At 34.2% G+C, this 127,644-nt stretch overlaps 4 protein-coding genes across 4 annotated transcripts; 2 read left to right on the plus strand and 2 right to left on the minus strand.

Moving 5' to 3' along the window:
• Positions 1–803: 803 nt before the first annotated feature.
• Positions 804–13,703, minus strand: LOC128236499 (24-hydroxycholesterol 7-alpha-hydroxylase-like). The gene is made up of 11 exons (XM_052951386.1): positions 13,418–13,703; positions 12,677–12,812; positions 11,150–11,299; positions 8,701–8,795; positions 7,988–8,152; positions 7,057–7,149; positions 6,281–6,377; positions 4,864–4,991; positions 3,641–3,825; positions 3,032–3,119; positions 804–2,599 (listed from the first exon to the last, which is right to left on the minus strand). The coding sequence occupies exons 1-11, from the start codon at positions 13,673–13,675 to the stop codon at positions 2,525–2,527; spliced, it is 1,470 nt and encodes a 489-aa protein (XP_052807346.1). The 5' UTR covers positions 13,676–13,703; the 3' UTR covers positions 804–2,524.
• LOC128236500 (protein OSCP1-like) lies at positions 13,673–39,126 on the plus strand. The gene is made up of 10 exons (XM_052951387.1): positions 13,673–13,853; positions 15,164–15,318; positions 20,220–20,387; positions 20,869–20,949; positions 21,736–21,839; positions 24,188–24,316; positions 27,755–27,821; positions 32,995–33,122; positions 33,944–34,013; positions 34,696–39,126. The coding sequence occupies exons 1-10, from the start codon at positions 13,742–13,744 to the stop codon at positions 34,801–34,803; spliced, it is 1,122 nt and encodes a 373-aa protein (XP_052807347.1). The 5' UTR covers positions 13,673–13,741; the 3' UTR covers positions 34,804–39,126.
• A 2,114-nt stretch (positions 39,127–41,240) lies between these two features.
• LOC128238889 (enoyl-[acyl-carrier-protein] reductase, mitochondrial-like) lies at positions 41,241–42,669 on the minus strand. Its single transcript, XM_052955198.1, has one exon. It carries the CDS (start codon positions 42,624–42,626, stop codon positions 41,499–41,501), a length of 1,128 nt encoding a protein of 375 aa, XP_052811158.1. The 5' UTR covers positions 42,627–42,669; the 3' UTR covers positions 41,241–41,498.
• Positions 42,670–44,157: 1,488 nt separating this feature from the next.
• On the plus strand, positions 44,158–93,837 carry LOC128238551 (sperm-associated antigen 17-like). The gene is given in 43 exon segments (XM_052954591.1): positions 44,158–44,347; positions 45,876–46,016; positions 46,247–46,438; positions 47,089–47,278; positions 47,707–47,898; positions 49,721–49,810; positions 52,732–52,907; positions 54,746–54,899; positions 55,949–55,974; positions 55,976–56,143; positions 56,426–56,563; positions 56,851–57,127; positions 57,621–57,827; positions 60,608–60,826; positions 64,478–64,642; positions 66,259–66,288; positions 67,366–67,395; positions 70,077–70,264; positions 70,602–70,756; positions 71,547–71,716; positions 71,861–72,051; positions 73,348–73,585; positions 73,952–74,119; positions 74,290–74,442; positions 74,815–74,963; positions 76,231–76,257; positions 77,213–77,275; positions 78,343–78,648; positions 79,113–79,254; positions 79,657–79,862; positions 80,732–80,876; positions 81,550–82,426; positions 83,151–83,314; positions 83,767–83,972; positions 84,542–84,671; positions 85,104–85,202; positions 86,471–86,617; positions 88,633–88,737; positions 89,895–90,031; positions 90,851–91,111; positions 92,126–92,270; positions 92,769–92,906; positions 93,572–93,837. Coding segments are annotated over 43 exon segments (7,221 nt in total). The 5' UTR covers positions 44,158–44,254; the 3' UTR covers positions 93,595–93,837.
• Positions 93,838–127,644: the final 33,807 nt, after the last annotated feature.

Raw genomic sequence — 127,644 nt, forward strand, 5'->3', positions numbered from 1 at the left:
TATTTCTACCTAATAAAACTATAGTTAACCACAGTAAATCTTATAGCACTCACCAATCATTTAATATTTTTGCGCTTTCTGCTATTAAATACACGGTTACAATCTTCTTATCAGTAACTAATATTTTCCATAAATGCATTATTTAATAAGTAGTTTAAGGTGTATCAGTCAAAATTTAAGTTTGTTATGCATGTTTATGTATTGATTTATACATATATGATTGTATTAAGAGTGTCACTTTAACGTAATAAGATTTGTGTTACCGGTGTGACTCTGGGCCTCGGGGCGGGGCCAGTTTTGAGCCCAGGGACATGATTTGAACAAACTTGACAGAGGACTTCTATACGATGCTACTGACAAAATTAAGGGTGTGGACCTAGCGGTTTCAGAAAAGATTTTCAAAGATTTCCCTAAATAAGTATGTAAGAATATTGTGAACCCCCAGTGCGGGGTCAATTTTGACCCAAAGGATTTTTTTAACAAACTTTGTCAAGGACCACTAGACAATACAACAAACCAAATATCTAAGCTCATGGTTTTTGTCAAAAAGATTTTTAAAGTGTTTTTTTTTTCCTTTCGGTTGCCATGGCAACCAGAGTTCTGCATGGAATTCATGTCTTTGAACATTGTTGATGAACAACTGACAGTGGGCGCTGGAAAAAGCTCAGGAGAGTTATAAAAAAAAACAAAAAAAACAAAAAAAAAAAAACTTTATTTAAACACTGTATTAAAATATAATCATAAAATTACATGTATATATAAATATATATATAATTATATAGATCTCATTACGATAACTAGGACATGTACCAACATAAAGTCTATAAATAATGTCACACAACACACTAAAGCACCAGTACCAGCAAGAAAAAAGCGCTAATATCATAAACTACTAGGGCACAGCAATAAGTTTTTTGCTTGAAAAATTTTTGCCAAAAAAAGGCAAAATAATTATTATTATTTATCATTTTTTAAACATTTGAACACATCATCAAATAATTCATGTTAAAAATTGTCAATGATGTTGTTAATCATGTTAACTTTGACAAAGCCTTAAACAATCCGACTAATGCTTCATAAGATTAAGTGTTTTGTTCTGAAGTGTGTCCATGTTATCAGACTGATTTTTTCCCAAATGTTTCGTTGAAAAAATGGGAGAGGCGCTTAAAAATTAAAATTACTTTTTTTTTTTTTTTTTTTAATTTTCTTGAAACAAGGTGCGGAAAATCCAACGAACAAAATATTAATTTTGTGTGGCCTCAATATAAATAAGCTATCAAGAAAATAACTACATACAAATAAAAATATAAAGTACAAACTTAATGATGTAAACATATCACAAATGATTTTAATAATTCACAAATGTGATCGTTTTGCTGCATAATACATTTCTGAAGTCCAATTAGACACAAGTGTTATTTCATCTAAAACACTTAAAGGGACTGTACACCAGATTGGCACAAAAAAAGTTTCAGGACAATTATCTAATAGAATGTGTTACGCTTTGATATCATAATTGTAAAAAAAAAGAACCAAAATGTAAAATAAATTGTGTCGGAGACCGGGTTCGAACCCATGTCGTCAAAATTGCAGTCCAGCGTTTTATCCGCTGAGCTACGATGGCTTACTTAAGTTTGTGTCAGTTTTCGACAATTTTCTTTTTTTCACTATTTTATCATACGGAGTACAGCCCCTTTAATACATTTTTAACGCCTAATGATATAAACATATCACAAATGTATTGAATTGCTGCATAATACATCTCTGAAGTCCATTTAGACACACAAGTAAAATTTCACCACTTACATATCACTTAAAACACCTTGAACCCCTTTAAAACCTGCTTTATTGATTCTATATGTACTTTGTACCATAGGGGGCAGTATCGACCAGTAATGCACAATTTCATGTTGATACTGCCACCTATGCTTATAACATTATATAGAATATATTTTCCAGCAATTGGAACCCCTCGGCCATTACCAACAGTTATGATCTTTGAAAAAATACGGCTCTTCAAAAATAGTCCATAATGGTAAATTGAAAATGTGAAGAATGTGTTTTTAACCATGAAGGGACATTTTTATGTTTGAGGGAGAAACATCAAGCTACATTTCTTTTAATTTGAATCATCATTCATTTCAGTACACTGTTTACATGGGTCTACTTTATTAATAGCATAATGATAATTGAGTTAATCACCAGGGGCCTCATCACCTTACAGTTGAACACCATTGGTTCGAACTCGCTTGGAATTGAGGTCCTCGCTGGCTAGAACTGGATGCAAAGGAACAATTTCATTCTTCTGATGGTAAAAATTCCTGAGGCTCCTGGTATTTTCGCTGGTCCCTTGGAGATCGAGCCAACAAGGTTATGCTGTATATCTTGAGGCCTATTTAGAAGAGCTATCCTAAAGCTTGTAGGAGATGGCCAAGTTGTTACGATTGACTTTCCTGAATCTTAAATAAGGCAATCATAGCTTGATCTTGAAGTCAGTGTCCATCAAATATCATTTTTCATAATTTCATAAATTCCTCTTCGAACATGACACGATGAAATCGCTGGTTGGATGCTGGACCCCAACTAAATGCATCATACTCTGAAATGGACAAAAAAAAATAAGTAGATAAAGATGTATCATACAATTACAATGAAATAGTTGATTAAAAACACTTAGGATTAGATCCTGTCAAATGAAAGAACAATTAATATAACAAAGAAAAGTTCTAGTTCAAATCAGGCCATTTTTGTAAACTAAGCCTGCGCAAACATACACTGTTTATATTTGACTTCGTCAAGATTATAAGCCAGCATTTAATATGATTTAATGTTATCAAAGCTCTTTTAAAAAAACACAGATATTATTAAAATGAGATTCTAAAATAATTGCTTCATAACACTTGATGCTAGGGCTTCACAAATCAATGCTGGAGAGAATTGCAAACAGTCAGAGCATAATAAAAAAATGAACACACATTATAAGATAATTTTAATGAGATTGTTAAAATGCGTGACATCAGGGAAAACTTACAGCAGCTGGTACAGGGGTGTGAGGTGTACAGTGAAACTGCAATAAAAATGAGGCCACAAACTTTTGCATCACACTGTGGGCAAAATACCTGAAAAAGAGCATAAAAGTACAGTATTATATCAGTTACAAAAATGTATGTAATAACTTTAATATATTGTTTTTATGATTTAGGAGGTGGTTGCATCTAATTGTTTATTTAGCTTTTGTTTGTGGTTATTTAAATAAGGAAAACTCCGTTAACTTTTATTTAAATTTTCTTATTATACAATACATGAACAACAACATTTAGGAAAAGAAGATTCGAGGGTTTGCGCACCGCCATGCCCATTTTAAAGATCTGATGATTAGGATTTCTTTCTGTCCAAATCACTTACTTTTCCTGAAAATTGATTGCCCTTTATCTTAAAAGATAGATCTTATATTTGCATATAAAAAGATAATTATACTTTAAAAACGAGTGAACAATGTATATTATAAAACTCACAAACAGATAAGAGTAAAAACGACCAATAACCATGCAAAATTTGTCAAAAAACGGCAATGAAAAATGACTGTTTGGCCTAAAAAATTGTCTATAAGGTAACAAGAAACACGTTTTTGTTAAATTACCTGCCAGGGCACTGTGACCTGCCCCCTCCGAAGGCAATGAACCCCTGCCTGTAGGACATGCGGGCGAAACTCACACCCTCCCACCTTTCGGGCTTGAAGGCTTCAGGGTCAGGGAAAAATTGCTCATTTCTGTGAGCCCAATATGGACATAGCACCAGTAGATCACCCTTCTGAAGGTCATAACCCTGGAAAATATAATTAACATATTATATTGACAATAACTTAAAAAAAAAATTGTAAGCTTACGCATATATAACTGAACAAAGGCACCGTATGAAGCAAGTTGCATGTGAATATCTTGAAAGTATTTCAGAATTAGTAACAACAAACTCCTTAGGCCTATTCCATTTAAACATATAACCCTCGGGGGGAGGGTGACTTTTAAAATACCCCCACCCACCCCTACAGAAGTGAATTTACCTTTTGGGGTCCAAATTAGCAACAAAGACACCCCACCTTATACTATTTAAATAATTGCCTTCCCCCTGTGGGTTATATATGTTTTACTGGAATAGCCCTAAATTGTATTTTACAAAAGAAATATCAAGCCAATATTGTAGCATGTTTGAAGCTGATTCCTTTGTTTTCGTCCCTACATAATATAATACAGAGCTTAACTAGCTAGTGGAAAAATCGAAACGCTATTCACTTCTACCGCAATGTAGTTCAGTGTCCTCAATAAGAACCAGCAAACGGCCAAAATGGACAGTTCAAATGGCAATAGGGCCGGTTCAAATTTGGAAAACTAAATGAATTTTCAGTAGAATAAGTAAATGCTGGTCATTTACGTTACTATTTGAGATGGTTCAACCAAAACTTATTGAGAACCCTGTAGCTATTGAAAGGTTATCCTTGACAACAATGTAGAAAATTGGTGCATGAACCACATCCCTAAACCTTACCCCATTTTTGGTTTACAGCATTCAGGTGCTTTACATTATGTTAAAGTCCATGGGATTCAAAAGGGAGGTATAACTGATACACAGAAACTTTACAAAATAGGATAATATTGCATACACAGGGATTCGGGTAGTGAAGCACTCATGAATATTTTCCATAACTCCTGTTGTGGGTGTAAGTAACTATTACTTAACACCAGATTCTCCCAGCCAAAACCTTATTTCAATTACTGATTTATTTTAGCTTGAACAATGCAAAAATCTAGCCTAACAATCCTTATTCACAGATGTTATTCATTCCACAAGAAATTATCTCACACCTACCAGGAGGTTTATATCCTTGACAATTTTACGACCCACAATTCCCTCTGACTGCAGTCTCAGTGCTTCCTGTACGCAGCAACGGAGATATGGGAGCTGCTTAAGGTCCTCGAAACTCAAGTCAAAGTCATCTGATGAAATGAGAGAAACAAAATACTTGTTGATTTTCATATTTTTACTTTAATGTTTTATAAAAATGACATCTCAAACAAAATCACATCAGACAGAGTTAACTAAGGTTTTCTCAAAACGAATTTTAATAAGCGTTGACAAGTTAATTTAATAAATTAAAGTTTCGCCATTCTGATGTGCTGCATAATTATTCTAGTTATGGTCATCATGACCTTGGCCTCTATCTTTGACCTTGAAACTGATTGGGGTCATCTATTGACCATAACCAATGTGCATTCCAAGTTTGAAGACTTGTCAAAAAGTGATTAAAAGTCATTGATAAGAAACTTAAGTGTAACGCAGATGACCAGGACAGATATGTTTCCAGTGAATTTTTTTGGAATTATTTTTACTGCTTGTGCCTTGCAAATTGGGAACAAATGTCATCTTTGGGAAAAATACAAAATCAGGCTAAAATAGCTAATATACATGATTTAACTTTTTTATGCATACATTATACTGTAAAAGAGTAAGTATTGTAAAGATTTTGTTTATATTTCAAGAAAGTCAGTGCTTCTTTATTCATTAACATGATGCACATTAATCAAATTAGGAACAAAATATAAAATTTTGGGAAAAAAGGACAGTTTTTTGCATTAGAAGGCAGTAAATTGCACCAAAAAAATCATTGGTTTCAGACATGCTTCATAGGAGACACAAAAATACCATATCTCATTATTTTCTCCTTGGAGTGGGCATGTTTTTATCGTTGTGTGCTCTGAGACCTCCAGTTCAATGTTAACTAATCACATCAGACATAAACACACTGAAACTAACAACTCTCTGAAAGATGTCACTTTAATATTAAGGAATGTCTAATATGGTAAAAATTAAAGATTGTGGTTTTCTCAATTTTTTCTCATAGAATAGCACCATAAATTAAATTTGTCAATCAAAAACGTAACTTTATATCTCGTAGGAAAATTTATCCTGAAAACAAACATTCATTAAAGTCTATAAAGTTTTTATAAAGGAAAATCAATATACATATATTACTCCCCATTATTTTACAAGAATAAATAAAACTACAATTTTGGATTTACCTCCCTTTGACCAATACTTCGTCAAGGAAATAACTGATAACTTCCCTTTGACCAATATATTTCAACAAGTGACAAAGGCTTTTTCGTACACAGCATTTACATGTAGGGGCATACACAGGGATTCGGGTAAAGAAAGAAAGATTAATTGGAACACTAGAGGGTGAAGGGACGTTTTGTTCTCATTACTTACTATTAGAATAACTTACTATTTGGCTTTTCTGATCGAAGTTCATTTAACTCCTGGTAAAGTTTCTGTTTCACTCGTTCATCAGTTAATATTCTAGCTATGGCCCAGAATACAATCTGTTGAAATAAAACAATTAAACGATCAGATAAAAATCTACTTTAGAATGTCTGAACACATAAATCTCGGAAACAAAATATGAAGCAGCATGTGGGGGATATATTTTTTCTCAGGCTCTGATTTATATACCTTATCCAACTTAACCATACATAAAGTATGATTAAGTACAAGAGCATTGCTTAGTGTAGCCAACATAAGGAGCACCTTAAATAAGTGTACAAAAAAAACCAACTTAGCATAAGATAAACTACAACCTAAAAAGTATCGATCATATCAAATATATATTACCAGAATCAGAATAGCATTGCTAAGGGTGTCTCACATCACTAGCACCCTAAGTATGTGCAAAAAACAACAGGCCCCAATTTCTCGAAACTTCTTAAGCTTAACAGGCTTAAGTCCCTTTTTTCAAATACCCAAAATACATACTGAAAATTAATTTTGATAAATGAAAAATAGTTTATTCTGATAATCATACAGATTATTCCTATATTATTTCTAAAAATTCTTGAAGAAGTAAATATAACACATTTTACAGAACAACAAAAATAGTGAGATTAGCTTAATCCTGTTATAAGGGACTTAAGAAGTATCGAGAAATTGGGCCCGGCTTAGCATATTACACATTTATAATAAAACCACAATCTAATGTTGTATTGATTATTACGAGTATATTACCGGAACAGCATTGCTTAACGCGGCCAACATCACAAGCACAGCATAGTTTGGGGCATCCTCTCCTGTTACGCTGTTAAGTTCATCCAACAGGGTCTGAAAGTTACAATGTTCTTGATTAATTTAATGTAATCAAGGCAGAGAGTGGTCTACTGGTTGAGCAGATGGCCTCATCTAAGAGGTCACAAGTTGAGGCCCGAGAAGGGGTACATTCTCTTGGCCTCTGGTTTTTTCCTCAAGAAACAGATTTGAGAGTACTGGTACCAATGCTTGATAAAATCTAAACAATAAAGATCTTAGTTGATTCATGTAATCTTGCATGCATCTTAAATAATGACGATAAATGTCAAGCCCTTAATGGAACTATTTGTTTTTTTCCTCCATATTTTTGTGAATGGGTAATTGTGAAAACAGCAACATGGCAAAAATTTACCGAAAGAATATATCAAACAAAACAAACCAAAGCCTAATTTAAGATCCTTAAATTGAATGTTTTTTTAAGAGATGATAAGACTGCATTTGAACATTGCTAACTGAGCTAACTTGTTGAGAGTTGAAAAGAGAAAGTAATATATATTAAGATTGTAAATTTTTGGTCCAATTTTTGTGAATAAAAATATACTTTTTGTGATTATGAAAGGGGCTGCATTTTTAAGCGAAGAAAAACAAAACTTTAGTCGGAAGCGAAATCTTTAAAGTTTTTAAGATAATAGCTTTAATAGATTAAAGGTTTCGCTTGGCAATAACATAAATACAACAAATATATATATAAATATTTATATAAACACATCATAACAACAATAACGCCGCCACAGACAACACCATGGCTTTGACAATTCTTTGACTTTTTTCTTTGAAAACAAAATCTACTCAGCAACAACATCAACTAGTCCTTGTTCTTTTAAAAAGATACTTCACATTAAATCCTCATTACCATGTTATCCTTGTGTGTGCTTTTGAAAAACTTTTCACTCATTCTCTTCAGAAGGCTGTTTCTTGCTTGCGTCCATTTCCGGATAAAGATAGATGGCAGTTGTACACCCAGCTCAAAGTTCTCGTCGAAGCATTCAAACTGCTCAATAAACTGGAGATAGTTTTGCTGAAAAAGGGAAAACATTCAAAACTTACTATTTTTACATACTGCAGAATGGCAGGTCTCTCAACTGTCACGAAGGGGATTAAGACCATCAGAGCATTTACCGGTACAACAGGGAATTATGCAAACAAACAGGAATTTCAAATATAATAAGTTAAACTTCTAAAAAATACTCATTGAAAATTGTTTCACTTAATAATTATTCGTAATTATTCACTCCCCAACTGGATATCACTATGTAAAATAGAAATCATTTATTTATAAAAAAAAAACATAACTCCAGACATGTACCCATGGTCGAAATTAGAACAATCCCGTAGAACAATCCCGCAAGCCCTGCACTGGCTTGCTCAAATTCTGGGTTTTATACAGAAGGGCTTGTTCAAAAATGTAATGCCAAGCAAAAGTATATATGACTTTTGGCTTGTTCATCCAAATGACAAATTTTGATGATTGATGTAAAATAATATACTGTATATACCTCATTTGCCATGTATAATGGTACGAGGGAATAATCTGTGTTTTGAGTTCGAGTTAGAATCATAACCCACCTTGTCATTGAAAGAGAATCCACAATCTCCATACAGCGTTTCTGCGATGGGTGCGTACATACAGCACTTCACCATCCCGTACAGCTCGAACCTCTCTGAAACAAAAGGACATATAAATTACTTTCATGTATTAGGTTATAACCTACATTTCCAGCCAATGAGATCGCCTAACAACTTAAACAGACACAATGTCATCATTTGGTCCTCCCTGCTGAAAACATGTTTAGAATACAACCTACATTTTCAGCCAGTCAAATTGCAGATAGGCCAATGAGGTTGTAATTTCTAAGTCAGCCCTTCTTTATCATTAAGATGTTCCTTCAGATCAAGAAGGGCTATGCTCACTCTGCCTATTCTTGATTGTTAAGATTTTATTTTGCATCATCTATCTACTAGATAAGACCAGTGATGTTTTTTGGAATTATTTTTACCGCCTGTGCCTTGCAAATTGGGAAAAAAAGTTGACTTTCGGAAAAATACAAAATCAGGCTAAAATAGCTATTATAATGGAAAATATAGATGTTTTAACTGTTTTATGCATACATTATGCTGTGAAAGAGTAAAACATGTCAAGATTTTGTTTATATTTCAAGAAATTCATTGCTTTTTTATTCAAAACGTTATCTGCTTTATCAAATTGGGAAACAATTATACAATTTTGGGAAAAATGGACAGTTTTTCGCAAGCGATAACAGCCTTTAGAAGGCAGTAAATTGCACCAAAAAAAATCACTGAAGACAGCTAGTGAAATCTTATACTTCTGTTCTGTTCTGTTCTAAATAACTAAGAAGGGCTCACCAATACCACAATTTTCCATTCTTAATAATTAAGATTTTATTACATAATGGGTTGATTGTTCAGAACTTTGTATAAGTAAACAACATTGTTAACATCATCGTTGCTAACTTTATAATCTTAACTGCTCTGGAGGATAAATGAATGCAATTGTGATCTCCAGTGTTCCTAACAAGATTTGAGACAACTATTTTAGGTGTATTTGTTTTATTTAAATAAATTGGCATATCATCAAACAGTTAACCTTTGAAAAGTTAACAATGATGTCGTTAATCAGGTTGTAAACATTAACAAAGTTCTTAACAATCGGCCCATTATGTTCTTACTTTTACCAAGTTTTATCATAAAAAGTAAACAGTTTTTATTAATTATTGAAAGCCACTGGACCAATATAATTATCAATATGTTTTTGAGGTTTTTTTTTTTAGTTGAGCCATTTTATTTGAGCAATCAACATATCATCATTAGGAACTGAATCGAATTTAATGTACTGTACATTGAGTCAATTCGGCAAGGATTCAATTTCTCACAATTTCTTGCAAATCAAGCAGAACGACGAAGCAAATTAAAAACTAGAAATCATCATTAATGTAACCGTTTTTTTAATAACTGATGCGAGAATTGTACATTGTGAGCTCAGCCAAAATAAAACAATGCCAATTAAACAATGCCAAAAAAGACCCCACAAACATAAAACAATTTACAGTATTTCTGGCTTTGTGCATGTACATGTACCTACCTTTAAAACTTAGTTATAGCAGGTATATGAATCAGCAATGTTAAAGTTCATTGACCTTTCTGTATGGAATATCGCTGACTACACAGAAAAAACACTACATTCTATATATAGTCATTATACCATGTCTACAAAGTAATTCAAGCTTTGAACTTTGTCACACCATCCCCCCTCCACCCCCACTTAAGTGATTTACATAATTTTCAATTTTGCCCATTGAGATATATAGAACATGAATTCCATTCAAGGAATGGGTTATCTAATTTCAGTATACATACAATTACAGCTTCTAACTCGACCTGATTTATACAAAGTCCCATATTTGGTTTAACTTTGATCGCAGTTATGACAAAATTTACGATAGGAACAATGCCAAACTTTGGCATGACGTCAAAGGAATGAATGAAGACAATAAGTGAATTATTGAATGAACTTTATGACAAAAAATATTTTTACAAGATTAGGTGCCAAATACCTTTATATGGTAATTACTTCTTTCATTTCAAAGAGTCTATATTTGTACATTATCTGGCAGACAAAATATTTTTATATAGTAATTACTTCATTCATTTCAAACACAGTCTATATTTGTGAATGATAAATAACCTTATCTGCATTGGGAGTTCATTATTAAGCACTGATTTATAATATTTAATATCAATGATCATTGTATTGATTTTTACAACTGGCCTTGAAAAAGCTACAAAGAATTTTTATTACAAATTTTAATTTGAAAATATTTGTTTAAACACTATTCATAACTAAACCATACACACACTTTTTACCAACTGCTTAAAAAATGGAAGGGCCGGTCAGCGCCTATTTCGTTGGTAGGATCGGGTTACTTGAACCAAATGTACTTTTTTAGGCCTCACTGAAAACAAAAATGAAGTGCTGTGTGGGTCTTGCTATACGTACCCTCTTTCGGGATAAAGACGTCAAACTGTTTCCGAAACTTGCCACAAATAGCCCCTGTCACATCGTCAAGTCTCAGTGGGGAAAGCGTACCCTTCACGGCATGGTAGAGTTTCGAGTGACGCTCGATAAATTTGTCCTTATTAATCAGTCCTAGAAAATATAATACATGAAAGAACGATAACACCTTAAACAATTATGCAACATTTTCATAAGTTATCCAGTCTTTTACAGTAAGTATCTATTCCACAGGTCAGATTTTGTGTTCCCGATCGTTTTATCCAAATTAATAGATTTATGAGCATTGAGGTATCAGATAAATATGTCAAATTTGCTCATATTCCCAGAATGCCTTAAAAAGGCCAGGGCCAGTATTCAATATTTAACTTATCCTTATCCTTAGACATGCCTCAGTGATTCCATTCAGCCTATTGGTCAGCTAAATATACAGGCCAATCAAAACACTTAGTTTCTAATCTTAAATTTAAGTTTAATCTAAGTTGCTTATTGAATACGGCCTCTGGGCCCTAAAATCACAAATAAACTTAAGCAAAATCTCAATTTCAACTTATTTGTCCACATTACAGCATGACATAATTTAAAATTGCTAATGTTTTACTCTTTTAAACCACATTCCCTTGTGAATAATATGTTGATAAACATCATCCTTAATATTCTTGAAAAAAAATATTTCTTAAGTATAAAATTATTGTACTTGAGTAATAACTCAAAAATAAAAAATTGGACTCAAGTACAAATTTTGCTCTCAGATTTGTTTCTATCAAATATTGACCAAGTATTTGTATCCACATAATCTATTAGAAACAGCACTTTAAAAATTAGTTAAACATTATTATATATCAACAATTGAATCATGCTATGTGGTTCTGTGGTAAAGTGAGTTGAGATTGTGACATTGGGGACTGGTCTTAATGCACCAGTCAATTGTAACCCCGGCCCTCCCAGGTCCAGGGGTATACCGGGGATAGCCGGGGAAATGGGCGTTGTTTTTACTTTTCAAATGGCCCCGCAGTGGCAGGTGACTGTGGTGGTTTTGTCTTCACGCCAAATTTAGCGGGAAATTGGCCTTATCTAGGGTCCCTTGGGTGCGGGGGTATTTGGCGGGGGTTTTACCAGCAGATTGTCCCCGCAGGGGGAAGACTTTGCCCGGGCTTGGCTGGACAGAAAGTCAAAGTCCACGCTATTCCCCGGACCTGGGGGGGCCATGGTTACAAATGACTGGTGCATAAGTTCTTCATTATTATATACATTTTTCTGGAAGTTGTTGTACAATGTATTGATTATTATATAGTTCAAGGATTTTAATTTGATGAATACTTGTAAATCTTCTATTTAAGGTAACGGAAATTAATATCCTCCATAAAGTCTCACAATAAAAAATCTTCTCCAAGATTGGAAGATTCGAGGATGTAAAATATTAATTTTACAAGCTACCAAAGCCACCAGTTTTTGTTACTAAGTAGTTCCAATGACTTTAAATGCCGAAAATGACAAAAGATCATAGCTTACCTGCTTTTGTAATAGCGTCAAAGACAGTGAGCTCAAAGTCAAGGCATGGTGACTCAAAGAAAACTTGATACATGGTTTGGTCTGTGAGGATATGGAGGGTCTGACCAGCCACGTACACCGAAAATAAAGGGCCATGCTGCAAAACAAAGATGAATTGCTCTAGAAGGTAATTTTATTTTTTTAAATCAGATATTAGAGATTTCTCATTAAAAAATGATATCTTATGCTAAATTTTTATTTTAAGTTTAAAGTAAGGACTTAAATTAGCTTAAAGAAATAAATCAGAAGTAGAACTTTTTTATTCTTTTGGAGGCCATTTCAATAAAGATATAAGTCCTAATTTTAGTCAAAATTATCATAGTGTCATAGTTTCATTATATTGAAATACTGTACTGTATTTCAGTGATTTCAGTTTAGCCAGTATTGAAAAATAAATAAATCAATGTTTTGACATGACATTTATGACGTTTAAACAGCATTAAGATAACTGAAGTTATGACTCAATTTTTGATTGGACCCTAGCCACAATAATGCGTATTTAGGGAGCTTTTTTAACATTTGTGTATTCATTTAAGAGTCGCCAAAACAAAAATCGTCAGAGAAACTCTGAAGCGGCTGTATATATGGACTAATTGGACCCCCTGCATGTCTCTTGGTGTTTGGAGCCATGAAGCGGCAAAATATTTAAATGAGCTTAAATAAATCTTTTTTAGAAAAATGACAAAAAAGAGAAAAACAAACCTCATCCTTTTTCTGTCCAATAAACGTGAGTGGACTCTTTCCAAAATCCAGAGCACATCCAAGAAAAGGAATCCAGCCACGACAACATGGTGGAGAGTTTAATTTAAGTTTCACTCTCCTTAAATAAATACAGAAAATCGTACACAAAACTACACAAACTGTTAATTGTTTAATATAATTATCTTTCAAAATTAAACAGAAAGTACAAATTTCCCGCCATAAGTCACTTTGGTTAAATAACGCTATCATCTCGCGCATTTCGAGATTAGCACCTGTCAAAATTTCACCGGATTTACACACGTTGCTAAGCAAGCGAAGTCCAAAATGTCCCAAAAAACGTTGCCACTGCTCTTTATAAACTTAGGTGGAGAAATGGTCTATATTCTAGACCAAAGATTACGTGCTCAAAATATTCCAGAAGAAAAAGCGAAGAAAGGTAATGGCTACTAATGGGTATGCAAGTGGGTGGGGTAATATGCACAGTTGCACGACCAAAACCTAAATTAGTTCTGACCCAGGACAACCAGTGAGCTTGCCTTAAATAAGAACGACATCTGTGAAAAAAAACTATCATTGCTGGGGGTCCATTCATGTGACTTCTGCCCACACATTGTAATTTTGAAATAACTATGTCATGGTACAGGAGGTTGTCCTATTTCCCAATAAGTATACATGAATGTATTGAGTGATAAGCATCTAAATAATTGTACATGTATCAGAGTCTAATTCGCTTGGCAACTAGAAATATAGTAACAAAAGCGAAAGTTCAGTGTCTTGAAGTTGTTTACGTCACAGGAACGGGCCGGATGCATGGTAACATATAGTTCTGGCTTCCATAACTTTAATATTGATATTTATTTTTTTGATGTTTACTACACACGTCCCAAAAGGTAATATATAACATGTTCGCTGAAGTTTTTTAGCTAGGTAATGTATATATTGCCGCACACCTTTTCCAATTGGTAAGGTGTGATCATGGCCATCCTTTGGTGTAATACCCTGCTCCCTATCGGTGTTGTTGTAGTAAGGAAGTAATCAAAATTTGAGTTTTGTTTAAGAGGAACTTGAACAACTTAAGAATTTGAACAGGCCCGAAAAGCATTTTAACCACTGCAGCGCTTGCAGACTAATGAAATTACTTTGACAACTGTGGTGAAGCGTATATTATATTTTTGTGACAGTAAAATGCATGTTTAAAATAACCATGTACATGTATATTCTCTTCTTTAATTTGAAAATAATATATTTAATAATTTTACCAAGACCAGACAACCTGTGCTAGTAATCAATAAGGCGTTGTTTTTTTTTCGATATTTTAATTATTGTACTGTATGCCTGAAACATAAGAAATCTTATAAAAAATCTTCAAGCAGCAGGAATATTTTTTACCCTTTAGTCCTCAGGGGTTCTGTTTCAATTAAGAGCATAAGGCTTAAGATCATAAGTTTCTAGGTGTAACACCATTTCTGGCATATACACATGTATTTGGGTTCAATAAAATTGTGTAAAAATAATTTATATCATAAATTTATGTATTCTGCCAAAAGGGTGTTCCATAGGTCTCTGAGCATAAGGTTCATGACCAAATTTTCACGATTTTAAATATATATCTCAATGAAGTAATGACAATTGAAAAAACACAAACGAAAATGTGCATAATAATTGTCATAAAGTTAATAATCAGTAAAAATTGTTATTTTCAGTACCTTGCTAACATATAGAAACTTTATGGAAAATTATTTTCAGTACTGCACGATATAGTGTCCACAATGTTTCACAAGCGTTTCGTGGAAGAGTTGTTCAAGCCACAGCCTTTGTACTCGAAGAAAGCTCTACGAACAGTATTTGACCGCCTGGCTCATGCTTCCATCATGAGGTTGAATGCAGCTAGTATGGATAAGGTACAATAAATCATATAACATTTGTTCCCCCTTTGGGAAAAAACAATTGAAGCTACAGTCGAAACTCGCTATGTCAATTTCCTTTATCTTAATGTTCTGGTTATGTCAAACTTTTTTTTTTCAATGTGTTGGGTTAAGTTAGCAATATTTTGAATTTCAGGTATGTCGAATGTTGGTTATCTTGAGGGAGGTACCAACAACTTTGACGTAGGAAGTTTTGACTGTATTCATTTTTGCCACCCCAGATAAGCAGATCCATATATTTGGCCATGCTAGAATCCTTAATGTTGACCCGCTGATTTTGACTCAGATTCCTTAAAGGCACAATAAAAGTATGCTGCCTTTTATTTTTATCCTATCCAAATAATTATCTTTTTTAATATTTAAATGAATTGGATTTTATTTGAATTTTAAGGAAATGTATGGGTTTTGCATTTATGTATGTGAAAGATAAAAATGGATTATTGTTGTTAAGTTTGACTTTTTACATTGAAACGTATATTGAAATAATCAGTAGTGTGTAACCTTGAGTACTACAATAACAATACTTATGCACCAAATCTTCAGACAAGTGTGGATTTCTACAGAACCGTTGTAGTGCTTCACAGCTTTGTTGAAAGTACATGTAGTCTTTCAAAGGATATCGTCGAGGAAAATGTATATTGAATGGTGAACTTGTTCTCTGCAAACATAACATTGAACTTGATGATGTTACTACTGTTTGCAAATGAACTTAGCATTTGAAGGTTTTGGAGCATTGATCATGGCTTTTGCTCTGCCCAAATACACCAAGTGAGTTTTGAATGAAGTGCAACATCTATATATAGACTTTCAACTGACATCAAAGAAAGCTATCATCAGCAATTTAGCTCTCAACATGAAACTTACTCACTTAGAGGGGGTGGAAGTGCTGAAAACTTATTGTTCAAAGTTGGTTTGGGGACAGCATGGATTAAATGCCTCTTTATTGCGAAAAAGGCCAAAAAAGGCGTGATCTTGTTTGATCAGGACGCTTTGCGAGATTTATTTGGAAACAGAAGTAACAACAACTGATATGGTTGTATACTTGACTGTTGAGATGTTAGGGCCTAAAAAAAAATACATTTGGTTCGGGTTACCCGACCCTACCTACGGAATAGGCGCCGACCCTACCGTTTTTATAGTCAGTTTTTTTTTAATTGCTTTTCAATATGTAGTTTAAATCTTAAATGCTTATAAAGAAGATAACTTTAACACCATTCTCTAATGATGAAAATGATATTCCTATATAAAGCCTAATAAAAACAAAAAAAAATATAAAAAAAAAAAGCCTACCTACCCTACCTATTTTTGAAAAGGATGTAACCCTAACCAAACATTTTTTTTTAGGCCTAGGTACCCCTTTGTAGTGCAAAATATTTTTCATTTCAAACTTTTAAATATCAAAATTGATTATTTATATTTTTCTCAAATTGATTGAATGAGGATTTCACTGCAAGTCCACATGAGGAAATCATAGTTGCTAATTACTATATATTGTTATGGTCTAGTACTAGTTCATAGTCTTTGAAGTAGTAGTTACAGAAGTCTGCTAGTAATGTTCTTAATTACCGGACATACTGTATCTTCCATAATTAATTGAATGAAACTTGGTAAGCAGTTGCCCTACTTAGATCAAAGCATATAACATGAAGGTGTGAATTAGATTCTTATGAGTTCTGGTCTAAAGGTAAAGACAATAGAAGGTTACATTAGGGGTTTGTATGAATGAAGTTTGATAAGCTATTTTGTATGGTTGGTTATAATTATATGGGTGTGGCCTAATGAGAAATTGTATGTTGTATTGTAAGTTTTATCCAGTTCTTGTTAGGGAGTAGATAGAGAAGGTTAAGAGACCTCTCACAACTTAGCGAGTGTATTATATATGAATAAAATATGGAGAATGTATTTGGAGTTACGTGTTAATAAAGCAATGAGTTTTGAAAAAAGGTTAAAAATGTTCCCAAAGTTACATTTTTTTTTAAGTATCTAAATTGATTTTTGTACTCTCATGAATATCAAAATTGATAAATTTTGATTTAAACTATAAAATATTTTGCACTCAAAAGTAACCTCCAATGATTTTATATTAATTGATGTTTTATTTTTTTCAAGTTTATATGTTGTTTGTTAAATCTTATATCATGTTTTGTTTTTTGTTTTTTTATGTGTGATAAATGTTTCTAAAAAAAATAAATATTTATGAGAGTATTAAGATTTCATATAATGAAAAATATAACAAATTAACTGTTGATTTTTTCACCACTTTTGTAGTAATCATTAATTCAAGTTCTATTTAAATGTTATGTAAATTTTGAATCACTATAACCAGGCCTTTTTCTGTCCTTTTTTGGGAAAAAGACGTACTAGTGACTTTTTTGGAATGATTTTTACTGCCTGTGCCTTGCAAATTGGGAAAAAAAGATGACTTAGGGAAAAATAAAAAATCAGGCCAAAATAGCTATTAATGGCAAATATACATGTTTTAACTTTTTTATACATACATTATGCTGTGAAAGAGCAAGCCTTGTCAAGATTTTGTTAATATATTTCAAGAAATTCATTGCTTTTTTATTCATTAATGTAATCTGCATTTATTAAATTGGGAAAAAAATGATAAAACTTTGGGAAACATGGACATTTTTTGCAAGGGGAAACAGCCTTAAGAAGGGAGTAAAATGCACCAAAAATAATCACTGCGTGCCCTAGACATTTTTGGAAAATTTGCGTGGCAAAATATGTCATTTTGAGGAAAAATAATCACTTAACATAAAAAATTGGGAACTTAACAAAAAAACACAAGCTTTTCTGTCTTTGGTAATGAGGAAATTATTAAAATACAGTCAGACCTTCGGAAACTAAAGAAAAAGGCCTGGAAACTGACTGAGTGCATCTGGTTGGTATGGTACAATGTACCAACCAGATTTGTAGTAAGCCTGATAACTTTTGCTTAAATGTAAATTGAGTAATATGCTCCTTGATTAACTAAGAAAATAATGGATTTATGATAAGTTTTGGTATTGTCCTGCCAGGGTTTTTTGGGGCTTGCTATGTAAAGCATTAAAAGAGATTTAAAAAAACAAACACACTCATACTTGTAGTAGGACTAGACTTTACTTGCTCAAACTGTTTGCACTCAAATCCAATATATCACAATTAATCCACCATATTCAAAAAAAATTCGATATTATCGTTATCAAATGACAAACTTCCAACTCTTGTGAGGTTTCATAATCGTCATATCGTCATTGTTTACATATCTTACATAATTTATAAATATAGCATTCAAATGTCAAATGAATCATTTTATTATTGTCATTGGTCATCATTTTAAATCAATGATGGGGTTGGAGACATCTTAATGTTTTTATCAAGACAACCATGCCTGGGTATCAGCACATTTTGATATGAAAAATTAAGTTTGGATTAAACTTACCTTTTATCAATCTTTTAAGACATATTAAGAGTATTAAAAGTACAAAATATTATGTAAGACAGAAAAATGTGAAAAAATTATTATATCACTAGATCTAATATTGTTTGTTCTTCTGCAAAATCTCTGCAACCATCCCTGTTTCACAATTTAAAAAAAAATATATTTGAGAATGCAGAGTCTTACATCATTCTAGGCCCAAATTGCTTGAACATTTTTAAGTACTCTTTTATAACATGATTAAGCTAAGCTCTCTTTTTTACTAAGATATATTATAATTGAAAAGATTTTCCCTCAGGAAAATTGTTTTTCAGACTTAAAGGTCAACTGTATTTTGTCTTTTTTAATCAATTAGATGGAGAGTTGAAATGTTTCGGCATCTAGATGTTTAATGTAGGGTAAGCCCGGTAAAAGAACAATTTTCAACTATAACTTTCCTATTAATTTTATGAATGAGACACATTTGATAGAAACTTTTTACACCACAGAATTACCTGATAAGTGAGCTGGAAAATGAAACTTTAGTGGTGGATTGCCATTGACCAGCAGATGACCAATATTGTTTTTGGGGTCAGTAGGTCAAATCTCAAGTTCACAATCATTAGTTTAATGAAACCTTTTTCCCACAAAAAAATTGAGAACTGTTTTACCTTGGCCCATGAAATTTAAAAGGACAGTTTGCTCTTGACCAGTAGATATCCCTATTTCTTTTGAGGTCAGTAGGTCAAAAGTCAAGGTCACAGACTACAGTGTTCCATATTCATTATAAACTTGAGTCTGAGACTCGGACACAGAAATGTGAATTTTTAAATTCAACAAAAATACATCCATTTTTATATCATGCCTGTTGAGAAAAGGACACTATAGTTACACTAGTCACATATTAGAAATTGTAATAATTTGGACATCTCTGGCAAGCTTCTGGATACACCAGTCGTAAATACATGTAGGCTTCAAGATTTACGAAAATGAGATAAGGCATCTGCTACATGTATCAACGCAATTCTCATTATGCTAAGTCCCATTCAATGACATAAAAAATGCACTGGAATGAATATGTATTTATTTGTGTTTTTAAATTACTTTCTTGAGAAACTTGAAAAAAGATCTTTTAGGATTGATATAATGTCACTACTTCTCCTCCTTAAAACATTACATATATAATTTTATGTCCTTTGACAGTTGAAAACACAAAGAACAAGTTTTCAATATTGGGGCTGCCATGATGGACTTTTTTAAAACCATATTATTTTTGAGGTCATATCTGTTGAATAATGGCAAAAGTATTCCAATTGGTTGGAAATACACAAATTTTCAATCAGTAATCAATCACCAACATTATTGAATATAGGCCCTATATTTGTTATTTGAACCATGCATGTATATAAACTGTAATCATATTACTGCACCAATTAAATTAATAATAAAAAATGACATCTCCTTTCAACAGCTATACGATCTGATGACAATGGCGTTCAAGTACCAGGTGTCGCTGTCCCTGACCCCACGGGACATCCTGCTCATCACCCTTAACCACATGGACGCCATTCGCAAGTTTGTCGATGGGCAGGATGCCATTTTACAGCAGGTCGAATATGTGTACAAGCTTTTGCTAGAGGTATGTAGCTAATGTATTTTTTATTATTTATTGCACAACCTGTTATATAGGCATCTTATCCTTAAAACTGTTTTTAACCTAAAATTTTGAAGCTCTCTTGGGAAATTTCAGAAATTCTCCTTAAAAGATTTTAAGCTTTTTCCATCCTTTAATAGAGGGCAAGCTAGTGCCGCTAACCTCATCTTGAAGACCCTTTTTGGGGGTGTTTGTTGCCTAAGTAACCCTGTTATTGGACTGTTTATGTTAGCAGTACCACTCCATAATGCAAATCAGTTTCATATGATTCATTTAAATTGCAACCCTCGATCGGCATTTCTGCATTTCTGAGAACTTAAGTTGTTGAGTATGGCATTTGAATCAAATTTAAATATAACTAACGATTTCCGAGGGTTTTAAACAATGACTGTTTAGTTTCCTAACAGTATCTGAAGCTGAAGTTTTTTAGAATAATCATTATATAACTTGAATGGTTGTATTGCAGACGTTTGGTTCGATGACATCCGGAGGTTTCCATCTTATCAGACAGACACTTCTAAACTTTTTCCAGGACATGCACATCAGGGTAACGTTTGAAGCATATTTAGTCTTCATTTGGTGTTCAGGGGAGTTTTTTACCAATTTGGGGGGAAAAAGTCACATTAATAAATAAAACTAACTTTTATCCTTTTTTTAAGCATTTTTGTTATTTTATTTTTGTATTTTTTTTCCCAATTTGAGGGGCCCTAGAAATGGTTGAAAAAGACCCTTCTTGATATTTTATTTTCATTTGTTCTTGATGTTTTATTTTCATTTGACATGTAATAAATTATAAAAAGTGTTTGTTCCAGTGTTATGACAATCACAATATGTTTCAACTGGAGAACATCGAAAGCAAATACTTAACTCATGCTTACACGATAGCTTTTGGTGCTCACTTGGTGAAACATATATGATCATACTCTACAGTGTTTCTTTTAGGCCCTTTTTGGGTATGAAAATTGGCCCTAATGAGTATACGCCTCAAAAAAATCCCCTTTTGAAAAAATCTTATTCACTTATTTTTTTGAGGAGCATTGGCCTCTTAACATTAAGCACGTTTAGCAATATAGTGCCAGTCATAAATATGTCAATAGCTTTGTTAAATGAAAGGCTTAATAACAAGTTGAACATTATATGAATCATGTTAATGTTTCACCTTTGTGCCAAAACGATGGGATTTTTTCCACATCAAAGGGCTCTGCCACCAATCCCTTTAAACTGGCAAAAAAAAACTGCACTGAAAAGAACATTTAAACTCTATTTATATTATATCATCACTTGATATCCTCAAACTTTGAATATGATTTAAAATTATATTTTTCTGTTGCAGGTGTCCATATTTCTAAAAGACAAGGTTCAGACAAGCAATGGACGTTTCGTTCTCTCTGCCACAGGGCCGGTTCCCTTTGGTACCCAGATTCCGGGAACCATCAGGTCAGAATCTGTCCACCAATGTTCACAATGTCTTTAAATGATAGGCCAGTTTATTTATAGGCAATTTGTTTTTGGACAATTGTGATACCAAGTTCCCCATATTAACATCAAAATCAGAGTTGTGGATCTTGATTGTGTTTCCTTTCAATGTCTTTTGATTTTGTGTTCAACTTAATTTAAGTCTTGGGGGCTTAGTGCTAAAAACTATCATGTAGGTGTCTCAAAAATCTTCTTAGTTGAGAGGTCGTGGATTCAAGCCAAACCTGGGGAATGTTTTGGTCTATCAAAAAAGGACACTAGGACTTGTTTCTACTCAAGACAGACTTAATTCATACCAGTTCAGTTAGCTGTCTTTTATTAACCCTTTAGCGCATGTATACGAGATAGGCCGACATAGCTAATTAGCAGATGTATACGCATCTGGCCGACCATATCCATTACTGGATGTAAACGCATGGCCCGCATATTTCAATAGGGTCATTTCAATATTTCAATTTTGCATCTTTCTTTTTGTAAACAATATCCTGGATGTTTATAAAATTAAAGTTTAACCTTTTGTGTATTGATTTTCCCTTGAAAATATCGTCTGCTAAATTGAGAAGGTGTTTATACTCCCAATCGCAGGTGTGATATCCCATTGTGACGTAATAAGACCACGAGCTGACTACTGTATGGAATTTCCCCCAAATTCATTGATGCGTAAATCATTAAATATATTACGTCAGTTCAGTTTACCATTAAAATCAATTGAGATTATATTTACGGTAATATTTTGTTTACAAACAAAAGAAACAATTAGTAAATGAGAAAATGATGGGTAAATTTTCTGTGAAGCTGAGATAATGTCCATCATAGTTTTGGCTGTAAAATAGGTCATGTGCAAGCATTTTTGTTTGTTTATTTGAGTTTATCAAGGTCTGCCCGCGCCCATTGGCTGCATTATGGCTTGACCCCGCCGTGACGCCATCACGACTTAAATTGTGCTTAAATGCCATAAGTGACATGAGATAGAAGTGACAGCAATTCGCAGTCAAATCCAGACATTGGAAGAAACAGAGTGAGATACAAGAAATCCGGGTGCGATACCCTAGCTCTTTGCGAAGAGACCTCTTGGTTCTTTAACGTGCTCGGTGTAAAGCACCGATACACGGGATACAACTTTCCTGGGTAGAACCAGTACTGAGTACACCAATTTCCCAAGCACTACCCTTTAAATGCCAAGCGCTAGGCAAGGGAGCTACTTGTACCAGCTTTTAACGTCTTTCGGTATGACGCGGCCCGGGATCGAACTCACGATCTCCCGCTCCGTAGGCGGACGCTTAACCACAAGGCCACGGAGACGGTGCTTGTGCAAGCGTTTTGTTTGATCTAGATCTTTTTATTCATACCGGAAAATCATTTATCGGCTTTCTTTTTTGTAAACAATTTTATGAGGGGGTAATAAAGTTAAACAGACACCTTGGACTGGATCTCTCAGCTGGATGACACCGGATATTCCTGACATATATCTGTGTATTATACACAAGAACATAAATTGTCGGCTTTTTAATTCAGATGGGTCTTTTTTATGATAGGGGTAATAAAATTTAGAACGATCCCAGCATTTTATTACCCTTTGATTTTATGCAATTATGACATTTCAAAGAAATATTACAATTCCATCTTGGAAATACATTCACAGCTGAAATAAAATAATTTAATATCTCATCATTGACACCATTTATTAGATAATTTAATTATCTATAAAAAATGTATTCACATAAAAAAGATTTGGACACAATTATTTGGAGTAACATTGATTTTAAGGTCATACTGCTGTATTCATTTTCTCAATCAAATATCCTGAAAAGTACCTATACAGATAAGGACTGCTTATCAGTAAGTTGGCTATTGACTGGGAGGTGTAATCTGGCCACTTGTCTATGTGCTAAAGGGTTAAACTCAAATAAATTATTTCATGGGTTGAATCCGGAAATAAAGATTGAGAGATTTTAACTTCAGAATACAGTTGTAAATAAAATTCAGATGTTGGCATCAAAAACAGTAGGAAGTACCTTGAAATGAATTTAAATGATTTTGAATACAATTTCAAAAGGGGTCTTAGCCCCTTTACAAAGCTGAGGGCAATTGTCAATACCTTATACCTAACACACACCCCGGTTAGTTTCGGTTGTGACAATAACCAGATGATTATTTAAATAACAGAGTTTAGAATGTCATGTTGAAAATGTGTATGTAAAAAAACAATGAATCTTGTCAGAGCATTGGGATTCTTAAGTAATAAACCACCAAAAAGCAATTTGTATTGACTTCATAAAAATGAAAACAAAATATATTTTCTTTCTCAGAACGTATGACAGCAGCGGTAAGGAGACAAAGTCAGCTGGTTTCCCTTCCGGCGGAAACTATCACCAGCAGATGAAGTCTGGATCCATTGACCTGAAGGGAGACAGAGTCACAAAGCTGGGAACCAATATGTGAGTATGAATTAGATTCTGGGCAAGACTAAAATATTTTTCTTTCCCCTCCCGAAACCAAGGAAGATAAGGTATAGCTACATCGAAAGTTTTGTTTATGTTTTATTTTTTGTCAAGGCAGCTTGCGGTGAGCAATGACTGTTCGGTGTACGTGCATGCGTGTGTCTGTACGTTCTTAAGTCTGCACTAAACCTTATCAGGGCTGTTTCTTGACCATTCCTTGTAGGATTTCAAAACACTTGCCCTGAAGGTTCACCATAAGGTGACGTGTCGTGCAAAGACCCAGATCTGTACCTCAAAGGTTAAGGTCTCACTAAGAGGTCAAAGGTCAAAATGAGTACTGTTGTTAGGACTGGTCTGGACTGAACCTTGTCAGGGTTGTTTCTTTATCATGCCTTATAGGATTTTCAAAAAACTTGCCATGAAGGTTCACAGTGAGGTGAGGTGTCGTGCACATGACCCAGATCTGTACCTCAAAGGCCAAGGTCACACTAAGAGGTCAAAGGTCAAAATGAGTACTGTTGATAGGACTGGTCTGGACTGAACCTTGTCAGGGCTGTTTCTTGATCATGCCTTATAGCACTTTCAAAAAAACTTGCCATGTAGGTTTACCATGCTCAGGTGTAGTTTTGCATGTACATGTATTGTTTAAGTCTCAATATTATTCTGTGTTGTAATTGCATAGAAGAAGATAATGTGTGTCAAAGGCTCTTTTAACTGGCATCTAGTTCAGCAAAGAATATAGTTGTGTAAGCTTGGTACATATTTTATTAGAATTAACTGTGCACAATTTTTTTTTAATTTGTCAGACAGGCAATGAGAAGCAATCATGACTGCTTAAATTGCTTAGTCGTTGAAACATTCTTGACAAGGCTATGCTTAAGGGTAGTCATTTTTTAAATGTGGACATTTACATTTACTTGTTTGTAATTGAATTATTATTGGTCTGAAATGCTGCATAAAATGGTATATTTTTCAATATTTTCAGCATAAAATCTTTTGTATATTTTCCCATATTTTTTTCGTAACATATAAAATTCTTTTAACACAAAACTGTTTTTTGTCAAGGATTTTATAGATGTCAGGTGATTGAGGCAAGTAGGACACATTTGCTCGATAGACAAAAATGGCTAAATAGTTGCTGGAACAAGTGTTCTTGTACCTATTTTAGTTGCCCGAAATGGAAAGAAATACAGTCAATAAAATGTTTTGGGGTGCCAGGCTGACTTTTGGGGGGTTGGTCCTGCAAGGGGAAACATTTGATATTTATTTAAGGACCTTGCGTTTAAATAATATACTTATGATAGTGTTACGTCGAATCTAAATTTGAAGACATATTTATGTTGAATAGATGGCCCTGTGTCCATGTTTATGGTAAGTTCTAAGCCAGAATTAAGGACTTTAACTTAATTTTGCATCCTAAATTAATTAATTCTTAACTGTGAATTTTACACTACCAGAGCTTTGATGAAGAAAATTACTTCAAAATGTAACATGGGCCCAGATAGCTTAGTATAAGAACCTCCTTTTTGAGTATGGGCGAACAGTGTGTTTTCTTTCAGTTCAAATCCCGGTCACACTGATCCATAACAAGAACAATATATTGGAAAAATGCCATTTGAAACTTTAAATAGAAATTTCACCAGGTGATCTTTACTTAAAGACTCCAGTATCATTTTCATGAAGGACAATTTTAGCTTGAGAAATCTCTTAAATTGGTGTGGATTTATTTTTTGTGCATTGTGTATGTACCATTTCATGGTACTGAATAAATACTGTTAGACTATCCATGCCCTCAGACCTACACAAAAAAAAAGGCGAAAACAGAAATGCTGCAATTTTCTTTAAGCATTAAGCAAAGAACTTGATTGACCTTTTAAGCTCAGTCAACGTAGTCTTTTAATTTCATTACGGTTCTATTTAAGCATACAAACACAAATATTAACTTAGTATATAAGTACAAAAGTCTTGCTATTCAACCAGGTTTATTTGACCTTGAGTTTGACCTCTTGTATTAACAATATTTGCAGAATGATTAAGTTATAAACTTTGCTATCTTAACAATTGAGACTTATGTTGTTTGTGTACTTTAAAAGTTATATAATAGAAATAAGTCATTCAAGCTTAATAAATTTCACATGCTTTGTAGAATGTTATTTTGCTCTGCGGTTGCCAATACAAATGTTTTTATTCGAGCTTTGTGATGCAGGTTATGCACCAGTCAATTGTAACCACAACCCGCCCCCCTCCAGGTCCGGGGGTATACTGGGGATAGCGGGGGAAATGGGCTGTCTATTTACCTTTCAGGTGGCCCCGCATGGTTTTGTTTTTGCTCCGAAAATAGCCGAGAATGGACCTTACCTAAGGTATCCCGGGGTGCGGGGGCATTTGGCAGGGATTTTACCAGCAGTTTGTCTCCGCAGGGCAGGGATTGGCTGGACAGAAAGTCCCTGCTATTACCCAGGCCTTGGGTGTGATTACAATTGACTGGTGCATTATGATGAAGTAGGAACACTAGTGGCGAAATTGCCATGTTCAATAACTTTAAATATAACTTTAATTTAAAAGTAGAATCTAAGTGTTTTGATTGGACTGTAAAAATAGCCTGCCAAAAGACTGAATGGACTCACTGAGGCATATCTAAGAATAAGGATAAGAATTACTTTGAATACCCAAAGTCTTTACTGGTGATATTAACTGAATGATGTAAAGTCTTAGTTCAAAGAGTGTGTTGGTATAAATTATATAAATATATATATATATATACATATTGTATCATCAATCGTGTGTGTTAGCTACATGTTAATAAAAAACATTGGAAGCTCAATTGAATTACAAGTCTCCTTAGATTCAAAATGTTTGTTTGTAGTTTTGCAAGTTTTACTACCGTATTTGGTCACACATGCCTATCCAAAGAATTATAAAGGAGGGCTTAATGAAGACTCAATGTCTTGTAATGTTTTAAGTTGTTATCTTATGGCCTTGATAAAAAATAACCATAACTGAGGCTCTTTCAAAATGTTCACATCAAATTTAGTTTACATGTTACCAGTGACGATGCACATGTATACCGCAATGTCAGTAACTCTGGACTAGATTGATTTTTGTGGAATTACCTTTGATTGACTGAGAAAAAACAGGCCCACTAATTTATCAAAACAATTTCCCAATCTCTCTACTCAGTTTACTCAAGGGATGGGAAATAACCTTATTTTTTAGGTCATTTAGAATTTACATGTTTATATGTTCTAACTGACTAAGATAATAACATGGGAACAGGGAACCAAATGATGATGTCATGTTTGCAAAGTTATAATTATTGAGATCTAAATGATGAAGCTCTAAACAATTAAGTGAGGGACTTAATGGCAGCCAATAGGCGATCTCATTAGCTGGTAATGTAATAAATATGTATATTTTACATAAATATTTTTTCAGGTATTCTATTGCAAGACCTGTGGAGACCCAGGCTCTAAAGTCCAGGACTACAACTATTTCTGACATTGTGAGTAGAAGTTAAATAAAATCTTTTACTCAGAGGGTTGCATCTCTCGGACTCTCTTAGCTTTGCTTGACAAACTGGACTAATGAATTGCTTTAAGTTATAGTACGGTGGTATGAAGTAAAATCTTAATGATTAAGATTGGATTAAGTGAGTGTAGCGTATGAGCCCTTCTTTATCATTAAGATTTTACTTCAGGTCATCTTACTGACTTAGAATACAACCTCTTTGACGGAGACATTGTCAAAGCAAAATCTGACACTGGGGTCAGTATCAGATGAGTGGCATCAGGCGGACCTTTTAACACTGGAAAAAATTGAAATACTTAATGATTGAGCCTCAAAGTAATTGCCTATCTGCAATTTCATTGGCTGTAAATGTAGGTTGTTTTCTAAGACAATGAAATGGGCAACAAAAGAGCTCTATTTAAGATATATTTATTTAAACAATAAAAGAGCTTTGAATGTGTAAAAACTGGATTGGAAACTTTTCTAAACCATGGCAGTGAGGTTTAAATGTGATCTTCAGTTTTGCCTCAAATTTTGCAAAGGGCAACAATTCAAGCTGCGTTTAGGCCAGAGTTTTTTATTTTTGTTTTACGGGAATTTTTTTAAAAATAAGCGCCAGGAGGAGGGAATAAAATTAAGAAAAAGATGTCGAAAAATGAGCGTCGAGAAAATAAATAAAAATAAGATGGATTTTTTGTATTTTTTTCTTTTTTTCGGAAACATTTAAAGAATGTATGTTTTGAAGTTGTGCACACTTGTTTCGTACTCCATACTGCCTGTTGTGTAATAGATCTGTATAATAAAGTCAAAACAAGATGTCATTTTCACAAGTAGCCACAATAATGCACCAGTCAATTGTAACCCAGGTCTGGAGAATAGCTGAGACTTTGACTTTCAGTCCAGACAATCCTTGTTAAAACCCCGCCCTGCGTAGAGACAAACAACAGTCTACTGGTCAAATTCACGCCAAATTCCCCTACACCATCATTCCCCACTATTTTCGGCGCAAAAACAAAACCACCGCATTCACTCAGCACTGCGGGGCCACCTGGAGGGTAAATATACGGCTCATTTCTCTCGTTATCCCCTTTATACCCCCGGACGTGGGGGGCGTGGTTACAATTGACTGGTGCATAATCTGGTGCATAATGCACATTTAAGGAACTTATTTTAATATTCATTTTGGATATTCATTTTACTCCCTAAACGCCACAAGTCAGCTGATTCACACCAATGTAAATATATTCTTCAACTGTAACTCCACAGTATTAAATTTGGAAAGGAAATATAAAAATCTGCCATATGATATTTTGTCAACAGTCTTTCATCACTGGTTTGCAGATATTTACGCAAAAATTTGCTCGTTCCAAGACAAAAACTAAAAAAGTTGGAAAAACCGTATATCTGTGAGAGTGCAGCTTTAACAATGCAAACAATGATTTGCCACACTTTATTTCGTCATACGAAGAAGTACATTCTACAAAAAACATAATTCATCCTTAAAGGATGAATTAAACATGTTTTTCTTTAATACTTGATGAATATTTTGTAATAATAGATATGCATTTTATTTAAATTAAACCTATTCAGATAATCTTTCTTCTAGTTATAAATATGTCATTAAAAACACGTATTTCAAAATAAATAGGAAATAAATAGGAATTTTTGCTTGTTCAAATTTTAATCAAAATTATTTTTATCTTTTTATGTTGTTTTTTTTTCATTAAAGTACAAACTTTATGGGTTTTTTCATTAAAGTACAAACTTTATAAGTGCAAAAGATTCAACACTTGTCTTGGTCAGAGGACAATTTCCTTTTTCAATTTGGATTTTATATTTTGACCCCACTGAACGTTCAATCCCTGAATGGCACATTCAGCCTAAGAATGAATAACTTGACACGAAAATGATAATTATTCCATTAGACGATGGGTAATGTATTGACAGAAGTGACGTCAGAATTATCATTTGAATCAACAGTTCACACTCTATGCCATTACCCCCTACTGGCAATGTTCTAGATTATTTTACTATTACAATTTATTTATATATATAAATTTTAAACAAATGTGTATCACGTTTATGGCCTACACTCCCACACAGTTTCTATATTTAGAAAGTTAATCCATTGATCTTTTATTGAAAAATTCCCATAGATTGTAGATGTTTTATGACTTTATCAAACTAATACAGATCATAATCATAATTCAGTGAGTAATAGTTTATATAACAATCACTAAGAGCAACCTTGGAGTTTGTTTTGTACAATTTGTATCTAACCTTACATGTTTTGAAATAGCTTCAGGTTGCAATTACCAGTAAAGGCTTTACCAAAACAATGGGCTGATTGTTCAGAACTTTGTTAAAGTTAACAACGCAGTTAAAGTCATTGTTGTTAACTTTTTAATCGTTACTGCTTTTGAAGTTTAATTGATACTTCTGTGATCTCAGTGATCTTATCAATATATGAGACCACAACGATGTCATTAATCACATTGTTAAATTGAACTTAGTTCTGAACAATCGGCCAAATGTGTGTTTGGTAATAACTATAACATCCAAAAACTATTAGATAGGGTACATGTAGGTAGGTTTTTTGTTTTTTTTTCAAGAAAATGGTAAAAATAATTTAAGTCAAGATTGTGGGAGTGTGGTAGCTAGCAGGTTTGACCAAAATTCTTTTAAAGCAAATATTAAATATACTAAACTCTAATTAGCCTTTATGTTACACTGAAGACAAATTTCAATATTTGAGGGGGCATATTAAAAGTTATATGCAAAATAGTATGTGACCTGCTATAGGATATATATACAGGGCAATGAAAACTATTTCAGGTTAGAGCCAAGTTCTAAGAACCCGATACAGTTCCCTGCACCCTGTATAACCCATACTGATCACCTACTAACCCCATAACGTGAGAGCGAAGCTCAAACCTGGTTTTTCTGCGCCCTGTATATCCCATATCAGGTCACCTGCTAACCCCATAAGATATATATATCACTTTGACAACCTGTTAACATGTTTAAATGTTTCATCGGAATCGGATAGAAGATGCTATTTTGGTACGATATAAATTTTGTGACCCTATATGGAAAAATATGGGGTCACCCCATGACCAGTTCTGGACCAATGATGTTGCTTCATTTATGTTGAGGCGTGATATAATATTATATGCATATGAAATCAGAAATGGAAAATAATCACTAGAGACGGTGGCTTTAAGTTGATAGGGTGGGGTCAGAGTTTCCACAGTGAGGGAAAAGGTTTTTTTTACAGGGTCAGGGGATTTTTAAATTGGTCAGGGAAGTTAAGGAAATGGACAAAAGTCAGGGAGTTTTGGAAACTGAGATTATATTGTCTTAATTGCCTTGGGAACAATTTATTAAATAGCAGAAAGAAGAAAATAAGGCTAAGGTAGTTTTTTTTTCCTTTCTGGTTAACCCCAATAATTTAAAAAAATCTTTTATTGGCACCATTTATTGAGTTGTATTTCCAATCTTATACTTGGAAATCTGCCAATACTTCTGTTTTTAAAAATTATTAAGATCATTAAAGAAGATGAAGGTCAAAATTATAAATTATGCTTACGGATGACCAGTTAAGCTCCTTTGAACACCGAGAGTTTGGTCAGGGAAAATAGGGATTTGGTTTGGGAAAAGTCAGGGATTTTTTTTTCTTAGATTTGTGGGAACCCTGTCAGGTTACACATAACAAACATTATTGTTTGTTCGGCCTAAAAACTCTTGTTCAATGTCAATCACATTGTGCAGTGTAAATAGGGTATCAGATTTATCGGCTATTATGTAATGTTTTGGTCTTGTAATTGTTAGCATTGTGACAAAAATGCACTCATGTGAGGATTGTAATATTTACAGCGCTAAGTCTTTCTTTAAATTATAAGCTCATTGATGATTTTGAAATTTGTGCATTGAATGGATTAATTGCATTCGGTAATATTGTACAAATTTTGAAACACCAAAAAAAAACTAATAGTAGTTTTGTATTTCATAATTTCGCACCTTTTCAGCAAATAGTATTATTGTATTTCATAATTTCGCACCTAATAACAGCACTCTTATTTATTGGTCTACTTGACTTTATTAATAAAACTTTGATGTCAGAATCTGTGATCTACTTACTGTAGATTCAAGGATTGAGAGTCATAAACTAAAACCTAGTTCAATGTCCAACTTTAAGGATTAACTCTTATTATTACTATTTTTTTGACAATGACATCAGCCTATTTTTAAATATTCCTTTTGTGTTTCAAACAACCTGCAGTCTGCTGTTTACACTATGTCTGGATTTTCTAACTTGCATTGATGATCAGAGATGAACGCTTTAAAAGGAAGGCTCCATATTTAAATTCCCATGTTTTAACAATACCCTGTATTAATACCATGTCTCAGGAGAATAAGCCTTCAGACTCTGATATGCCAAAGCCCAACAAGACCTTCTGTCACAGTTGATACAACTCAATGTTTAACATAACCCCCTGTTTGAACATTATCCGATGTTTAGTATTTAAGGAAATTTGTCTTACAAAGTCGGAACTAAACCTGTTTGCCTTCCAATAAGCATTCTTATTTTAGCATGGTCCTATCAGTATTCCATGTTTAAACATTAACTTATATTTCAAGGAAAACCTGAGTCCCTAGATCCTTGGTCCAATTTACAGCATTATCCCATGTTTTAACATCTGACAGTATTCAATGTTTGAACAGTAAGTAATATTTCAGGAGAACCGGTCCCCAGACCGTAGCTCTATTTTCAGCATTATCCCATTTTTCAACATCAGTATCCCATGTTTAAACATTTACTAATATTTCAGGAGAACCAGGCCCCGGACCCAGGCTCTATTTTCAACATTTTCCCTTGTTATAACATCAGTATCCTATGTTTAAACATCATATTTCAGGGGAATCAGGACCAAAGACCTAGCTCTATTTTCAGCATTATCCCATTTTTCAACATCAGTATCCCATGTTTAAACATAAACTAATATTTCAGGAGATTCAGGCCCCGGACCCTGGCTCTATTTTCAGCAATATTCCATGTTTAACCATTATCTTATATGTTATCAGTCCCCAGACCCTGGCTCTAGTTTCATCATTATCCCATTTTTCAACATCACTATCCCATGTTTAAACATTAACTCATATTTCAGGAAAACCAGGCCCCGGACCCTCTGGCAAAGGCCCAACTAGACCTTTTGTCCCAGCTTATAGGTGGCTCAACAACAACAGAAAAGTCCGGGTTTAGACTTAACTTATTTAGCTCGGACAAAGAAGAAGAGTAAGTTGCTTTCTGATCTTTAGAGCTGTGCCGGTATTTATAAAGTCATTTCCTATCTTAAGTGACTTTCTTTATTTAAGTACCACATTGGTCATATGCTATACAAACTTAACATCTTCTGAAATACATTATTTTCAATGACCATATTGAAAAAAACATACTTAAATGTTAAAAATATATATCCATACTTTTAACTATGAAAATTTTAAGAAATCAACTTTAGTTAGGAAATGTCTTTAGATGCTTTATGAAGACAGCCTCAGAACTGTTTAATTTACCGTTTTAAGACACTCAAATGTGTTCTTTAAATATTTTCATTTGATTGGGATCCATGTGTATGGTAAAAAATATAGCTAATAAGGTATTGTATGAGCATCAACTAAGCAAAAGGAATTGAGCTCTTAAAAATCAGATCAATCTTGACCTGATGATCAAAGGGAAGCAAATAAACATTTAATATGAACCAGTTTGTCCTTATCTCCTATGCAGTGACCTCCCTTGGTCCTACCTTAGCTGCATTTCAGCAACTTGCATTTGAAGAATTGTTTTTAACTTTATCTCATGGACATATTGATCTATTTCAATCTTTAAAATATGGCATTTTTCATATCCTGAAGTAAAATAAAAATGTACTTAAATAATGACTATTTTAAGAATTTGAAAAATTTGGATCATCATGTGTGATCGCAGGAAAGGGAAGTAACCATGTGTGGAGGTTGCCATTGCTCATTAATCAAAGGGAAGCAACTATTAACACAATCCTACTATAATTAACATACTTACCTCCCTTTGAAGTAGTCATTGTGGTTTTCACATTTTAGACAAGCAGCAGTGTTATACAAACCAGTCGAAGTGCCAGAGTCACAAGTAGTCCGAATAGATGCCTCAAAGGTAAGTATTATGGAATGCCGTAAGGGCCATCGCCTATGAATGTATTAATCTGAAATGCGATACTCGATAGTATGCTGATGAAAACTTCATCATGGTACTGTCGCGGTTTCAAAATCTTTTCAAAATAATATGGGGTCATTAAGGACCCAAAATTCACATCATTCTACATCATTGCTAGGAAGGCCAATTTCATATGTTGTTTATAACTTGTGGCCCAACCTAATTCAATTGGATATTAATACTATAATATACGGGGTAAGTAGGTGACCCGATATGGTATTCATGGGGCAAAGGAAAAACCATATTGGACGAGACCAAAGCTCAACCTGAATATGGTTTCTTGGGCCCGGTTCATCCCATATTGGGGCACCTACTTACCCTGTAACATATTTATCACCTTGACAACCTCTTAATATTGATAAGTCTATAGAAATATTTCATTTATTCATGAAAATCAGAAAATAGACGCCATCTTGGTACGATATAAAGAGAAGTGTCTCAATGTGGAAAAAGATGGGGTCACAATGTGACCAGTCTTTGAGCAATGGCTGTGCTTCATTCATGTTGAAGCGTGTTACAATGTATATACTATTTATTGCAATAATCACCATTTCTTGTGCATATATGATAAAATATTTATTTACTTAACATTATTGTACATTGAATACCATGTCAATTTCAGAAAGGGAAAAATGAAGAACTCAGCAGGATTATGGGGGAGTTGACAGTGGAAGAATCCGGTGCAGGGGGCGACGATGACCTCTTAGATCTCATGGACAGTGCAAACTAGACACCATTACCCTGTGTAGGAAAATATATGGAACATTCCATCTTCAACTAGAGTGAAGAATATTTTGACCATTCCATCTGTAACTGTTATTTACTATGTCTAAAACATTTTATTTTTCAATTAATATTGTAACTATTAGCTTAAAGGAGTGAGAGTGGTCTAGAGGTATAGGTGTCTGCCTCTCACCCAAGAGGTGTTGGTTTGATCCCTACCAGGGCTTCTTCATCATGACCTCTCTAAAAGGACTCAGTATTTTTACTGGGTACTTGTTCTTCCCAGACTTAAGAGTGAATTATAACAGCTTTAAGCTGTCTGTACAATTGAGTCAATTAAGTATTTTAAATACAAAATTTATAGCTTCTAAAACTGAAACAGATAACACACTGCCATTGTAGCTGGTTCTTAAATTTCCCTCATGTTATTCTGTGATGTTCTAAAAGATTGTTTTTGAAATTCCTCTGGCATAGCAATAATTTTTCAATCTTGGAGATGTGCTTAAACTGCGTGTCAGAGGAAATTCTGTATTACAGGAGTTTTGTGTTTTACATTCGTTCTTTAAAACTTAAGTGTTTTACTTTGCTTATTTAGAGCATGGCTTTATAAGTATTATTTTTTTACATCCAAGGTATTATATTGTTGGAAAAAATCTTGCACTTAAAGGCAAATATCATTGTTGTAACATGAAATTAGGACAGACTCATGGACTAGCTGTATTTCACCAGTCACGAATACAAATATTTGAGACCTGTATAGTTGATTTATCCATAAATCTTTTTTACAAAGCGATAGACACAGCTTATTGTCAATGACTTTTAAACAAGTTATACTACAACAAGATTTTATCAGAGTCTCATTAAATGGTTCGTCATATTTATGAACATCTGGAAACTTATGTACAGCAAAAAAAATCTCGAGATATTTGCCTTTGAAACAAAATCGATATATACCTGACTAAAAATGAATGCTACATGTATAAAAATCCAAACCAAATATATTTTACAATGTGTGTTCTTTTGATATTATACTATGTTGCTCATTTTGTTCTACAGTTGTTTTTTTCAAAATATTTAATTCTCAACTTAAATAATCAAAACATTTTCATTGTTTTTATTTAATCGGTCTGTTTTATTTTTGGAAGTTAAGCGATAACCTTGGTCAAACTGAAACCATTGCAGGCTTTCAAGCGGGTCCATCTTTTCCTACTCTTCCCTCCTTTTTTGTTAGGCTCCTACTTTTTCTTGAAAAAGCCCTACTTAGAGAAATAATAGAAAAGCATTTACTAAATGACTTTATTGATATAATCTAATTCGTTATTTTTTGACATAGCTTAATACCTTTCAAGACATATGGTTGTTCACAGAGACAGTGGGATGATATTTCAGAAAAGTTAATAATTGAATGTTATTTATACACCGTTATAAACTTTCAAATTGTTGCTGCTCTGGAAGTTTGATGAATACATTTGTAATCTGCCATTTTTACTAACCAGATTTGAGACAGCTGTTCCAGCTGTACCTATTTATACTCAATACATCATCAATTATTTCACTTTTTAAATATACCAAAAATGCTGTTAATAACATGTCCTGATTGCTCAGAAATTTAAAGAAAACATAGTGATTAATGAAATCATTGCTTACTTTTAAAGATGAACTGAATTTAAGAAAGCAAGTACAGCTAAAACAGTTGTCTCAAATACTGTTAGGAAAAAATTATCCATGAAACTTCAAGAGCAATACCGAGATGAAAGTTAACAAAGATGAGGATAATGATGTTGTTAACTTAAACAAAGTTTTAACCAATAGCAGTTTTATGCTAGATATTTACCAGTTAAAAGATACTCCACTTTTGAAAATCTCCCCTAAATTAAATTTGTAATGAATCTGCTCCAATCACTGGTAAATATTTGGTGAGCTTTCATTTGGTGTTTTACATAACCAATTTTCTGAACTTTGTTTAAGTTAACAATTATGCAGATGAAAAGGGTATCCATTAAACTTTCAGAGCAGTAAGGTTTTGAAAGCAAAGATGACTTTTACAGCATTGTTAACTTTAAAATGACACTCTACAAACACATGTGTTACAAACATATGTTTTGAGTGATAAACCTTTAACTACTTACTAAATAATGCATTTATGGATTTTTTTTTTACTGATTACAAGATTGTTATCATGTATTAAATTCATGTAGCTGAAAACGCAAAAATATTAAATGATTGGTGAATGCTAAAGATTTACTGTGATCTTCTATCGTGTCATAAGGTAGAAATACCGCTTTTTTCTGCACCTTTCTTTCAAATTAAACTCGGTATCCTTCATAAGAACCATTGTTTTTGACATTTATTCATCCTTTGTGGCTAATTAAAACAGTTGATTTAATATCATTTGGGAGTAAGAGTGCATTTTTTTTAAAAGTTCTGAACAAGTTGCCGCTGAAAATACGGGATGAAAATGGTTCCCATCCAGGGATTGCAGGATCTGTGTTGGATTGTAGCTTTATGTCTTTACATTATACGAGCAATTCTTACATTTAACTACGTGTTCACTTTTTTTTCACACATTTCATGTCATGTATTATTATAACAAAAAAATACTGGAGAACTTTATACATTGTGTGGTTTCACATTTGATACCATTGTCGGCAACCACGGTACTTTTTTCAGTTACACTTCATACATACCATGGGACAATTGACTGACAAAATCTCGTTTTAATGAATATGCATGAGGCAGAAGAGACAACTCTTCTTCCAATGAATTTGCATGTTACACTCAAATATTGTTCAATAACTTACCAGTGTCAGTAGCCTCCGTGGTTTTGTGGTCTTGACTGCTGCCAAATATTATTGTTCTGAGCAGGCGGACCCGGTACAACACTGGCAGTCGCCAGATTATTTTTCAACCGTAATACGGTAAAGCATCTGGTACTTTGCAAAACCAATAAAACTGCCTCATTAATTATTCATGATTACAAGGTTTTCCTAGACAAATTGCTCATGGTACAAAACAAAGCATAGCGTAGTGTGTAGCGGGGGTGTCCGACGATGATTTGATGCTGTCTCATCACCTTTATTTGCTGTCTTTTTTATGGTCTGTGATATGTTGTGATTTCGTTTGTTTTTGTATTTATTTGATTGTTGTTTAAAGATTGTGATTCAATGCATATCATAAATTTTTCTGTTTGTGAATTAAAATTATGTAATTAAATAAGGTACTATTCTGCATACATATATATGTAAATTTCTCGTTAATTTAAACACGGAGTTATGTTACAGAAGACAAATTAAATATATTAACTTGCCGGAATTATGATGAAAATATATCCATCTATTATGAACAATTATTAGTTGGATATTAGTTGAAGATTTGCAGTGGCATTAACTAGTTTGATTTAATTATACTGTTGAAATAAACTACATGAAGATATAAATCGCTAATTCTTTGAATAGCGTTTATTTACATGTACAACAAATTCTTGATTTTTACGGACTATTCATATTTAAAGCTACTTCTTCAGTTTCTTCATAGAAACCTGTTATACTATTTTTAAGTGTTATCATAAGATGCAAAATTGTATAAAATTCAAAAGTTGATGTTGAATTCTGACACAAGTATATATCAAAATAATGAAAATGAGGCACTAAGATTGTTCTGCTTTATGACTTAAGATCTGTATTGAAAGTGATTTCAGCTACTCTGTCTTACATTAGTTCATGATTCAATTTCCTAAACCGTAAATGTCCTATTAATCGTGCATGTCCTTACAGATGTGCTGGGGGTCTTTTCTTGGGTATATTTTCTGAGTCTTGATGTGAACAATGAATACCTTAACCTCCAAATATGCGATAAATTCTGATGAAAAGCATTCCTTAGTGACGGCAGCCATTTTAGGGCACCTGCTGTCATGCATATAGGGAAAAAACATTCCCATTGTACACAATGACCACCTTGATAGAGTTGCTGAAAAATTGTGTTTTTCATGTTTTTGACTTAAGTGGATTTAAAAAAGTGCCAAGTGAAGGAAAAGTGTTTTATTTTAGCCTGAAGGGTTGTCAAAAATACACGTACCAGCGTATCAAGGCCTGTGTGTTTAATAGGACAATACGGTATTGAGGGCTTTAATTGCAATACAGACATAATGACTATTTTTGTGTTGATTTATGTTGTTCCTGTGATGAGCTCGCAATATGTATTCTAAGTTTCTAGGCTGTAAACAGATTAAAAGGAAAAAAGGCATGTTATTTCAAGTATTAAATTATTATTTGATTTGTTATATATTTATGATGAAACAGTATTTTGTGACCAAATTTTTGTTCAAAATAAAACTGAAAGTATTGTGAACGGATGTGTTTAACTTGTCAATATTTATATATACAAGTCAATAAATCAATGTCCGTTTTGCAATGATCAATATTTTTTTCACTCAAGCCAAAATGCCCTCCATGTGCCATACAATTCAAAATGGGCCTTTAACCATCAAAGGGCTGCAACTCTGTAAAAGGATTCAGAGTTAACTAATCCTGATAAGGCAAAACCAGGTATCAAGTTTTCATGACAATGTCTAGTGCTACATATGATACCATCAAAGGGATACAACTCTGTAAAAGGATTCAGAGTAAACCAGTCTAGGTAAAATCAGGTGTCAAGTTTCATGACAATTTCTAGTGTTACACATGATACCATCAAAGCGCTGCAACTCTGTAAAAGACCAGTCTAGGCAAAACCAGGTATCAAGTTTTCATGACAATGCCTGGTGTTACACATGATACTATCAAAGGGCTGCAACTCTGTAAAAGGATTCACAGTTAACTAGTCCTGGCAAGGCAAAATCAGGTATCAAATTTTCATGACAATGTCTTGTGTTGGACATGATACCATCAAAGGGGTGCAACTCTGTAAAAGATTCAGAGTAAACAAGTCTAGGTAAAATCAGATATCAAGTTTTCATGACAATCTAACATTGCACATGATCTAATAGTGCATCAAATCATAGCGAATATTTAAGCTTGGTCTGTGAAACAGATTACATTAATATCTTACTATGTGCTTAATTGGCTTAAATGTCAGACATTTCCTGAAACTTTCATAAAATTGTCATGAGCCATGAAGATTGGAGGGATTTGGTTAACAAAAAAGAAAATGGCAAACTATGGCATACCATAATATTCTAAAAAATATATTAACTGATACCAAGTCATACTCATTGGCACTTTGTTGCCCGAGATTGTGGACTTCTGATGTTGAGAAGCTTGGTGAGAAGCGAATACGCTTATTGAATTGGACAACCAGACGATAAGCCAAGACTTAGCTGTTTTAAAAATCATGTAGCACAAATGTTCACCTTAAGAAGACGGTGTGTTAGACATTTGTTTGTCTACAGTCAGGGTCTCACTAAGAGGTCCATCACTAAAATTACTTTTACACTCATAATTTTAGGCAGATTATTACTTTGTTCAGTACCAACTGTAAGGACCTCAACACGGGTATTTACCAGGATGTGATGATGACTGTTTCATGAAACTAGAACTAAGAGTAGTACTGGTCACAGGCTGTAGGGATCGATTATGGTGTGTAAAATGCACTTTTTAAGGTTTGTTTTCTAATAATGAAATTAAGAGTGGCAAATCATGAGGAGAGTTAAAACTAAAACACTGACAGCTGGAGCCTCTCAACAAATGTTGATATATGCTCAAATATTGTCATTGAAGTCCACAATTTTAAAATCTGTTACTAACTTGCAACCAGGTTGATCTTTTTTATACTTCATTTGTATTTTTTTTTCAGCAATTTCGGTACCAAAGAGTAATATATTTATAATTCATGTGTTTCCAGATTCATTAACGGTAAAATTATTTTTGGTGCCAAAACATGAGCGAATTCCCTTTAAGGTCATATGAAGGGTTTATGGTAAATATTACAGATTCATAGGCTTTTCCAGACTGTTACTTAAACGTTGTCAAGCCAGTGGTAAAAACTCAAGTAAACTTGTCCTAAAACACAGTCATGTTAGACATAATTGAAGCTAGAGGAGGTCATATTTTAAACACATTCTTCGAAGGAAGATGTGACGAGTGGATGGACAAGGTGACAAAAGTTCACCTCAATCTTGAGTAGAAAAACTGATAAGGTAATTGTCATGTATCAAGCTAACTTATCTATTTTTGCTCAATTGTGAAGAAAGCTGAAAGCTAATATGAATCACTCTCAGGTAGAAACCAGAAATGAGTCCTTAGGAAGATGCCATGGGGAAAGTACCCCTGGTGGCTTTAGACCAAGAACCTTTTGGGCAAGAGGCAGACTCTTATACCACTGGACCACTATCACCCTGGTGGGACATGACCTTTTGGGTGCAAGGCAGACCCTTTGTACCATTCTCACAGTTAAATATAATTGTTTAATAAGTAACTATGTATGTAAGTAAACCATTTGATATTTCACATACCATAACTGCATTGCACTTTACATGGCTAAACTTTCATCATACAATATATTTTCTAATGTTTACTAATTCAAATTATCAAAGCTATGTATATCAAAAATACTAACAAAAGTTATAAATCTTTCTAAAAACATACATAAACTACAATGTAAATTATTTTCAGCATTATACATTAATAGTCTTTCACAAGAAGTTGATCAAATCCAGTGTTAAAATCATGTTGGTGTGATGTTTATAATAATTGGATTGCAAAGCCGCTAGAAGTCTTCCATAGTAAGAACTTTCTTTTTGCCTTGAAATCCTGACATGGCACTTTCAACAGCTTGGGCGTAGTTGTCGAGGTTATATATCTCACTTGGAGGGGGGAGAAGTCTACACTCTCTTATCATCTGGCAGAGCTCGTCAAACATTTTGTCTCGTTCTAGACTCTCGGCATTCTCATAATTCCACTGAGAGTTCCAATATCCGATGCAAGATACCTCTTTGAATATGAACACACCTGTAGGCACTATAACAGGTTGTCTTGACATTCCGCCATATGTGACCATGATACCTTTCTGTCCTAAATGCCTTAATAACTCTGTTGCACTTTTACCTCCAACACCATTAAATGCTAATTTTGGTGGTTTTCCAAGTGATTTTATCAGATCTTTCATGGCTGGTTTCCTTGAAAACTCTTCAGTGACAACATGATCAGCACCCATTGACTTCAACTGCTCAACTAATTCATCAAGATTTTCTCGATCTCTTACAATGTTTACCGTTCTAACATCCCATGCTTTGGCTATCTGAATAACACTCTGTCCTACTGCACTGTTAGCAGAATTTTGCATGACAACATCTCCAGGTTTGAGACTCACAAAATCTTTAAGCATCCTGTAAGCAGTGCATGGATTTACAGCAATAGTTGCGGCACTTAAAGGTGGGATATCATTACATATTCTTTTTAAATCCATTGACTTTGCTACTGCATGTGTTCGCCAAGTTCCAAATCCTGCCTGATTCGGTATAACCCAGTCCCCTGCCTTTAATGCCTGAACATCCGCCCCGACTTCCATAACTTCTGCAACACCCTCATTTCCAACAATTGCAGGGAGTGGTGGCTTCAGGAAATATGAACCTTCAATCATGTTAATGTCAGATGGATTCACTGGGGCCATCATCATCTTTACTAAAACCTCACCTGATTTCAGAGGCCCATTTATTACTTTCTGCTCACTCTTTAAGACCTTATTTGGGTCTCCATATTCACTATAAACTACTGAGATGGACTGAATGTCACTGAAGCTACGTCTAAGGGCATGTCTGCATACGAAGTAATAGTTGTCATGTCGCAGTAACCGCCTGGAAAAGCTTTTAAGCGAAATATTTAAAGCTGAATTCATTTTGACAGTTCAGTTTGGATAAAAACAAACTCAAACGCTTGCATCTGATCCGCGGTCGGTGGAATTACCGAAATCCCAAATCCTGGTAAATACCGAAATCCCCTTTCATTTTCATAGGTATATATCGTTTTCTTTTATACGCCCGGATTTAATACTTTATTGTGTTCGAATGTTGTATGCCGTAATTGTTGGAGGTTGGAGAGGGGTGGAGAAGTCGGAGGAGGGGTGGGGGTTGTGGTGACTTAAACCCAGGACCCCCTTTCATTTACATAAGTTCATACAAAAGAAGAGTATGCGAGTAGGTTCGAACGCCGGGGCTTCAACACTGCATTGTGTTTAAGTGGGTTGAATGTTGTATTTATTGGTGGTCGGAGAGGGGTGGGGGAGTCGGAGTAGTTGGGGTGGGGCAGGGAGTGATTAAAACCCGGGAACCCCATTCATATTTCTAAGTACATACAAAAGAGAATGCAGTATGGTTTAAATCTGTACTGTGTTTAAGTGGGTTGTATGTCGTGGTTGAGGTTGGTTGGAGAGTGGTGGGAGAGTCAAAGGAGGGGTCGGTGGCTACGAAGAAGTCTCAAATACTATTTTCCAATACTTCATTTCAAAGTGTGGAAGTAATTGATGGTAGGGATCATACTTTACATACAATAGAGTCTGCGAGGTGGTTTGTGTGCCGTAGTTGTTGGTGGTTTGAGATGCGTGGGGAAGTCGGAGGAATTGGGGGAGGCTATGAAGAAGTCACAAATACTACTTTCACATACCTCATTTCAAACTGTAGAGGTAAAGGAGGGTAGGGCTCGTACCTTACATACAAAAGAGTATGCGAGGGTGTGTACGCCGATATTTAATACATTACTTCATTTTGGTCGTGACCTGTATGCCAAAGTTCTTGGTGGGTGGAGAGGGGTGTGGAAGTCGGACGAGGGGGAGGGCTAAATCCCGGGAAGTCCTTTCAATTTCATATATGTTAATGTTTTAACGACTAGTACAATATCACATTTTATATTTGTTTGATTGCTTTTCGTACTTTGATAATGTTGTATATTGATTGTTTTAAAGGTGTCTTATATTTTATTGATATTGCCTGTAATAAGTTTATTTCGTTGTAAAGCGCCTTTGAACGTGTGTATCGAAAGGGTGCTAAATAAAGTTAACCAGTAAAAATAATAAATGTGTATTGTGAACAAGTTGTGTGTCGAGAAGGGTTATGTAAATGAAAGGGGGTCCCGGGTTTTAGTCACCACAACCCCCACCCCACCCCTCTTCAACCTCCAACAATTATGGCATACAACATTCGAACACAATTAATAAAGTATTAAATCCGGGCATATAAATGAAAACGATATATATACCTATGAAAATGAAAGGGGATTTCGGTATTTACCAGGATTTGGGATTTCGGTAATTCCACCGACCCTCTGATCCGGGTCTTTACCGTCCATTGACTTTGATCAGAGCGGCTGAATGATTGAGACTAGTGAACGAGCGTTACCCTTATAAGACAAGCGTTTCCGTGATCGATTTCAGAACGCGCACCTTGCATAGCAACAACATAAAACAACATGGCGGAATAACCTGTTTTTTTATAATTTTGGAAATTTCTGCCGTTATTTGTCTGTTTTATAATGTCAAAAGCTGGTAAGCGGGGTAAAAGCGCCCAAGGAGCAGCGGGTGCTGCGAAATGGGAGCAAGCCCTTCTAACTACAGTTTTCGAAGAGGTATAACTCCTTATATCATTATTTTAAGTCTAGAAACATGAGAATGTTATTATTCTTACTTTCATATGTTAAAAGCGATATCCAAACTCCATAGTGACAAAAAGCATAACTGTAAGGGTGGGTTTAATCAAGCTGTCCAGTTGTCTTTGACGGTAGAGTTCCTTGCTGTTTTATTTGGTGGTTTAGCTTTTAAAATGTGCATAACTGACAATAAACTGAGAACACTTTGCCACTTTGGTTTACTTTGCTTAAATTTAAACGATATTGTTAGTGGCTTAAAGCAAATGTACATTGCTTGGCATAAATAATTAATTACTTGATTTACCAGTTACCAGTTTGGTGTTCTGTTTTGGTGTTGTAACTGTCATCAATTTGATCCCCGGAGAAACAGCGGCACTCTTCCACTCAGCTTTAATATGTAGTCTAAAATAATAGACGTGTTATACGGGATTCTTCCAATCCCTAACGTCTAAACGGGAATGTGCAAAAAACGGGGGTGTTTTAAAAATATTGAAATTGTTTTAAGTGAAGTATTTTATGGTTGAAATTGATCATAAAGAGTTATATTCATATTTTACCATGTAAGTGAAATGTTATTTGGCACTAAACAAGCATTTAATGCATTAAAACAAGTTGTTTACCTTTCCAATAAAACGAAAGTTGACTGACACAAAAACATTTATGCGAAGGGGAACAACTCGATACAATCGTAATAACTCGGCCTCCTCCGACAAAGCTTCGAGATAGACCTCGTTATACAATCGTAACAACTCGGCCATGGCCGAAATGTTCCGAGCGATTTAAAACTGTGCCCTGAAGCCTTGCAGGTGCCCTTCATGTATATATCGTTATGTTTTGACAGAATGAAATGAAAAAAAGCCGTCAAACTCATAATTATAAGTTGGATATTTATTTTTTTGTGTACGGAACTAATATAAAATAACATTATCTGGTAATATTTCTTGTTTTTATGATATTTTATAGACTCTATATGCTTTAACCCGGAATCCTGATCGGAACAACTACCCACATTTGATACTAAACAATTTGTACGTGAAGGATTTGCCATATCAAAAATCTAAAAAAAATCCGCCAACGTACAATTATTTGGACTACTTTAATATGTATTCTTTTACTATTTTGGATGTTCTGATTTGTTGATTGCATTGACATAAAAAAGAGGATTTATGTATAAAACTAATAAAAACAACACTAGTGTATGTTACATAACCAGTTGAGATTATCAATAAAAAAGGTTTGTTCATGCCTTACGCCTCACATTTTCTACCTTGTCCATCTTACATATGCTGATAAAAGCCATTGTTAACATTTGCAAGGGAGTTAATCTACAAAGTGTTTGCAGTGTAGGACCTTTGAGGTTTTGACCCATTGTCCGATGCAACAATAAATGCTCGATTTTGACATGAGTTCTACTTTAAATCTTACATTTTGTCATACACATGAATTTACAGGATTTGCAGGTATGCAAATTTGTGCTTTCAAAGATCTAAATAACCTTGCTATTCAGGAAAAATGGAAGGCCAATGTGACATTTGTTGTTGGCAAAAAAGCAGATGACTACACATGGATCAACATTCTTGGGCAGAATATTGCTGCTGGCTCTAGAAGGCTCTTCTCTTCCTTCTCAAAGCAAGCACTCTTTAGTGATGTAAGTTTGTTTACAGTTTACAGTTCAATGTTGTTGTTTCTATGTTTATTACAGGTGAAGTCAGAGTATGAAAATAAATGTATTTTTGATCTGGTATCAATGATAATTTGACAAAAAGAAAATAGTCCTAATATTTATTTATAAGCAAGAAACCTACGTAAACTGATATTTTTAAAATACTTCTATTTTTAAATACCGCTAGATAGGCTTAAAACTATTTGTTTCTATAGGTACAAGAGCTAGGTAATCCAAAGGGCAAGAAACCGAAAGAGACGCCATCGCACTATGAAGTTTGTGAACCCTGCAAGAACCACCTGGACATTGGTGAGGACATTCCACTGCCTCTTCTGGCCAAACTCATCAAGTTTAAACTTCTGTGGATCAAACAGAATGATCTGAAAAGAAGAGACACTGAGAAAAAGGTATTTGGATTTGATATTTGAATAAGATCCTTTTTCTTTATTTTTTAATGGTGCTGTCTTGATTTTTTAATTGTGGCACCATTAGAAAATAAAGGCAAAGGATCTTGTTTAAATGAACCATAGGTGTATGTTAAATTTTTTAACACTAAAATTGTTTGATCATCATGTAACTTAACATATTGGTAGTATTATCCGTAGCATTCTCAACGTCTTAGTGATTTTTTTGTTTGAGTATAATAAATTGTAACTGATGTCTGTTAACAACCATAAAAGGTCATACTATTTGATAATGAATAATAATGTTAATGATCATTGTTATTATCTTGATTTCTAGATGAGTATGTCTAATATAATACTTTGCATGTTAGAATGCAAAATGAAAATTAAAAGTTCTTGCAATTGTTTTAAGAAACCCCAAAATCACTGCCAATCTGTTACACTAAAATTTATATTAATATAACATTTCTTTGAAAGCTAATACTGTATCATAAATTGAAGGAAGAACGTTTAACACTTAATGTACAATACTATGATGACCTTTCACAATCTTTTATATTCAATGTTCTTAATGTTAAATTTGGTTGTTGTGAATATCATAACAAGAAAAGAAAACAACAATGATTTTGAATTTGTATTGATTTCTTTCGAAGGCTGCACTAGAACGTGAAAAGGCCAAGGCAAAGGCAGCAGAGAAGGCAGCAGGAGGAGGGGGCAAAGAAAGGGCCAAGTCCCCAGGGAAGGGCAAGGGTGGCGGGAAGAAAACACCGGAACCCCAGCAGTCCAAAGATGGCAGCAAACTAAGGAAACGTGGGGAGGAGGACCCTGAGGGGAAATATATAGGTAACTTAGATATGAAAGAAAGGATCCAATTCTAAATAAGTTGAGTAACATTATGTCACTGCCTTGGTGTTATTACCAGCAAACATTCAAGTATCTTTATAGTTAGACTTTAATGTTGGCAATAATAGGAAAACCATGAAAAATTGTAATACCTTAAATGTGGTTAACAAAACATGGTTAACATTTTAACATTGACAGTAGACAGTTATTTAGCAAGTTACATAACTCTTGCTGAAAGATATGTTGAGTTATGCCTCTAAATCAAATTAAGGTGTTGGCTTGCATTGCTTTTGCAGTTTATATGGACAAAATAATGTATCCCTTGAGCATTATGTATTACTATTCTGTTCCTAATTTGATTATTACAATATTTGTAAGTTTGAATCAATTGTTGCAAAACTGTATATTGTTGCCATGCAAATCCTCAGATGATGAGCCGGATGATGGTGCTGACCACTATATTGTGATTTACGGGTTCCACTACCCGAACCTATTTGGGCTCCTGGCTGAGCTTGGGCTCAACGTGTCCACCATCATGGCTGTCAACTCACAGGACTACGCCTACTTTCAGCCAAAAGAGGGGGATGAACAGCCCATTGAAAAAGATGAAAAGACATTAGGTGTGTTTTTTATATTTCTAATAGTTTCTTTTAACATAATATTACCCTGAGACTGATCTCAAACATGTTGTCAGAGACCTTGTGGTAATTACGGTGTTCGCCTCTCATTACAGAGGTTATGGGTTTGATCCTGATCAAGGGAACTTTCACATGGCCTCTCTAAATAGCACAAGTTCTGGTTTTTACATGGGAAACAGACTTGATAGTGATTTTATATATGCCATCATCTTTTGCCACAATGGAAATAAATTAGTAATGATTTTATTTAATTCTGTATTAGTTCAGATAATTTGCTGCTGTCAGTTTGTGTCAAGAAATGACATGTGTATTTGAAGCCAGGTGAAATTTGTATTTTCATCTTGAAAATATTTTTTATTATAATATTATAATTTCGTTATTAAAATGATAAATAAAATGGTAAAGAAAAAAAAACTGTCTTCAGGTAACATCTTTCATTAACTAACATTGCATACTTTACTTGTAAATGATCATTTTCATTATTTGAGTCTACCATTTTGTACATGTATTTAAAAATCTATCGCATATGTATTGTAGCTAATAATAAAAAGAATGCCGCTAAAAATAGTAAGAGTCCTCATGGTGAATACAGTTAATTTATTTCTATTTTCTAGTTGTTATAGCTAGACTTTTTAAATTGATTTTGGGTTTCTTATATATATGTTTTGCAAGAACTTTAGTTTATATATGGTTATACTAAATAGTTTATGAAGTAGTTTCATATTTCATACTGTTCATGTGTTATATAATTTAGGAGTTAGAATTATTATTATTATAACTAAATATTATGGATTTTTTTTATACCAATTAGGAATTACCATTAAAAAATAAAACAATATCATGTTGATGATAAAAAAAAATTGACGTTACTAACTTACTATGATATTATTTTTGTATGGAATTTGGTCATGTTTTTTTTCTATTTTATTTGAAGCTTCATTGTAACCATATTAGAATTGAAATTAGAGCTAGTAGCATCTGTTTTATGTCACAGATTCAATTGAATTCAGATGAATTTACTGAATAATAAGAGACGGGGGATATTATGAAATTTAAAAACAATAAACAAATATTTTTTATATATACAAATATTTTGCATGTTGAAATATGTTTTTTAAGACCCTAAAAGCAAGCGAAAGTCTGCAGATACAAAATCAACTCAAAGTGCAGGTGAACTCTTAAACCTAAATAATACACGTCAGTATCTTTTAATCCATTAAATAACATTTCAAAGAAATTCTATTCTAAATATTCAGTATTTAAGTTCTATATATTCGCATTTTCTTTTCCTTTTTTATGTTTATACATTTTCGCTTTAATGTAATTTTATCAATTATTACCATTTTACTTTCAATACCCGGTAAGTTAATTTCCTCTCTTTTATTTGTTGGGTATCATTGATTTTACATTTATTAACATTTTTATATTATTATTTTATATTGACTGACCACTTAGATGATCTTCTAAATCCTTACAGCGCTTAATACATAAAACATCAAAAATGTTTTCATCACTATTTATTTATGACATCACATCCAAAGTTATTACACTAGTTATTTATCAAAAATGTATAAAAATGTTATTAATTGTTGGAGATTTTATTTATAATATAAATGAGAACAGTTAATTTATACAACCATATAGAGATAGTTGTTGGTTACAGTGTGAAATAGCAATACATTTCACCGCAAGAGCACAAAAAACTATTTTGCTTTGCCAGAAGTGAAGTATATACCGGTACTTTTGTTGTTCACGAGCTCGGGGTTAAATACATGAGTCATCAAACTGAATCTTCATATCCTAGCTCAACCAGTCAAGCGCGCCTCAAAAACCTCGTCCCTCCTGTCAGGGCAGTCCCTGGGGGCCTCACAATCCACCCTGAATTCTAGCAGCGGTAAACTTGTGTTGTGGGGATTTAAAAATAATGTATTGGGTACATAGACAGATTAACATTAAGGATTTTACATTTGGTAAATGAGATACCATTTTGGTCATTTTGGGGGTATTTTATAGTTCTTAATTTGTTTAAGGTGAACAGTGTACAAGTTTGTGTGCAGCTTTTTAAAGGCAAACTCAATGATTGTTCAACTTACTGTCATATCATCTTTAAAATTACAGTATATCAGCTGTATACATTTTTCTTTGAAATAAGAAATTGATTGAATGACCAAAATGGTACATCATTGTTTGAATGGCTGCCAAACATTTTGTACAAGGATTTGTATTTGTATGTTTGTAACCTTAGAATGTATTGCATGTTTTGGAGGTAAATACTAAAATGAGCCCTTTCATCAGAAGATATTTTCAACAGTCACACTGCACTTTTTAAATCCTTTCTGGGTATGAAATTGGTGTTAGGATATTGATGAAATGGCCCCCTGGATCTTACATTTACATTTACCCTGGTAAGTTAAAAAAACGTCATTTTTAGCTGGTCAATTTTCCAGAAAAACAGTCTAGGTATAATCATATCCTTGGTGTTACCTGGTAGTTGTCAGGATGGCGTCTGCCTGCAATTAGGCTAATACTGGTCAAGATATTCTAATGAAACTTGGTAAAGAGACAGTTACAAACAGTACATGTGTAGCAAGGTCCATTCATCAGTCTTTAATGAATGCGGAGTTATGCCCTCTTTTACTTGAAGTTGGCATTTGCTCTGCCATACTCAAGTTTTATCATACATATGTATACTAATATATGTCTACTTAAAATTTTGTACAACTTCTTGTAATCTAAAGAACTCTCCTTCTCTGCTTATCATTTAAAGGACATTATATTGACAATTTTAATATTTATTTTTTTCAACATTCACAAATTTGACTGATTTTACCTACTGTAATTGACAAACAGTCAGTTAGTCTAAAATTATTCAATTTTTACTATTATTACGAATGTTTTTTGGCAGAAAAGAGCATTTTAGGTCATTTTGTTCAGAATCTGTTAACAATTATACTAATTAAGAGCTCATTTTTGATTTTGTGGTAATGGAAATGTAAAAAGAAATACTTGTTAGTTCACATTTTTCACACAAATTTAATGTCTGACCCTATTAAACATGAACGAGTCCCTTTAAATATAATTTTTAATAGTATATTAAATGTAGAAACACCAGACAATTTAGTGATTTTTCTAATGTATATTGTGTGTTAAAAATTTAGATACATAACCGGTAGAAATTTTAATTCAGATAGTTTAAATTTTGGTTGATTTGAAAACAAAAAGAGTGTATAAGCCACTAAATTTTAATTTGGTTGGAGAATATGGCTAGGGAATGTTAATGTATACCAGCGGAATAAAAAACAAACTGTGCATGCCAAAATATACCTTAAGTTCTTATATAACCTTAGAAATAGCAATTAATAAAGATTATCATTTAGTGGTCAACATTATATTCTGTCCAATGAGAAGGCAGTATTGCTCAAGTTTTCCAATGCATTTATTTCAGTAAATAGGCAGTCAGCCATTTTGTTATTTTAATCAGATGACTGATTAGATATAAATAGTGGATGACCCAGTTAATTGTTTGTTTACACAAGACAATGTGGACCACTAAAACTATTATAAGTATGAACTTAAACAAAATAAGTCAAACCATTACATAATTCTGAAAATAATCTCATGCTCGGAGTAAGTATGTTCACAGTAGCATTTATATGTCAAACAATTGAGGTTTTCAAAGGGCGTAATTTACTGTAAACTCATTGAAAAACTTTACGTTATTTTGAATATAATATTTCGAATTATACACAGTTTCTTATTCCGCTAGTATATTTTGTTTTGTTTGGATGGGTTGCTTAGATATATATATATATATATGGTATAGTCAAGTATAGATTACCTAATACTGTGTTTTGTTTTCAGAGATAAGCTTTGATTTCAGTTAGCATGTTTAAACATATTTTTAGTTTAAATTCCATCCATTTGCATGAAAGTTGTAGTTTTGTTGTCCTTCTGAGTTTATTTTTTTATTACCTAGGCATCAAACATCTGCCGCCAATTGTATAAAACTGGTTAAGTTTTTGGTTTGGTCAAAGTTATTTGAAATGTTTATTGATTGGTCAATATTTATCTAAAACATAATTTTAAGCAATCAAATCACTTTAATATATATATATAACTATATATATATATAAATATGCAAACAAGCCTAAAGATAACTTTTAAAAATTTATGCAATTGCCTACAGAGCATAAATCTTTTTAAATGTTACAATAAATCATAATGATATCATAGATTTAATTATGAATAACATGATTATCTGCAGTAAGTTAAAATTAAGGTCATCTTGAAAAAGACTTTTGTTTGCTGTGCATCGACTGACTCACTGAAAATAAGTTACTTTTTTATCTCTTGAGTTGATAAAAATTCCTTTGAGTAATTATTTTCTCTTTATGCATCTATAAAGTTCTGCAGTCAGTGTCAATTTCCTTACCTATTCATTATAAAGTAATGCACCAGTCAATTGTAACCACAGACTCCCCAAGGTCCGGGGATATGCCGGGGATAGCCGGGAAAATGGGCCGTGTTTTTACCTTTCAGGTGGCCCCGCAGTGCTGGGTAAATGCCGTGGTTTTGTCTTCGCGCCAAATATAGCAGAGAATGGGCCTTACCTAGGGTCCCTAAGGTACGGGGATTTTACCAGCGGTTCGTCCCCGCAGGGCAGGGATTTAACCCGGGCTTTGCTGGACCGAAAGTCAAAGTCCCCGCTATTCCCTGGACCTGGGAGGGTTACAATTGACTGGTGCATAAGCGAGTCTGCAAACAAACTTTTTTTTAAGAATAGCCTAATCAAATTCTGTTTTGTTGACTTATTAGCTGCAGAGGAAGCTGCAAGAGAAGAGAAGGCGGAGCTTGCAAATGAGTTGAAATCGTTCTGGCGTGACCTGCCGGCCATCTTGTTACGGCAGTCTCGTCTGCACGACATTGCCAGAAAAGACTACGAGGTGAAGAGTCTCCTCATGCCTCAGAATCTGGAGGATGCTGAACAGAAGGTACGTCAGCATACATGCCATATCCCCTGGCAGGGGTTGGGGGAAATCCTGGATCTCTCGGCGGGGACAAATATCTCCTGAAATTGAAAAAAAAAAATCATTTACACAAATTTTATTACAAGGTTGATTTTTATCAGCATGTTAATAGTAAAACCCTCCCTCTCACAATATAAGATTAATGTACATGATAATTGTTTTAAGACAGAATCATAAAGAAATTACATTTCAAGTAGAACAGAAAATAGTATTCATTTGCAGAGTAATGTAAATAGCAGAATTTTAAAATATCGCTGAAAATCAAGAAATATGGGTCCTTCTGAGCTATTGAGTAATATTTTTTTTTTTTATAAAAATGCTTGTAAAATTGCAATTATACTTGGAATATAAATAAATAACATTTGTGTTTTCAAAACTTATATCAAGGATATAGAAAACGATAACTAAAATGTCCTGTTTATTAGGAATAATAATAAAGTTATGAAGCTTTTATTTTGTGTCCACCCAAGAGAACATGTGACCTTGATAATTGTCATAACATGTTTCCAACCGGGTTCATATAAAGGTCAGTAGTACCGTCGCCAGGTGTCTCTCTCTCTCTTCTCTCTCTCTTCTCTCTCTCTCTCTCTCTCTCTCTCCTCTCTCATGCATTTTAGGTACCTCTTACCCATAGGGCATGTAATTTGTTGGTTTTTAATATAATATGGTGCGTTAATCCAATGCCCTATGTCAATAGTAACGTCCAAACAGAATTTTGGTCAAACTGTCAACAGTAACGTCCGAACATTATTTTGTCCAGAATTGTTTCCTACCTTCAAATAAACATTTACAAAGTACATACATTATAGTCTACGTTGTAATAAAGAGATTACAAAGCTAATATAAGTTTAGAAGTCAAATCTGATATGTAGAAACAAATGTAAAGTCCAAAAATTTGGGTAACGTCCGTAACACTTACAATTTAATGTTTTATTCTTTTTTACATTACAATGTTTGAGAAATGATCACTATGGGCATGTACACTGTGCATCCAACTTGTTGTAAATTAACATTCATCTCCAATTTAGCACTTTATTTTTATGTCAAACCAATGTCAAAGCATGTTGAGTAACGTCCGTAACTTTCAATGTAGCTCATAAAAAAACTTGATTTGTATATATTATGCATTCTGAACTATCTTCTAACGTACCATTTATAAATGGTGAATAAATCTGCCATAACTAGAACCCATGCATTACAGGATATACTCAATTCTATTTGTTCAGGTGTTGTCAAAAAAATATTACCCAATAGCTCAGAAGGACCCATATCTATTATTTGAAAAGGCTGTTTATACATCTGAAAATATTCAGATATTTCCTCCAAATTATTTGCCAACTGGCAATATCGGATATTGATTTTTTTGGGCCTACAGTCTTTGCCTCAATTTCTTTTCAGCACTTGTCCTTTCGGGCAAGTAATTGAAGAAAACCACTTGCCCAAAAACAGTTTTACTTGCCCAAAATAACCATTTCATGCGTAAATTACGAAACCCAATTTTCAATATGATAATAACGTTCAATCAGGATTTGTGAATTGTTGCTGAAGGAATTATGAAAACAGAGGGATCTAAATTTCGGATATATGCACTTCTAGGAATTTTGACTTGCCCAAAACAGTATTTACTTGTCCTGTGCTAAAATTGGACAACCCAGTTACGACGAAGACTGGGCCTACCAAATAAATGAACCGTTTAACATTCTACAAAAACAAACATACCAATCCTTTATAAATTGGGCACAGATGTTCTCATTAAGTCTATCTTACTTGATACTTCTTTAAATGAAGCATTTTTTCTGCAGGCGCAGTTTGGTGCATCCCTGTTTGAGGACATAGCGTGCATGATCTACGACTTGATAGATGCGCGCCGCCAGTGGCACAATTACTTGGAGAACCTAAACCTTGTACAGGTGCCGTTGTATGGGCTGCCCACCTCCACAGCACCACCAGTTGGAGGTAGAAATCTTTTTAGTCTTAAAAAACATGAGGTATATTGATAGCCTTGGTGCCAGTCATCATCGGAATTGTCATTGGTTAAATACAGCAATTAGTTAACACTTGATTTGTTGTTCAAGGATTATCAAGAAATGCTAAGTCATATTCCTTGGCACAATGATGTGTGAAAGTGTGGTTTCTTGATCGGACCACCAACCAAACTCACATACGCTCAGACAGGGAAGTAAATAACTGCATTAACAAGACAGTTTCAATTTTCTACCTAAACAGCCTCCATTGACTACCTAAACAGCCTCAATTGACTACCTATACAGCCTCAATTGACTACCTATACAGCCTCAATTGACTACCTATACAGCCTCAATTGACTACCTAAACAGCCTCAATTGACTACCTATACAGCCTCAATTGACTACCTATACAGCCTCAATTGACTACCTAAACAGCCTCCATTGACTACCTATACAGCCTCAATTGACTACCTATACAGCCTCAATTGACTACCTAAACAGCCTCAATTGACTACCTATACAGCCTCAATTGACTACCTAAACAGCCTCAATTGACTACCTATACAGCCTCAATTGACTACCTAAACAGCCTCAATTGACTACCTATACAGCCTCAATTGACTACCTAAACAGCCTCAATTGACTACCTATACAGCCTCCATTGACTACCTATACAGCCTCAATTGACTACCTAAACAGCCTCCATTGATTACCTATACAGCCTCAATTGACTACCTAAACAGCCTCCATTGATTACCTATACAGCCTCAATTGACTACCTAAACAGCCTCCATTGCCTACCTAAACAGCCTCAATTGACAACCTAAACATTGCTTAGAGAATAAAGTTTCATTGTAGACATATAAACTATCATTTCTGTAACTTAAGGAGGATTAAATAAACTTACAATCTAGCTGTTGCTTTTGCTAGGGCTTAAATGTAATAAATGTGATAGGTCATACTGACTGCTGAATTATGCAGCATTGAACACATCTACTGTGTGAACAGACTATTCAACCACTATATTTTCATTCCCAGAGGGCGACAAGTCAGGCCCAGTGTCGGGGGGCACCCACTCCAGCTGGTCAGCCTGCACCTAGTGTCACCTCCCTAAACCTGGGCGAGCAATTAGAGAGCCCGCAAGTGGACATGAGGTTCTACAATGACCTCATGAACTGTGTGCCACAGGAAAGCGTCAGTGTTCCTCTTGTCATGAACTGCATGCTGGAACAGGTAAGTCTTAATTTGTTCTCTATTGATATAATGCCTTAAATTGATTTTGACCAGCCTCGAAAATAGATGTAACCCAGAATTGACATAATTTGTGTTTTTTATTGGGAAATGTTTATTGGTTGGTCAATATTTTATAAAAAAAAAATGCTTCTGACCAATCAAATCTCTTGAATATGCAAACATGCCAAAAGATAACCTGTCTGCCGCTGCTGGTCATCTTTTTAATGTGAACATAATTATTTAATGCAGTTAAAATATTCAATTCTTGTGTACTGTTAACAGATTGAAGCAACGCAGCAAAATATTGATCCACCCAGTGAACAGAAGCCCCCGCAGCGCGCCGACGGGCTCAACTCCGACCTAGCCAAACATCTAAGCTCCCTAGCATTCAAGCTGGCACTTACTGAGGAGGAACATGTTGTAAGGGCTTCACTCAACAATTTGGTTTGCCTAGTCTTATGTATAAATAAAACATGACGTCCATATTGTATAACAAGCAAGTGGTTGTGATGTCATTGTTTATTTTAATATTGTGTTCTGATTGGATAAGCTTGAAACCTTTAACCAATGATTTACAACATTACAATTATTGTCTATTCTTTTATAAACACATAAGTTGTGGTATAGAGAACTTTGATGATTTTTAATCGTGATAAATAATCATCTATGTTTTCTTTTATTTAAATTTATATATAACATATCCACAGGCCCTGTCGTCAGTACTATCTCTACCAGAGCGGCCACCAGAGGAGTTCAAACAGCCACTTCTGGTAAATCCACATGATGACATTACGCAGCGCACCCACCATCTGAAGGCAATGTACGGCTTTGACCCGGAGAAGGTCGAAGAAGACATGTTGAAGAAGTTGAAGGTGTCGACGATGCTCCAGCTTCCCCGGCCTACCTCCAGTGTGGCGCGGGAGCGGGCAGCCAGACTGCAAGAGCTTGTACATTTCTGTGCAACTGACGGGCTTGTTCAGTCAGGTTAGAATAGTTGAGTTTTAATGGATTTTTGTATATATATATATATATATATATATATATATATATATATATATATATATATATATATATATATATATATATATATAATATTATAACAGTTCAATCCGCTAGTTGGGTGGGTGGGGTGAGGGAGATTCCACAATGGTTTGAACCTCCATCTGGCATAAAAATGTCATTCCTAGTAGAGCGAAATATCAAAATAGTACCAGTGGCTACATCACATGGGATTTGGCTACCTTTTCAAGTGCTTCTTTTGATTTGTTCAACTTTTTTTTTCATAATTGCAGCAATTCAATACAAGTTTCTTGGTTAGATGATGATCATAGAGTGTATAAAGTACATTTCAGTGAGAAAAAAATTATGTTTGGCCTTACAATCTTGATTATAAGGATTGAACTGTCTTATACAAAGTATCGGTGAAGACAAATATTTTTGTATTTCCTAGTATGTTGAGGTCAACATTTATTCACAGAAATAGATCGAGCCTTCAAGCAGTTTGTGTTTGAGTCGATGGACTTTGCAACGACCGACTCAAATGGATTCATCATCACACGGGACAGTGAGGGCCTCGAGCACACAGCCGTACCCTGGGACGACCCTTATCCGTTCTTCAAAGGGATGATACCAAAACATGAGAAAGAATCTGTCAGGATGAGTCCTGTCTCGGACGAGCGCTCAGGTACTAAACTGGACAATTTTTTTTTAATAGAAACAGGTGGTTTGGTTAGGGTTTTGAACTATAAATACACTCAAATAAAATTAATAAAGGGTCACTTATTACAACAACCATTTGTCAACATTCAGATTTCATTATAACTTTCATATAAGCCCCTTGGTACACAACATGTTCTTCAAGGCAGGCATCTGTTAATTTGCACCTTACTTGGAGAATAGGCTTCCATCAGAAGTCTGAGATGCAAGTTCAGTATACTGATATTTCACTGAAAACATGTTCAATAGGTGACCCTTCATTGATTTTGTTGAGTGTATTTCTAAGCACAATACCTGGGTTGATTGTTTCCCTAATTTTCATGAACTTGAACTTAACAATTTCAAATCCTACCTGTGCGGGCTCAATTTTTTTTCTCATTTTCATGATACAAGATACAAAAATCTGGTACATGCTAACAAGAAACATTAGCTTAATGAGCTTTTTTCTGACATGATCTCTCCTTTAATTTACCATTGGAGCTGTGATTTATTTTTGCTTTGTTTTAGTTATACGTCTAACACATAATGAACTATTTGAGACTTGAGAAGCTATAACTCAGTACAGAATCTGGAAACAGAGTTTGGAAGTTCTTATTTCTTCCCATTCTTTGATATGGAAATTTAAATCTTCATTTGGCTGTTTGTTCAGAACTTTTTTAAAAATAACAACGTTGTTAATGCCATTGTTGTTCACTTTCAACTAAGAAACAACTTCGCCCAAGTCGCCCCCTCGCGAGAGCCCTCGCTCTGGAAGTTTAATTACTTCATTTGTATCTGCTGTATTTTTTATAGTATTTGAGACAACTGTTTCAGCTGTACTTTTTATATTTAAATATGTGAGCACATTATCAAATATTTAAGGTTAAAAAGTTAACAACGATGTTGTTAATCATTGTTAACTTTAACAAAGTTATGAACAATCGGCCCATTATTCTATTGTACTTCAATTTTATATTTTGTCTGCTATCAGAAAAACGAGGTCGGTCTAAGTCTAAAAAAGGTATTGAAAAAGTATTTATAAAACACCCTATAGTTCAGTTCTAAGTTTATTGCATGTATATCAAAAGCCTTTTTTCAAATTCTTCGTTGTCATGTATATTCATAAAGCCAGTTTCTTACACTGATGTTTTTACACCAAACACCATCTGTAATTATAAAATTGCAAAAGTTCACATACATTTATTCACAAAATGCATATCAAAGCACAATGATATTTTTTTCTTTCATTTTTTTCCATCAACAAATTGGTTGTGTAATTTTAATTTATTTGATAGATATTGTTCAATTAAAGTTTGCTTTATTTTTTATAAACAACTGATTTAACAGTATTCATTTCATTATTTTATTAATGTTTTACCTACTATTAAACTGAATAGAATGTATTTTTTCATCAATTCAGTTCCCATTCTATGATTTTATCTCTACATTGTTTATAACATACAATGAAAAAAAGTTTTGTATTTTATTTATTTATTTTAAATCATTATTTATTCAACTTTTTCCTGTCTCCTTGTATACTTTTATCATGTTATGAAGCTGAATCCAGTAACTTTCCTATTAAATTGTCATTCGGAACACCTCTGCCATTTTCCATTGAAAACAATTGTAACCTATGATATATATGGGCGGTTTTCAATGTCAAAAAACTTTACATTTAACTTCTCTGTGTAAGTAGCTGATAGCGTAGCAAAGATAGCAGTTAATCTTAATGACTTTACTCTTGGGAATCTTAATTATTTATGCAAATACACAATTCCCTGGCATTCAATTTAATTTTAACTTTGAGTAATACAAAAGACACATTAAAAACACTTCACAGTAGATTATTTTATTATATTTAAGAAATATATCACACCACTGAGGGTCATATGACATTATAAGGACCGGCCAGTCAGCCACCGAAAGTGTATATGGACCGAGGCGTTAGCCGAGGTCCATTCACCTTCGGGGGCTGACTGACCGGTCCTTATAATGCCATATGGCCCAAAGTGGTGTGTTATATTTCTTATATTATACCGAACATTTTTCATTACCATTAAATATTTTTAAAGCGATGTTTACAAATGTGTTTTATTGAACAAAGCTAATAATGTTTACTTGCGACAAGTTTTCGCCGTTGTGAAAATAGCACACGTACCAATTGTATGACGTCAGCGGTCCAATTTATTACATTTTTGGTGAGGTCTGGACCGGCCAAAATAAAATATGGACCGCTGACGTCATTAAACTGGATTTTCATCAAAATACAGTGATATACGGACCAATCGAGTTTATATATACAAAGAAGGGACACATTTATGTGAGGTATAATATTATATAATATAACTGTACAATAAATTAATGTTATTAACTAAAATTTTACAAACTACTTCTTAACTGATGCAGCATACATCCGAGGTTGATTTTGGTTAAAAATGGCTGAGGAGTTCTTATTGATTAAATTGTTTTATCATTTTCCAAAAAAAAAATCAAAAATAATTTTTTACAGAATTGACAATTATGTTCTGTGAAACTGAAAATTACTGGTTCCTTTATTACTTGTCTTGGGTCTTATTAAAAGTATTTCAGTTAACATCTTTTCTTTTATTCTTTTTATATATTTTCTGATATATTCATTTTATTTTGTCTCTTATAGAATTGATTCTTTTTTTTTCCCAAGCTGCTGGTTATGTGTTAATTTTGTTATGATTCAATCCTAAAGGCAAGGGGATATAACTCTTACTAAAACCAGATAAATTGCTTCTTTAGGGGCAGAATCAGACCTATTTAACTCCCTTGGTTCAGACACACCCCCCATGTCTGACCCGGGGGATGTCCCCACCCCCCTCACACCCCCTCCTGCTCCTAGACCAGGCCCTCCTGTGGGAAAAAAATCACCCACTCCTGGAAAATCGAAGAAATCCCGCTCGGATTCTGCTGACAGTGGAAAAAAGAAGGGAGGCAAAGGCGGGAAAAAATCGGGAAAACGTAATAAACATGTGGATATGTGTTTAACAAGTGTTCAAAGTGGTGTATGCTGAAACCTTAGTTTACAGCTAGCTTACCAATGATAACAGTGGTTTACGCCAATACCTTAGTTAACAGCTAGCTAACCAATGTTAAAAGATTGCCCGAAAAAAACTAACTTTGAAGTGCTGTATCATAGCTGTTGTTATTCCTAATACATTTGTTTCATAAAAATTATATAGTTTGATAATAGGACAAGAAGGGAAATATAGGATGCATGTTATGTTATGAATTATTAGAAACTTGTATGTCAGGCCACACCAATTTAAAGTTTTGTTATAACAAATTTTGACCAAAAATAATTGAAGTCAGTGGGGGAAATAAAAATAAGAATACCAAATTTCTCATTTAGTTTTAAACAGGAGACAGTAAACATACTTATTTCCCATAAAATTAATTCTTGATACTAGAAATGTTGAACATTATGTTCCATCCAAGTGCAATTTCAAACTTGTTGAACTATTAAGTGAAATATAGAAACAGGCAGTTAAACAATTTATAAATATTTTTTTTGGAAATTTAAAAAAAAAAATATGCTGAAAACAGACATACAAAATATGAATTTGGTGTGGCCTAACACTATACTCGGCTAGATTTAATACCCTTAAACACAATTTGTTACTTTTAGACTACATGTAGTTTTAGATAACAGTGATAAAATATTTGAACAATGGTTGAATAGTATTTTTTTATAAGGAAAATTGTTGTCAATGGTCAATTTTCTTTTAGTTTATATTTCAGAAATATATGTGTGTCTAATTTCTGATAAATGAACATTTATATTCAAGATATTAGAATTTAAAAATTTGCCCCTCTTCAAGATATATGTTGTTTTAGATTGTCTAAATATGTCTTAATGATTTATTTGCATTCTTTCTTTGCTTTTTGATGAATTTTAATAAGTCATTCCTTCTTTACTTAACTCTAATATATTTTTGGTATAGCTTACAAATATACTAAATGTTGTGATGGTTTGAATTGCTTTGCTTATTTTTTAACTAATACTGTAGTTCGGTTTAATTTTGCGTGGCCTTTTTTCCACAATTGTTTACTAAAGTGAATTTCATACATTTTAGAATTTGTATGCTGTTATATAATTATTGCCTATTGGTTAATTTATTAATTTCATTATATTAACCATCTTAGATTTCACTTGGTTTTAAGAAGTGTTTTGATTGGACTGTAAAAAATAACTGGCCAATGGACTGAATTGAATCACTGAGGCGTGTCTAAGGACAAGGAAAAGAATAATATTGAATATGGCCCCTATTCGTTGGTTCTCAAAGAATCGCAAAAATTAAACCCTCGCAAAATTGAAGCATTCTATGGTAGTTTATTTTTGTAAATCGTATTTGTGCTTATTTAACGTATTTGTGCTTATTAACCGTGTATTTGCTGTTGTTTTGTTTAGTTAGGATCCAAGTGGAAGAACCAGGTTAAGGAACTAATATTTAGAGGAGTAGTTTTCTCTCGTTCTGTGAAATAATCTAATATAAATTGTACATGAATTATCCTAAAATTGCAGTTACCAAAACTTGTCTACTATGTTATTGTTTATATTATTTTGGCTTTAATTAACCATTTTAATTTGTATAAGAACGGCACAGGAAAATTGCTGTGTAGTTGTCCAGTAAAGCCAAAAATATAATAACGATCTTAGTATTGGCATGAATGTCTCTACATAAGTCAGCGTTATTATGAACTCACTTAAAAAAAACTAATTTAAATCTCATATGGATTGGTTGTTTTCTTCAAAACTATTCTAAAAAAATAATCAGAATTAGCCTGGCGCTCACATTGGTGGAGAAATGAGCGAAAAGAATCAATTTTACATTAAATTGAAGTTTTCAAAATTTATGTGATAAATTCCCCCCCAATATTGAAAATATGATTAAATAAAAATAAGATTATTTCACGGAAAGCTTAGTTATTTAACACTATAACCAGTAGAATATTTCTGAAATTATTCTTATAATTTTAAACAGCATCGAGATCTGTTACTTTCTATTTAATCATTCTTTCTATGTCTCTTACATTAGATTTATCTATCTTTAATCTTATCTATTTGATATAATGCTTTTTCTGGTTAATTCAAAGATATATATATAATATTTTAACAAATTTAAGGTCTGCCTATCTTTGTATGTGTTTTATCAAAGGCTTTTGTGTTATCATGAGACACCATCACACAAAAAACAACATTATTTGACCCTCATGAGACAGAGAGATTAAAAATGAAAGATAAAACAAACAATAAGTCATGCATATATTACAATATTAATTATCTTACATTTCAAGTATGGTTTTCCTGCTTTTTGACTTGATTAAGAATATATTTATTACGTATTAGGCAACTGACTGAGGAAACAGAAAATTGTGTATCGGACAAAAGATCTGTTGCTTTTGCTTTGGCAGTGCTGACCTTGTTAAGTTGAATTGGGTTTTTTTTCATTGCTTTTGTAGTTAACAAGCTAACTATTTAATCTTTTTTAATTATTTTGTAACAATTTTTAATATCTAGCAATTTTCTGTCCTTTTCTGAGATTAATATTTTCACATAAATCTAATTAACTTAGCTTCATTTAATTCTTAAATAACATAATGTAGCATTTAAATATAATTAAGAAAGTATTTTAACTTTCTAGATTGTCTGTATTTCAAAGAAAAAAGTTTAAGTATTGTAATAGCCTTGGTGTCCTTTAATCATCGGCAATGGTGGTGTGCAAAAGCTTTAAGATGGCAAAACTCAATAATGTTTCAAGAATGAAACCTGGTACACATGTTGCAACAGACAATATGCACAAGTATTGAGCACAACCCATAACTCTACTTTTAATAATTGGCAAGTTTTGTTGTGGTGTGCATAAGCTTTAAGATGGCCAAAACACAATAATCTGACAAGAATGAAACTTGGTACACATATTGAAGGCAATATGCACAAGTATCGAGCAAACCCCATAAACAAGCTCAAATAATTGTCAAGTTCTGCCCCTTGTTTCAACTGAAAATCAACTACAGATGAGAATTTGTGTTCCCACAATAGCTTCTTCTTTTTTTTTTTTGCTTCTGATATATAATTTTTCTTTTCTTGCTTTTAAGTTAAATTTCTTAGTTTTTTAGAATATTAAAAAAATCTTTGCATTTAATACTGAGTCTCTTTAACTTCTATGGGTTCTTTTTTAACTCATTTTGCTCATTGGATTTTATTGCAGTTTTATTATATTTGAGTTAAGTATGCTTAAATATGATTGTACAGAGAAATGATAAACTGACCATTTTTCTTTAGGCTCTCTTTGATAAATAGTGAGTTTGCAGTTGCTTGACCAATACTTTTTTATTTAACTAGATCAGATGGTGGACTGGGAATATTTTCTAATGATGATTTTTAAGGGATGAATTTAACACAAAAAGAAACACCATTATATTTATCTAATTTGCTCCGAGTCCAAAGTTAAAAACCCCCACCTAAGTAAAGGAATTTTTAGTGAGTTCAAGGTCAGTGATTTCAAGGTCATTAAGTTGGTAAGGTCACTGCAAACTTTTATTTCTTTCAGCATGGCCTAAATGTATTTATTTTTCTATTTTTGATATTTATTGTATTTATTTCTTCAGGTGCTCAGTCCCCAGCTCTTTCAGAAGACCAAAAACCAGCTTCCCCAGTGGAAAAGGAGCCTGGGTCACGCTCCTCCTCTTCGGATAGTCGGAAAGGAATCCTGCGACCTTCTTCAAGGTCAAGCTCTCGAGATGGTCGGAGGTCAAGGTCAAGGTCTCCATCAGGTGAGTTTGGGTGTTAGAGATTATTACTCTAATTCATTAATAATTTTATTCATCATATTAAGTTCATCGTTTTTAAAAATAAGAAAACTAGTTGAGGTATATATTACAGGCTTTAGTAACTTATTTTCATAGCCAAATTGCTCGCTTAAACAAAATAAAAAAGAGTTTATGGTGATTATCATATTTGTCATTTTCTTTAAAGTCTTGGCACTTGAAATTACACAAATTTTTCCTGAAAAAATTAATGTGCCTAACTTGATCCTGTTTTAAGGGACTGACGATTGTTTGATAAATTGGGGCCAGGGGCCGCTTCATTAAAGGATTTTTGTTGTATCTTCAATTTACTTAAGTCTATAAAAACATCACAAACGGCATTAATTCATTTTTTCCATTTCTTTAACTTTATGTTCCTTTTTAGTACTAAATGCTTAAGTAATTCACACAAACATGTAGCTAGTAAATATTGAAACTATGGCACTCTAAGTTTCATATCAATATATACAACTAAGATCTTTATTGAATAGTCCCCCTGTGCTCTGTAGTTGAGTTTTAATGACAACTTTGAAAGTTATTGCGGATTAAAGGATAAGCCAGAAGATGTGCTAAAAATTACCATGCCTTAATTGTTGTAGTGACTGCTAGAATTTAAAAAATATGTCTTTCTAGTTGTGTAAAATTTCCTGGGAAATAAGGGAAACTAGGATAGATATACAATACAGAAAAGATCTTTACTCAGAATTTGGTGAAGGGAATTCAATAATTAAAAGCTTAAAAGATACAGAAATTTTGGAATGTTTTCTTTGAGTTATGTGTTTTCTGAAACAAGGTTGAGAAGCTGTTGTTTGATTTAATGTCTTCATGAATTAAGAACTGAGTTTGAGCCCCAACAATTGTGGCGTCCCAAATGGGTGCATGAATAAGTAGTTTATAAGTACTGGTTTTCACGACCCAGCTTGTAAGCTGTCTTAACTATCAAGGGAAAATACATAAGTATTATTATATAACAATATCAGACTTGTGAATTTATTTTGAACGAAAAACATTTCAGTTGACGACAAAAGATTGTCTTTGATATCAGGTAGTTTGAAAGCATGATACAGACTTTGATTCAGTTTGAGAATTGTTTGTTTTCACAGTTAAAAATTCATTTACACAGTCATTGAAATTAGCACAAGCCCGCAAGCCCTGCAAAATCTAAATTTAAAATAAGCACTGAGGGCTTCTTATAGTCAAGTTATGTCAAACATTCACTCATACCATAATGTTTGGCAAATTAGTTATATACAATATATATACATTGCATGGCCGCCGATACATGTTTAGATTTTGAATGTGATACCCAACATTGGTATCAGGGAGATTGTAAAATTTCTTTAGAGAGAGTAAAAAATTGTTGGCTTTTCTTATTTTGATGACTGTTTTGATGTCTTACCATTACCAGGGAGTTCCATTCTTTTCTCTGAGCATGCCATTGAGAGTTTTCTTAGAACCTTCACGATGCGACTAATTCAAAAACATTGAAGTCATAAATAACCTTACTTTCTTCCATCATTTTTCACTGTGTGGTATGAAAACTTTGCTGAAATCTAAAACAAAAATGCATGCCCATATTTCAGCGGGTGGACGCCGTCATTCTCATATGTCAGGTAGGGTTGTCCCCCTTATGTCCAGCGGGATAGGGAAAGATAACTGCCTCAGTTAACACATGTTCATGTCTTGTATAATGTTACAACTCTGTATTGTTTATGCATGGATATTATGTAATTGGGTATTTCTGGTGATGTTGTAGCTGTCTATTGGCCAAAGTGCAGTATTTCTTATATGGTATAGTAGCTGGTGAATGAAAAAAGGGCATTAACTCTTAATCAGTACAGTAGCTTTTGTTTATCAGCTGCTGATTGGTCAAGGGAGAGGAACTATAAGCCAGTATATTAGCTATTGCTTGATCAAAGGGTAGTTACTCTTAACCAGTTCAGTAGCTGTTGATTTACAAAGGGTAGTAACTCTTAACCAGTATAGTAGCTGTTGATTGAACAAAGGGTAGTAACTCCTAACCAGTATAGTAGCTGTTGATTGAACAAAGGGTAGTAACTCTTAACCAGTATAGTAGCTGTTGATTGCACAAAGGGTAGTAACTCTTAACCAGTATAGTAGCTGTTGATTGAACAAAGGTAGTAACTCTTAACCAGTATAGTAGCTGTTGATTGAACAAAGGGTAGTAACTCCTAACCAGTATAGTAGCTGTTGATTGAGCAATTGGCAATAACTTTAAACCAGTATAGTGGTTGTTGATTTATCAAAGGGAAGTAACTTTAAACCAGTCCAGTAGCTGTTGATTGAGCAAAGGGCAGTAATTCTAAACCAGTACCAATGCTGTCGGTTGTTAATTGAACAAAGCACAGTTCTTAACCAGTAGCTGTTGATTGATTCTTAAATGGCAATAGAGTTCAGAGGCCCTCAGCAGTGTGTATTCATTATATTCATTCTATCCTCAACATATATATTTGTGTAACTTACATTTTATTTCTGTTACACCGTCATATGCATGGTCATAATTATGTTGATGTGGTAACAAATTAACTCGCTAACAAGTGTGTTTATTTTTAATATAATGTGGGAATGAAACAGAAATTACTAATATGGATATGTATGTGGGTTGTAGTGATTGTATATGTCTTGTTTCAATGTTTATATGTATGTGTTTGTTATGTGGTCATTTTCAGTGGTCAGATTTGCGGATCGCAGGGTGTCAGGTAGTGCTGGGCTTATCAGCATAACAAATATCCAACCTGCAATCTCTCTCTTAGTCTTTACATATATTTTGAAACAAAAATAAATGTGCAAACAATGCGTACATTTTATTGAACTTTTTTTTTATATATTACAAAATTCAGATTTATTTCTAATCTTTTTGATAGTTATGAAGAACTTCAAAGTAGAACAGTAATATAGATTGATATAATTACAGAAGGTCCTTTTTCACGATTTTTTGGTTTAAGTCAACTTTGCAAAGATTGGAACTTTTGACTCCATTTCTAAATCATAAGAAAGCACCAGTGAAATTAATATTTTGTAAGGTTTTTTATATTGGGACCTGATCTATTTTTAAAAATTGAGAAAAGAAAATAAACCCTCGCAAAATAAAAGCATTCAACAGTACTTATAATTTGCAATGTTTGCACCTGTATTTTTGTTTCAAAAATAAATTAGCTCAGCCATGCAAACAGTCACATTTTAAGAGAATTTTATAATGAAAAAATCTAGTTGATATTCCTAGTAAATTATATCAAAAAAAAAAAAATTCAGAAAAACAAAAAGTCTAATTGAAATTTTAAAACTGTTTTGATGGTTGGGATTCAATGCATTTCAAACTTCAACCAGTTGTATAAAAAGCACAGACCATATTGCTCTAATTTATTTATTCATGTATTTTAGACGACGCTTATATGATGCTTATATTATTTCATATAAATTATATGTAACAAATTAAATGTCATAACTGTTGTTGTTGTTTTTTAAAATTAGCATGAGTAGTGATGTATTGTGTTTCATTTGCTGTAGAACCATTGTTTAAATATTTGGGTAAATTTTCCCTTCTTTATCCATCCATCATAGAACCAAATGAATGTTAATTGGGTAATTTTTCCCTTTTTTATCCCTTCGTTGTATAAGAGGTAATATATTATGGATTTACCTGCAGCAGGTGGTAGAATGGCATCCACTATGTTTTTAGTTCCCTTTTCTGAAAAAGATTTTGTCCAATCATCACCAAACTTGGACAATATATGTAACTTTAATGCAGAACATATCAGCCAAGTTTAAAAATTGTCACATCAGAGTTATGGTCCTTCTATTGCTTAAATTACAGGAGCTAAATGCTTCCAGTGTTCTTACTGGGGAAATGTTTGTCATCAAACTTGGACAATTTGTATATGGGCAGACTATCTTGGCCAAGTTTGATAGCCAGAATTATTGCCCAAGTCATTTCAGAGTTATGGCCCTTCAATTGCTTAAATTACACAGACTTTTATGTTTTCACTGCATTAACTCTGGAAGATGTTGTTTGATAATCTGTAATGAAACTCAGTATGAGCATTATAACATAACAAGGTTATTTATGGAGGAAATATGAAACTTTCCAATGAAAATAGAAGTTCATAGAAACTTTTAACTTAAAGATTGATGATATGATTCCAAAATTGCTTGACCATATATAGCGAGATCTGGCCCCAGTATCCTGAAAGAACTTATGTCAAATTTCAATCTCAAACACAACTCATTTTACCTCGAGATTTGGCTTCAAGTATTTTCGTGTTATTGAGGCCAGGTGTTATGAACACATTTCAGCAAAATTAAGTCAGAATTGTTATCAGTTCTACAGCAGGAGAAACACACATTAGTTCAGTTTGAATGACAGTACTTGCATATCATAAAGTACAGTAAATAAAATATAGTTGGATGTTCTTGACTTAAGGCCAATATAAATGAATTGCTAGATTTTCATCCAATTTTTTTTTTAATGGGGGCGGGGGGGGGGGGGGGGGTAACATTTTATTTTTTATTTATTTTCATTTTTCGTAGGTGACAGTTTTACCATTGAATATGAGTTCATGCTCTTTCTGATTCCATAAGGGACTGTATACATGTGTTTTAGACAAACCATGGACACAGTAGCAACACATTGACACCATAGGTATGGATAAACGCTGTTCCTGGACAGTATCAGGCCAATACAGACCCTAGTTGAACATATTTTTTTTATTCAATAAAATTCATTGGGCAGCCGGAAAAGAGGGTGGGCGGGAATGAAAATCTAGCAATTAATTTATAGGTGCCTAAGCTATGCTTTTTTAAGTATATATGTAGAAAAGTCAATTATGTATTTATTGACTCAAGAGCAGAGAAAGAATGAAAAATAAACAATGGCAAATCATTTTATTGGCACTTGAAACAAACTATATTTTTATGCTGGCCTTATATAGTAATACTTAAATGTTTCAGAATTCATTACTGTTAATATTTCCCCAAGTAGTTTTAACTGTATTGTTCTCGTAGTTAGTAGTTTAAATATATTAGACAATTTCTTTGAAATTCTTCCATATTTATAACAATTGTTTAAATTTTAGGTCTTTTAGTATTAGATTTTAACATTTCAAAAATAGATGTGTTTGTTGATGCATGAAAAATTATCCTTACCTTCAAAAGCTGAAAACAATACTACCGGTATTTTGTTGACCCTCTGCCGCGGCATCATTGTTCAAAACACAATATTATTATGAAATTGTAACTTAAATCAATGAAGTATTCATATTTCCTATTTTATTTTATAGCATGTAAATTTACAAAATTTATAAATGCCTCATTTTGACAATTTTATATTTAACCAACAAGTGATGTTATATTAACATACTTTTATTCCCTGTATCACTCACAGTGCACTTTGAGGCAGACACAGAGGGCCACACGATCGCTCACGTCAAAGATGAGGAAAAGGGAGAAGAAGAGGAAATTCTTGGCGGGAAAACTACTGAGGAGTCGATGAATGAGATCGTTGATGCACAGAAACGACAGCTCGACCAATGGTGCTTTGCGGAGCACTATGACAAGAAAGTTCTCCTACAGGTGAGTCTGGGTTTGTTTATTGATTGTACAATTTAAATTATCACAAACATGGACAGCACTATTATGATGATACTTAACATATGCATGTCATCATAAGTTTAATAAGCTTTGATTAAACCACAAATAGCCTCGAATACAGTAATATTTTTGATTTCCAAATAAGACCTCAGTACCTTATGTTATTTTTTAATTTGACTGTTTTGTAAGTGAATGGTTACAGTATATTAAAAAAAATAACAAAAATGAAAGACGTTTCCCAAAAGTGCCTAGAAAAAGGGTTAAACAAGAGGTTTAATGATTGAATGTACAAAAGCAACAACACTTATTGTCCCAACAGGTGTTGAAGTCAGCGATGTACAAGCTGCCGTATGTGGACACATACTATCACAAGCGCGATCATTCACTGATGGTAGTCCTCCACAGCCCCCATAATCCCGAGTTCCAGAACCATGAAGATTGGCACACAGAGCTACACTCCAACATCGGCTTCAGGTAGGGCTGGGGGAGTGTGTGACATAAGGCTACATTCAACCATTACATAATATAAAATATATACACATGCTACCAAAAACACAAACACTTCCTGACAGCCCCCATAATCCCAAGATCCAGAACCATTGTGACTGGCACACAGAGCTACACTCAAACATTGGCATTAGGTAGGGCGGGGGAATGTGTGACATAAGGCTAAATTACACCATTACATAATTGGGCTTTATCTTGTCTGTTTTCTGAGGTATAATCAGTATTTTCAACTTGGTCATGCAAAGACCTCAAAATAACCATGGCCAAAGTTCAAGTTTTTTTTCCTCAGAGTTTTATTGCAACAGAAGGCAGATCCCACAGGTTTATATATCAGAGGGACTCGCTGGAGGAGGAAACCGAATACTGTGGGGCCAATGCATTAAGAATCTTATAGGCAATTTTGTTCTTAGAAGGGATTCAAAAATGTGCAGTATGTAATTGTTGCAAATCTCTCCTAAGTATGAAATGATTCCTTAATTAGGATTCTTAATGAAATGGCCAACAGGCGCACATGCTCTGAGGTGGTGTTGTAAAAGTGAGAGTAGTTTAATTTAACCCAATCTGAATTTTAAGTTAATTCCTCCAAAGTTATGACAGGAAGTATCTAGACTATGTTGAGTATTCAAATAGTGGTTGTTAAAGAATGAGGCAGCCAATTACCATACCAACTTGCTCTTAGAGGATCAAGAAAATGCATTAATAGTATAATTTAACCTTGAATCTTATTTCAATGTTTTTACTCTTCTGAATCTGACAGGAACTATCTGGACTTTGTTGAGGACTCTATTGGTGACTGGTTAAAGGAGGAAGAAGCCAAGTACCATGCTCAAGTGCTCTCCGAGGAGATTGAGAAAATGAGACAAGACGAGGAAAGCGCCTCAAGGCTCGCTGAGAGAAACGCCAAAAAGTCATCCAAAAGATCTGCTAGTAAGAAAATTGGTTAACTTATGTCAGTATAAACCAACAGATTGAAATGGGAGCTCTCAAAAAATTTGATAACTTAAACTTAAGTTTGTTCTGCTAGCCAAAATAGTTCTGATTATAAAATACAATGAACCATCTTTATTTCAGCGTCTAAGTCTAAATCTCCCAAGGGATCACGTGCCAGCAGTCAGGAGCGACCGTCTTCCGCCAGCAGCAACATTTTTATTCGGGACGGTTCCCTGAAGGCTTGGAAGATCGAGCAAGACCGCATCAAGGGAGAGGAGGATGAGAAAGAGCGAGTCCGAAGTGCGAAGAGGACAAAATCTCCCAAGGCCAAGGTTAGAGCAAACTGTTTTTGCATTTTTATGGATGATTTATTCTAGATTTTTATGGATCAACAGTCATTGAAATTAGACAATAATAACAAGCCCTGCTATATAAAATTCAGAATTTGAGCAAGCCTGAAAAATATTTTACCAGTGCAGGGCTTGTGGGCTTATGTTAATTTCGACCACGGGATCAAAACTGGATTTTTATGGAGTAGATTATTTTGAGAAATAATGAGTCCAAAGTGCAAAAAGGTCAATTCTCCTGAGGTAATAATAAAGTAAGAGCAAACTGTTTTTGAAAGTTTTATGGTTTAACACTAAATTTTTATTGGTCAAAACTCGATTTTTATGGAATAAGAGTAAATTAAGATGAGAAAGAGCGAGTCCATAGTGCAAAATGGTCAATTCTTCCTAGGCCAAGGTAAGAGCAGACCTTTATTGAAATGTTTTTGGTTTAACAGTAGATTTTTTTGGAGCGAAGCTGGATTTTTAAGGTCTACGAGTGGATTTATTTGTGAAAGAGAGAGTTTGAAGTGCAAAAAGGTCAAAATCTCCCAAAGCAAAGGTAAGAGCAAATTGTTTTTGCAATTTTTATGGATTTATACTAAATTTGTATGGAATAAGAGTCCATTTTTTTTTGAGAAAGAGCATGTCTGAAGTACAAAAAGGTTAATTCTCCTGAGGCCATAGTCAGAGAAAATTATATTTGAAGTCTTTATGGTTTAACACTAGATGTATGGGGCAAAGCTGGATATGTATGGAATAAGAGTAGATTTTTTTATGGAACAAGACTGGATAGAAGCAGTGGGGGGGGGGGGGGCATGGAGCGATTACAGGGTGCAAAATATTGTTTCCCTAGGACAAGGTAAGGGCAAGTTGTTTTTTGTAATTTTTATGGATCAACCCTGGAGAAAGACTGGATAAAAGTGGAGGAAAATGAGAAAGAGTCAGTGCAAAAGTGTCAATGTCTGCTATTGTAAAGGTGAGGGTAACTTGTTATGTTGTTTTTTGGTTTTGTATGATTTCATATGCTAGTTGTTCCAGCTTTCAGATCCTTGACTCTAATACAGCAATATTGAAACCAAGCTGAGTGTCAAATAAGATGTTGTTGAAATAAATCTGTTTACTATGAAGAGGTAAACTCATCTTCTAGAAATAGCAAACAAATTTTTTAGAAAATGCTGAAAACATTACAATACATAGTGATTTGCAAGTTCATCTAAGAGGTATGCATTTTTTACATTTGTTTATAGCATTTATAGCATTTTATTATAATTTGAACTGTTTTTTATGTTTTTGAAACAGAAAGAAGAGGATACAAAGAAACGCCCGGGTTCTCGAGGCAGTGCCAAGTCAAAGGGCTCAGCTAAGGAGCAGGACCAGGAGCCCCAGATGGAAATGGAGCCCATGATGGATGAGAAATACTGGCCCTTCCACGGGTACGACATGGGTAACAATCTGATACACGTGTCTGGGATAACATCCACGCTCTTCCCCTCCGATGGTGGTCAGATTCGGACAGAACGGACAGAGTTTATACAGGGTAGGCCTACGGATTTATATTGGGATTTTTACTCGGGTTAGAGGAAATTATATTGTAGAAGAATCATTATTGGTTGTAATGGATTATAGCATAGGCAAAGTGTAATTGACAAACGTCAGTAAGTTTGTGAGCTCTGAACCTATGAAGAAATGTCCATTGGCTATCAATAGTCCGGAGCATTCTCATCTAAATGTCTTTCTGATGTCAAATGGCTGCAGCCAGAATTGTTTTTAAATTCTGTTTAAATGAAAAATGTTGGGCTTGACAAAAGTCTTGTTTTTTAAAAGTTAAGCCAAGTAAATTGCATTTTTCGTTTGATAATTGTATCATTTGATCTTTTAAACTATAATTTTATATACTTGTCAGGTACGGTGTCTGTGCGTACAACTGTATTGAAAGATGACCACACATTCACTGTTCACATCCTGGACCCAAAAGACACCCAAGGGGAGGAAAGTGACGCTGAGCCCGACTCTGCCCGCAGTGGTGCTGAGAAAGCGGAATTTGAGAAACCTGAGAAGGAGAATAAAGACTGTGAGTTTATATGGCCTAGATGTGGTCTGTTGAATTAATAGGGATTATTTATATAATTAAAATGCCGAGCCTCCCTTAGTTTGATTTGTCTTAGATAAACTGGGAGAAATGTAAACTTTAAGAAATTAAGAAAAAATATGAATATAATATTAATGAAATATATATTTCAGTGGAGTCAGACAAGAGATCCAAGTCCATGTCTATGAAGTCGAGCGTTCGCAAGCAGGCATCTGTGAGTGCGTTTGGTTCGATAACTTCCCAATTTAACGACGGAATGACCCTCGCACTCAGCCAGTTTGGAGACTCAGGAATGGCTCCTGATGGTGGGTGTGGTTCTAAATAAATTTGTTATTTGAAAACATTTATAGTTTTTATTCAAAATAGGAAAAAAATTAAGTTAAATTGTAATATTCAATTTGTCTATTATTGAGGATCATAATTCATGATAATTAGTCGTATTTTTTATGTTGAGATTGTTGGTCTCCTTAAGAAATGCTTAATGCTGGCAATAGCTCAGGAACTATGAAAATATCATTTGATTGCAACTTTGTACCAATGTTCATTATGAAACTCATACGCACCCAGTCGGGAATTTAACCTAGGGGCTTTATGCTATTAATTGAGCTAACTAGATGTATATATATGTGAAACATGCTTTTATATAGTGTTATATTTTGATTGTTTCCTTCTACCAGGTAAAAAGTATGAGCCAGAGCAGTACATTCCCCCTGTGACCACGCCCAGCCCCGTGCCCCCACCCTCACCATCAAAGAGCAAGAAGAGTGATAAGAAAGAGAAAGGGCGGAGCTCTGCCACCCCTGAACCACCCCTGCCACAACCACAGGTAAGGATTAGCACAGGGGGGAGTACAGTAGTTTAGAGTTGTGATGTTTCTAGAAATAGTCAAAGGTTTAGTCTTACCTCCAGGAGTTATGGCTCCATACAAATTACTGGGTTGTGTTGCTTCAGCTGGTAGCTCTCGAGAACTCTTAAAACATATATCCTATGCGACGATTTGACTTACAAGAGGATGGTTTGTACTCTTTCTTGGCTAGAAATTTGTAGACAGCGCTTTTTTTATTCAGGTCTTTGCATGAAAAATCTGCATCTAAACTTAACTGTAAAAACTACAAGGACTATTTGGAGGCGGGACTTTACATATCTCACTCTTTTTCATTGGTTAAAACTTGTTCTATTTTTAGCAAAAATCATTTTTAAAAAACAGGTCATTGCCCAAATAAAGTCAGCTCTTATGTGGTACTCTTAAATAGTGCTCTGTTTAAGCATTACACTCTAGGTAATTGAGAAAGAGAATGATACATAATTGTTACTAATTTGTTGGTTTTTCTTCAAATTAAATTAGTAATGAATTGTAATAAAATTTTTCTTGACTGATTTTATTTCAGTCAATGGGCCAATTGGTCAGAACTTTGTTAGAGTTTACAGAACTTTTAGCTAGATCAAGATTAACTTGCTATGTCCGTTTAATTTAAATATGTCAGAACATTGTAAAATAGTTCACGATAAAAGTTAACAATGATCCCTTTCAAAGTTAACAATGATGCCATTAACCACGTTGTTTACTTTAACAATGATCTTAACAACTGGCCTAATGACTTTCTATTTTGGATATATTTTATTAAACATGTCAGCTTTATGTTATTAACTTAGATTTCATGGTAGCTTAAAGCTAATCAATAAAATGTTAATAATTTTAGTATGCTAATTTCACTTAAATCACCACTAAAATTTACTAAAATAATCACTTGTATTTAAACTAAAAAGGGCAAGGTACTGAAACAATTTATGTTTCAAGACTAATTTGCACACATCTTAGCTGAGTTATTAATATATTGATTCTATGCCAGGTACATTTAAAAGCTGAAAATTGTAACAAATGTTTTGTTTGTCGGATTTATCAACTTTTTTTTCCAAAACCAATCTTTTTAATGTATTTTTAAAATCTTTTAATTTTTTTTTAATTTTTATTCACCAAAAAAATAATTGCCGCCTCGTTCCATTTTTTTTCTTGGCGAAAATCTGACAAACAAAATATTTAAAGGGTGTGGCCTTAAAGTTAAAAAAAATAATGTATGTATACTTGTAATAAGGATGGAGATGAGAAGACAACAGAAGTTGTAAGTTGTAGGACGGTAACGTTTTCTGGTTACAGTGTGTGAACGTGTCTATTTTCTCTTTACTCCATTTTTAAAGGTTACTTGTTAAATCTTATTTACATAATCATAATTATATGAGAACTATTTTGTGTGGACTTTGCTTGCTTCATCATAGTGTTTTCAAAATATTCTTTATCAAAATGATATATTTAGCATATGAACTTGTTTTTAACACTTCTGTTATTTGTAAGAAAAAATGTTGAGGTATTTTCATAGTCTTGGCTTTGTTGTCATCGGTGGCATGAAAAAACTTCAATCTTGGCCATAACTTAACAATAGAGTGTTCAAGATATTTCAATGAAACTTGGTACAAATGCTGCCAGGGAGAATATGGACATTTTTTCAGCAAGGTTAATTACACTGACTTTAATAATTGTTGAGTGCTACTCAAAAACAACAGACCAGCATTGTTATAGCGTTCACTCCGCTGTGCACTTGTTTCCTTGCACTCTAATGGTATTTCTTTTGTGTCACCATTTTTTATATGAAAGTTAAGAGGCCATTTTATTTTTCACACATGATTTTGAAATAAACTGGTTTATTTACTTGAAACTTTCGTATAAAATATTTAAAATTCTTAAAGATGCATGCAGGCTTTTGTGGTGGTGTTTAAAATTGTTCCCTATAAAATTATGAAGTTACTGAATATATATTATGAGTTTAAGATTCGTACATTTTTGCCACAAAATTAATTGTCTTAGAGTCAAGCTGCTACTAATTGATTATTCACATATTTTTTGGTAAATTATTCACCTTTTTAAGAGACAAGCAGCTCGGGTTATGAAATAAGAGATTTTCTTTTCGTATGTTGAACAGATGCTCACATCTATTCATGATGTTAAAAAACTGTTTCCTGACATATTTTCCTTACTAAATATAAGATTTGTACATTTTCCTTTAAAATCACTCATCTTAGAGTCAAGCCGCCAGTCGTTCACAAGATACACGCAGCAAAATGTCAACCCTGAGGTTTTCATTGGTAAAGTATTTAGGCTGCATTCAATGTTGACCAGATGCTACTTGTAATAACAATGGCTTTTTTCCTCTTTGGAGAGGAATTGTCAGCTTTGTCAAAAATTTATAAATGTTGAAAAAATGTCTGCAAAGAAACGTTTGTCAAATAAATTTGCTCGGCCGCTGAAAAGCATTTCGGCACTTTTAACCATGGCTTTTTTACTTCATTGAGAACCAAAATGACTGCTTGTTTTGGAATTTATACATACAGAAGAGAAGTCTGCTGTTAAAGCAGTAAAGCGTATGTATTAACCATGGCTTTTATCCTTATACGAAAGGAAATGTCAGCTTGTTTTGAAATTTTAACATGCAGAAGAAAGGTCTGTGAAAAAAATATGTGTGACTTCTGAAATGTTGGTCACCAAACCAGATCAGTGGGTTTTGTCAAGGTTATATGTTTTCCCCAATAACACAAGACCACACACACACTCGTGCAACATTGTGCCAACGAGAGTGATTTAGTATAAGTATAAACTTAAATAACTTTCTTCACAATCATCGTAATATAAATAAGGTTTAAACTAACTTCAGATTTCTTTCATTATAGGAAAATATGGTCATTCTTTATTTCCTATCAAATATGTTATTGTAAAAATTGCACAGAGTGTAATGTGTATCTATTTTCACAATGTAAAAATACTACAAAATCTTGGCAAAAAAAAAATATATATATATATGTATAAAGTTGTCCAGTACTGTGAAACTTCAAATTAAAAGCAAACAGCTGATTTATTTTGTTTTTTTGCTATGAAGTTAAAAAAAGCAAAAAGGGTCGAATTTTTACCCATAAAAATCATCATAAACATATGAAAATCACATTTTTATTTTTTTTGCCAAGATTTTGTAGTATTTTTGCAAATAATAATATGTAGATGTTTTTTGCTCATTTATTATTCATTCATATTTTGAAATAATGATTTCAGATAAAATCAAGAATATAAGCAAAAATATGAAATAGAAACAAAATTAGGCAATTTACAGTGCAAATAAAAACTCGTAATATTTACAAAGTATATGGTAACGCTATTCTAGGGAGAGGCAGATGAAAAGGAGGAGACAAAATCTATCGAGCCTCCCGCCATCGAGCAGCCGTTCCAGCAGCTTTTTATTTCCTGTCCCGACGGCCTCAACGTCAAGTATTTGCTGGAGAGTCATGTAGGCATGCGTCCGTTGGCCGAGGACGATCGCCGACTGCTTGTACGCCAGAGTTACCCCTTCAAGACCGACGGGCATCAGGCGTGTGAGGCCACCAGGAAGAAGTATGCGTTGAATGAGGTGTCACGTGTCATCACGTCAGAGGGAACGGTCATAAAGAACATGATGGATGGCTCTGTGGAGGTATGGTTTAGCTATGTTACGTTACACTATTTTCACAATCCGATCATATAATTAAATTTGATTTTCTTTTTACTAACTACAACCATAAATACGCATGAAGCATTTGAATGTTCTTATATGTGTTTGAATGGATTTCATATGTATGCAAGTGGTAATCAATTTTGATTTTGCAAATTCAATTATTGCTTAAAGTAAAATCAGATCATAAACCAATTTATGTTTGAATTTCCTTGAAATCGATGAATAATCAGATGGAAATAAACATTTCAATTTTTTCGATCAGCAATTATGGGTTTGGTTGGATTTTAATAACGATTAATCTATTTATATTGATACGAAGAGAATTAAGATCTGCAATAGTACTTTTTTTAAAATGAAAAATTGACATCAGTAAATGACTGATCAACTACATATATGGAAGATAATAAGAGACCCCTTCACTTGGCTTCTCCCGTCTATGCCAGGTGCTGTATGCAGATGGGACAGTGAGCGTACACACAGGTCACTGGGAGCTGCCACGTAGTCGGGAAAGTTCCCCACAAAGAATCAACTCCGCCAAGAGCCAGCCTGACACGCCCTCCAAGGAAACCAAGGACAAGAAAGGAGGTAATGAGAACTGTCGTTTGGTGGATTACAATATGAATATAATCAAAGCTTTTCTTGAGTTTGTGTTTTTGTTGATTTTCTTGAAGAAAACATACTAGGTATGGTCATAGTTTCACTTCTTTGGTGTCATACATTGATATGAATTGAATTGAATATAAAAATAGTTATGCCCTATAATCTATGAACAACATCAACGCTCTGAATTCATCATTCTCATACACAACATATTAGATTTATCATTATCAGACCTGAAATGAGAATGGAGTTCATAGAACTTAAGAAATCTTGTTAATTTATTATTATTAACTGTGTGTATTTATTTCGTATCAATATTGATCCTTATCAATGAAATGATATTAACCATTTAAGTACGAAATTTTACAAAAGTAACTTTCTCCCCAGCTGGAACGGACCGAAGCACAGGAAAGAAGAGCGGGTCCAAGCCTACGTCAGACGCTACTGAGGAAACAAGAGTTGAGGATGACCATCGCAGTACTTGGACAATGACATTCCCATCAGGAGAGCGGACAAAGTATGCCACTGGGCATGAGCCGGAGGATCTCAAACCTGTCATGGTGTGCCAGGCCTCCGACCCCGAGACCAGTCAGGTAATTTAGTGTGATATGACTCATGGCTCAAGGTAAATGAAAACCTCAATTTGGAGAGAGAAAAAAAACACTCAATGGGCATAATGTTCAGTACTGATTTAAATTTAACAATGTTGCTTACAGCACAGTTGTTTACTTTAAAAGGTGAACTATTTTCAGATATGCTCATACATTTGAAAAAAACATGTACAGCTGAAACGGCTGTGTTGAACCTTGTTAGGAAAACAGTAGTTCACAAATGTGCACATAAATAATGTAGAGAAATAAAGATTTTAAAATAAAGTTAACAATGATGGTGTTAACAATGTTGTTAACTTTAACAAAGTTCTGAACAATCTACACAATGTTGCACACAAAATAAATTGAGCTATAATAATATGAAAGTGCTCATGATGGGTATTTGAGAATTTAACACTGCAAAGTAAGGTGAGGAATAATAATAATTGAATTATGATATAAATGTTAACTGATTTTCATCAACGGTCAACTTATGGCCATGTATTATCTAAAGCAACACCTATTGCCCTGAGTCAGGTTGATAAATTATGTTTGAGAAATGACTACTTTAAAATCATGTCCAAATGGAAGCAGAAGTAACACCTTTAAATTTTACTGATAAGTTTGTATTCTATAAAAATGCATTTAATGTTTTACACACACCTCAATTTTCGTTAAAGTCATACTCACTTACCATACGTCAGATGAAATGAGATTAAAATTGAAAAAGCAAAGGAAGTCACATGGCATTGAAAGGATTTTGCTGTGTTTTGTTTAATTCGAAGTTAGAGTAAAAATATATCTATATTAAATGGCCAAAGTAACAGTAAAAATTTCACATCATTTACAAACTTCCTCTCTTTTTTTTGTAGTCAATGGCAACTCGTGATGACCATGTGATGACGATCAGTTACCCAGATGGAACCACGATTCTGGAGCACGCAGATGGCACGAGGATCACCACCTACTACCGGGAAACACAGGTCCCACTAGGTGATGGTGCTACGGATGACGGAGGTTGGTTATACATAATTTCTGTGTGAAACGTTTCAAACAAATAAATAGCCTTGGGAAGAGCTTACATTATGCAATTTGCAATCCTGTCCCAGGCAGTTATGTAATGGTTAGTTGAAATGAATTAAAATCTTAATGAATAAGAATGGGTGGAGTGAGAGCAGCGAACAAACCCTTCTTAGTTATTAAGATTTCAATTCAGGTCATCTAGCTGGCTTAGAATACAACCTCATTGGCTGACACATTGTCAATGCAAAATGTGACGCAGGGAGTGTGTATTGGAAGAGTGACAGTGGGCTGACCTTTAAACACCCGCGAAAGTTGAAATTCTTAAGGATTAAGTTATTAAGCCACATACTTAATGGTTGGTTATCTGCAATTTCATTAATTTTGCTGTAGATGTGGGTTGTATTGAAAACTTCATTAACTACTGCCATAAATCCTTATACATTTTGAATATTCATCACAATTTGTAAATTTCTAATCATTTAAGGTAAGCAGTATATATTTGTATAAAAGGATAGCTGTTAATTGTCAGGTTATTGAATGACGTTACGCTGGTTCATATAATATTTACGCCAATTAAGACTCAGTGTTCTCTCTACAAAAGACTATAATAATGTTAACATTACAATATAACACATGTTTTATTATGGATATCTCATTTTTGTTACAGAGAAGGAGTACGACATCCAGACCAACAAGTTTGTGAAGGTGGAGTGCCCAGGCTTCGCTACCGTTGAGTTTAACTGCATGACTAGCGAGAATCTGACCATCTTTGGTAACGGGACGACGGTCAACATATTCCCCGACGGCTACTACATGTTACACCACTACGAGGGCGGTAGGCTCGAGATCGATACCGAGGGAATTTTGACCTATTTCCCGCGCCCGGTGAAAAACATGGAGCAGTTGCTTCCAGAGCGTGAGATTCGGTACATGTTTTGTCACAACGCCGACGTCACGGTCGAGACTGTGGACAGTGACGGGAATGTGTTTAATGTTAAGAATAACGGGGACTTTAGTGTAAGTCCCGCCAACACTGATGATATATCTGATGTAAGTAGTGAAGATCAGATGAGATTGGAGAGAAAGATCACTGTCTTTAAGGAGCATGCTCCGAAGTTCTTCATTATTCATGCTGATGGGAGTGGAACAGAACTGCTGCGATACCAAGAGATCGCTGAGTATCTCACCAGCGCTGAGCAGAGTCCTGCCACTGCTGTCCTGCGTGACGAACTTCCAGATTTCCCGGGGGTCGTAGGAATTACCATACTCAAGCCTTACATTGGCGGACCGTCAGAGCGATGGTTAAAGAAATATGATCAAGAGTCTATCATTCCTCCCGGAATCCGATGTCGCGACTTGACTTCGCTGCCACCAAAAGAGTACAAGAGACAAGGCCCGAAGTTTGGTACAAATGTTGGTCAGGGTCTGTCAGTGGGTGGGGCTGTAAAACAGAATGTCCGGATCCCCATAGTGAAGTGCCCAAACATTCTCGAGTTGAGACAGCTTGTGCAGTACAAGCCCATGAACGAACAACTCAGATCTGTGTAAGTTCTGGTTGTAGTTGTACAGATAGTGGATATAAATCCTCTTTACAGAGATATCAAGTATCATATTACTGACAGACTAAACAAATTAACATTTAAAGCTGCACTCTCACAGATATACCATTTTTACAACTTTTTAATTTTTGTCTTGGAAAGAGCAAATTTTTGCATAAATTTCTGCAAACCAATGATTTAAGATTGCTGACAAAAAATCAGATCGTTTTATGGCTTATACCGTTACTAACGGTTAAATAACAAAATGCATAAAACATCTTCTTTTTTTAACTTATATATAAAAATCTGCGACCTAATTTTTTGTCAGCAGTCTTATATAACTGGTTTCGATGGATTTTCGCAAAAATTGACTCATTCCTAGATAAAAAGTAAAAAGGTTATCAAAACTTTCAATCTGTGAGAGTGCAGCTTTAAAGGGTTAATGCTAAAACTGTGCATATCATATTAATATCATTGATAGTACCTTCTTACCAACAGTCAATTGTATAAAACTGGTTATATTTTTGGTTAAGTCAAAAGTCAATTTTTGTTTTGATTGGAGATCATTACATTTTAAAAGTTGACGATAAGAAAAATATTTAATTGATATTGTTTTGAATTGAATCTTAAATCTTCTTTAAATCTCAATAAAGATATATGGTAAAAATTGAAGTCCAGTGATATTAATTTTTTTGTTTTCCATTAAAACAATTTTTTTTGTCACCATCAGGATGCAGCGCGGCCTGCGTGAGTATGCAGAGTATGTGAAGTCCCGAAATGAGATGAACGATTATATGCAGGTGGTCGACCCTCGCTCTGATGAGGAGCGGATGACCGCTGCTGACCTTCAGGCCATGGCACGTGCGAACAATGAGCTGACAGACTATGAAAAAGGTGGGACATTTTAGATTCAATTTCTGGACTTGAAATATTTATCATTACGATTAGAATGCCTTTTAGGTAATGGCTATTGTGCAAACAAAATCAGGACTACATGTATGAGAAAGGTGGGGTTTGTTATGGTATTATGTAAATGATATGACGCAGATAGGTAAACAACATGATATGGAGTTGTTCTGATTAGGATATTTTCAACCATCTTACATTGGTGGAAATAAGCAAAAGCCTATATGTTCTGCATTCTTTAATTGCATTTTTGCTTTCCTCAAATTCTTGATCAGATTTTGTGTTATAAGCAGGGTTTTTTACTAAATGTTGTTACAAGAACTGTTGCAAAAACAATATAAACTTCAATTTTTCTCAATACAAATAACTTAGGGAATGTGAATATATTATTTTGAATGTTGATACATCATCAATGACTTAATATTGTATTTCACTTTCAGCTGATGTGAAGAGGATTTACGAGAAGATGTTAACGCCACCGGAGCCAAGCCCTCCCCCTACGCCTCAGCCGAAGCGTACCCTGGCAGACTGGGAGAGGGACGAGCGTGAACTGCAGGAGCAGAAGGAAGGGCTCGCGGCCATTCGAAACAAACATATACCCAAGTACTTTGACAGCGAGTTCGGAAAGGCCTTTCTCCTCACTCAGGTATTTGACAAGAAGCTTTGCAGTTATTTTTTGATTTTTCTCAACACAAAAAAACTCATACCCAAGGACTTGAAAGTTAGTTTGGCATGGCTTTTTTCTCACTCAGGTATATACCAATGAGATTTACAGTTTATCTTAGATTTTGGCCAACTCATAGGCTATACAAAACAAACTCATACCCAAGTACATTAGCAGTAAGTTTGGTAAGGCATTTTTATTCACTCAGGTATATGATCCTTGGTTTAAAGGGATATTTCTACATTTAGGTAAGCTGTTATTTAAGACCATTATATATATACATCAAAAAGTTACCAGGTTTACACAGTTCTTAGGCAGGGAGTTCATAGCTTTAATCACTTAAAATTGTCTGAATTTTTTTCTTGAAAAAAATAATTTAGTTAAGGAGTTGTCATATTGCTGTTGTTGACAGCAATATTGACAGCAGCATGCAGAAGAATCATGCAAATACTGTAAACTTTTGCCATGACTAAAAACATTGAGACCAAACTTTGTGCTCTTTTTAACCATTAATTCATGTTTTTATATTTTAATCTATTTGACTATTCCAGGCAAAGGACATCAATGAGACAGTGACACTGCTTTCTAACGACCCACGGAGAGACGGGACAGAGGCGATACGAGGAGACACCCGTGATAGCTCCCAGCCTGAGCCCCGCAGTGCCGGCATGCAGGCCAGACGTGAGTGTGATATCTTACAGAGATCAAGACATGATTGATCACAAAATACCAAATTAAAACATTTTAAACTAGTATATACAAGTTTTGAGGGAGCAAATGAATATTTTGGAGGAAGGAGTAAACATCCTTTTTACCGACTAGCGTTTTAAATTCGGTATCTTTGCATATGTTTAACCAAACTCTCTAATATGCCCATGTATTAGATAATGCCTTTTAGCGGGAACGTTGGTGATATCCAAGAGTGAACGATCCAGACACAGGAATGTTACCACCTGTCGTTTATACTACTATGTATTGTATAACCATTTTGTTGTGCATTTACAGGTGGGGCCCCAGCAACATCCCAGAGTAATCACTCCAGCCACAGGATTTTGACCTCTTGTTGTTGATACTATGATGTATTGAATATCCATTTTGTTGTTCATATCACAGCAGGTGGCCCGACGACATCCCAGAGTGATCGATCCAGCCACTCTGACGTGACAAACCAGCGTAAACTCCCTGTTGCTGATACCCCGATGTCATTTGCTGGTAAGTCATCAAGATTCAACCTACCAGGCCCCAGTATCACGAACATACTTAAGTAAAACCTCAATATCACTCTCAACGCATTTTGCAACATAAAAGCATAGTATGATTAAAAAAGTTCAATGTTTTAACCCTTTTTATAAAACATTACCGTATATCATAGATTATCTGGATACAAATATTTTGTAAAGATCTTACAGAAAAAACATTTCTAGAGCAAAAATTGCACTCATGTCAAATTTATCATTTTTGAGTTATACCTAAAGTATATTCTGAGAAATGATGTTTAACAACATAATGTATAAGAGAATGCGCTTTTTAAAAGGTTAAAGCATCAGTAATTTGAATCTTGCCATGCTTTAATGCACAAAAATAATTGAGGTTGAGTTTGAGAAATGAATTGAGTATTTTTGTGATATTGAGGCCAGGAGATCTCAAGTGCTCTTATTAACAGTCACAAATGCTTGATTCTTTGAGAATTCTCTTTAAATGACATTTAATAATATATTCATCTGCAGCCAATGGTATAAAACTGGTTATTTATTTGGTTAAATGGTTAAAACTAGCCAAGATGTTCTCTGATTGGTCAATATTTATCAGATAGTCACTATCAACCAATCATATTATTTTTAATGTGGAAATTTGACAGTAGACATATTATCCATGTTTTATACAATTGGCTGCTGGAAGATATATTAAGTATATTACTGTACTTGGATAAATTAACGTTGCTTTCTTACTAAAAATATATACCATACTGGTACTTTTAAATTTACTAAATAAAACTTTCTGCTTTGTCTCGACTTCAATCTATCTACATAAGAGATAAAACTAAGACCTCTAGTTGTGTGAAATTATCTTAAGGTCATATTTTCTTTATTTTGATAAATTTGTTAAGTCTTATAAAAGTTAAAAACACAGTTTAGGAAATGAAAAAAACAACTTCTAAAACTGTTACGTTTCTATCAATTTAAGATTTTATTAGGAATAAGTTTGACAGGCATAATTAAGTCTTGAATATAAACCAATTTTGTCTCTGGCAACATGTATACCAAGTTTCATTTAAATTTCTTGACCAGTTTTTGAGTTTAATGACTAAGGTTAAAAAAAATTGTACTTCAACATCGAGGCTGACACTGACGCTGTTAAAAACAACACTCAGAGGCTATCACAATATCTTGGAATTTGTTTCTTTGGAAAGCAGATGTGCTCAAAATGGTTAAAAACCATCACATTACATTTAATGATAAATCCCATGTTGTTGCCTGCAGTATACAGTGAGGTTGGCCACTCTGCCAGTGGTATGCGCCCGGGCAATCCGACCCCTGCCCACGCAGCAGGCCAAGGCTCTCCTGCGCCCGTCCGCCCTTCTGCACCCACACCCGCCCACGCCAACAAGGGGGTCGCTGGGCGACCAGGTAGTAATAAAATGTTTAGATAATCCCAGAATTTCAATACTCAGAATATGATTTTGTAATCCAGATACTGGCTTATTCTGTATTATAAGATATCCCAAAATGCCACAGAGTATAGTTATTAGTTTTGCATGTACCATATATAATCAAGTAATTGGTATAGTTGGCACAATTATTTTTCAAACTTTTTTGTATCACTTATTTAGATTTTTTAATAAAATATTGCACAACATGTCCTTAGTTCTGTGTGAGAAATCATGTGACTTAAGTCAGGTCCTCTCATGCTTAACCAGATGTAGCAATGATTGTAAATAAACATGTAAGTGATGTTAATTTCTAAATAACTTTTTTGACAGAAAAAATATGAAAATATTTCTTAGCCTATAAAAGACTATGCTATTTTCTGCTTTTACACATGCAAAATATTTAAAATTTGCTTATAGTTTAATGCTGCAAACCTTGGTCAAATTTTCAGCATTGCAGCATTCTACAAAATTCTGTCTTTGAAGTTGAAATATTTTCTGTCAAAAAAGTTATTTAGAAATTAATGTAATTAAACCTACTTGTTTGTTTACATTGGTTGTGTCCTGTGGTCACACTCTCATGTGAGAACTCCTCTAAAGTCATGTGATTCCTCACCCTGAAGTTCTTAGTAACCATTTATTCTATAAGCTAGTTTCGGAACTGAATTTTCAGTTCTCACTTTCTTTATCTGATGGCAATCCTCTTTCTTATGATCTTCTTCTTTTAAAATACCGGTATACTTGAGAAATAATTGAAGAGTTTTATGCAGAAGTTTTTACTCTATGAAGTATGATAGGCGGCCCTGCCAAATTGCTCATGTTTAGCATCATCAGGGGGATACGTAAAAGTTTAAGCCTTCAAAAGAAAAACAAAACAAACATTTACCCAAATTTTGATTTAGTAAAGACTTTAACAATTATGTTTTTCTAGAGCTTGATAATTGATCATAAAAATTCAGGTGCTTAAAGCATTTTAAACTGTATGCCAGTACTTTTGAGCAAGGTGTCCGCATGTGAAGGGCTTTCATGAGTTGGTTCTCAATATGTTATATGGGTGGGAGCAGGAAGGGGGTGTCTGATATGTTATGAACATAAAAAATATGATGATTACACTAATGAAAAAAAACACATTTTCAAGCATTTTCTAGATCATGAACAGCAACATCCAGGTGAGTGATATTACAACAAACATTAACCAGACACCCCTTAGATCTTTGATTGTTATTCCTGATTTCGAGATTCGGGGCACCAAAATTGTTGACATTTTTTGACAGTGATCTGGATCAAGAAATCATAAACAGAGAAGTTTAATTTTCTTAATGTTATAATGGACCTGTAACTGTTAATAATGAATGCTTTAGGATTTCCATTGGTGAAAATTGGCTATCAATGTCATTCGTTGAGGAAATAAAAAAATTGTTGTTTTTTTCCTGCCATGTAGCTAGGTAAGTTTTGAATTTGGAACATAATGCTAAACATTCTAAGAATCAATTTGGTATGGCAAAATTTAATGAAAATCATTAAAAGATAATTGATTATGAATTGATTTATTGATGTCTGAGACACTACGATACCGAGGATTGCCTTCAATTATTTCTTCTTTATTGAACACTCAAGGTTATTCAGAATTCCTTTATTCAGAATTACTGATGTTCTTATATCTTCTACTAGATGTGGCTTTATGTATTTATTCATCATTGTAATAATTGCGCACAACATTCATTTGCTATTGTTAGAGTGACCTGCTACTGGAGTATCTTTTATATATGATACTCAGTGGACCTAATAAAAAAATAAATTAAAAAAATAATATCCAATTGTCATAATTTCACTAAACTTATCAAAAACTTTGGTACAGTTATTTTCTTTCGATTTTATTTAAAGCTGAGTTATCCATACAGCAAATGAATGTTTCACAGATTTTAACATATTCTTAGAATTTCATAGCATAGTTAGCACACAGTGTGGGCATTGTAGCAATATGGCTGTTTTCAGGAAACCCCACCCCCAAGCAGGCAGGGGCGGGGACAGAGTCTCCCTCTGACCTCCCCTCCCACCTTGATTATCCAATCATATTTGAGCAACCCGCACTAGAGGAAGGTACTGTAATGGTTTGATTGACAGCTTAAATTGATTTGATCGATGAGCGAAAAGTGTTTGTAATGAACATTAGTAAAAAACAGTTTGAAACTATAATTGTTCTCAAATATAAGAATTTAAAAAAAATCAACACATTTGTGTATGGTTGTTTTTTTTAAATATATTTATGTTTGTAGGATTTTCTCAGGTTTCTTGAATCTATAAATTCTGTCAGAAGTTGAAACACTTGTTGTAGTGAAGAGTTTTTCTTGCAAGTCACTGATATGCTTTTAATTGTTTGTTTTTACTATATTTTTTTTCCGTGCAACATCCGATGTATACATGAAGTTTAAGTAGTTAATCACTATAGATGCATGCACATAGAAATCACCATCAATTTCCCATATACATTCATCTCATATTGTTAACAGTCTTCAACAGGGAAGACGTAATCCACAGAATGACGTAAGTGTCAAGGGGCTGTATTAATATAGTTCAAACATGCCTCAGTGATTCCATTAAGTCTATTAGCCAATAAAATTTTTTATCCAATGAAAACACTTAGATTCTACTCTTAAAATTAAGTTCAATCTAAAGCAGTTGTTGAATACCACACATACTGGGTCAGGATCCCATACATTCTTTGTACATGTACCGTACTTATCTTAACACACGCCTCAGTGATTCCATTCAGTCTTTTGGCCAATTAATTTTTTAGTCCAATCAAAACACTCAGAATGATTCTTCTCTTAGAATCAAGTTAAAACTATGATGGTTACTTAATTCAGCCCATAGAAGTTTTTTAGGTTTGGCTGTGAAATTAGGGTCATCATTACATGCGGCAACTCACCAGGACATCAATACTGTCATGTATAATACAATGTACTGATTTCTACCCAATATACACACACTGCTCAAATATTTATCTTAAAAATATATTTCTCAGTTTTCATTGTAAATGATAACTTAAGTTTTTAGTAATTAATATAAAATTATAAGATAAATCTGGTTTACATCTTTCTTTATTAATAGTTAAAGAAATTTAGAAATTTTGGTACAGATTCTTTATGATTTTAATTATGAAATAGTGCTATCAATCATTTGTTGGAAATTACATCATTTGTAAATTTTCTAAGACAAAAATAAAAATTAATCAGCCCTGATTTACCACATTTCAGAGCCAGAGTTTGGAGGTGAACAGGAGATGCTATCCCAGAGCATGAAGATGGATGTACTTGGAAGGCCAAGAAACAAGCCGGTTCCCCTCCCAGCTGTCATAAAGGGAGGCAAGCCAGGAGCAATTCCCAACACTAAGGTTAGTTATAGCATGTGTTTTACTCAGAAGTATTGACAAATGTTGTGCTGATGAGATGATTGACTTGAGAATAACGGTGGATGTACTTGGGAGGCCAAGAAACAAGCCGGTTCCCCTCCCAGCTGTTATCAAGGGAGGCAAGCCAGGAGCAATTCCCAACACTAAGGTTAGTTATAGCATGTGTTTTACTCAGAAGTATTGACAAATGTTGTGCTGATGAGATGATTGACTTGAGCATAACGGTGGATGTACTTGGAATGCCAAGAAACAAGCCGGTTTCCCTTCCAGCTGTCATTAAGGGAGGCAAGCCAGGGGCCATTCCCAACATTAAGGTTAGTAATTGCATGTGTTTTGCTAAAGAGTATCGACAATGGTGGTGAACAGGTCTACTTTGCAGGCCAAAAACCAAGTTGGTTCCCCTTCCAGCTGTCAACAAAGGAGGTAAGCCAGGTATAGGTTGGTACTTTGACAATTGATACTCATCGGTTGTGACCAAAAGAGGATCAGCTCTTAACTAAGCTTGGTATTTTAATTTAATGTTTGATACTCTCATTTAAGGTTGTAACAAAGAGAGAATAATTCCTTATCCAAATTGTCAAAGAGTTAGTTTGGTTTAAAATTTATTTTATCTTGTCTGAATGAATTGATGGCTGTTGCATGATCTACATTCCTAGCTTACCTGTGATATTTTAACTATACTTCCAGTTTTATTTCACTGTTATAAGACTAAACTATTTCCTTGTGTGTTTTTTTTTTTAAATGCTTGTATTCATTTCATGTAAATCAATTAGATATATACATGTCCTTATACTCTTTCAGTATATCCAAGTTGAGGATCCTGTGCGGCGCAGGACAAACAACTCCCTGCTTGCTGGGGCAACAGTGAAGGGTCAGGCCCAGCTGGCCGCCATGCGGGGCCTCATTCTGCTGCCCGAGGAGGTGGATTTCGGGGTGCTCAAGGAGGGGAACACATACGCCCACATGGTGATGCTGAAAAACACAGGCGTGGATACATGCAGATTCAAGATTAAACAGCCCCCACCTGCCACAGGCATCAGGATCATATACAAACCTGGTCCAGTAAGTTGTATTGTCTACATATTAATAAGCATGTCTATTGAAGAAAACAAGAAGAGCCTTTGTGATAGCTTTGCTGTTGTCAGACATAGTCATTTTGCTAAAAAAATCAACCTTCACAATCACATCAAAAACAATTTAAGTTATTCACATGAAACTTGGTACACTTGTTGGAAAATACAATGTACACATGTGTAGCAAGGCCCGTAACTTTGGCTTTGAACATTGTTCAGCTATGCCCCTCTTTGACGGAAAAAACAACATCATTCAAAAAACGTTGGCGTTTGTTTTGCAGCGCTTATGATTTTGTGGTGTCTTTAAGTTATGTTGTTTTCAGCTCAGTTTTCAAATTTTAAACTGTGAGCAAAAAGCTCAAATACATTCTTTATATGTTTGGTTTAAAAGAAAGCCCCCTCAGTTATGGCCCTTTGATAAACAAAAAAAGGTTATTACAAATGTATGTATGTCCGCTTTCTAACATGAGCAGTTCTTATTCAATGTTTTTCAAACTTTCTTTAGTCACTCCTGAGTTGTGGTTCTTGAATTGCTGTATTTAATGGTTTTTGATGGTGTGAGTGAGGATTACATTTTCCTTCTCTATTCTGACTTGTAATGCTTTGAACATGTAATGCCTTCCAATGCTGTTGTTTGAGATTGACTAAAATAGAAAATTTAATTGCTAGTGAAGTGTGATATTATTGATAATTGGATATATTGTGATAGAGTGCAGATGCGATACATATCTACTGTATATGCATCCACAGAATATCGGTATTTTCTTGTTTTATTTATACTATACTGTAAATGCACTTAAGTAACTCTTGATCACCTGCAGATCCATCGATGTGCTTTGATTTGTGAAACTTATAATAATTTTCCTCTGGTATATGTACTTTAATAAAATGTCCATTTTTTACTTGTATTTTCAAACGATATATCATGATATGCATTAGAATTTTTGCAATATGTTTTGCAACGTGACCCATTCCTATTAATTGCTACTTAATTATTCACTAGGTCGCTGCTGGAATGAAGGTAGAGGTTGATGTAGAGATCTATGCGATTGCCGTAGGGGCAGAGGGCGAGACCGGGGTTGGCGCGATAAGACATGAGCTGGAGATCGTCACTGAGACAGACGTCCTCTTCCTGCCCATCACAGCGAATATCCTTTCTACGACTCATTAGGGAACAGTTTTTGCTCAGTTTATAGAATTATAGGATATGGTTACTGATAGGGAGAGTTATCAGCTTTGATTGGTGGTATTTATTATCAATCTATTATCTAAATGCTCTTTTTAATAGTGGTAAAAACTAAAAAAAAAAAAAAAATTCAGATAAAATGTTGAGATACATGTATTATCAATACTAAGCTTCGGTATTGGTAGTGACATACCACCAAAGAAACTGAGATATTACCATCAAACTTACTACACATACCACCAATGACAATACATGCCTGTATAGCGGCCCACAAATTTTGCTTCAATTACTGTCCATTTACACCTCCTTAATCAACTGAGAAAATCAAACAAAAGATGGTATCTGCTTGCTATTGTTAATGAAAATTTGGAATTTTGTGTTAGTGTAATGACTTTCAGTTAAATTATTTCAAATAATTTGTGTCAGTTTTAATAGCTGTTATGACCTTAACTCCACCCACCTGTCCTGGTAGCCCATGAGTTTGACAACCGGGGAATGTCCAGTCCCCAGGGCGGGAAATCTCCAGGGGCACGGCTCATCTCCACTAAACCCCCCTCCACCACCGGCATTATACGCCCCCGTAGAAATATCACACTTGGTGAGGAACTTGTTTGAGGTTTTTTGTGTTGATTTGGTTTTCTTACTTTGTATAAATCTACCGGTAATGTAGTACTTTCATCACTTTGTTATTTTGGATTCATCGGATATTTTATTAGTTTAATAATTGTAATTAGGAAAGACATAACGAATATGGCAACTTGACCCAATCCAGGCTTGAATTGGGTGATTTTTATTATAAGTACACACTGAAGAATATTTTTGAGTTCACAGGGTATGTTACACAATGTTAGGGTTACAATTTATGATTACAAAGTGTATTCTGTTAGCTTAAGAATGTAATATCAACCGAGACAAGTCCAATTAGACATACTTTGTTTCGTTAAAATAATAAGTTGTATGCATTTTGTTATCAAGTGTTGATTGAGAAGCAAAGATGTTTTGCAGTTGATCTTAAAAAAGAAAACATTTATCTTCCTTAATTATTTCTAGCTTGTCTGGGTGTTTTTTAAGAAAAAAAGTTAAGGTATCGTCTTAGCCTTGGTGTCGTTATTGTCAGCATTGTGCAAAAACCTATTCTTTGCCATAACTCAAATACCAATCAAGGTATTTCAATGAAACTTGGTACACAAAATGCACATGTGAAGCAAGGCCAATAACAATGGATTTAACAATTGTTGAGTTATGAATCCTTTTTCTTTTCAGAACCAGTGCCACCTGTGAAGTAAGGATTACAGATTGTTTCAGCATCTGCGTGACTGTTCTGTGAATGAATTGTAAAGAATATTTAGGAAGCATTTATTGGATACTATTAACTGCTATAAAGAGTAAATGTAATTGTGACTTGTGATATTTAGTTGTGAACATTTTGTGGTCTGTGATAAAATTTACAAATAAAACTTTAAAAAGTATTGAACTTCTATGATGTATCTTTTCTGTATTTATTTACTTAAATAAATGTTGAATTTCAATCTTGTCTTATTTTTAAAGAAAAAAATCCAGTTATTGTGTTAACCTCAGGTGTATATCATCCTCTACATTTAATCTAGATAAGAACGAAGAAAAATGTTCAAAATATTTAACTGAAATTTGGTACACATATTGCTAGAGATAATATAGCAAGGCATATAAATCTGACTTTAATCAGTGTCAAGTAACATATGCCCATTGTTTGTCTAAAACAACAGTGTTGGTGTTCACTTTGAAGGTCTTTTATTAGTGTTTTAATCGTTTCAGTTGTTGCCAAACAAGGTAGCAAGCCGTGTATTTTAAATGGCAGGAGTTCAAAAAGGATTAATGAAGCAACATCCTATATTCTATGATGGACATCTCATGATTCAATATACCTTTGAAACTCATCCTTAAAACCGTTATAAAGGGTGGATTAAATGTTTTTTGTGTCGCCTGAAAAGCACAGAAGACATGGTCATCCGCGTCAGCGTTCTGTGTTACATTTTCATTTAAAATCAATTGCTTGGGGCCAGTCTATATGATATAATCCTTCTATAAGTGACCCCCCCCCCCAAAAAAAAAAACAACATGTAAAGTAAATAACCTCTGTGTATTGATCTTAATCTAATTGCCTAATTGTTTTAAATCAGATCTCAAATCAGAGTATGATCTGCTGTGCAGTTTTGAAGGGTTTAAAATAGAAAATAAAATAGACCCTAAATGGCCCTGAGCCAATAAACAAATACACAGGAAATTGGTCCCTACTGTGAAATCAGTGCAATTAGCAGGAGATGCACAGCAGGGGATTATCATGCCAAACATTTCTTAAACTCAAAGGCCTTAATCATAGTAAGCAGATGACCCCAATTGTTTTGGAGGTAAATAGGGGAAAGGTTAAGGTGATTTTTACTATCAAATTATGAGCATTAAAGACAAGAGGACAAATCCGAGGTACTTATTTCACAAACAAAAGTATTCTCTGGTCTGGTTTCAAAAGGATAAAGACAAAGCAATTGTAGAACAATTATAGTTCATATTAACTTAACTTGGATCCACTAAATTTAGTCGCCTGTAACCATCCACAAGGTTTTGATATTTAGGCTGAAAACCACCTTCCTTTTACCCAGTATTCAGGGGATATTTTTATAGAGTAAATCTAAACTCCCAAGCGAATAATGTACTCACGGTAGGCAACAACTAAAAATATGGCATTATTTGGTATGCAAACCCTCCAAATAGTTGAATATGATTTGTTACGCAGGTTATGGGTAGAAAATGAAGAAGTATATAGTGACCAATTAGGGGAAAAGGATCAGTGACACCCTCAATGTTCCGACTAGTACACAACATGGAGTTATGTATGCGGGCTGTTTGTAAAGTTTGTGGACATGCTTTGTACTTTTAAACAAAGATTTAGTAATGTAAAGGTGATCCAATTTTTCAAACAGTCACTTTTTTGGATCATTTAAGATTCGATTGTGTATAAGTAAAGAATAAAGCTGGGTACCGTCATGTATTATGTGTTATACAATTATAGTTTAATAGAAATTGCAATAGACTTAGAAACATAACAAAAGAATAACAAATGTATAAAACAGTATTTTGAGAATTCTGCTATTTCTACATAGACAATGGCTCAACACACAATAACACATGTTAACAATATTGTTGCAACGAGAGCTAAGGAGCAAAGACCATTTTGCTCGTCTGTTGTCTTTTCCTTGAAGTTATGAGTCTTGCTGTGCATGCATGTATTCTTTTGCAAACTATGTACCAAGTTTGAATATCTCGAATGCATCTTTAGTTATGACTTAGGTTTACATTTTAGCAATCAGACGATGATACAAAGGCTATGACAATACCTCGACTTTTCTTTGGAAGATAGACAAGCTAAAAACAGAAGACAGGAACTACTGCCACCTGCAGCTAATTGTATAAAACTTTGATAAGTTGTCCATGGGTTATTTTTTGCAGGTTGACTTATTAATTTAACTAGAAGTGCCACAATGCAACGAAACCAGGTTTTTGTTATGGGCAATCAGAAATTAGAGCCAATTAATTTGTTGTATGACTTTATCTTCACTTTTATCAAAAAGAGACGTAACTGAAAATTACTGTTGGCGGAAACCATTTTTCTATTTTTAGTAATAGTGACCTTGACCTTAGCCCCTCCCCACTCAAAAGCAATTCCAAGCTAGCTCTTCACATAAGCTACCTACGCACTAAGTTTCACCAATATCTATCAATGCTAACTTATGTTATTGGGCAGAAACCATTTTTCTGTTTTTAGTAACAGGCCACCTTGACCTTAGCCCCTCCCCACTCAAAAGCAATCCCAAGCCAGCTCTTCACATAAGCAACTTACACACCAAGTTTCGTCAATATCGGTCAATGCTAACTAAAGTTATTGGGCAGAAACCATTTTTCTATTTTAAGTAATAGTGACCTTGACCTTAGCCCCTCCCCACTCAAAAGCAATCCCAAGCTAGCTATTCACATAAGCAACTCACACACCAAGTTTCATCAATATCGGTCAATGCTAACTAAAGATATTGGGCAGAAACCATTTTTCTATTTTAAGTAACAGTGACCTTGACCTTAGACCCTCCCCTCAATAGCAATCCCAAGCTAGCTCTTCACATAAGCTACCTACACACCAACTTTCATCAAAATCTATCAAACCTAACTAAATTTATTGGGCAGAAACCATTTTTCTATTTTTAGTAACAGGCGACCATGACCTTAGCCCCACCCCCCTCAAAAGCAATCCCAAGCTAGCTCTTCACATAAGCTACCTACACACCAAGTTTCATCATTATCTGGCAATGCTAACTAAAGTTATTGGGCAGAAATATTTTTTTTCTATTTTAAGTAACTGTGACCTTGAACATTTTTCTATTTTAAGTAATAGTGACCTTGACCTTAGCCCTGCCCCACTCAAAAGCATTCCTAAGCTAGCTCTTCACATAAGCAACTTACACACCAAGTTTTGTCAATATCTATCAATGCTAACTAAAGTTATTGGGCAGAAACCATTTTTCTATTTTAGTAACAGTGACCTTGACCTTAGCCCCACCCCCCTCAAAAGCAATCCCAAGCTAGCTCTTCACATAAGCTACCTACACACCAAGTTTCATCAATATTTGTCAATGCTAACTAAAGTTATTGGGCAGAAACCATTTTTCTATTTTAAGTAACAGTGACCTTGACCATTTTTCTATTTTAAGTAATAGTGACCTTGACCTTAGCCCCTCCCCACTCAAAAGCAATCCCAAGCCAGCTCTTCACATAAGCAACTTACACACCAAGTTTCGTCAAGAAACCATTTTTCTATTTTTAGTAACAGTGACCTTGACCTTAGCCCCACCCACCTCAAAAGCAATCCCAAGCTAGCTCTTCCCATAAGCTGCTTACACACCATGTTTCATCAATATCTATCAATGCTAACTAAAGTTATTGAACAGAAACCAATGTTTGACGCCCGCCCGTCCGCCCGCCCGCCCAACGACAACCTCATTCTAATAACCCGGTTTTCGTTGAAAACCTGGTTAAAAATGATTTCATTGGTTAGTAGTTATTATTGGATAAATATTGACCAATCAATAAATATTGTGGATAACTTTGAGGACACTAAACACTTGAACAGTTTTATGCAATTGGCTGCAGTGGTATAAGATGGTAAAGTGAATTATGCTAACAGCAATTATGCTTACAGTAAACAGGTAAGCAAGAATAACAGGTTAATGACAAAAAAAATATAAATTTGAAATATTATATGTATGCACTGTGCTGTTTGTGGAGTGTTGTGCTGTTTTTCTACTTTTCTTGTTTGTGATTTTATGTTCTATGTCTTTGGCGCTTACCCAGTACCGTTTATGTTTAAACTTTTTGTTACTGAGCTTGTTTCTGCAGCTGTTTGCATAAATATTGAAAGAATATACAAATGAAATAAAATTATTATTACTGTATTTCTTCCAACAGGAAATATATAATGGATCTCAAATAGTTACCAAATGACATAGAAAATGTAACAGTATATTTTGCCAACAGCAAGCAAGTTAAAGAATTTCAAAAAGTATACAAAAGATGGTAAAGTACATTTGGGCAACAGTAAACAAAAATACATTTCAAAAGTCATACAAATTAATGTTAAGCCGAATAAGTTAAGGTACATTTTACCCACTGTAAACAAATCAATGGATTTCAAAAAGTATACCAACGATGTTAAGGTAAATTTTGTTAACAACTATAAATGCAAAATTATTTTTAGGCCTAAGAGTAAACACATAAATGGATAGGGCTGTAACGATTCATCGGTGCATCGCGAAATCGCGATTCGGTACCCGACGATATACTGTATCGTATCGCATTGTAAAAAATCGTGTGTATCGCATATCGTTAGATTCGTTATCTCGACTTAAGATTTGTATGCTTAAAACACTTTTCAGACATCATTGCACGATCCGGTCAATTTGTTTACTTTCATTTTTAACTGTCAAAACACTGAAAGCCACTTCAGCCGCATTTTCGCAAACAGCAGGTAGAGCTAGCAATATACGTTATAGGAATGACGTCACCATTACGTCATATGTACTTCCGTTGTGTGGAAAATTCTCAATAAAAAAAAATGTTCTTATGATTGATAGACATGTTTTCACATGCTCAATACACTGTAAATCAAAACTATCATTATTCCTGAAACTTTTATACGTTAAGTATCTATTCTTGCTTGATTTATCATTTAGAGTAGAGATTAAAGCATAAACCGCTGCCCTATAGTTGAAAGGTCATTTTGGAAGAACTGTCATGGCGGACGGTGCAATTTTTAGAGTTTGTTTTTCAAGTGGAGTGATTTTTCTTAGGAATAACTTGATCCTCCCCCTGTTTATTGGCTTAAAATGTAATTTAAAGCTTGTACTTTAAGAATATATGTGGTTATCATAGCCTGCATTCGCTCGAAATGCCTTTAAATGTTGTCTAAAAATTATAATTTTACATTGAATTATATAGGGAAAAACAATGGTGGTGTGTAACCTTACAACTAGTTATCTTACTTATCTGCACCGTGTTTATTTTTCAAACTAAAATAAAAAATGAAAATAAAACATATGCAATTTAAATTTCTTTTTTTAATTTAATTTACAAAAGTTATGAAAACAACTGGAATCTCCGAGCTAGCTGTATGCGAAAATGCGGCTGAAGTGGCTTTCGCTGTTTTGACAGTTTTCAGTCGTCTGCAAAGCGAAGAATGGCGGAAGAAAATACTACCAGTAGTAAAGAGAAACCCTATAGAAATGCGCCGGCAAAATATAAGTCCCAAGCTTGGGAGAACTTTGGATTTGCAAAGTCAGAGAATGAACTAGTTATTTAAACAAAAAATATGTTTATATTTTAACCACCATTAATATTTCGATGTCAAATCCTATAAAACGTGAGCAAGTCCCTTAAAATATAACCATGCCGTTTGAAACATATAGTAACAAAAAATGCTCAAAATGTATAAAAGTATAAAAGCAAGTCATAATATCAGTATCTGTGAGAGTTAAATAACATAAAGCTGGTGAACAAAACAAAATAAACTATACAAAATACAAAAACCCATCACCTGTTAAATATACAACAAGAGCCGTCGTAAGACAGCGCGCTCGACTACGCCGCTTTGACTTAGAATACAATAACGATGTAATAATACCAATTTTGGTCTCTTTATGTCAAACCTAACTAAAATTATTGGATACGTAAGGTGACTTTGATGCTGCCCTCCCACCAGCCCGCCCAAACAATGACGCAAGTAATTCAAATAACTTGATTTCCCATTATAAAAATGTGGTTAAGAATATACAAATATGCCTGTCAAAGGAAATTTAAAAAAAAAAGAAGTGCCATAATTTGTATTTAGGCTTAAAATGGAGTTATGTTTCTTGTTGAAAGATGGTCATGAATAATTTTGAATTTTATTTGCATTTAATGAACGGTATAGATATTTTTTTTATTAAAATCCCAACTTGCCCTTAACTTTTACTTGCCTAAAACTTTAACCTAAGTCAATCAGGGGCCGTAACTTGTATTATTAGATATGGAGTTATGTAACGTCATTGGTTGATGGTCCTGAACAATTGTGTGAAGTGTTAAGTCAATTGAATGAAGGGTATAGAAGTTATTAAACAATATCCCAACCTGCCCTAAAACTTTAACCTAAGTTCCATAGTCAATCAGGGGCCATAATTTGTATAAAAGATAATATGGAGTTATCTAACCTCATTATATGATGGCTCTGAACATCTGTGTGATTATTAAGTCAATTGAATGAATGGTATTGGAGTTTTAAGTGAAAATCCCAACTTGCCCTAAAACTTTAACCTGCCCTAAAACCTAAGTCAATCAGGGGCCATAACTTGTATTTAGGATAATATGGAGTTATTTAACATCATTGTGGGATGGTCCTAAACAACTGTGTGAAGTATTAAGTCAATTAAACAAAGGATATAGAAGTTATTAATAAATATTCCAACTTGCCCTAAAACTTTAACCTAAGTTCCATAGTCAATCAGGGGCCATAATCTGTGTAAAGAATAATATGGAGTTATTTAACCTCATCAATTGAGGCCCTGAACAACTGTGTTAAGTATTAAGTCAATTGAATGTAGGGTATTGGACTTATAAGTGAAAATCCCAACTTGCCCTAAAACTTTAACCGGACGCCGACGCCGACGCTGGGCGAGTAGTATAGCCCACCTATTCTTCGAATAGTCGAGCTAAAAACAGTTTTTTATAAAAAAAAATATTTATCTATTGTTTTGTTTTTTGTCATGGGGCTATCAAATTTGAGAAATTTTTAATTCATTAAGTTCTATTCTATCATGAACGCATTAAAGTCATCATCTTGAAACAAATTGAATCGAATTAAATTGAACTTAAAGTAATTTAGGCAAGTAATATTATGAGGATTGTAGATGCTTGACATAAGTACAAAGCACAAATGATTATTTGAGCATGGTTGATACATATATATCTATCAAACCACGACTGAGATTCTGTTTGAGACCTGGCCATTGAATTTATCTTAAATAAACATATTGGCAACTTATTTCTTCTTTAAGTATTTCTCTATTTCCTCAATTAGGTCAACCATTTTAGCTTCCTTTTCAATCTCTGTAGCCTCCTCTTCTAATTCCCTATTGGTCATATCACCCAGCTTATTCTTCAATTAAACTTCTAAAATTTCTTTTTTTTATATTATCCTCAATCCGTCCATTCAAATCACGGAAGTCATTATCATTACCCTTAAGATTAAAATCTGAAAGGCTGTGCCCTATATGCAATGTACTTGAAGGCGAGTTCCATTTTATTTTTGAATGCCAGATGTATATTAAGATAAGAAATAGTTACATACCTAGATAGTATCGTCAACGACGCTCTATGTTAAAAGCTATCGAACTTCTACAGTCAGAAAATAAACATTTACTACGTAACGTATCCATCTTTGTGTATAAGGCTTTTGAATTGAGAAATAGAAATGCTCAACTGTTACACTACGTGTTGTTTCCTTAATTACCTGTCATATTGTAAATTGCATTTTTTTCATAATGTATAGTTTCAAAGAATTGCATATATGTACTTCGTTGATTATAATATGTTATTGTTTGTGAATGACATTAGCACCAACACCATTACGTAGAGATATCTACACAAGACAACTAGCTTAAACAGTATTTATTTAATTTTAATTGTTTTTCTTTCTTTTTCTTTCTTTTTCAGAATATTCAATCCATCAATGATCAAGGGTCATTTTTTACTTATATCATTGTCTTTATTATGTGAACTGTTTTCTATGAAATAAACTTTGTTCTGTTCTGATTAATAGCCCTGTTATCAAAGTTATTCAGTTTTTGTTTCTCCTCAATATATTTACCCTGTAAGAATTCTGTAATTACACCGAGTATTGAATAATTATCACCATTGAAAACTAGTTTTATTTTCTCGTCGATTTTGGAATGAACTAGACCTTCGACCTTGCTATCGCGACCTTGACCTTGAATGACACTTTTCAAGCCGGCAGACCTGGATTCCCTGAATTCTAGATCCATAATTTGCTGCAGTTCTTTTTTACTAGGCTTCCTGGCTTTCTGGGAGACAGACTTTCGTTTGTCGTTGTCATGGTAACCATACGCTGTCACCTGCCATCTACAACATATCAAGAATGAAATGAGACAAACAAATTAGTCGATATATCAGGGAATATAATCATAATCGGCTGGTCTTTGGATTTCTATCAATTCTGAAAGAAGTCCAACATCCCACATCAAAATTTGAATAAAAACTGCAATCATGTGACAGATCACATGATCGAAATGGCGGGAAAAACTATAATCCTATGCCAACATGGTCATGGTTAGAGGACAGGTAATTGAAAATACAATGGTCACAGTAAAAACTAACCATATCTTCAGATTTTAATAACAAGAGGCCCAAAAGGGCCTATGCTCTACTGGCATGGCTCTTGTGGTCATTTTCAATCCAGGGCATGTATGTTTGAGTAATAGGCAACAAATATAATTATAGTTCATTCACTTTTAGTGTTTGGGTTAGCTGAAAACGCTGCACGTTCAACATATGAGGACAGGAAGTGTTGTAAGCAGAATAGTTGCATGAACTATTTTAATATGTGCCAAGTAAAGGTAAACTGAGGGTAAAAAATATTTGCTTTTAAAACTGTACTCATCGTCAAAATTTCATTTCTGTAGCTTTAAAAATAAAAAGTTGGTCAAAGGTCAAAGTCAAGAACATCCGAGGACAACATTAATGCTTGTTTGCAAAACTGTTCACATGGTCAAAATTTCATTACTGTAGTTTTAAAAATTAATAAGTAAGTCAAAAGGGGTGGGGCCAGCTTTTGCCCAAGGGGCATTACTTCAAATGTTTTCAATTGTATCATATGATGCTCCACAACAAATATCAAAGGTATGGGCCATGTGGTTTGAAACAAGAAGATTTTGAAAATATTTCTTAAATAAGTCTCTAGGAAAATTGTGGCATCCAGGGCAGTGCCAGTTTTGACCCAAGGGGCATAATTTGAACAACCATGATAGTGGACCACTAAATAAAGCCTTGTTCAAAATAGCAAGCATTTGCATAGTGGTTTCAGACAAAAAGGTTTTTAATATTTCCCAATTTAAGGGGGGGGGGGGGGGGGTCCGTCCCTTACAAAGAAAAAAGAACTCTTCCCTGGGCCTCTGCCAATGTAGCCGAGGTCATTTGCATTTGCCGCACTGGTCCCTTGTGGGACAATCTCCGTGGGGGATAATTTGAACAAACATTCACAAGGAATTGTGACTTTACATGTAAACTTGGCTAAAAATAGACTTCGCTCATGTAGACTTGGCTAAAAATAGACTTAGCTTAAAATAGCATTTTTTATACTTTCAAGACCCATAATCCAGGCATGCATGGGCAGCTCTGGCTGGTTTTCAAAAGGAACCAACTTCTAATGGATATCTTAATACTGTACAAGTTTCATCGAGGTACAATCAAAACTGAAGACTTTATCATGTTCACAAGGAATTGTTTACAGACAAACTGATTTTTTAATACTTTCAAGGCCCATTATCTAGGCATGCATGGTCGGATCTGGCAGGGTTTCGAAAGGAACCGAGCTCTAATGGATATCTAAATACTGTACAAGTTTCATCGAGATCAAATTAAAACTGAAGACTGTATCGTGTTCACAAGCTAATGTTTACACAATAGCATTTTTTATACTATCAAGGGCCATAATCTAGGCATGCATGGGCGGATCTGGCTGGTTTTCGAAAGGAACCGAGCTCTAATGGATATCTAAATACTGTACAAGTTTCATCGAGATACAATCAAAACTGAAGACTGTATCGTGTTTACAAGCTAGTGTTTACACAATAGCATTTTTTATACTATCAAGGGCCATAATCTAGGCATGCATGGGCGGATCTAGCTGGTTTTCGAAAGGAACCGAGCTATAATGGATATCTAAATACTGTACAAGATTCATCCAGATCAAATCAAAAATGAAGACTGTATCGTGTTCACAATCAGTTGTTCGCACAATATTATTTTTTATACTATCAAGGGCTATAATCTAGGCATGCATGGTCGGATCTGGCTGGTTTTCGAAAGGAACCGAGCTCTAATGAATATCCAGATACTGTACAAGTTTCATCGAGATACAATCAAAACTGAAGACTGTATCGTGTTCACAATAAATTGTTTACAGACGCACGGACGCACTGACGCACGGACGAACATACTACGTACACACTGGGACCAATAATACAGGGACTGGAAACGAGCCGTTATGCTTGAATATGTTGTCGCGCACATGCGCGTTTCCGCTATTGACGATTCGTGAACGTGGCCGAAACATCGTTATAATTTTGATGACTACGCTCTCGAGAAAGCATTGAACATTAAAATGCCGTCGCATTGATCAACCGTAAGTGTGTTTATTGCTTTCGTGTAGTTTTGAGTTTTTATTCGGTATTTATACCATTTTTATAAGACAATGGGACAGCTCTTCGCATTCGGATGGGTGATATCCGAACAAAATTGCGGATTTTGCTGTTTTAGTGATAGATTTCGTTCGTTACTTTACACATACTAAAATTAATTTCGACAATTCGTTAATGTAATAGTGTTGGCATAGCATAGCTTAATGTAGTCGTACATTTCTTTTAAAAATTGATTTCAATATTATTCGACAGTTATGTATTGAAAATGTGTTCATTTTTCGGAAAATGTGTTTTTACTGAATAAATTCTGCATCAATCTGGTGGGATTTAATTGCTTTTCAAAATGTATTTCTATATTTATTTTGGCATAATTTGGTACCTAACATATTGCTGGTTGTACTGGGGGACTTTTTAATAAGATTACAAGTAAGCATGTTGGTACATTTACATTTAGATTTTTTTTCTTAAATCATAAATTGGATTTAGATGAGGGTATGTATGTGGGTGCTGCAATAAATATCTTATTCCATATGTCAAGCTGAATAAAAAGTGACCATGTGTTAAAAGAATTAATGATATAATCCTTAAAGACAGATCAAAATGCAGCATCAATGATAATAGTGCAATATTTCACCTAAATTTATTTTTTTCCTTGGCGTATATTATTTTTTACTTTTTTGTTGTTGCAGCATTTATTTTTGAACGTTTTGACAACTGTTTTGGTCTTGGAATGAACCGATTTATGCGATAATGCATGGAAACCAGTGATATAAGACTGCCGACAAATATCAGAATGCAGGTTATGATATTTATGTTACGAAAAGTTCATGTTTCACATTTAAATTGTGCTTTCAGGTCCAGATGCGTCTGACGTTTTCTTGGCAGATTTCTTGTTTGGCTCCTTCTTTATAACTGAGGAAGATGGACCTTCTGCATTTCATGAACTCCATTGACCATCAACTCACATTTGCTTAAAATGAATATATAAAAATGTTTAATTATGAAAAACATTTTTATTTCACTGATAAATGCAGCTGAATGAAATAATGATCATTCCAATCCATTGCTAACCCAAGACAAACACAAAAGACTACAAATGCAAATCAATACTAACCATCAGAACATCAGATTCCAAGTAAAACAATCAAGTTTTCTAAAACAAAGTAAAACATACATCTCTGTAGACTTCAAATGTGCACGACAATCAATCAAGCTTGGATTTCCCGCTTCTTCTTTACAAAGGCAAGGCAGAGAAATCTGATTAACTTACTGCATTACCTCATTACATGATTATCTCTCTTTGACTGTAAATTCACTTGGCTTCATCATTGTGGCACGTGATTGAATGGTGCGCTTAGAGTGGATAGTAATTCTTTGTTCATTCATCTTTTGGTGCAGGGATCATAGGCGGATCCAGGGGGGGGGGGGGACACGGCGCGCGCCCCCCCTAAAATTTTCCAAGTATATGTATAAATTATTAATATCGTTCCATCATTGTAGATAGCTTTTAAGGTTATGATTTGCTCCACACAAAAAAATAGATCTCGATTGACCGTGATTGTATCGAACATCTATTTGGCCACATTGTACTCTTACGAAACATAATTGGTCCGAGACGTTGTGGAACGCTCTTATCGATTAAATTATCTATTATGACGTATTCAGTAGAATGTGTTAGCGTTTGGCTATCCTCCGTTTTTACGGCTATACGTAGGACGCCGTTCAATCGGACACATGCGTAGTTTTGTAGTGAATATCGGACGGCTGAACTACCTGCGGGGAATATCGGACACAACAGTTATTTTAATAAAATATGTTCTGGTTTTATTCGACATTGTGTTCAATGTATTAACCCTGAGAAGTCAGTGAAACAGACGTTTGCTCGTCTGTTTCACTTTTCGGATCGTTCGTCATAATGACTAAATACAATGTACAGAATAGCACCCAGTACACTACGTTCTGTGCAAACATTTGTTTTTATTTGTCTTCACATTTCTATGACTTTGGAAGTATTTTAAAGTTTATTACTATAAGCGACTGTCTTATGCTAAACAAATCTGTTCGAAAGATTGATATGGCGGGAGTGTCAAACAGCTTTGAATCATATCAGACGCCGAGTAGCTTGTCATCTTATATGGATCCAAGCTGTTTCCATATTAATTATATCATCAGCCGGAAAGGAGTTAATATTTCACCTTCTCTGAATATATTCGCAGAAGTCAGTATAAAGCGACTTAAAACAATAAACTAGAAATGAATGGCATTAAATTTAGAATAAGATCAGACGCTGCTTTGGATGTACGGCATATGAACTGACTCTGCACTGTTAACAACTCAAAATGCGAGATGCGAAGGAAATCCGTTATTCAGGAGGTGTTACTATATTTAGATTTTACATAGCACGAGCTTCCGTAATTCCGTACCCGGCCATTCGATTGGTCGAAAATGAAACTATTGTTCTATATATAGCATTTGCATAACGCAAGAAGCATTGAGCCCCGGCGTTCCATAGTAAACACATGCAATAGTTTAAGAGCTTGAGGCCGTCGCGAAGGCCTCCGATCCCCTGAATTACCATGAAAACACATGGGGGCCTTAGCGGCCAACAGAAGTCAATTTCAGAAGTTACGCCCCCCCCCCCCCCCCCTAACTGAGAAACCTGGATCCGCCACTGGGGAAACTACTTTTATAATAATGTTATCTTTATCAAGTTTTTTCCGCCACTGGGGATTCTACTTTTATACTTTTATAATAATGTTATCTTTATCAAAGTTCAACAGATTAAATCATTTAGATAGATATTGTGTTATGATGACGTCTTGCTTTGTCAAATCTACCTCTGTTATTTGAAACATAGCTTGCAATTTATATAGTCTGCATTTTCTCAAACAATATTTTTGGTGGTAAATCGGCTGGCGACATTTGTTAATATTTAAAGGGATTTTCTGTTGTGAGTGTCGAGTTTGTGGCTACACTGAACAGGGTTGACCCTGTTCAAAAACAAAATGGAGACAGAAAGAGATGAAAGAGTGAAAGTGAACTGTATTGTAAGGTGAAGGAACCTCAGACTATTGGAAATGTTCGCATCAATCGGGACAAATCGGCAAATCAGAAGGAGTGTTAGAGGTTTGTGGCATTTAAGATAGACTGAATCATGTGGCATTTACTCTACCGAAATACTCCTTCTATAGTAACAAAATTATTGTTTTTGCATGAAATATTATAAAAATTTCCTACCAATCTAAATTTTATAGAAAAATAATGATGTTGTATTTGAAAATTAAATTTTGATATCAAATGCATTGTTCGAAATAATCAACTGAATGACAGATAAAAGCTTCAAAATACACAATATTTCCATTCAATTTTGACCACTGTAACTTAATAGTCAAACAGAATTTTTCCAATAAATCAGTGAGAATTGTTTCCTGTAGCCAACCAAAAGATTTTTGTCTAACCAAAAGATTGTTGCCTGATGATGGCCCATGATAAAAGTTATGGTTCAAAATGATTTTAATCATATTATTATAGAAATATATATACTGTTAATTTAGAGATTTACAATGTAGGCAATGTGTTAGTTCTGACTTCCATAACTTTAATGTTGATATATATTTTTTTTTTGATGTTTACAACACATTAAATATATACAACGTGTTCGCTGAAGTTCTTAAGCTAGAACACATCCAAAACGGTAATATACAACGTGTTCGCTGAAGTTCTTAAGCTAGAACACATCCAAAACGGTAATATACAACGTGTTCGCTGAAGTTCTTTAGCTAGAACACATCCAAAACGGTAATATACAACGTGTTCGCTGAAGTTCTTAAGCTAGAACACATCCAAAACGGTAATATACAACGTGTTCGCTGAAGTTCTTAAGCTAGAACACATCCAAAAAGGTAATATACAACGTGTTCGCTGAAGTTCTTAAGCTAGAACACATCCAAAACGGTAATATACAACGTGTTCGCTGAAGTTCTTAAGCTAGAACACATCCAAAACGGTAATATACAACGTGTTCGCTGAAGTTCTTTAGCTAGAACACATCCAAAACGGTAATATACAACGTGTTCGCTGAAGTTTTTTAGCTAGAAATGTGTGAGACTTTTTTTTTGGAAGTGGTCAAAGGTGTCATTCATATATATGTCTTGGTAAATAATAATGACATCATGGGTGAAAGTTTTCCGCTTTATGACCGAATTCAGTTTTTTCAGCCTTCAAGTCAGAGGTAAATTATCAAAATTGTAGAAAACCAGGAAGGGGGATAGAGTGTCTGACATTGTCTAAGAGACAATTGTATTCCCAAAAAAGAAATATTTCATTTTGGGTGCACATTGTAATTCTAAAAATAGAAATGGCACGTAACAGGCTATTGAATACTTGTTGATTTTCGCCATAGTAGCAGTGACTTGCATCTCAATAAGACAAGGAACACTGTCAGAAAAAGTTGTCATTTTTGGTAATGATATAACATATTTCTCTTTGATGTTTGACCACTTCCGTAGATGCAAACTACAAAACTGCAAAAAATAAATTAATTGTAAACTATGTGGTACTTCAGTAAGTAAGTTTCAATGCATTGTTCACATCGATACCAAGTTTATGTCAGTTTTGAACAATATTTTTTTTTGCTATTTATTTTTATTTACTATGTACATGCAAATTGGGTGTAATACCCAACAAATGTTGAGCAGTATTTTTCCTCACATATTTAGATTAGTGTTTCAGGGCCATCTCGTTTATGAACCTAAGAATTATTTTGAAATCTGGCCAGTAGTTTATTATTTTTTCCATAAAGTCTTATTGTGAAAACTAGCGCCGCCCCTGTCAGCCAAGTGTTTAACGTACCAACATGGCTTTTTAATTTGATAAAAAGACCCACTTTATGAAAAATTCTGAGATTATTTTTAGATAGAGTTAACGGTGACTGAGGAGAGATATTCAAAGTTTTCCATATAGTCAATTAGCCACGCCCCCTGTCGGCCAAATTGTTTATGATTCAACCTGGCTTGAAATAATTTGATAACGGGTATCATAAGGAGCATAACTGTGAAAGTATTTTGAAATCTGGCCAACACATTCTGAGGAGGGGATTTGCATTTTGTCCACATAGTCATTTAGTAAAAATAAGCCCCACCCCTTGTTGGCAAAGACCAACATGGCTTGAAGAAATTTGATAAAGAACGACGTGAAATTATTTTTGAAATATAACCAACGTTTTCTGATGAGAGATATTCAGGGTTTTCCATATAGACATACTGGGAAAACTAGTCCAACTGTGGGCCAGGTTTTTTACAATCCAATATGGCTTGAAGGAATTTGATAAAGCATTACCTTAGGAACAATTCTGTGAAATTGAGCCAGTAGTTACTGCGGAGAAGATTTTCATTTTTCTTCATATTGACCCCTGAAACACTGTACATATCCGTATTGTTGTGTTTACATGTATATTGATATGCCTCGTCATTGCTATTAAGTTATGCAGTGCTTTCCCAAGGCGCAACCGGGACGTCTGTTTTTCAAACTTCGAATCGCCGGATTGGTTGAAAATGGTACTGCGTTAATATCAAGCCCCCAATGGCGCTTGTATTTATTTACGTTTAAAACTCAACTAGCGTGAAAAGGGTCCTCTATGATCATACTCTCGGAGCGCATGCATTTTTGTGCCAAACATGGGTATTACCTTATTTTGAATGGCCGGATGTTGTTTTAGCAGCTTATTGTTATCAGATTAATGATGCTCTTAACGACGTTTGCCGATCAGTAATTGGTGAAGGAATTCTAATATCTGTATCCGAAAATGGATTATCGAATTTAGGACAGTGGAGGTAAAACAAACCTGGAAGCTATCTGGGAATATTTTTTACAAATTGTGATTAGGATGTTACCTTTTATTTTATTGGCGGCGTCAGTTTTCAGTTGCATGCTCTGTAATTTGTTTTATTTGACCAAAAGAGTTAACTTTTGATATCCCGATAGTTATCATGAAGTCACAATCATTTATAGTAACACTTGTTCTGAGTTTATAACATCATCACGATCATTTGTTCAAAACTTCATGGTTTATTTTTGCAAAACATTTAATTGAATTCTTTCAGTCTTTTTGTGCTAAAAAAACCGGTAATGTTTTTTACATTTTTTCACAGAACGATTATCAACTTGCACTGGTTCCAAAGCTTATTGCACTTACACAGAAAACGAATGGAAATTTTGCAAGGGTCACATATTTTCATTATAGTTCCGTGTTTAAGTCGCAATTTTATATATGAAACGTGGGTAAATAGGCTACAGTACAGTTTTTTTACCTTTCACCAGATACGTTTCTCGATCAATCAAATTAATCATTGATAGTGCGTAGAATTTAGCATGTCTTAAGTTTTATTTATAATTCACCTTGGTTTACAAATAAGACATTGTTTCAATCCAGCTTAATGCCTTAAAACCCACTTCGGAAATTTGACGGTCATTTATCGATTCGTCCACCATCTTGAATATTGTTCAAATCTTTGTGACCTTAGGTCGGCTCATTAACTCATCGTGTGTTAATGTTTCTACATAAAGGAGTCTTTTATATAAGATCGTTTTCACAAACATCAATATTATTTAGTATCGGAAACACGTACTTCAGTACTCAGATTGAAATATTTTTTTATTAAGAACACCTGCTATGGTGCATGGACCATTTTCCAGAGAGGTATTTCGCCTCAAATTAGTGAACTCGAGTGCAATCTTTGCGCAATAATAATACTATTAATATGCAATTGGAGTAGCAAATTTCCATAAATTATTAGTTGGCTACCTTCTTTACTTCTGTTTAAAAGCATTTGAAATTCTGCAGCAGAAACTATTTCATGCGGGCTGAATTGGTGTAATTTGTTCTGTGCTTTGGACGGCTGATATGCCCTGAGGGGCACCGTCCAAAAACTGAGTGGAGTTAACACGTCTGGTCTTCGGGAAGGCGTACTTTGAATATAATTACATGTACCCCAACCAACCCCAGACCCACAATTAGCGTTACATACCACCACCATTTGGAAACAACCTTCAAAAAAGTAAGATACCTCCTTTAAAAAGGACCCGGCGGCCCCAAGTACACGAAATCAAGCAAGAAAATTGCAAACACACTCAAATCTAATTGATATCTTTAAAATACATATCTGTCAAAAAGACAATACCTGATGTAAAACACGTGGGTGCGTTATCTTAAGTGTAAAACCAAGCTCCACAATCAAACTTTTACTTAAACAAATGTGCTTTAGTTTTAATGCAGAATAAATGCAATCTAAGAGTGCCTTCTGAATATAAATGTAAACCAAGATCTCAAATAGCACACAATTCACGCACTGGCTTGCCATTTTTGAAAAAAAAAATAGGTATAAATGAACCTCACACCATGTTCAGCATATAAATCCTTCGAACAAGAATTTCACTTTCATAATCCAAAGGAATGGGCAAGATCATAGAGGATATTTGTTGATTTCAGTATAATATCGGATTTTGTTCTACGAGTTTCAAAGATAAAAAATAGTTGCATTAGTATTCTTCTAAACACGCCATCTTTCGAAAAGAGTGTTTTGTTCGACGCCTTTCGTGGAACGCCCCTCACGCAAAATTTTAACTAATGACGTAGCTGTCAATTTTCTATTTCCGGCTTGTTGAGAAAAAGTTTTCCGATATTTTTCAGTTAGTTTAGTTTATTAATTACTCGTTTTTTTAATGCAAACATTTTATGAACATTAATCAATGAAATAATGCATCTATGATCCAAATAATACCAGTTAATGCAGGAAAGCACACTGTAACACTCTTATTCAAAATCAATACATATACACTTGTATCACAAACATAAACTTGACTGATAGACCTTTAACTACTTACTAAATAATGCATATATGGAAACTATTAACTACTGATAACAAGATTGTAACCGTGTATTTAATAGCAGAAAGCGCAAAATATTAAATGATTGGTGAATAATAAAAGATTTACTGTGGTCTACTACAGTCTCATAAGGTAGAAATACCGTGTTATACGCTCATTTCTTTCAAATTAAACTCGGTATCCTTCATAAGGACCTTTGTTTTTGACATTTATTCATTCTTTTTGGAATATTAAAACAATGTTATTAATTGTGGTTAATCTTATTTGGGAGTAAGAGTGCATCTTTAAAATTAAACAAGGCATGAAAACATGACCAAATACTACACCGCCATTTATTGAATGAACTTTTGAAAGGTCGAACGGGTTAGCAAAACAGATAACAAAGTGAAAGAAATCAATTATGTTGATGACATTAGTACCTACATGAATAATAATAAAAAGGTCTGGATAACAGATCTGGTTCCAGTACTGATGCCCCGATAGGAACTTGCTAACACCGGCAGCTTCCAACCCTGGAATTAATTTCATTCAAGATTGTTGGGATAAGAATGAGGTTGTGCACGCATACTGGTTTAAACCCCACAGTAGATTTGCACTTTACTGACCGATCCAAGACGGTACCTAACAATCCTTGATAAACACCTTGTTTTTCATATAATATATATATATATATATATATATATATATATATATATATATATATATATATATATATATATATATATATATATATATATATATATATATGCACTGTTTTGTTTGTGGGGGTTTGTGCTGTTGTTCCATGTTTCTTGTTTGTGGTGTTTGTTTTTGTGTTCTATGTCTTTGGCGTTTACCCTTTGCCAACAAACGGGGTTTATGTTTAAACTTATGGCTACTGAGCCTGTTTACCGTTTCAGAATTGCACAATATGTATTGCATCCCTTGTATTGAGGTGTTTTGTTTTTTATTAAATCCCTGTGATCATTTCATTTTTTTATTCAGATATACAGAAACCGAGATCAACTGTAACATTGGTGTAGCATTGTGAAAAGTAAATAGCCCAGCCATGAGTGAAAAAAACTCCACTTCATTTTTTGTGTTTGGATTAATTATTCTGATATGCAATATTTGGATAGCTATTAGTAATACATCACGAAAAGGAAAGCAAGACATAGTGAAAAATGCCACTCGAGTAACAACTTTCGTCGTACACGCATATATAACGGAGTTGAAGCTAGAATTTCCGACATACGAATTTAATGAAGGAATTGAAATTGATGATTTAACCTTGGCAAAAACTTCTTCAAAAGAGCCGTCCTCGTTACACGTTTTTCATTCAAATGTGGAGTGCAAATACAGCAGTACCGAAGGCAATTGCCTTAGTCATAGGAAATTTGGCTTCCAAGATTTGATAGAGGATGAGAAAAAATCACTAGGAGATCTGTTTGGTTTGCGAATTCCTAACACCGCCATTTATGATTCCTCTAGTTCCTTTGTTTACCCGGTTTCTCAGGATTTATCTTTCTCCGAAAGTGTGGGTATTCAAGAATCTTACACTGAAATGGATGAAGATATTACAAATTCAGACAATGCTGCATCTGGAGCCGGACTACCTGTGCAAGCCACTGACGCAACTGAAAATGATGTATACATCCATCCAGCTCTGGCAGACAGAGAAGGCCAAAATTGTCTACACGTTGAGCTAGACGCAGAAGGTGCTGTCGGTGGTGATGTTGAGTCAGCAAACTCGGGTATTTTTGTTATATGTACTGAACCTAAGTTTTAAATGGTAATATCTGCAGTTATCGCATAAAGTAGCTTTAAGGTTGAACTAATTGTTTATTTGAGTAATTGATCGTTCAAACGGTCATTGTTTTATACGATATCGTTACGATATATTGATAAAAACATGTTGATATGCATGCTATATTTTTGGCATCCACATGCACTTGTTTCAGATTCATCGTTCGAGATTATCTCATTGAACTGGGATAATTTTCCTGCCAACGCTGTGATTCCAGCAGGCATCTTTCGACAAAATCCGCATTTTCCAAGGTATGGGTCTTATCAAGACCGCCAACTGACGTTCGCCAACCAGCTTGCCACTAATGCCTTTAGAGATACACAAGCCCTTGTAGACGCTGGATTCTTCTTCACTGGTAAGGAGTGCAGTTTATTTAATAAGAAAATAATTGTTAAAAACTTTTATTATTGACAATGGGAAAAAAGTGTTCTCCAAATGCATTAATATGCAAACAACTTGAGTGAGAAAGTATGTCTGCATCGTGTTCTCATGGAGTGCGTTAATGCCCATGAAAGTGGGCTCGTTAAAATCCCACCATCTGTCTGTCATTCAGGAAGAGATTTTAAAACTTGGCACATTGTTCCGTATAAAAAGAAGAGGTTTCACATCTGAGACCATTGTCCCTACCCCAAAGGTCAAGGTTGAACTTACAGATTTTCCATTATGGAATGTTGCATATATTAGTTTATGCATAGTTGGTCATGTCTCGGATTCACGAAGGGGTTTTAAAATTAATTGGCGGCTGTGTTCAGTACATAAATATAATGTGTCGGGTACAAGACCTATGTCCCTAGCTTTTACTGCACCACTTTACTTCACACTTGACGTCAACCATCATGGGAGCAGGCATATGCTTAAAGTTTATGATAGCTTCCTGAATGTAGGCATACTAGTAATTGCATAATCTATTGAATTGTATGGTACTTCGGGAGCAGTTTTCACTGCTTGCGACAACTCTTGTAACTTCATATTGTGCAAGAAATGTTGGGCCATCCAGGGCCTGATGATTTGACTAAGCCCCATTTAAAAAAAATACATAAACATATTTTCCTCAACTCTGAAAGTTTCTCTTCCTCCCAAAATGAACTTCATGTAGAAACGTTTTAATAACATAATGAAAGCGTGATAGGTTTTGAAATTTTGTATATGCGCAACAAGCGTGATTTTACGGTAGTACAACCCTGTTCACAGGCAATAAAAATCAAATCCAATTCTTCAAGTGGCTACAAACTGTAACCCTGTCATTTCTAGGTTATGTGAGTTGGTGATTTTTTTTATACAATTATATTGTTTCATAACAGTAACTGATCAACCTATATGTAATACGAAATGAACATTGCTTTCATCTCGCAAGTGTAGTGCTACTGTGAAGTTAATAAAAAATGAAAGTCGATATTGGCTGAGGACGTTTTGACTATTTGTAATAGGTAAAGTCATTCGGAACTCCTCGGCCATTTTTTTTCAAAAACAACCTCGGATGTATGCAGGTACATCAGTTGAAGTAGTTCGTATTTTTTTAATTAAATCATGAATTAAATGTAGTGTTTTAGAGTTGTATTTGTTGATCTAAGTTTAAATTGATTGCCATTGAATAGTATTATTGCAAACATATTTAAGAATCCCAAGAGTAATGTCACAAAGTTTAACTGCTAAATAAAATTACTACGCGATCTACTTGCAGCGGACTTAAACGTACCACTTTTTCAGTATGTAAACCGTCCAAATACATCCGAGGTTGTTTTCGATAAAATGGCCGAGGAGCTCCGAATGAGGTAAAGTAAAGCAGCCATTCGGAGTCCTCGGCCATTTTTTCAAAAACAACCTCGGATGTATGCCGGTACATCTGTTGAAGTAGTCCGTATTTTTTTTAATAAAAGCATTAATTAAATGTAGTATTTAAGAGTTGTATTCATTGCTCTCAGTTTAAATTGATTGCCAGTGAACTGTATTATTGCAAACATAATTACGATTCCCAAGAGTTAAGTCATAAATTTCAACTACTAAATAAGATTACTACGCGATCTATTTGCAGCGGACTTAAACGTACCACTTTTTAAGTATGTAAACCGTCCATATACATCCGAGGTTGTTTTTGAAAAAATGGCCGAGGAGTTCCGAATGGTAAAGCAGCATTTTAGAGAACACATTCCCATTTTAAGCGTTCATATTTAATAATTATCTTTTCCCCTTGGCTCCTCACCAAGAGTTCTCTAAGAATCTTCGGCTTGCTTTTAGATTCACATTAACGTTGTTGTATTTTAATTCGGACAGTTTTAAAACCGCATACCTCAGTACGTCACATTTTGTAGTCCAAGCGCATGAATTCTTTTATCATGACATGGCAAAAATGATCTGACAATACCTGATTTCGATTTGTTTTACTAAAGTCCGTAGGTCTGCTGCCTTCAACCTAAGGCCACACCAAATTAGTGTTTCATTCCTCGTTTTTTTCTGCCCCCAAAAAATGGAGCGAGCGAGCGAAAGATTGTTCAATATAATTGCCTTTAAACCCATTCGAATGCAATATTGAACTGAACATCTAATGTACATTGGGAAAATGTCCGAATACATACTAGCTATTTATTCATCCCTTTTAATACACACATTATATACATCAAATTTCTAATATAATTAAAACATATTTTAAGTATGACGATGATTCATAATAAACAATAGCCCTGCTTGAAGGAAAAGTTTGAAACGACTTGTATAAATCTACCTGAATCACTTTTACATCATTTAAGTCTGTATTTAGACATTCATTAGGATTGATGTCGGATGTGTAAAAAATGAGACTCCATAAAATTTAAATTTCTTGACTTTGTTTCGTTTTTATTATCACGGTAAATGGAATGGCATGCGCTTATTGAAATGAAAAGTACAAGGGTATGTCCAGAGTACTTTTATGTTCAGTGAGATGTTAGGGTTGGCTTACCTATTTCTGGTCTATCCGGACCAGTGTTTATATCGTTAATTGTGAAAAGATATTTGTTGGAAAATGTTGTTTTGTCAGAATTTGGTAAAAAATGACTTTGATACATCACTTTGGACCAAACAATCAACCATGTTCCTGTCTTAAGTTAAGCTGTCATCTTCAGCATCGACGTCATTTAAGGTAAAATTCCTGTCACCTCTTTTTGACTTAAATCAAATAATACTTAGTTGAGTCATTGTTCATCATTCCCATTTCCATCCAAAAAGAATCACTAACAAGTACCAGTATCAGATACACCTGTTTCATTGCATAATTATTAATTTAATTAATGATCCTTTAATGCATGAGACGATGAACATGCCTTCAAGCATGGCAAAAACAAATTTATTGTAAAACAATACGATTTATTTTCCGAAATTTGAGCCACAGTGTTGATACCGGAGGCCGCCATTTGATTGAATTTATTGAAGCAAATGCTAAAACGATATACAGTATGAAACACCACGCACCGGAAATTTCTCTTTTCAAAAACACTTAAACTAGCGTAGAAAAAAATATTACCAGAAAAAAGCTGGTTGGCGATCAAAACATACTTTTTTTACATTTTCAAAAAATAGGAGCGGAGAATCCGCGGAACAAAACATCAATTTGGTGTGGCCGAAAAACTAGATATTTATTTCTATATCAACTGAATGTGTTCTATATCCCACTAGGCCATAACGATTGTGTGTGCTGCTTCCAATGTGGAATACGCTTGCAGAATTGGCAAGCTGAGGATAACCCAGAAGATATTCATCGGCAGTTTTCACCTCACTGCGACTTTTTACATGTAGAGCACGGTGCTGCTTATGCACAGGTAGAGGTTTGAAATTAATTTAAGTAATCTTTAATGCACAAATGTATAAGTTCAATCTTGAGGGTGTTTGTGACATAACTGTTTTATACATTTTACCCGCATGCTGATTACTAAATGGGTAAGCTCCATCTACTTGTTACCGTTCTATATATGGTAGGTCAATACAACCTACATTTACAGCCAATGGAATGGCAGATAGGCAATCATTTAGTATTAGGTTTAATCATTAAGATTTTCAACTTTCGCTGGTGTTTAAAGGTCCGCCCTCTGCCACTTTTCCGATACATAATCCTGCGCCAGAGTTTGCGTTGAAAATGTGTCAGCCACTAAGGTTGTATTCTTAGTCAGTTAGATGACCAAAATTAAATCTTAATGATTAGGATTGTAATTCATGTCATCTAGCTATTACGTAGACGGAAACGTGATACAATATCTTAAAACTTGATTTAGTGTTCATTGAATAATTGATTTTTTTTAGGAATATGGAATCAAACTTTTCAAAAACGAACAATTTAACGATTGCCTCAGTCTGTTTGTGAATTAATGAAAATGTTTACATCTTTTTATTGTTTTGCAGGGAATACCATGTTTGGAAATGCCTTTTGTAGATTTGCACAGTCCCAGGATCACTAGAAGTACGTACATAAGCATGTAACATCTTTCATTTGAATATAGATTAACATTTTATAGGAACACCATTTTGAAAGTTGTGCTTCAGTGTATTGCATCCGGTACGCAAAAGCTAAACATTTTCCATTCACCACATAGTTAAAAGGTCAAGGATTTTGGTATATATAACTTGCAGTTTTCGGTATGTACTCACCCTCCATATAGTGAGTGTTACATATATGCTTTTGAAAACAGTATATTATTATATACCGTGTATCTTGTGTTACCTGTGAAAGGAAATAAATCTAAATAAGGTTTTGTATCAACATTAATTACTAATCAATTTCAGCATGACCTTTCCTTCATTTTTTTTATTTAATCGCTTTAGCCCTTTACCAACATGTTCTGTTGGAGGTTCGTCGTCTTGGATATAAATGGGACGATGTCCATAAAGCGTTGCTGGAGCATGTACGTAGAGGTATATATATGTTTTGTGTTGTCGATATACATAATGAAATATTGTGTCCGGATCCAATCTATCACCGCTATTGATTATTGTATCTAAGTGATGTTACTGGTACGTTTCAATGATAATAATGTTTCCCACATTACGTCAATAATTGTGCACAGCAATACCATGCTAGATCGGCTAATTTAATAAAAAATACTTTATTGTGCAAAATGTTTTTACTAAAGGAAGATACACAGAGAACATTTGATTGTTTCCCTAATCTAATTTGGTAAAGACCAGGTTTTCCGGTTAGCGCAGTGGTTAGCGCACTCGCTTCTTACCTAGGCGACCCGGGTTCGATTCCCGACTCGGGCGCATGTGAGTTTGGTTCTTGGTCACCAAGCCGGACACGTGGGTTTTCTCCGGCTTCTCCGTTTTCCCCAACAACACAAGACCACATTCTCGCGTAAAATCGGGCCAACGAGAGTTATTAATATAATGTTGTAATAACTTGTTTCACAATCGTTGTAAAATAAATATGTTCAAATTAAATTAATCTAATTTGGGCCTTATTTATTTGCATTTTGACGGCTAATATGATATGTAGAGAGATAATAGGACTGGTTTGAGAGAGAGAGAAAGAGTAACATTTGGCTACCTTTGATTTCTTGGTACAAATTCACTGTATTCTAATGGATGTTGCCCTTTGCGAAAACGTATCCACATTCCCCTAAACATCATAGTACTAACCAATACAGTGAACACAGTCTTCGTGAATGAATATAAAAAGCAATGTTTTTCGTGAAAAAGTGAACAAGATCAAGATCAACTCTTATACAGTGAAGTGTATGCATAAAAGGTCAAAGCATGCATATTTGCTATCATATTAGGAATTTAACGTGATTTAGTATTTTTAGTTGGATATATTTCCCAATTGGGAAGGCACAGGCGTTAAAATATTTCCAAACAAATCACTGGCTACTGATACCATTTACTGGTTTTTAACCAATGTCTGTGAAGAGTATTCCTTGTGTTTATATTTCGAAATGTTTTTTAGTTGGGCGGGATGGAGGACAAAGGTCAAAGCCACTGTTACAAAAATAGTAGCAATGATGAAGGTCACTGCCTGCTTTAGACTGTCGAAAACTATGTATGCCAAAGTTTCTGATTGAACTAATTACATACGGTCGCATTGCGGTGAGCCCAAGGCTGCTTAAAATCACAATGTCATTTTGATTTGTCTCTTCAGGTCTGTCCCTTGATTATCTGGGCACGGATCACCTACAAAGTATCCTGGTGGAATGGGGCACACCTCTGAGCCAAGAAGGTATATAGGAGTCAAATATGCAGATTTAGTTTTAGCAATATTAATTTAATCATAATAGTACACATATGCAAATAACTACAATACGATCTTAACCAATCATTATATTTAAATGTATTATAAGATAAGGTAGTAACATGCACAATGTTTTTTTTTCTATTATACAAATTTAAAAGTTAAACGAGCTTTGGAAAACAATAAGTGTTGTTAATTGGTCAAAGAAAAAAAATGTATTATTATAAACTCAAATGTTTTCGTTGTTTGCTCCATATGGTTGTTTTCATAACTCGATTGTTATATTAACTTAAAGAAACACAATAAAAATATTAATCTAAAATACGAAATCTTCAATATGACAATACCCTATAACAAATGTAATAGCACATGCCATATCTAGCCTCTCGCTTACATGCTTGTCAAGTTCTTCAAGAACTAAATACGAAAGAGAAAAATGTGCCACCACTGTCCTGCGTCTTACCCATTTTAGCGGCGCATGATTAATTAAGTAAAAAATAATGCTCCGCATTTCATTTGTGTTTGTGCAATACGTTTGGAGCTACATGCAACACATTATTTTTGTCCTGTTTTCAGCTCTTCTTGAGTAAAACAACAGATTACGTCGAAGAACAGCCGCTTAAGATCCTATTCCTGCCGTGTGGTCACCTTGTGGCGTGTAAAGCATGCGCTCCAAATTTAACCCACTGTCCTCTTTGTAAAGGACATAGGACATATTACACACATGGTCCAAGTGTTCAAATGAAGATAATAACTTTTGATTTTATCAGACGGTTGCGTTTAAATAAGCAGCAGTAAAAAAACCCAGCAGTATTCATTCAACAAATGACTAGTCCCTAACTGTGGTGCATCATTATAGTGAAATTAAGGTTCCGAAGGTCTCAAGATCTCATTTGTAACGCTTTAGTACATACATAATATAGTAAATATTTGTCTGATTCGGATTTGTTAGAGAAATGTATTTATGAAGGATGAATTAATTATTATTGTTAGAGAACAAACGTGTGATGGTAAAGTGTTTGGATTTGATTCAATTAAAAGTGGTTGGTTAATTTTCATTGCTTTGTGCAAATGTTTTTTGCTTGTATTTAATAGTGCAGGTCTGCTTAAAGGCAACCAAGAACTGATGCTTCAACAAAGCTAATAAAATACTCATTTAAAAAACACTTTTACTGTACATTTGATAACATAATCGGTGATGTCGTAAAAATAGTGCAACAAAATTTGAAAACTGTTTCTCCATGCGGAATGCCCAGTTCTATTTTTAGAATGAAAATACTACATAAACTGTATAAACTAGTACCAGATACATATAAAAATAGATCATTTCGATACATTTCTTACCGTAAACTTGAACATCCCATTTATCCACTTGTTTTATTGGTGTTATTTTGGACGATTTCAAATTTAAGTTTTGTTATACATGTACTTCTTATCGCATAAGTGTATTTTTTATCTCTTTTTTTTTTAAATCATCTTGGCTGCCTTTAATAACATGTGTAAACATCGAATTTCTTAGATAACTGAAATTTGGTTATGACGAAATTGACCATTTTAACGAATTCTACGTTTTGTGCCATATCATCGAATAATACTCATATTCTGTGATGCAGTAAGTTGAAAACTAGTTGTTTTAATTGTATGTGTGTTATTATTATTAGTATTATTATTATTATTATTAGTAGTAGTAGTAGTATAAGTATTATTATTATATGAGAACCTGTGATAAAATAAACATGTATTTTACAATGAAGGCCTGAATAATGACATTCTGCATTCCGATGCCGTGATTTTTAATCTTTGTATTACATGTATATTTTTCAGAGTTAATTGTTAATTGGGTATTGAATTGTTAATTTGATATGAGGTTTAGTCAGATTTATTGTTCTTCCATCATTTGCCAAAAATATTTTTTGTGATACTTTTAAAGAATCTGATTTTCTAAAAACATTAAAGAGTAATATGACCATCATTATCTGTGATATTTTCTGTGTGATCTTAATATTTATGCAAACTACCAAATGCAGATTCAAATGCAAATTTAAGTTTTGTGATACTTCATACGTTTTCATCGCATAAGTGTATTTTTGATTTCTTTTTTAAATCATCTTGGCAGCCTTTAATAACATGTATAAACATCGAATTTCTCATATGACTGAAAAATGGTTATGACGAAATGAACCGTTTTAACGAATTCTACGTTTTGTGCCATATCATCTAATAATACTCATATTCTGTGATGCAGTAAGTTGAAAACTCGTTGTTTCAATTGTTTGTGTGTTATTATTATTATTATTATTATTATTATTATTATTATTATTATTATATGAGGTTTAGTCAGATTTATTGTTCTTCCATCATTTGCCAAAAATGTTTTTGTGATACTTTTAAAGAATCTGATTATCTAAAAACATTAAAGAGTAATATGACCATCATTAACTGTAATATTTCTTGTATGATCTTAATATTTATTCAAACCACCAGAGGCAGATTCAAATGCAGTACTTTTCAATCACTGACATCAATGGAATACTTATATTAGTAAATGTGCATTACTTTCTTTACATTAACTGTGTTGTATCTAACCTTTCGTCGACGTGAAAATGAGTTTACATAATAACAACATTAATTTTATCTTAAAAATATAGATTTCTTTCATTAATAAGTTAGAATTGTTTTTCTGAATTGTTTGATAAACATACCTAATTTTCTATACAGTATATATTGATCGGTTGTTTTGGAGTTTTGTGCTGTTGTTACATGTTTCTTGTTTGTGATTTTTGTTTATGTGCTCTATGTCTTTGGCGTTTACCCTGTGCTATTCAACGGGCTTTATGTTTTTGATTTTTTGGCTACTGAGCTTGTTTCTGTATTTTTTCATATAAATATCTATAAACATAAGCATTTGTAGAAAAATGTGTTTTTTAAACAGTTCAATCAAATTAACAACTTTGATGTCAATAATCACCCAAAATTATATAATACTACTAATGGTTGTTGTACACATGCAGTTAGACTGCATGGATTCAGTGAAATGTGTCGTAAGGATAAGAATAAAATTGAGTGTGGCCTCTGTTTAAAATGTGTAGAATATTTGTGTGTGATTTTTTTATATATATAATAATTTATTATTCCTTCAAAGGTTGTAAAATATGTTTATACAAAATATATAATGAGGAATTATTTATTCCTTAAAAGGTTGTCAAATATGTTTATACAAAATATGTGCAATATATAATAGGGTAATATTTTAAATGCGGACATGAAATTGAATTTGATTCAGGTTTGTTTTTGTTTGCATGTATAAATGTCTAGATCTTGCTCATCTCAGGAATATATGTGAATAAATTTCGTGGTATCATCATTGTTATAAGGCTGTTTCTACCATTTCGTGGTATCATTATTGTTGTAAGGCTGTTTCTACCATTTCGTGGTATCATTATTGTTAGAGGCCGTATCAAAATAGTATGTGCATTACTCAGACGTAAACAAAATATCAGTCTGAAGCAGGATTCTCAATCCTAATATAGAGAGTTCATCCTGGACCACATCATGACACTTGACATCCTTTACGTAAACCGGTCCTTGCATTTGTTTTATCAAAAACACCTTCGATTAGTCCTAGTGCCATTTAACCGGGTTTATGTTTAAACATTTTGCTACCGAGCTTGTTTCTGTAGTTTTTCACATAAGTATCTACATACATAAATACACCCAAAAATATTTCAAACTGATATTCTGTGTCAGGTTTTCCGATTTCACTGTATGTCATCCATGCGTCTGTGCGTCTGTAACTTTAAGGCATTTTGGCCAAAAATGCTAATGTAAACAAAATGGCGACCCGGGACGAAAGCAAACAACTTTGTAATAAAAATCTTAAATGTGTCAATTATAGCCATTCTTAAGTCCTGAATTTACCCGGGCGACTGACTGGAATCACCCCAGTAAAATCTTTGACATCTGTTGTGAAGTCCTGTGCTCGTCCGGGCTCACAACTGCAAAGGTGCCTGAAGTCTCGGCTTAAGCCTTGTAACCAGATAACAAGTTTGGTGATGCTTTGGCAGGAATATTGAAATAAGATTGTTGTCTTAAATAAACGATTATACACAAATATGGGATCCGGACAAAACCGCCCATATCATAATTATTGACAAGGTGGCCAAAACATCCCAGATCTTACCCATTATTTCAACTACTTTATTATTATTTTGACCACATAAAATACACAAGCACGCGCACACGCACACAATGTGCTTCAAGCTCATTTATTATAATTAATAAAAGACTAACATACAATTTGAAACAATCATGTCTTAGAATGACAGCACAATGCCTCCATTATTTTAGTAGAAGACGCTATTTTTATTTATAGTTTTTTTCGAAACCAGTGTCTACAAGTTTTTAAAGGATTTTTTTTTCATTAAGGAAGCTTCTCTTTAAGAAGATAAATAAGCCCAGTAAGCATGTCAACAATTGCTAAATTGATTAAAAAGTAATATGATTATTTATATAAACAAAATTTACATGTATGGCAGTTGAAAGTTTGAAACCTTGTGTTACTTCAATAAAACACATATCCTAATAATTCTTTATCAAACTCATAATGTTCAAATCATTCACATCCCTATACAATGTGACCTTTTTACCTAAGCAACCTGTCCTTTATCGCACCATCCTGTCTGTTTTTAAAAACTGATTTAAACACAAGAGAACATAAAACAACAGAAAGTTTTGACCCCAAGGGCACGATTTAAACCAACTTGATAGAGGACTACTATTTGATATTACTTACAAAATATGAAGGGCCTGGACAAAAAGATTTTTCTATATCAAGGAAGTCAAGTCAGGGAAACTTGTGACACCCGGGGTTGGGCATGTTTTGACCCCAGCGGCAAATTTTAACGAACTTGGTAGAGGACCAGAAAACAATGTAACACACTTAATGGTATTTGTCAAGAATGTTAACCAAAGTTCTGCATGGAATTCATTTTTTAAACAAATTGAAAGGGCACCATCCAAGGAAAATCCTAATGAAGTTTCATCTTTTAATTGGTCAGCTGGTTTAGAAGGAGATATCGTTCGAAGCAATTGTAAACAGACAACAGGCGATGGGTGACAGTAAAGCTCTGTGCACGTGGTCAGATAAGCTAAAATGGATAATATGTAAGATGACTATCCTGAAGTTAATGTTATAAAACTAATAGGAATTAAAATAATCTGCGAAATCCACTTGCAACTTAATGGATTGCTGGCTTTATAGTTTAGAATGATTCTAGGCATATTTATTGTGATTTATTTCAAGATATATTTACGCATTTTGCTGCAATAAATGCAATGCGGCCACTATAGCATGAATGCAAAGAAGAACAACCTGAAACATTATTATAAAAATATTAAAAAAAAAACATTTTTAACCGATAATGGTTTTGAAAAAAAAAACACTTAGAAGAAGGTTTGGGCCTGACAGTGACTATGCCAGTCCAAGTAGTCAGCATGATGGTATCTCGGACGTCTATGGACGTCTATGGTGGTGGCAAAGGTGGAAAACGATCCTTTACAGTGATCAGTGTAAAGTAAATGAAATATGCAAATGCGAACAACTGGTCAGCTGAGCAGTGCAAGGATAATTGCAATAATAGTTTGTGTCTCCAAGGACGTGCAAGTAAATTGAATGCTGCACTTCAGGAGCAAGAGCCCCAGTTGGATTTTTATGATCTTATGGCCAGGTTTAAAAAAGTTTGACTGAAAGATTTTCATGAGACGGCTGCGCTCAGATTTAAGACTACAAAGCAGAATTCAGACGAATCCCTTGAGAATTGGGCTGATCGTATTATGAACCTTGTGGGCAGAGGTCTTACCGAGGATTATACATGTATGTACCATCAGGCGGTCAATGCTTGTCTTGCAACTATGTATGGAGCTGTGGACAGAGTGCGACTATTCATAATGCCATGTTCGGGAGAGTAAGTAGAAAAGTGAAGGAAGCGGGCTAAATGATGAACCATTAGTAAGTATGGTCAAGGCCAATGCTGATTGGTAGAAATATCAAATTCTTTAAAAAGAGAGTAAGTGCTCTGGAAAAAAACGTTAATGAAACTATGATTTTGAGAGGTCACGGCAATATATGCGACCGCTCAATAATGCGAGACAGATGTTGTCTCCGTTGGACCTAACCTCGACCCTAGAATGTTTTGAGGCCTAGCCAATAAAACATTTTGAGGTTGTTGAAGCTTCAGAACAGGAGAGGAATCGGTTGGCATGTGGCGCTCAAGCCCTGAACGAAGATGGTTCCATTATAAACCTGAATGAGAGAGAGGAGGACGCGTTTACAGCGTGTACAAAAGATGTTGAGCGTTTCATGGGACTGGTGAACTATCATCGACTGTTTATAGCAGACGCTTTAACAGGGATGCATCATTTCTGTTGAGGAGATAACCAGGAGGAAGCTGTAATAAATTAAAGCAAAAACACTGATAAACCCACCCATCGTGGGTCTACAAAACTCTCGAGACCTATTTGTCCTGGATACGTATGCATCAGATGTGTGTGTGTGGGGGGGGGATGCTATGCTGAGTCCGATACAGGAAGGAGAAGGGAGGGTGATATCATATGCATTCTTTAGCTTGACGCCAGAACAGCGAAACTATTGCACAACGCGCAAGGCATTCTCATTGGAAGATCTTTCACATTAAGGACCGATCATAGCAGTTTAACTTGGTTGTTGAAGTTCAAGAGGAACAAGGTCAACTCGCTCGTTGGCTGGATGAGCTAAACCAATTTTAGATAAAAGTGGTTCAGCGTCCAGGCTTCTTGCCAATGCCGATGCAATGTCTCCCGTTCCATCTGACCACACCCTTGAGTTTCTGGTAGAAAGTGATGATGAAGGGACAGGAGGGAGTTCAGTGGTCAAGATTGGAAACCTTTACTTTCAGAAGTTCCAGTAATGAAAACTCAGAAAGCGATTAGAGCTTCGACCAATAATCTTTCTTCGGCTGGAGACCCCAAACCCAACCAGAATGACTCGAATCAGATTTATAGCAAGCCAACTCTATGTACAAGACGAAGCGGGTATCCTGTTCCATTACTAGGTTTTAGGCGGAGTGGGTATCCTGCCTTCGATAGTCATTATCTTGCCGCCTTGATCATTGATGGTGAAGGCCAAATGCACAATGTGGACATTGTCGGCAGATTAATCAAACAATTTTCAAACTTGAATAGCTAGCTGTAAAATAACGACTCTTGACTTGGGTTACTTGCATAGCTAACTGTAAACTAATGGCTTTATGACTTATGATGTGTTTATCTACCATATGACATTTGATGGACTTTTAATAAATATCTTCTCTGTGATGCTCTTGTTTAAATGGCATTCAACTCTAGTATTGCAACATTCATTGATATCTCATTATCCGCTAGGTGGCTGGCGGTATGGACATAGGTCCAGACATTGTGAATGTCTTAGTGTAGGTGTATGTTATCATGCAAA

The sequence above is a fragment of the Mya arenaria genome, chromosome 6 (assembly GCF_026914265.1).
Source record: "Mya arenaria isolate MELC-2E11 chromosome 6, ASM2691426v1".
NCBI classification, from domain to species: Eukaryota; Metazoa; Mollusca; class Bivalvia; order Myida; family Myidae; genus Mya; species Mya arenaria.

Excerpts from the sequence above, each read along its gene's own strand:
- LOC128236499 (XM_052951386.1), bottom strand. The coding sequence starts at position 13,675 with ATGCGCGAGATGATAGCGTTATTTAACCAAAGTGACTTATGGCGGGAA. Across the intron at positions 11,300-12,676 it reads TGACGCTATTACAAAAGCAG|GACTGATTAATAAGGACAAA; the intron begins GTAAGCTATGAT and ends TATATTTTCTAG. Across the intron at positions 6,378-7,056 it reads CGTTAAGCAATGCTGTTCCG|ATTGTATTCTGGGCCATAGC; the intron begins GTAATATACTCG and ends TTATTTCAACAG.
- LOC128236500 (XM_052951387.1), top strand. The coding sequence starts at position 13,742 with ATGTCCCAAAAAACGTTGCCACTGCTCTTTATAAACTTAGGTGGAGAA. Across the intron at positions 20,388-20,868 it reads TGTACAAGCTTTTGCTAGAG|ACGTTTGGTTCGATGACATC; the intron begins GTATGTAGCTAA and ends GTTGTATTGCAG. Across the intron at positions 20,950-21,735 it reads TCCAGGACATGCACATCAGG|GTGTCCATATTTCTAAAAGA; the intron begins GTAACGTTTGAA and ends TTTCTGTTGCAG.
- LOC128238889 (XM_052955198.1), bottom strand. The coding sequence starts at position 42,626 with ATGAATTCAGCTTTAAATATTTCGCTTAAAAGCTTTTCCAGGCGGTTA.